Consider the following 144,179-nt stretch of genomic DNA (forward strand, 5'->3'; position numbering starts at 1 on the left):
ATTTGCCTGAACAGTGCTACATTGTGCCTGACCCTCAGGATGCCTTGAAGTTAACACAGAGTATCAATGAAGTAATGATAATTGAAATAGTGGTTTAAATTCACTAATTATTCCCAGTACTAGATAGCTATTTTGCTGAATATATGCAAACCAGAATGCAAACAGACAGTGCCAATTATTTTTTTCCTTCCTACTATAGCTGTCTTGATGCTGGTGTAACTCTGTACAATGATGATTCTGAACAAGCAGAATGAACAGTCTGAACTTACAAGCAGTGAACTTAGAGCTCTGGTATGGATATTGTGTCATCCTGTAGGGTCTCAGCCGGAAGATACTCTTCATGTTCCTTCTATGCCTGCAGAAATATTGAATTCAAATCAAACAAGTCCTCAAATGGGACCAGAGCCTGTTTCTGCATGTTCACTGTACAGCACCCTCACAGGGAACTGGGGAGCTGCAGGCAGGGGATCCACCAGGGACACATGTCTGGCCCCAGCTGGGAGCTCCTGTAGGGTGTTTGGTATATGCTAAGTATACTTTTTTCAGACAGATAAATCTAATGGCAAAAATACCCTCCTGACTCCATTATTTCTAAGAAGGGAAGCTGCGCTTCCAGATCCCTCAATGGGACCCCAGGGTGCAGTGATTTCAGGACACCAAAGAGCTTGGACACTAATTGCAATCTGCAATCTTTCCGGTAGAAGAGCATCTTGGGTTTGGGAACAATGGTGCCCGTTTGCTTAGATCACCAGATTTACACCCTCCCCTCTCCCTGTCTCAGGGCTCCATCTGTTTCCCTGATTTCCTGCTTGCGTGTTCTTCTAGGCTGGGCCTTAGCCCTGCCCCAGCCATCCCACTGGGGAGAGCTCCTTCAGATGTGTTTCCTCCAGCTCAGCCTCGCTTTGCAGTAGAAGAGGTTTTGGGCTGTTTCCTGACAGCTTCCCATCCTTCTGGATCTTGAGGCATTTTTACAAGTAGGGTGGACTGGCAGTCTGGTAACAAAAATATGAATCCGTTGTTTCTCAGCTGGAAAGGGATAAAGCAAAATTCTACTGGAAAGAAAAAAATCTGCATCTCCAAATAGATGCTAAGTGATGACAACAAAGAAACACACATTATTTATTTGTGAGCTCTACAAGTGAAGTATATGCTGTACAAAATACAAGTATTGAGTCAGCCCCATCTTGTCCCATCCCAGAGAACTTGCCTCTACAACTGCTCTGCACATATGGCTGCTTAGCAGGGCCTCCAGTAACAACAAAATCATCAGTGAGGTCTCCCTTTTGTCAAATATAAAACACCAGCACTCTGTACTCAAAAATCCAGTGTGCGTGCCAGCTTAGCAAGCACCCAGGTTTTTGTTGCTAGTTCTTAATATTTTTTTTTAATTGTGGTGCTGGCTGTGAGAATGTAGCCTGTCATATGTCAAGGGAACTGCACCCTTTTATAAGTTATGCATGTTCTAGCAATCACTAGTTGGCATATGCATTTGTCCCATTCAAATAAATAAAAGTAACTACACTCCAAAAACATCAAAGGGAGTTAAAGTACAAACCAATGTGGATTTCTCTCTTTCAGTATTCATCCTTCTAAAATTTTATTTTAGGGCACAAAGTGAAAAAATTTACTGTTGGTTAGCTGGTTGGTAACAGCTGGTGATACTTTATTTCAGTTGTCCTATCATTATTAACCTAGCAGATAGTCACCATAATAGCATTCATCAATAAATTCATTAAATGTTTTCATCTTATATGCTTCAACTGGAATTTCATTGTAATTTAGCACAAATGAAATGTTCATTTGAGACAAAGTACTGTTAATACCTGAGTTAAACAAAACAATTCTCTTTATGCCTAAGCTCTGGGATATTATTTGCACTGTTGCTTTAAAGTTGCATGTCCTGAACTAAATATTCCAAAATGCTGAAGAACTTCAAAGGGTTCATAATACTCAAGTAATCCAACAAGTATTAACAGTCTCTCCTCCCTAAAAAGAGAATAATTACATAACTAATTAATTTGCCATAGTAAGTAATCCGCTGACATTTACAGTTAGCACCCCTATTGGAGATTGAAGTAAATATTAAGTTGCACGTAAAACTATAAATAGTATGAATTCTGATGCCAGGCAGTTTCAAAATACTATGGAAAATACACGAGCACTGGCTACATGAAATAAACTTGAAGGTCTCAGCAACATGACCACAGAAGAGCACAGCTATCTGCAAGTGTAACCACAGAGCAGACCTGCCCAGAGCCCTCTAGCCATGCTGGCAGGGAGCACTGCTCAGGATGTCCTATGAGTGACTAAAGTGGAGGGTCTAAAGTTTGGTTTTGAAAGCTTTAGCTTGTCTTAGCTGGAGGGAGTCTCAGCATGAAGTCTCCATTTAAAGGCTGAACCACACTTGTGTGTGTGATGGGGTCTCCCCCTCGACTACCATGGATGGCACGGACAGCCCCTTGCAGGATGGAGGCAGAGTAGCTGTGGTGTGAGACCTTCTGGGCAGGGGTTTCATGCAGTTTTGGTTGCTGTCACAGCTGCTGCTCTCAGCTGGCCTGAGGCTGCTGGCCAAAGCTGCCCATTGTGCCCCCTTCCCTCCATAGAGGTTACGGAATCCTTTGGTTCCATGGCTTGGATGGGCTTGTTCTGTTACTGTGCAGTGAGTGCTGGAAGCAGGAGCCTCTTGGCTCAGCTTCAGGGCAGGTGGCAGGGCACACAAAGTGATTTAAAGTGCCAAGGATGGAAGCTGCAAGCAGAGAGTGGGATATGCTGTGCCAACTCCAGCGCTTTGAGGTGCTGGAGCAGTATTGCACCTTGACTACCAATTACTGCAGGTCTGGCACACGCCACGTAAAAGTTCGCAGCTCTCTCCTTGCAGTGAAGTGCAGGTCCCTTTGCAAATGCTGTCTCAAATTTGTTAGCAGAAGGGCTTCAGTTTCTATGTCAAGGATGAGCACCCCAAAGTTTACCACAGCATATGGGCTCCTCAGTGCAAGAAAGATAAGGAGCAATTGGAGAGGATCCAGCAGAGACCAAAGGGGGCTGGAGCATCTCTTTTATGAGGAGAGGCTGCAGGAGCTGGGTCTGCTTAGTCTGCAGAAGAGAAGACTGAGAGGGGATCTCATCAATATAAATACCTCAAAGGCAAGTGTCAACAGGATGCTGCCAGAGTGTTGTCAGTGGTGCCCAGTGACAGGACGAGTGTAGTAAACTAAAACACAAGAAGTTCCATCTCAACGTGAGCATGAACTTCTTTACATTGGGGGTGGCAGAGCACTGGAACAGGCTGCCCAGGGATGTTGTGGAGCCTCCCTCTCTGGAGACATTCAAAACCCACCTGGATGAGTTCCTGTGTCACCTGCTCCAGGTGACCCTGCCTTGGCAGGGGGCTTGGACTAGATGATCCCCAGAGGTCCCTTCCAACCCTAAAATTCTGTGATATGCCCAGAGCCTTGGATTCTGCAAAGCTTTACTTGAATTTCACCAAATGTTAAGAAGCAGATATATTGAGGATTTATCTTACAAAGGTGCTAAAAAAACATTTAATAAAAGATAGATTAATTTTGTTTCATTGTTTCATCTTAATTGAGAAGTTGAAGATTGTCCTGCATATGTCCCTTCCTCCTGAAAAGACAGTGTTCCTGATTCTGGATGAATGTTTATTTACTCACTTGTTGCAATAACTCTATAACTAAGCAGATGTTAATTACATCATTAATGCAATTAAATTATTGTAATAAATGATCACCTATCTTTTTATTAGATTCCAAGTAATTATTTATGTGCTTGTGATATTCTGTTCACATGGTGTAAGAGCTTAAATTTCCTATTCTTCCTGGTAAAAACAGTAAATTCGTCAGTGCGAGAAGGTAAATCACCTAATGTGCTGGTCTGCCTGAACTTTTCCAGTGGGTAGTATTGATTTTGAAGTCATACAATACTGACAAGAATCATGTTTGTGAAGCCAAAGAGAAAAAACATGCAGCATCTCTCTGTCCTTAAGCAAACAGTACATTACAGTAAATATCAGAGATTTACTGGTGAGCCAGAGGGAGAAGAAGGAAAGGCTAAGGTTAAGACTACCATTTGCAAATTTTAAATCATTAATTTGAAATCAGGATGACAGTTTGGACCTCTGAAGTCTCCTGGGTAGAATGGTGTGAATGTTCAACATCGAACCCTTCTGCTGCCTCTGTTTGGAGCTGTGACAGTGCAGCACATTTTGCACCCATGTCCTGACTGAAATTTCCTTATCAGTGTTAAAAAGGAAAATCCATGTGGAGTGGAAACTATTACATATTCATTAATAAAATGTTACAATTCGGATTGCTGATTCACCTTTGTCTTAAAGACCAAAGGGCCAAATTGTGTGAATCTCTGAAGAATATGGAGATTCTTAGAAGAATAAAGAAAGCTCAGGTGAGACAGACAGACCTTAGCACGTCAGGAGGAAACAGGCAGCTCATGTTTCTGGCCTGGCTTTTCTACTTGCATCATTTATCCAAAGTTGCCAGTCAAGATTCTTTCAAGATCAAGTAATTTTTCTTGTAAGAAAGCAAATCAGCTTGTAAGAGCTCCCCTCCAGCTATACAGTTACTTTGTTTATTGCCATTGAATTTTCTACAGTTTATAAAAGGTATGGGTTAATCACCGTGACCACTGAATTAGTATATTAACTATCTACCTTATGTGACTTGAGTAATGCAACAAAGGTAGGTTAAAATGGTCTCTCTGCTGTAGATGTGCCACAAGCAGCACCTGTGGCTTCCAGGAACAAAGTGTCTCATTTAAGACACACAGATCACTAAGGATTCAAAGGTTGTTCTGAAGCAGTGTGTGACTGACTGCTCTATCAGATCTGCTCCTATGCTTGAGTTCGATTACCTCTGCTATGGGAAGTATTAAAGTTAGTTGGAGTGGCATTTAAAAAGAAAAACAAAACACAAAAAGGAAAAATTAAGGGTGGCAGAGAGCAGGGCTTACTCTATTCCTAGTTAAAGCAGGTATATAAACAACAGTGGTAGCTCAGTTCTGCAAAATTTGTTCATCTTTTTCATCAATTCTGGAAATAACAGTTATTTTCACATTTTCTTACCTTGACTTTTCCCAGATTTTCCCACTGTCTCCATAGCATGCATTCCAGATCCATTTCAGGTCTCCACTGCTGTTACTATTTGGGAAAATATCCTATATGCAATCCTACTCTAGTTAAATATGATAATAAAATTAATATACTGCAAATATATCTGTAACTACCCTCTTGGAATATTTGGTGTGCTCTGAAACAGGCTCCTGTTTAGTCCCCTGATACAATGGGAAGGTCTAGAAGAATGGGAAATAAAACACTGCCTGCAAACTCATGTCATGCCAGCTATTTCATGCCAAATGTTGTTCTCAAGCACCTGGCAAGCACAATTCATTCATTTCCCAAATGTCAGTGGCCAGCCAGCTCCTCAGGACGTTCCCTCCCAACACAGGGACACTCGATAGGCACAGTCGGGCAGTTTTGGCTGCCAGCCTTATTCCCGAGTCACGTGCGCGAACTGTAAGGACGGAAGCACCTCTTGTTTCTGTTTCTGCCTTGCAGGTGGCAACTTTTTCTGCTCTCCTCCCAATTTATTTTACTCTGCCATCAGTATTTTTGCAGTATTTTTGCAGTATTTCAACAGGGCTTTGACAAAGGCATATCTGGAATACTGAAAATACCCCCTAGGTGCCCAGATGCAACAGCTGGTTCCTGCTGTGACATTCAAACCATTAATGGCACGCTGCAAGCACCGAGCTCTGGGGGGCTGTGGGAGCCAGGCACGTGTGCAGGTATCCTGTAGGCACCATCATTCACCACTGCCCTCTCCAGGATACAGGGAGTGCTCCAGACCCAGTGCTAGTGGGGCAAGTGGAGGTGTCAGGAGGCCTCCGGCTGAGCCCAGGGCGCTCCACCACCTCCAGCTTTCCAGCCGTAGGTCACATCATCGCCAGTTCTCTGCCCTAAAGCTCGCAGCTACAGCTGGCTGGCAGCTGGAATTCTGTCCGAAGAGTGAACTGAAAGAAGCCTTGTGCCCACACAGAGGGTGTCCTCAGTAGGGTGTTTGTGTGCAGCCCGTCTCGCTGGCCTTTGAGACACAGGCTTGGCCCCTGTGTACATAATACCCCTGTACACAAATGGGCTTTGAGGTTCTCTGACTCATAAATGTAACCAAAAAGCACTTTTCATTTCCATCCAAAATAAATCCAAATTATGCTTCTTCTTACGCCTGAAAATACATTTTCTTCAGTGTTTTCAATTTCTCTCATTTAGTGTGAAGAATGTGAGATGTGTGAACACAGGGTTTTGAAATGTCAGCCAATTAGCTACTAGTCATAAGGTGAATTGAAAATATTTTTCTTTCTGCTTTTTTTCTTCACAAGATGACATCTCACCTATCTGAACACTTAGCAGTCCCTATTTCTGGCAGCCAAAGCCAGTGATTGACATTTTTTATGTCAATCACTAAAGACCACTAAATTTATGCAACCAAAAAACCTACCCTAATGCTTAAAATAATTAAAAAAAAAAAGAAGTTTTTAGAAGTGGCCAGAAGCACTAATGATAGACTTTACAGCTGGCTATGTGCTCCATGCATCACATATTTTTATCTACCTGGCAGCAATGGACTATAGAAGTGCTCGGTCTCCTGGGTAAAGGATGAAGTTCACATGTCCACATTGAGTCTCTGAAATGTCTCTGCTACCTTCAGGCTGCTTGACAGAGAGAAATGACCAATTACTGGCAGAAAACAGTGAAACAGCTGTTTCTTGTTGCATGAGAAGGATGGACACCAGAAAACAAGTGCATGCACATGTGTGTGTGTGCAAAAACCCCAATGAACTCCAACCCCCTACCACCTGACACCACCTCCCAGGAAAGAAGTGGGCTTTGGATGAAGCCCTAAATCCTCAGAGGTGTGCAGGTGCCCACACAGCCTTTTAAGGACCTGGCATAAACTAATTAGCACTCAGGTATATCAGAGGAGATTGAGTGAAGTCTGGCTTACTGGAAGGGGTCTGTGGCTAAAAGTTGTCCTTGATCCTGCATTTGTTCACTTATAGGGAAAAGCCCATCTCTCCCCTCAGCGTGGCCAGGAAGGAGACAGGTCAAAAGCTGTGTGGCCAGGAGGGAACACTGGTGCTTTGGAGAACTGTTGTTTGTTTGGAAGGAGGGCTTCGTTACTGATCGTGCCTTTCACTGGTTATGTTCTCACCCTGTTCCTGGTGACACTTGCACTATGGAACAGCACTCTGGATGCAATTAAACCCCAATGCAACAGATAGCTTTGTCAAGGAGGAAGGGATGGCAGCACCTGATTACCAGCACATATGGCCATTGGTGTCAATGGAGCATTATCGTTTACTCTCTGGCTGAGTCATCTCCCCTTGAGGAAGTTGCATGAAAATAACATTTAACAAGGGTGATAAAGACTGTTGAGATAAGAGAGTGAAGAATCTGTGAGCAGTATTTCTGTAGCAAGCAGATGACTGAATGTATTTCCAAATGTTACGTAATTTCTTGTGTGACTCACAACACCACAGTCTATAGAGCATATGCAACATTTGGTACAGCAGCGAATCACTGTAAATACCAACAACATTTCTGTGCTCTGAGGAGATGCTCAGGGACATAAACCTGCAAATCTGCTTTAGGGTTCTTTTCAAACGGGGAGCTAATACGATTAAGCAGTGGTTAAGTTTTTTGTTTGGTTGGTTTATCACATCTTTAGGAACAATAGGAAACTCCCATCGTATGAAGTATTTTTCTTGGAGAAATTTTACACAAGTAGTTAATAAAATGTATTGGTACCATGTCTGCATAACTGACTCTTTTCAGTGGAACTCAAGCCAGCCTGCTGTAACAGCAAGCTGTTGTTTTCTGCAGGTTTTGGACACAGATGTTTCCCTGAACATTTAATTATTAAAAGGAGGCCTCCTGATAACTTCAATTATTCCCATGATTTAAAAATTGTATCAAAGTCTACTAAGTATCTTCAACTGAGAAAATGATGGACACCTGCGGTGCTGCTGAACACCTGGTGCTTCCTTGGTCTTGCTTTGTCTCCTAAGCCATCTTTGCTGTGCTTCAGTGTGCTGCTCTTGCAGGACTGCCTAGGGCTTCCCAGCCCACTTCCTGCCTGTACTCCTTCCTGCATCGCGACCCTGCATTTGTGGGTTTTGCCCATTTATTCCCTTCGCTCTTGTGTGCCCTTTTTCAACCCCGTGACACTCTTCTTCACTCTCTATGGCTCATGTTTTCTTGTTCCTCTCATCTGCCTTATCCAAACATCCTCCTGCACTACACCTTAATTTAAGTTTCTTTTACAAGTAAAGAAGAACTCATTCTCTTGTCTCCAAGATCTTTCCCATCCCACCTAATTTTCACATTCCATAATAATTATCATAGAATCACAGAAAACAGGCCATTAAGGGACATTCAGCAATCTTGCTTGTTCAGAGTAAACATATTAAATCCTCTCATTCCTGTGGTAATCTAATTCAAAGATATTATTCTTACAATTAGAGAATTTTTCTTTATGCCCAACCTGGATCTCAATTTTCATGCAATTTAAGTCCATCTGTTTTTTTCTTAATCCCCGTGGGCTTGGAACGCAGCTTTCTAGAGCAGCTGTTTGAGTACTGAGGATGGTTACTTCTCAGTCTTCTACCCCATTCATATTCCTATCTAACAAATGCCACTTTCTTCTGTACAATATTGTCTATTTCCTTAATATTTTTTCCCTATAAACAATCTCTTCCCCTCCCTTTTAACACATATAGGTTCCTTACGGCTTCTGCTTTCCCCTTCCTCCCTTTTCCCCATGCTTTCCTCTTTCTTCTGTTTTAGATTCCAACATGTCTGTACCTCCTTGTTCCTAAAGATTCATTTCCAATCCTTCTGACAATGCCTGTTCTGCTGAGTATCCCTGGTGCATGTGGAGGCCTGTTGCAGCCTATGCCAGGAATGTGTTGTCTTGGTATGGCAGGAATGCATGGAAGCCATCCACTGTGATGTAAATGTCTTTCAATTACCTTCTCTTTGCAGAATGTCTTTTTTAGTCCTAGGCCCTGTGAAACGCTGCTGGTGCTCTTCTGTTTTCACTGTTTCCATGGTAGCCGATCCCATCCCTTAGTGACTTTCTCATCAGTGGCCTAAACAAAATCTAGAACTGAGCTGTCGTAATGAAATGGAAGGCAGTTTACAGTATTTTTGAAGACTTGGTGGTATTACATGATAAAAGTACTTTGCAGCTAAAATTGAGTAAGTAATTAAGCACCATTACCTTGAATGATGATAGTTTCTGAGGTATTCTGTGGAACATGTCCCGAATACAGTAAAATTGCAATGTTAAATAAAGTTAATGACACTGTTCCAGAAGTACAGAATGTAACAGTTTAATTAACCCAGAGTTACAGCAGCCTGGTTTTAAGTAACTCCCTCTCCCCCCAGCCTCTTCCTTAACAGCACTCCTGGTTCAAGTATTTCACTTGTATGCCTTTGGAATCAGATCCAGATTTGGATTCTGACTGAAATCCCGAAATCAGAGCCCGTAGCTCCAATGACTGATTCAAAACCCAAATCTAAATGCTTCCAACCTTTGGCATATTTATAGGCCAGATTTAACATTTACATACACCAGTTTTCAGTGTAGTATCTGATTTCCCCCCTCCCCTCCCACATGTCTGAATAATAACCATTGGGTGTTCAGAAGTTAGAAAATTTTTACATTTAGATCATTAAGTATAGATGAAGAAATGTAAATATAGGCAGCCATTCTCAAAACTCTTGGTCAAGATCTGTCTTTTGTGGTCTAATACAGTCTCTGTCAAGCTGCTATCCAGTGAACCAGTCTGTAAAGTTGAGAAAGACACGTCTCTCTCTCAAATTCAGGTACTGTCATGGATTAACATACCTATTGTTGTGAAAGACAACACCTGAAATTCTACTCTTTGACTATATTCTGTATTTTCTTCCAGGCTGGAAAAAACAGCATAAAAAAAGAGCAGAGTTCAAACTGCATGGCTTAAAGCCTATGATTCACCTCTCGATCATTTATTGCTCTTTACTTAACTAGTATTGAAGGCACTCATGAACATAAAATCTAGTCCTTGTCTAAATGTATGTGCCCCAGCTTCCACAGAGCTGCCTGATAAATCAGTACAAGACATGGAGGAAGACATACGAAAGCTCAGGCAGGACAGCAGCCCCAAACTTCCACCACAGGATGTATTTTATTCAGTCCAACAATCGGCATGTATCTGTATCAGGTCGAGAAATTATCATACTGCACTGTCCCAATAAATCACAACCCTCAACAAGACTCCTTGCTCTTCTGATTTGAGAATCAGCTTCAGCTGCACGGCCAGTCTTTTTCACAGTCTTAATGTGGGCATTTGTAGAGCAGTTCCTAACCCAGTTGATACCAGATTTTGTTCTCAGTAATGTCACCACTACCTTGGTTTCTATGAATTCCAAAGAACCATCAGAAATCTCTGTGTATGGCATCATTTCAGTATTTTTCTTTTCAGTTCCCACACACTGTATTTAAATCACTGTCCTGACACTGGAGACAATGACAGTAGATTTGAAATTATAATACAGTTGCATAAACCAGCATCGACAGCGCAAAGAGAATGGACCCAATGAAAACTGTGATATGACATGTGCAATTTGCTGTGGGGCAAACTGCAGCAGAGATGGGCTCCACAGCCACACAGAGCTAAATACACTGAACAAGCGCCCCACAGAAAACACAACTTCCTGGAGTGAGTGGCTGAAGTCTCAGGGAAATGTCCAGATTCAGGGCAAAACTGATTATGTTGAATTTGTCAAAACTGGGAGGTGGGTGGGCAGTGAAGGACAGAAGATAATTAGAAAACCAGTGATGGCACAGCAGAAGTACCACCAAACCCATTTTCACTGGTGGTAAGGGAAATCCTGTTTTTTTCATTAATGAGAAGAATTCAAAACCTACTTGAAGAAATGACATAAAATATACTGCCAGTTTGCACCTAAAATCTCCTAGATAACCAGTCCTAATGGATTGTGAAAAGCATTAGCAGAAGCAAGCACATACTGACATGATGAAATTTAGATTACTGGGTTAAAAAAAGCTGTCTGTTCCCTGTTCTCCCCCCCACCCCCTCTTTGTAGCAAATAAAAGGAAGAAATATGAGAGTTTGTTATCAAATTCTGCTACCAGCTTTATTTTTGTTATTGGTTTTAGGGGGGTGAAGGATTTGTTCTGTTAGTCATGGTCACAACATAAACTTTTCAGATAGATGAAGTGGCTTTTTTCCTTCTAGTTTATAGCCATTGACATTTTTTCTGAAAGATGTTGAGTATGGAAATTATCTCCTACAATGGTAGGAGGTGTAACGTCTCTTAGTTTGTAGTTTCTGTGTCCAGTAGAAGAAAAGCAGAGACAGATACTGTAGATGGCTCAGCTACAGCACGTTGGCATGCACAGCTTCTTGCTCAGATTTAGCCTAATTTCTATTTTCTGCTGTTTCTGTGAATATTAAATGAGAGAATGAGAAGACTACTTCATTTGAAACTTATTTAATCTCCCTTCTCTTAATTTGCTTTGTTTACTGAATTACATTTCCATATGAGAATGGCCTGTAGAACCGTCTCCCCTGACTAAATGGTTCAAATGAGCTATGAGTAAAACCATTTAGATACAATTCACAACCATGTTTTATTAATTACAACTAAGGATGTTAGTGAGGCTCAGTATGTGCTGAGTTCTCCAGGCTTTTATCCTTGCATCTATGTTATTGTCAGAATCTTTTCATACTGTGTATTTTAACAGAGCACTTAATAAATATGTAATCACAGAATGTCATTAAGAGTTATGTAAATAACTATTTCAAGGTTTTTAATTTAACTCTCATAAAGAGGTTCTTCTTTTAAAGTCAGCACTAGGCTGTATTAATGATTTTTTTAACATATGTCTGTATCTGAAGGGCAAGCTGTAGCCATATGTCACAGAATTTCTACTTTCAAAGTGAACCCCTCCTTTTGGGAAGCAAATGCCAGCAACTCCTCACTCTTCATGTTCCTTATTGCTTTTCTGATGGAAAAGCCAACTAAGATATATACTTAGATATATATATACTAGGTAAAGCAAGGCCTTAAAAGCTATGACAGATGATTCTTTTTTTCTTCAGCCTGTGGCACCTCACCCTTGTTCACTTGCTGCCTTTCTGTGTACACTGTACATACAGTTTAACCAGATAAATGGAGCTGTCCAAGAAACCAAGCCTCACATGAGTGTGGTGAGAGAGCTCACTGTTTACCTGTGGGCAAACACACAGCTGTGCCAGGAGAAACTACTTTGCCTGAGAAGCTTTCCTTGCTGGAACTGGGGTAAAATTTTTCGTGCTGGAGCAAATCTCGAAGCATTAAGTTGCACGGTGTGTGCATGGGGTTCTGTTCCTTTAGGCACAGCAGAGGCACGGCCACGTAACACCATTTCTAATATAAACCACTGGTAAAAACATCTTGGATGGGAAATGACTTGAAAATTATGGGAACTTTCTTCTTCTATTTCCATGCAAATCTTCTGCTTGCTGCTGATCAGATTTTTACATGCCTGAGTACATTATCACATTCATATGCCTTAAGAAATACTTCATGCACACTTTACACTCCTTACTGAACGTATAGACTGTGGATCACAAATGTCAGAGAAGACTTATCTCACTAAAGTTGACTTTAAAATTTTCTGGCATTAAAGTTTTTTCTGTTTATTTTTCTTGAAAATGCATTTTTCTCTCCTTAAAGAGTCAAAGATTTTCTTTAGGAAGAAGGTATTGTGCAGAAAATAAAAATTCCTGAAGTTAAGCTTCATGCTGGTAGAATTATTTTAAAGAACAAGACAGTAATGACTGCTTCCTAAAAATATATTTCCATTAAATAGGAACTACTAATAAAAATTGCTCTACTTTTCAACTAAACATTAGGATTTCAGTACAGCTGGCTACAAGTATGAACTGGAATCATGGAAAACAGTATTTTCAGCTGATTGAGTAGTTAAGCAAATGTAGTGGCTTTAAGACAGTTGTAATGGCAAATTTTCTCTGCGTAAATACTGGCTCACAAATGTAATATTAGTTTTGAACCTATGAAGACCCTGAGGAGCAGTGAAGCCTAAAAAAATTAATTCCCTTACAAGAAGAGCTGTTAAGTGACCAGTCACTCACCAATTAAAACAAAATTGATCAGACCATCTTGCAGTGGGAATACAATTTGAGATATTAAATTGATAAAGTTACAAAATCCTGTATTGGAAGATAAAAGAAGACACAAAAGGAAGCTTGAATTTTTTTTTAAATTATTTATTTTTAATTGTTTCCCAGAATCACTTTTGTTGAAAACAGTAACTCACAATTATTTCAAAGGGACTAGAATTTCACCCATTTTCCTGCTTCACACCTTTTTATTTGATTAGCTGTTAGAAAAGTTGCTTCCAGAGAGTGAACAAAGTAATTCATAAACAGGAAAAAGTAGTCTGAAACTCTATTAATAACCAACTTATTTTTATTAGAGCAAATACAGTTGTGAAAACTGTACATTGTACATTTTGGGTCAAGAATTATAAATAGAGAAACTCATAGATAAAGAGTTCATTCTTTGACAGCAAGAAACTTTAAATAGACAAAATGACATTTTTAAGTACATTGGCAGGCTTCATTGTGCTGTCCAAAATGTAGTGTACAGTATAACAACCAATTATAAATAGCCTTTCATGTAAAATACAGCTGTGCACATTTTAGAAAAATACCAACAATTTGTTTGAGCTTTGTTTTTAAAAAAGCTTATAAATCATACATATTTATAAATGGTACTAACATGCTTACTTAAATTTATAAACATTTTTCATAAGCTTTGTTACCCATTATTTCCAGAGCATAAAGTATTTTAAATAAACATTTAATAGGAATTAAATATGTCAGTTACAAAATTACCTCTCCATGTACGGAGACAGGGGGTGACTGAACGGTGGGATGGAACATTTCATCCATTAATTCAAGGCTTACACAGTAACTTTTAAAATTTTGTTCTTAATTAAAAATCACTTTCCTAAATTTAAAACACAATTTAAACTTTGTAGTTTTTTTTTTTTTAAATAAATATACAAGTTTTATTTTCATTTGCTCTCTTTCTGCTTTCTTCTTTATCCACACTGGTCAATACACAGGATTCTCAACATATTTCTGTAAAAAACACCACGGTGTTACTTGCCCTGCTCGGAGCTGCTTCGCTGCACAATATTTAGTCCATACCTACGGTGCTTTACTATGCTGCATCAAAAAATAGCTAATATATTTTGTAAGAATGTTGCCCATTAAACCATGCAAAAACTTAGAAAGTTTACAAACAGGTTCAAAAACTATACTGTATGAAAAGTTTTCTAACAGAGATAAAATAAACCATAATACAAGCCCTTTGCTTTTCGCAGCTTTAAATTAAAATGTTTGCTTGCCAAATGATCACACCACATACCTTCAATAAATAAGCATGCATTTGATTAATATAGGGTACAATAATTACAGTATAATGGCACAAAAAAAGAAACGTGATCACATCGTTTGAACGAAGGGCTATGAAACTACTTAAGACAAACTTTCCAAATGAAAAATTTTGAGGCTTTTTTAATGCTGAGGTAAAATTATAAATGGACTTTAAAGACACTGAAGGCATCAAGTTGATAAACAATCACTTAACATTTTAAAATGCTCTACCTGAATGTATTCAACAGAAATCTAGCATTTTAAAATTATGATTTATGAGCATTAGCTAGCTTAACTGTCCTTGGCATTAATGTGCACCCAGACAAGACTTTATTTTAACTGCTGTCAAAATACCTCAGTGTTGAAACATACTAATTCAAATCACCAATCACCACAGCACCAGAATTAAGAAAAAAATAAAAAAAAGTCAACATGCAAACCCTGTATATCACCCTTCTTGGCTTATTTTGATATTCTATCTCCTGTTTAGAATGTGCTTATACCAATGTAAGATTCTTATTTTTTTATTATGAAAAATTTTCCTTGGTATTGGCGTAAGTATTTGAGCATTTTAAGGAAGATACCAGTACCTTTAAGTTTTGCAGTAATGGTGTATCATTTACTGAACCTTAATGCAAAATGACTCTTCAGGTTTAAGAAAATGAATTTAAGAATTTTATCCTTGGACTAGGAAAATATATTTGATTTTCTGCTTCTGCTGCTAGGCAGAACTGGTAGCTTTCTCCAGCTTGGACTAAACACTACTTATGGCTATACATCAAATTTCATAAACAACAAATGAACAGAATCATGCACAGGCAAATGAAATTCGATCTCCCAGAACACTGCAGGAGATGTTAAAAGCAGCAGGTAATGGAATAAGACTGGTGACTGATGTTGCTAACTATTTCTTCTAATGAGATAGGAGTGAACGCTGGAATCACTTCCACAGCAACAGAATCCTCTGACCACATTCCTCTGGCAGTCGTTTTCCCATCTCCCCACTAAAAACATCAGACGGTAAAATAGTAAGGCAGCTGTTAACTTCCATCAACAAAAAGTGCAGCTCCGTACATTTCCAGTTTAGTCACACTCTGCTGGAACAGATGGAGAAGCCAACGCACTTCACTGGCAGGGCTGCTTCAGCAGATTATTTTGTTTGTTTTCCAACATGGCTGCTTGCTTCAGCTTTCAGAGGACCCCAAAGCCACGAGCCACCAGCAGAGAAACTGATCTGGGCCCCTGGCTGAATTTTCCAAGTTTCATCTCTCTTGCGTCCCATCCTAATTCCAAGCCTCCTTCCCTGTGTCTGAGTATGACAGGTGCCATTTAAAAGGCTGATGACACAACTGCAGAGAACTGTGGGCTAACACCACTAGTTGTCATGACTTCACTGAAGGGTCAAAACAGTTACAATATTAAATAACTATGTTGAATCACATTCAGGCATAGCTAAAGTGGGGAACATTAAAAGTATGTGAAGAAATTAAATCTTTATCATTTAAGGTGGGATGGATATGGTGAATTTAATACGAAAACAAGACCTTTCTTACCTTTCCTAATTCCAATCAAGTTAGAAAATGGACAAAAAGAATGGCTAAACCAATATTCAACAGCATTACCAGGGCGATCATGACTGAGTTAGGGCCCTGAAAATAAAATAGGGATAACAGAATTAATGCAACCTCCAACATATGCACAGCAACAAACAAGACCCAACTTCACAATTTCTATAGGTTTTGACCTTGTGCTGAAGGAAACAGACCCTGCTGCTGAAACACAGCCACTATCCTTGATATTCAGGTGAGATAAGTAACATCTGTGTGAAAATGAGCTGGATGAATACAGGAGAGAGTATATTATTCACTGTTCTTAATCACACTGAGATAAAGCCATCTGACAAATATGACTGCATAAACAAATGAAAACAAACCCATCAACACAAAAACAATGTCAGCCTAAAATAAAGCAAAACAAAGAATGTGAACTACTTTAGGGAAGCCAGAGTGCTGCTCTACATTCTTACAGTGGGTTCCTTCTCCAGTTCCAGCCCATTTCAAAACAAACATAACAAAGATGCTTAAGAATACACTTTTTTGATAACCCAAGTGGAAAAGAAAATTTACTTACCATTGCACTAACAAACCTGTTTCCATCACAGATTAAAATCCATTTTACAGCTGCTAAATTAAACTTGTTTTGATTTACTTGACACTTATCTTACAGACCTCTGTACTGAAGAAATGAAAAGTCAAAAAACTCCTTCCATTCCCAGCTAGAGCTAAAATTGGTCAGAAAATTTACATCATTACAAATTTAGTCTTTCTGTAAAGCCAGAGAAGAGTTTTTAATTCTTTTTAGCAATTTTGGATATTTTTTTTTTTAAATGGATACTTTCTAATTATCAACTTGAAAAAATGTCCCAACAGATGAAAATTCTCAGTTCTGTTCTGCTCTTAATATACTTGATTTATTACAACATAATTTTACAAAGATTTGTATACTCTTTTATTTCAGGGTTGCACTGTAAGCAGAAACAGAGAAACTTTTCATTCAGACAATACTTTCCTAAATCAAAGATCACGAAACCCACCAGAAAATGTGTGCAGAAAACTATCTTCTGAGCTACACAAGAATCACTGGCTTGCATAAGATGGTATGTATTTCATCAGAAATGATATATTGTTTTCCACATGAGGCATGCCTTGCAGAAGTTCATTATGCTTCATGACAACATAATGCTAACATTAGCTATAATTTCTGGAATGCAAAGGTGTAAGAACTTGCTATTAGTAATTTGCTGCAACAGTGTAACTGGGAAGCCATGGAATAGTACTTGTGTCATTATTATATCACATGCTTTCCTGAAACAGTCTCGTTAAACACCTTCTACCAGAACACACCTTTACACAGTAGATCAGACGGCAAGCCAGAACAAAACACATTATGTCAGGTACTGCTTAAATCCCTGGTGAGTCTAAATCCCATCAGTGCCTCTATCCATAGCAGCCATCAAGCTCACTTAGCACCAACTCAGAGGTGTCTGTTCACATGCTGAGAACTAGGTGTTCAAGTTCAAACAATGATTGAGATTATCAGAATGCCAATTAAATGCTGCCACAGGGGTAATGGTATTGGCAGTAGCACCCACATTTTGCTTAATGGCAGAATGTCTAAAATATTCACTAGGAAATTGAAGACCAGGTTTAATGGCACCTTGGTCAAAGTGATTTTGAATAACAAGCTCCCACTTACCAGCGGTACATTTCAACCATCAGGTCACAGAACAGAAGTGGAACCATATTGCTTCCTCCTTAGTGGAAGTGACTCACCATGTGCCAAAGCCTACCAGACACTCGGGGGCAGAGAACAGGCATAAAAGGAAAGCACAGCTCCAGATATGGTTACCACAGCATTGTGAGCAGCCTTGCTCTCTACAGGAAGTGTGATTTGATTACACTATTAATTTCCACTAAGATGTGGGTTTCTTTCTGGTGTTAGGCACTGGAACAGGCTGCCCAGAGAAGCTGTGGATGCCCCATTGCTGGAAGTGTTGGATGGGGTTTTGAGCAACTCGGGTCTAGTGGAAGATGTCTCTGCCCATGGCATGGGGATTGGAACTAGATGGTCTTTAAATGTGCCTTCAACTCCAAACATTCTATGGTTCCATAATCCTATGATTCTAATAGGGACTGCCCATGTGATTCAAATCAGGGTAATGGTTCCTTTATAGGCTGAAATCCCACCTGAAGATTTTGCAGTTATACTGCCCCAGGAATTGCAAGGAACTGTAAAAATCATTGCCAAGTACCATTAAAATTCTTTGGGATTTGGCCATCTAGTACTTTGCATATCTGAAAATAACATGTATGAAAATCACATTCATTTTTTCAACTAAAAAAAAATGGAACCTATGGTGTCTTCACAGGAGCCAAGAACTTGTTCATTACCTGAAATACATCATGGAACAGCATCCTGGTAGCTGCAAGACAGATTTTTGCTGATTGCAGCTCTAACGGCAGCTTGGTATCATTAGTGCACAGTCTCATGGAATTAAGCTTGTTGGAGGGGAAGGGGACCTCTCTTTTGATGCATCTGTCAGTCAGGTTAGGTATAACAATCTCACCACAGCAACATTAGATAAATTAGGCTGAAAACCCCAGGGCTACACTCTGAATCAAGTCTCATTTACAAAGACAGAAGCAAGTGACACCTTAAGAACTGGGCTGTTGATTTTACATCAAGATCATAGAAAAATATGTTATTTCTTTATGATAATGAGTCTGTGCTTTATAAAAAGAAGTAAAGCTCATATTCTTCGATCTGCTATTTGTATTGTGTTTCACATTCTGACAACTACACCTTTCAGCCCAAAGCAGGATTTCCTGATAAACTAAAAAAATGATCAAACAACATTTATGAACACACTGTTATTATGCAATGAACTACTGCCTGTTTTGTAGACACCTACTAAATGAGCATTTAATGCTTTAAGGCAAATACCACAAGTAAGACTTTAGTGTCCTGCAAGGGCTTAAAATAGCAAAAGCCAAAATTAGTTTGAACAGTCCAAGAGTGATTAGAACAGGTGCACTAAAGAAGCTGTAGTAGAAAACCTTCAGTCCTGCTTAAATTTACCCTTTCAGCTTCTCGTAAGTTAGAAATTTATATAGTTGAAAACACAACCATATGATTAGCTTCCATTTGGGGAAGAAAGAAAGTTATTTTCCTAAAATGTAGTGCCAGGAAGTAAAAAGACTAGGCTTGTAATTCCATTGCATTAGGAATGTCCATTAAATTTAGCATAAAGTTCTTGCTCAGAGGTTTTATTTAGGAACAGGCAAATACTGTTCTATTTTTCTAACATCATGGTATTTACAGCCCTTACTAAATGAATGTTAAGTGAACAAAAAGATGAGAATTGAACAAAAATATGGGAGTAGAATCCCTGGGTAACATTCAGGTAAAAGCCAGGCTAAACACTGTGTGTTTAAAAATTTTTACCTGCCAAATGAAAAAAGTTACAGTTTAGTAAAACACTTGTGCCTGAGCTTTTACTTGTTCTAGGGCAGCACATGGACACATATTAAGCAAAAAAAAAGGGTATTCATAAATGTACACTACAATAGTGTTTTGTGAAATTCAATCCTATTTTTCACTCAAATCCAAGAGAACCTCCAATCAGCTCATACTCAAGGTGGGACAGCAGCCTGCAAGCTGAGACTGGGGCTAGAGGCTGCTAACGACCAGTTAGAAACAACAGTACTGGTTTGTGGTCAAGTGTCTCTGAACACTTCACACTGTGGGAAATGTAAGGTAATGTAAAGGAGCGTGATTCTTAGTGAAAGAGGGGTGATTTATCTCTCATAAATGACAGGTAATGCCTGCAAACAGCTATTTTTGAGCAGCTGATGAACTCACAATTTGTCATTGCGCTTTACATATGATTTAACCTTGATAAAACTGTGACTCTTTCTTATGAGTTCTGGAATGATTTCAAACTTTGTTTTTTTGAACAACAGGGAGTAAGTACGCAGAGAAACACACTTATATGTGTGGCATAAGAACTATGTGCCGATATTTTTCAAGTATAATGCCAGAAATGGGGATATCTAGAGAATCAAGACTGTTTCTATATCTTTTTGCACTCAAAAGACATTCTTAAGGATGTAACACATTCACAGAAAGTACAAAATATGAATTTGATTACTAAAACAACTACTACAAGCTTTGCAAATAAAGCTGTTTAAAGTTCTTAATCCAAATTAAAGTTGATTTTCATTCAGGTATGAGAAATGGCTTTGATTTAGACACATGGAAGGAAGAATTAAAAATCTTCCCTTCGGGATCTGTGTTCTTAATGCCTTATCACTGAAAACCTGGAAAAAGTACAGCACAACTTTATACAGCACTGTTAGATAATCTAATGAAAAGTGCTCAATAAATGTTAATAGATTCATTTTTTGCATTCCAAAACCATGTTTTATCATTCTCTTTTCATGAGAATTCTTTTCTCTTTATATTCCTTAACAAATATATTTTAGAACTTTTATGGAGGATCTAAGGCAGACTTACTTTCAAGGCATAACAAAATCATTTGTCAGAATGACTAAAAAGCAACGGCAGTTTCTTACTAAAATAAAATAATTCCCCAATGCAATTCTAGAATTCTGAAGTCTCTCAACATTCAGAAGCACCTGGGATAAGGAGAAGTACATTAATTAGGAAAAGGGAGAATGGATTTAAACTAAAAGAGAGTAAGTTTAGATTGAATATTAGGAAGAAATTCTTTACTGTGATGGTGGTGAGGCACTGGCACAGGCTGCCCAGAGAAGCTGTGAATGCCTCATCCCTGAAAATGTTCAAGACTATGCTGGATGGCTCTGAGCAACCTGGTCTAGTGGAAGGTGTCCCTGCCCATGGCAGGAGAGTTGAAACTAGATGATCTTTTAAGGTCCCTTCCAACCCAAACCATTCTATCATTCTATTAATCTGGCTGCTCCTCACTAACTGCACTCTTATCTTAGTCACTCCAACACGCTGTTGAGCTCGGTCCTGGAGCACTGCAGAACAGGCTACTGTTTTTCTGAAGCTGAAAGGTGATACTAAAAGTTAAAAGTCTCCAGGCAAAGTTAATAGTCATTCTGTACTGTTTCTCCCTCAGACTGCTAGGCCAATAAGCTTCTTCTCTTTTTTGCTTTAATTAGTTTAGCATTTTTACTCTCAGCATTTTGAAGAAATAAGCATGTAGGAAATTTAGCCTGTAAGGGCAAATTTATAGACACATAGAAGACATCTCTGAAAAACACCCACACACATTACATACATCTTAAGGTACTGATATAGTAAAACGAATTCCTAAAATCTACCTTCCTTCCATATTGGAATGCTGGTAATAAGAATAATGCAATTAGGGTGCTCCAAATGAAGTAGATGGACCTGGAGTAGAGCTCCCAGATAACCTGCAATATCGGTGAACAAACAGTAGCTAATGCACAATATCTCATCACTTTTACACCTTTTGTGATAACAGGCTGTAGGTTCATGGTCCTTAGCCTGATTATTCTAGAAGGTCAATAAACTGCTGTTCAGGTACCCTACTTGTTAAGATGAAGCCTCCCTCAGCTCCAAAACATTATCTGGAATGAAGGAAAAATAAGGACTATTTCTAGTCACTTATTTTCACCAGAGATGAAAAACAATTCCAATTCAGCCTAAAATTTGTACATGCTCACTCAACATTTACAAGCCTGTCAGCTTTGTGCTACCCTACATAGGAGTCATATCTGTGAGATTTGAAAGGTTAAAGGGCTGATATCAGCTGTAATACAGATTTTCAGATTAAAAAACCTCTGTGAACATCTACTCTGATCCGCACTAAACAGAATAAAAGCTTCCTGCAGAACTAGAGAATATCATCTTGACAAAATGCTCATTATCAAACTTTTCAGTGATGGCTCCAAAACCCCAGCATCTGGAAACTGATGGCACATTTAATTAAGATCATTAAAATCAACTTGAAACAAGATTTTTATCTGAATCTTTCTAGCTGTTGGATCTTCTCACACATTTGCTTGTTAGCCTGGGAAACTGTTTTATAAAGCACACTTACAGAAAGTGATTTAATATGTCAGGGTTTTTTTACCTTGAATCTTTCACTGTAAGATATGTTTTAATCACTCTGGCAGCTCTTTGTGGGACTTCCCCTCAAGGTTTTTTTTTTTTCATTTTAAATCCCTGATTTACGGACACTCTATTTTATCCTGGAAGTGGTTGCACCCGTGCCAAAAGCAGACAGAACAGACTCCCATGTACTCTTGCTTAATCTTTTCTGTTGATAAATCTAAGGATTATATTAACATCTCTGAACAACAGCAGCAGACTGGGAGCTCATGTTCAGTTGCCCCTCTTGCTCCTGATCCACCAACCTTTTCCAGTTCTGATCCTGTGTGGCCAGGCTCTGTTAACTGTCTTTCGCATACAATATTATATTTTGCTGTGCTGCCCATGGATAATTATACTTGCAGCCTTCTTAGCAGTTGATTTGCATCAGCTTGTATTTGCCTTCATTGTAGACCACTCTCCTGGTCTCTGTGTCTTCTATAAACTTCATGGGCAATATTCTTATGTTCTCTTGTATGTCATTAATAAGAATGTGAATAGAGTAACAGAATTAATGTAAGAATGACCTCACCAGAATAATATCAAATAACTAATGGTTTTCTAATTCTTGAGAACCATCAGTCAGTTTTAAAAAATTCTTGTAATGTGACATTTAGCCTTTGCATTACTCTGGTTTCCTTGTCAGAATACATCACCATGTAAAAGCAAATTAAGTGACCTTCTTGACTGAGGATGATTCTTCTGTCACACCTGAAGATGTCAAACTTGTTTGACAAAACCATTTACAATTCATGTTAGTTGGAAATTCCTCCCCCTCTTTAATTCTAAATTCTTTACTAATGAAGTCTGGAGTCAGTTATTCAAGTGTTTTGCCTGCAATCTATACTAGGCTATCTGGATCTCTTTAAATAGGTCATTCTGTTTATCCCCTCAATAATAACACACTATTTGTTTTGTAGAGTACCACCAAAAATGACTCAAAGAAACAATGCTTATAAAAGAGAAATATTATGACAATTATCTCGACCTCTTCATTTACTAAAGATTAATTTTAGGATCTACAACTAATGCTTTCCCGAGTTTCTCTTGGCCCAAAAATCACAGAATTATCATCATAGATTCTGAATTTCATACCCTGGCTTTTTCTTCTACCATGGAATAGAAATGGTACTAGTCATCACTCCTTTTCCGCATAGCTATTGATAATTTTATTGTTTTTAAATAATAATGAAATTAAGATTCACACTGATCCGAAAGGGTAGTTTTAAAACTCCATTTCCTGATGAAAAGTAAAATTTTTCACATCACTGTAAAACGTAAGCATTTTTAGATGTATGCATTTTAAAACAGTATGCATTTTGGTTCAAATTCCCTGTTTGTAGAGGCCACAATCAACATGGAGAAGAAGCTGAAACTGGGAGGTTGTCTGGACTGGCTCAGACCACAGGCCAGCATCCTGTCTCCAACAGTAGTCAAAAGCAGACCTTTGGGGAAGAGCGTGTGTCTAACTCCAAGTACTGCCCAATTATCTACAGAAGTGCAACACTGTAGGACTTCTTTTTCTGAGTGGGAATATATACATATATATGTACATGTATAACTGCAGGTATGTATGTACACACATGTAAACCACACCTGTTTGTTTATACATACACACCCTAATACACACAGTAGCATGCTTTTGTGTTTATGGATAGGGTCTCATGGTCTCATGGTTCAGAAGTCTGTCAGTATCTGCCTATCAGCTGTCCCCTCCCAGTTTACAAAACAGATAATTTAAAGGACTGGAATATTTTTTCCTAACTCCAGTCGGGTGTAGTGGGTTTTAGCTAGCAGACCGCATCCAGATGAAGATTTGACAGAAGTAAGCTTTTCCTGTGCTTAGGTTGCAAAGCTCAGCACTTGGAGGCAAAAGGGCAGTGAAAGTGAAAAGGTTTCTTGCAGTACTTACCGAGCTGTTTCCTACTTCTTTCTCCATTGCTGAATGTGACTCATTATTAGCTGGGTTCTTTGGTGCAGCAAATTCTGGTTTCTTAATTTTTATTTCAGGTTTGTTTTCTTTGGCATCTGGCTTACCCCCAGATCTAGCAGGACTTGGCTTCTGAGAGGGTGGTACCCGTGCAAGTGTTGATGGTGAAGGGTTGGCATATTCATCTTCTTCCCTGAGCTCCTGTGGAAGCGCTGTTGGATTCGTTTTTACATAATAGCCATGGTAGTGACCATGCAGCTCCCCATTCTCTGTGCTGCTGGGATTGTGCTGGGCTGAAAACTTTGGCTGGTGTTTCCCAGCTAGCTCTTCCTTCACTGGTGCTTTTGAATATAAGGGCTTGTTAGTTGTGGGTGTTATATTCTCAGTGGCTAAAAGCTTTTGTTCTTGACTGAGTCTTGCCCCAGAAGTGGAGCTTTGCTTTTTCAGTTGTTTTGAAGGAGAAGTCTCAGAAGAAAGAGGAGGACTAATCCTTGGACTTGCTTCTGGGGTTCGAGGGGGTGTAGTACCTTTTCGATAAAAGTGAGGTGACTCTTTTGGGGTGGGTGGTTTCTCCTGACCTTTTTCTTCAGATTTTTCTTTTGCATCCATTCCTTCTTGAAATTTTTGTTTGATATAATCAGGGCCTGAAAAATAGTGTGAGAAATATTAAGATCAAAACAAAATTCACAGTAAAACTATTACATTGGGATGTCAGACTGCACTGCCTTTGTGAAATGCAGGCAAGGGTGTATATTACCAAAAATTCATTGACATTCATAGTGATTTACTCCAAATTGCTCAGTCACTGGAGTTACTGTAGTTTTTTGATAATTGTTGGGACTACTTATTAACTTGGCTCGGTTACTCTACATCTTCAGCTTTTCAAAGGGCCACAGGATGTAAATTGTTCCTGAGTGAAGTCTGAGTGACTGAAGACTGACTAAGCTTACCTCATCTATCATTCCTTTTCTGAGAGGAATATTTTGAGGTATGTTTTGCTTAATTACCCTAATTGATTTAACTTCTTATGATCAGAATACCTGTTTGATATGTAGGTAATTAACCATCAAAATGAAATGTCTCTTCTGTTCTTATAAGCTACAGGAAAAAGTGCTTGAATCGCTTTTTTTCCCTTTGGGTGAATGTCAGCTTGTCTGATATACACATATATGCACCTTGAACTCTCACATGCTGGCTTTGTCTTCCAGATCAAATAATTTCCATAGGAAAACCCAGGTTAAGCACTCTAGTCAGTAATACAACTCCTACTTAGAAGGCAGAAATACAAATTCTCTTACAGTCACCAGGAAAATACTCACAGAGCAGCAAGTATTTAGAACATCCTCTACCTAAATTGTACCTGAACACCCATGTGCACATTCACTACTACGACTCACTTATCAGAGTGCACGTCTATACAGCTGTTAACATAAACACAAACTGGCCGACATGCTCTGCTCCAAGTTTTGGTTGTCAGATTTAATTGTTTAATGGTAAGACCTGAGCAAACACTGTTGAAGAAACAAAATTGCTGTAAATCTGTACGTATTGCAGGCAGGGTTTTCTGTTTTACTTCCTAGAGGTCACATTTCAGATTCCAGGATCAGTTTCCCATAGAAGTCAGAAGCTGGAGAGCTCTGTGAACAAAGAACTGCCAACAAACTTTCGGTATTTTCAAAAATGGCTTCTGAAAAATATATTGCAACTATTTCTCCACTTCTATCCTTGCTAGTACCACAACTTTCCTTTGATTTTTTTATTCTTCTCTAAGTGAGCCTTATCTGTGCTTTATGTCATAGAGAAATTCTGTGCCCAGGGAAGAATGTCTGCACACATTTTTCTGCTTCTGAGTTTAAAGGAGGCTGTAACTGTGCTAGGCAGATACAGTGTTTTTACAGATGCCAGAAGCATATGCATCACTACCCAGTGCGAAGATGAGAGGAAGGAAGAGCAGCATGAAGCTTTTGGAAGTTACTGAGTCATCTGGTAAGTAAGCACTGCTAAGAAGAATTACTCGGCATGCAAGGTCTTTTGAGCAGGAAAATCACAACATTTTTGGCATCTCTGAAAACCAGGGGTGGAAACAGGGAGCTCTTAAGAAAGAAGGCTAGACACAGACAAGCCAGGATTTGTTCTCAAATGACATTTGAGGAGGAAGTTTTGAGGAGTTAAGCCTGCACAGAGGGAGAGAACTAGAGGCTTGATTCACAGCTTTTTATAATCTTCCTGGTAAAAGGGAAAGGCAGCACAACACAAATTAAGAGTTTCCATATATAAAGTTACAGGTATGATCGCCATTCAAAAAATTCTCCATCACGTCGGGGATTTCCTTCCATCTTTGCTGAGATACATAAGCTGATGCTGAGGGGTTTAACATGCACAAACTTTCATGCATAAACTTTCTTTTTCATATCCTTTCACATTAGATATAATTACAGGTGTAAAGAGAAAAGGATAGCTAAAAGAGCTCTGACTAATCTTTAAGCCCAAGCACGGAGCTGTCAAATTGCAATGATTAATTATTATGGACAAATCCACATTCACATTAGCTTGCTCTTTACAACTGCTGTGGTTAAAACATCCAATTGGAATATTATCTCTTCAGTCTTAAAATGCTGCTTTAACTCTGAAAATTCACATACTGTGACAGCTCTGCACTGCCTTATATATGTAGAGATTTGACTTTTACTAATATCTGACAGCACTTGACAAACTGAAGACACTTTCAGAAGGAAAACATCAGAAAATCACATCAGAAATGACCTCAGGAATGCCATCCCTCTCCATCCTTTCCTACAATCAACTAAAAGCCTCCCAAAGTTGGTCAGAGAAAATCCCGTCTTCTCAAGAGACCTCTAAACTCTGTCGGAATTTTTGAAAAAAGAAGGGAGCCCATGGTCTCAGCTGCCCATGTCTCCCCAAGAGACTGGGGGAGCGAAAAGTAAAAAACTTAAAGCAAAACAAAAATATAATCTGGAGCTTCCCAAAGAAGTTAAGTTTCAACAGGCTAACATTACCACATTTTTACTGGATATTTGGCAATATTGGAAGCTATGTGACACTGAGATCCACCAGAGAATGCTGCATCCAAGTAACATCTGAGGGTGTCTGACCAGACATTCAGTCATTGCCTTAACACAGCACAGCAGCCCTCCCTCCCACCCCCAGTACATCACATATGGATATTAGAGATACATCCCTTGCCTCAAATCTTGTCAGGCAAGTCTTTCCAACACTGAAATTCTTGGCTCTATGCTCAAGTTAGCTTTGGAGATTGTCCAAATACTTTTAAAACATCTGTTCGCTGTATCCAATACAATCGGATTATGCACTGACTCCAAGCAGCAAGCAGCAAGAACTCAACTCCCACTCCCTTCTGAGGACTAAGAGCTGCCAGGATTTACCTTGTCCCCTTTGTTTAAGACACTATCTAACACTACAGACATATGTAAGAGAGTCCTTCTTCAGAGCAATCTACAGCACAGGTTTAAAGAAACAAGGGCCAAGGGAATTTGGAAAGAGAGTCACTAACATCTCTTCTTGTAAGATTTCTTAGCTGGCTGATATCTTAATGAGGAAGAGAATAGAACTTGAGGGTGGGAAGAAGGTAAAGGGGGACTATCTGACCAGGAAATAAACACAGAGCTCTGGTTTGCTTCAGTTTGCAGTTCAATCAACCAGTAGATCTAGACATGATACATGTGAGTGCCTATGGAGAATCTGGTCTGGAAAGCAGAACCAAGAAATGTTATCTAACCAAGTAAAGGTAAGATGAACCTGTGTGTTTCTTATGGTGACATGCTGGCTGTGCTACCATCGGTTCAAAATTGATGCACCTTTACTTGATAAAGGTCAGCCATGGGGTGGTTTTGGCTTGCACACCTGTTGTGATGCCAGCAACTGGATGGCACCATAAAAGTGTGAGTTAGGCAGTATTCAGAGGGAACAGCCTCTGGAAGCCAAAGGACTGTGTGGATGAGTGCAAGGTATGCACACAGAGTCTCATACAGTCCGATGGTTTGCTTGAACAGCATTTCACTGATGGCTGTGGGGTGAGGGAAGCTTTGATTCGGTTGAAGACACACACTCATGGTTGTTCTAAATCTACAATTTCTTGTGAAGTTCTTGTTTAATATATCCTTCCTCCTGGAAGGGCTCCAGTTAGTGATGTGACAGCACAGCCAGCCCTGTAAATGAGAAGAGAAGGATGCCCTGGTTCTGCCACAGCATTTTTAAAGAGGTGACAGCCACATGCTTTCCCCCATGGCCTAGTGAGGCACACATATCGGTAGCACAGGGCTGTTGCAGGATTGTGGCTCAAGGAGCATCTGAAAATGTCATCTTGCAGGACACTGTAAATGCAGCCACTGTTTCCCAAGAAGACTAAGAAGAGACCTCACGCCTCATCAGATTAGAATGAAATGTGAAGCTTGAGAGGGATGGCAGAATATATCTAGGATACTGAGGGACAAGGCATACATGCAATTTCATCAGTGATTTTATAAATATCTTACCATTCTTACAATTCAGGAAAAATAAGCATTTCATATTACAATTTTATTAGTCTGTTGAAAGCAAAAAAAAGATTATAACACCACTAATGCGGGCTCCAGAACATAATCTTTTAAGAATATAATATTTAAAGTACTGTTGATGCTGAGTGATGTGATTCAATTTCAAGGTGTATTAGAAGTACTTATTAGATAAACATATGCTAATTTCTGCTTTTTAAACTAAAGTACACTTTATGTGATGTAACCTATCTTCAGTACTACATAGAGAGTTAACAAATAGACAGGGCTATAAAGAGTAATCCATAAGGAAAATAAGAAACAACATTATAATTCTGTCATTATGAGAAGATTTATGTTGTGCTTATAGATAAATTCCAAACTTGAAGCACATATTTCACTGCCTAATTTTGTTTACATGTATGAACTGTTAGTGGAAGCATGCTCCACTTTCACTGTACTGTTTAACAACTGTCTGTGGGGTAATGGAGACACAATCAAAGTTACTTGCTCAACCAGAACACTGCAGTCTATATGCAAACCTTCCAAGATTAGAGGCCCCTTTTTACTCAACTACTGAACACTTCTACAAAAACAGGAGAGAATTTCTGATTTGAAAAGTTCACAATCTGTAAATAGAATACTAAAGGTCATACCAATAGCTCATTTTAGTGATGGGGAAGCTAACCCAAAAGGAAATTATGACCCAAAGCACATGTTTCATCCAAATAACCTTTCTGAATTTAGTGCTCACCTGTCAATAAAGTACCAACATGCCTAAAGCTTTGGTAAATCTTTGGCAAAGCTAAACATGCAGAGAAACCTTTGTCAAAACTAGGAATGGAATGTAAGTCTCCTGAATAATCAAAACCCCACACAGCACTTTGGCCACAAGTTTGTTGCCTACCATAAATGCCATCTTGCTGAAAAAGCCGAGAGCCGATCTAACAAAACAAAATTCAAAGAGGAAACAGTAAATGATGAGTAAGTTTCTTACTTCAGATTATACCCTAAGACAAATCCAGAGCATGATATGGTTGAAGCAAAAGCTTAAGACTTTTATATTTAAATGAACTGTACAAAAAAAGGAAAATGTATACTTTAGTGTTGGTAGAGCAGGTTGATATATGCTGTTCATGAAATAAGCCAGTGAAAACCATTTTGTTTATCTTCTGATATTTTTCTAATGTGTCACTGTTAGCAACAATATGTATGCTCTCACAATAAGATTTCTTTGCTATTCTGATGAACTTAATAAAACTTTGGAAAGCCAAGCGATCGATCAGAAGATAAATTAATATAGGATCTTTCTTCCTTATGTTAGGATTTTTCAGGACAGGACATCCAGTTTAGAAGAATTCCTCAGGATGATAACAGTAGGTGAAGGAAATATAAATAATCAATTATCAACCTCTTAAAATAAGTGATTCAGTGAGTCATTATGGAAGTGCAAATAAATATATTCAGTAAATTTTAGAAAGATATGGCTTATTATTATTTCTTCATTGTGGAGATGAGAAGGAATGGGGAAGAACTATAATTAATATCATTAGTACTTCCTCTGTTTTGTTCTTAATTTTCTGATGGTTCTACTGGTAACAGGGAACAAAAAATCCCTCTTAAGTGCTAGGCTGCTGGCTTGGAATTCAGCCCAACTGAATGGAGGGCTGTGCAATGCTACGTGCAAAATGTGTTGATGAACTCGCTGGAGGCAGAGATATGGTTACAGTTTTAGTAATGTTTGGCACACTGAACTGGGACTGAACAGGACTGGAAATTAATGGCTAAGGATTATTTCTACAGAGAAATTAAAGGATAAAAGGCAAGGTACTTACAGAGCCATAGGACTCTGAGAGAACACTTCTGCCTGACTTAGGTATGAGTAGAATAGAACAGGACATTTCAGTTGAAAGGGACTTAGAACAATCATCTCGTCCAAGTCACTGACTAATTTAGGTGTGAACAAAAGTTAAAGCCCATTATTAAGGGCATTGTCCAAATGCCTCCAGAACACTGACAGGCCCGCCCGGGGCATCAACCACCTCTCTAGAAAAGCCTGTTCCAGTGTTTGACCACCCTCCTGGTAGAGAAAGACTTCCTAATGGTATTTTAAGAGGTTATCACCCCAGGTGTCTGCACTACCCTTCTGATGGATGCAGTGATCCAGCAACAGGGAATGGAATAGTGCAGCTCCTTCATGGTTGGGTCAATGTGCAGCAAGGTAAGAAATATCTTATTCCTAGTGATGCATATGTAAGTTATTTAATAATTCCTTAATTCAGAAACACATATGTAGGCCTGTCTGCCCTGTTTCAGCTGCATCTGAAGTTGGATGCCAGCTGCAATAATGGCTTTCTTTAACTGTACTTGAGAACGCTTTACAGAAGAAAACCCCACATTATCTAAGGCTTAAAAATAAAGCATGTCACAAAAGAGAAAAAAGAATTGAAATGGAAGGGATTGTTGACACTGCTTTGTGAGATGTAGAAGAAATCCAAGTCTGGATGGCTGATTTAACTTTCAGCCTCTGATGGCAACTGCATTTTGGTGAGGTATGATCAGTATTTTAAATGTTATTAAGCAGCTTCCCTAGCTAGGAGCAAATAAAAATATTTCCTGGATCATTTTTAAAATTCTATTTGGTTGCCTTAAAATCCCTTTTTTCTTTTTTTTCCGAGGCTTAGTACCACCAGCATGGAAGTACCATGGCTGCCTAGGAAAGAAAACTACAGTGTAAACAAGAGGGACAGGAGTGCATTTTTTTGCATAACCCAAAAAACACTCCAAAATATAATGTTTATTATTTAGAATCTTTTGTTAACTTTTAATTGCAAATCCTAATTTCCTATGTTCCCTCCTTGAAAAAACCTTCCCTCTGCTGAAGTTTTCTCCAGCTTACACTTTCAGGGCTTCTCAATCTGTTAGCATTGCTGCTTCCTTAAGTAGTATTCCTGGTAGTCTTCCTTCTCTTGCTGGACTGGAAGAAAGACTGAAGCTAGCACGTGCCAACAGCTACTCACTAAATCCACGAATGTCATGGAGATTGATGCCTACATGTGTATGGAACTGTTCTGACTTGATCTGGCAGCCTGCTGTCTTTGAAACCATGTACTACCAACATGACTGAAAAATATGACAGAGATAGAATATAATGTGGTATTTTACTATTGCCACAACCTGACAAAGCCACATCATCATTCAGCGATGCAAAAGTTAGAATACACCTATCTCCCTGAGTCCTCCTAGGACTAATTTTAAAAGGTAGCATCACTGGAAACAAGTGGGTTTCAAAGCAGCTTTAAATGCAACCTACACTTCTTGCTAAGTAAAGACCTACAGAAAGTATTCACTGGTAGAAATTGCTTATTAAGTGTCTTGTTCAGAAGAACCCTAAACACATAAATTTTTGCATATCAAGGTTGCTACTGTCTTTATACCTGCTCAGGAAACAGTTTTGTGCAGTATCCTAAACAACTTCTGCATAGTTTTGCTAGAATATGTACCTACCATCTTTAAAATATCTGCCAATGCTTTATTTTCCTGACTTTGACGTCAATGAAAGTGACTCAGCCTTCTCAAAACCCCCATCAAATGCTTCCTGACACAGACTAGACCGAGATCAAAAGGCTTGAGTTACTTATTTACTAGCCCCATATGCAGAGACACACACACACTTTGGCCAAATCCAAGGCTAGTTTTTATGCCTCTGTGTTTATTCTGCTGTGATATTTACACAGCACAACACAGTTCTTGGTGTGACCTGTGTGACTACTTTAGTGCTAGTGTCTCTGCATTTTGCACAGGTATTTGCAGAAAAGCGTATGACACCATGTTATCTCACAATGCTTTTTGAAAATATCAAAACATCTACTCAAGCACACTCGAGTTGCCAGCAACAGCAATAGCAACAGAAAAGGAAATGGACTTCAGCCAAACAATTCACACCACAGGCAACGTCACAAACTTGTGAGTCTAGCAGCAGGATGACGAAACAGATATTAATGCAATTTCTACCAGCAAGAAAGCCAGACTGCCTCCTCTCTCCCTGTCAGTTCCTCCAAATCTGGAATTCATTTGAGTTACCCTACCATTAACACACCTGCATGCAGAACCTAAACAGTATTTTTGTAATTTGCATTTTTGTATTATCCAATAACTAAAGAATCATTAAGGATAAAAGAATTCCTAAAAATAACATTTTCTTCCTCTAAAGGTTTATAAATGCATCATTATAGAGCAGACATATACACACTGAAAGATCTGAAGTCAGGAAATACTAAACCAATGAATCTCAAAAACTTCCTGGAGTCAGCACCAAGAACAATGAATTTATTCTGACTATAAATCCAACCTCTGCTCCATTTCTGTTACTGCTTTAGCAGGTGACTGAAGTAGCTGTGGTATTTCCAAAACAGGGCAACATTTCCTAACTGTATCTGCATAGTAGTATATAAGCCTTTATACTTCTGGATTCAACACCACCATAAAAATCTAGCAAATTTATCCTACATGGTAGAGGGCACTCTGAGTGCTGCATAACTACCTCTAACACCTCACTGGGACATCTGCTTATATACATAGAAATTGCTTGTGACCAGCAATCTTCATTATGGCTTGCCTTACTTACCCTACCTTTCTGTTGATGAATACTGACAGAACTTCAAAAAAATATCTGTCAAGATTACACGGTGATGCATATGACTCCTGTATCTAGGACAAGCTTCATTTTTCCAGGGTAGATAATATACACACATTGTATTTAATGTGAATGATCCCAGCTAAATAAAACATGCATTATAATCTACTTGAACACTTCTAAGCCTGCAGGCTGCTTAACAGGCAATAACTGAGAAGGTAAATTTTTAGCTTTTTCACAGAAAACCTAGAGACTACTGTACTTCATCCAAACTGCACTGGGGCAGCTGTTAACCGCGAAAGTAGTGTTCTTTAAGCTCCTAAAGCATGGGTAGAAGTGAAAGGCTGTAATCCAAGTCTCATTGCAACTGCATATTCTCTGAGAAGATGAATTTTAAATATACAGAGAGACTTTTAATGTGGCATAATAGCTGTCTTTACTCAGTAGAATTCACACTTTTTTACATTTTTCCCAGTGTGTCCACATCTTTCTGACATGATCATCCCCAAAGTTCTACACAGTATTTCAGACTCAGTGTCACTGGGATCATGCAGAGTAGGAACCATTCTCCATGACGTCCTTCTATATATACAGCCTGGAAGGCTATGAGCTACTTCTCTTATCACATTTCAAGTGCATGGCTATCATCCTGCTCCATGGGAGTTTGGCACCCGACCTCAACAGGAGCAGGTTCATGTCTGCTCTCCAACTAGCCAAGTCTGTCTTAAGAACTGTTTTTTAGTAAATTCAATAACCAAGTGAAATTTTTCTCCAAGTCCTTCTAACTTTTGCCTCTATTAAAATCCATATTTTGTAAAGAAACAGTGCCTGTTTTTCTCAGAACACCCTTCTGTTCTTCCACTACAGAAAAAAGAAGAGCCTAGGATATGCACTCAGGGCTTGGGTTGATGATGTCAGCAGTTCTTATGCCTATGGAATATGTTCCAGTAAGGCTCAATACTGAGAAGACAGAAAATACATGTGTCACCAAACAACCAACACTACTTTTGAATATACAGGCATAAATATAGACAGGCAAAATAACATGGAAATAACTAGACAGTTTCAGACTCCACTGATTCTACAGATCTAGAGATGCATTACTGCCTTTACTTAAAACTCCAGATATTTCTAAGGTATTAATGATTATATGATAATGTCAGATTTAATTTTTTTAGAAGTCTCCTTTATCCCCTTGTATTTATAGAAAAAACACTTGAAATTAGGAACTTTGAAAGATGCAAAATCAGGAGTAAAATAAAGAGACTTGAAATTTACTGCTTTTGAAATATATGGCTTTATGAATTTTCTTGGAGGGTTGAGGGTTAATCCAGGATTTTTCAAAAACAGTACTCATTAAGCTGCACCACTTTCAGCAAAATTAATTTCTTGTATCTAGCATTGAAATTAATTATAAAGTGTAAGAGCCTGAAGTGACTGCTGCACTGCAAATGGCAGAACTGGAGAAATACAACAATCAATTTAATTCTGGAAAAACTAGGGTATGTGAGCTGCTTGGTCTTTCATCCATATATCTGGCCTCTTTCCAATATGCTCTTGATCTTTTGTATGTTAAGAGAAACCCCACTCATCATGCAACTTACCATTCTGACCTCCCACAGTGTCATTTCTGCCCTTTCACATCAGTGCTCTAAGTTTTCATTTCTAAAGTCTAAATTTGCAATATCCATTTACTGGTCCTCTTCTCCAAATCTATCCAATACTCTTCAGTTTGGCAACTGCCTCTGACAAAATACTTTCTGCTCTTCATCTGATACTTTTTGAGGAGCTTCTGCAATTTTCTTAGTCACATTTCAGTATCAGTACTCCACTCTCACCCTCCTTTGACACAGATGACCATTCTCCTCTTTTGGAACAATTCTCCTCTGTTAACATCTATGATTTATCTCTTTAATTCACCTGTATTTTTCTTCCATTTTTAAATTATACTTTCAAGGAAAATAACCTCCGATTATTCTGTTCTTGGTCTCTCTACCTTTCTTTTACAATCTTCATCCTGTTTAATTTCACCATACAAAAACTATCAATTCCATGCCAGCTGTGTTTCAGTTCCAGGTTTTACTCCTGTTCAGACGATGATCTGAGTGAATAACTACTACTGAACTAATAGGCAGAAATCTTCATCTTCTCCAAATTCTCCGCATGGTCTTCTACATCATACTCTACATTACTTAGCTCTATAACATGAATTGCATTTTTCTTTTTTGGATATCTCCCTAGAGTCTCTCTACTTTCAAGTAAGTCTTAAATTTTGCAGCCTTTCTTGGAATAAAAGGCCATGTATATTAGCCATCTATTTATGTGGCCTTGACAAACACAGAATGCAACTGCAAAGATTATTTTTCTCTAATGGTCCACATCACATGTTAAAAGTGTAACAGGAGAAACCTAACCTTTTAAACATGATTTAAACCTCCACTAGTATAATAAAATCCTTTCAAAATAGATCACCATACTCCACTGAAAATTAGCACTGTAAGGCAAGTTCTCAGTTCTTTGTTAACTGAATTTCAACATGGAACAAATATTTATGACGCAGTTATAAATAGGATTTATAATGGAAATTTTGACACTGTGATAATACTCCCATGTGATAGACCCTACTTCATCTTGTCCTTGGCTGGACACCATGACAGACCAATATAGAAATTCATTGGAGCAGGCCAACAGTGTCCTGGAAGGCATGATTCTTTTTCGGAGCAAATGAATGATTTTTAACAGGAGAAAGGAAGCACTGACCTCCTTCTCTCAGACTATACCTGTAATTAACACTTCCATAGTGCCAGATTAGATACGTACACCTAGGCTAGAATTTGAGAAGTTACTTCAAGGTAGCAAACACAACTGAGACAGCACTGAAGTTAGTCCAGGCTTCTGACTAGTTTCATAGTAAGATCCTGCAGCCTTTACTAAGCAACCATGAATTTCATCTGGATGCAAATTAACTAGCTCACTACTTAATGCAAGTTTGTGAAAATTACAGTGATTGTAACAGCTTTATCTCTCTGCAGGAAACTGGTTCTCTGTTATTAGTTTTAAAAGTTAATTTGCTCAAAACTAATTAGGCATGTTTTTTCCTAAGCATATCATTTGATTATGTGACTCAAAAGTATCTTGGAGAGATTGAGAAAGCATCCTGAAGAATCAAGGCTACGCCCTTGCACAGTCTCTTTGCTTTGCTTTCTCCCAAGCATGCTCTCCTGTCCCAGATGCATTACAGGAACACTGTGGAGTGGGTTGAGCCAGCAGGTGTGTTTGGCAGTGTGGCAGGATGGACGCAGACTCCCAGCAAGCTGGAGGGTCCTCACACTGGGCAAGAGGAAAGATGTGGAAAGGTGGGGGAATCTGTACCTAGGGCTTGGTGAGACAGGTCATAAATCTGGAAGTCAAGTTGTGAAGACTGGTATAACAAGAGCTCTAAAAAGAAAGGGGAGAACAAGAATAAAGCTTGAAACTGACACCTTTTCTTCTAATGCACCTTATTTCTTTGATTATTGGATATAACAAAAGTGCATTTGGGTAAGTCTGTAGGCTCTTGCTTCTCCAGAGTTCTGTAGAAAGAGGATAGAAGCAATAAACTGTAGAGAAAAAAATGGCATAGCAAGAAACCCAGTAACAGATCTGTGAGGCTGATGAAGTCCTATGTAGAATAAATTCAGAAAATGAACAGGCTCTTGTATCACTAAGAATAACGAGCGAGCTTCTGTATGCTTTAAGGCACAAACTGATGGCATGGCTGGTAACTCTAATCAGGCAAAATGCTCATTGTAATTGGCCTTTTATATAAAACTATCTGGTCCGGCCCGCATGCATTTAGCCAGGACATTGCAGTTAATTAGCATCAGCCAGAAATCTCTCTTTCCTGTCCATTTGGAGTTTGCATTTTGAGAACTCGAGGAGGTGGTGATGGCAGAGAGGAGAAAGATGGGAAGGATTTTTTTTTTTCTTAAGCTACAGACATCTACCACTGGTCAAAAGAGAATGTAAACCACAGTTGCTCTTTAAGGCATTAGAGGCCATTACAAATTGCCTTGTAATAGACTTAAAATGCTTATTTATGAAACTAGTAATGTTCAGCATGTTAATACTGGTACTTTAACAAATGTTATAAAAAAAATACTAGTAAAACCTGCCAAATTCTTATCATTAGAAAGTCTTTGCTCATATATTTCACCTAAAAAATTCCGCCCATCTCTAAATTTAGACAACTTTAATTTATACACTGCTACTTGATTTCTCTCACGCCTTGTTTAGGAGGTCAAGGCTGGATGAATGGTATTGGTGACCCATGTATGTTCATCTGGCAGCTGGCTGGCCTGACAAATAATCTGCCAGAAAACAAATTAGATCTGAATTTCCAGACCTTAACTGCTCTGTGGTAAAGTGCCCAGACTGCTCTTACCCTGCAGCAAAGTAGTTTTACCCTTCTTTTATTTAATCAAATGTTATTCATTCAAACTGAATGAAAGAGCAGTATCCATTTGCTGCAGGATATATATGCACACAGACAATCATGGCTTAGCTGTCCAGTCTGTGCAAGTCCATACTTCGGTTTACCTCCGGACAGTGTGTTTACAAGGCCACATTCTAAAGATGGTCTGTGGAATTTAGAATGAATGTGTCAGTCAAAGCATCCACTAATCTTGTGCAAGACTAGAACAATATTCCCCCTTTTTACTGAGTGTCAAAAACCTTTCTTTTCTGTTACACCTTCGATACAGTATTCCCATCAGTCATTTGTTCTTCTCTAGGTTTTTACAAGAGACACAAAACAACACTTATTTTTTTCTCTAAGCAAAAGCAAATCTCAAACTGTCCCTGGATGACTCCCTTGAATGAGGCTATGACTCAGGTTTCATTTGTTTCCTGTCCTGGTATGCTCTCTTTTGACACATCCACAAGTTTAGTGATGCCTGGAGGAAACAAACAGGTCAGAGCTGGGATTTCTCAAAATCTGTTCTATTTGTTGATAAAAAGACCTGTAAAGTATGGCCGCTGTAAAGAGTACAACATTTGTTAAATCTACAAAATGTACAGCCTTGTGGGTAGGACCCTGCAAAGATACACATCCTCATAATTATTAATCACTAGCCAAGTATCTGCTACAGCAAAAATAGAGGCAGAGTCTTGCCTGCAAATAGCATGAACAAACTCAGGGAAAACAGCTCCCTGCAACCTTTCAGGTCCTTATACAATGGCTCTGGCCTGTTCAGTCATACTTGGCTTTCCTTATATGCAAATACTAAGGCAATCAATCACTGGGAGACCTGAATCTTAAGACTTCTACAGTACCTCATTATTATTCTTACCTGCTGGATGCTACTTTGCTTCCTAATGTTTTGTTCTCCTTTTAGCCTCCTTTTAAACTACATTACAAAGGAAGAACCTCTTGGAAGCTTCTGATGATTGCCTTAATGAACATAAATGTGAAACATAAGAGAAAGTATTTGGGAAGTATGAACTGCCATGGTACAATGAACGAAGAATATTCACTGCAATTATAATTTGTGTGTAATACTAGGCTACATGGCCCAGAAAGCTGATTTTTAAGAATCTGAAATTTAAGAGCTTTATCCAGAGGTTTTCAAATATTGAAATGGTTTTAGGCTACAGGTAATTCAGAGATCACTCCTTAAGACAGAAAAGAATGCTTCTCTTATTTACAGAGAGGTATTTGTATTTCACTTCTTTTTGTCTCTGTTGTTGATATGCTACATACATTTACTGCTGACAGCATGCTTGTCTACCATACTAAGCAGTTAAAGAAATAAGAGAAAAATTACACTTTCTCATCATAACCTATTTTCAAGACAATTTAGTACAATGGAAAGCTTTCACCTAACTATAGTTTCAGAGAATGAGACAACACTTATCGATACCTTTTAGCAGTACTTACAGATACTGTAAAAATAAAAAGCTCAAGCAACAGAAGAAAACAAAGAAGTTGCTATTGGCAAAGAATAAGTTACCTTGTTTTCATTCTAATACATGAAAAATGTTATTTGAAAAGAAGATGTTTACTGCTGTTTGTGCGAGTGAATGTAAATACTCAGAAATATTTATCTATTTCACTACCATAAATGACAAAAGCTAACAGTAACACTGTTGAGTTACTCTTGGCATCACTCTTGGGAAATGCTTAAACAAACAAGTATGTATACAAGTGAGTGGGTTAACTGGTACCACACAGAAAAAGTGTATCTGAAAAAGGCATCACGTACACTGAGCCTGGAAAACATCTCAGACATGATAGCACTTGAAATCATCACAATGATGTGTGAACCTGGTGGTTTGCAGGAGTTTATTTGGGATAACTGAAATTTAGTTAACATCTTGAGATTTAAAAGTTGTTTACTCAATGGGAATAGATTTTTTTTTTTCAAATGTGTACAAATATGGTGTATTTGGCTATCTTGAGAACAATTAGAGAATTCAAAATTTAGACTCCAGAAAAGGTACTTATTTTTGCTAAGAGCTAGCTAACTGAGAGACGTTTCTACACAGAGAACAGAGTAAGTAAACTTGAGAAATGCTTTGCTATGTCATTCCACATGTATCCAGCTACACCTGGGGAAGGGATACAAACTCTCATCTTCTGTAAATGGAATAAAAGTTTCAAATGGGAGGAAAATAAGTTCCCACACTTTCTCTCCCATATCTCAGCTGATTTGTCAGCAATGCTACTTCAATTCCTGTGGCAGGGAGTAAAAAGACATTTGAGAAATTACTGATCTGGGTGATATCTTGGTGTCAAATTTCACACAGTCAGATGTTGGCATTTTCACTTGAGTACTCTAGTAATTTCTTTATTTGAAGGGTTTGGCAGCTTTAAAATATTTTCTTTCCAAATGCTTCAATTCTTTGCATGGCTAAGGTTATGGATTCTTAACTTACGAATGGCAAGATAACCTGCTGCTGTAAATTGGGATTTGTTCAGCTGGTGGAGGACGAAATAATGAAAGAAGAAAAAGACTTGAGTACGACAGCAGTAAGTATGGGCCAAATATATAAATCCACAGGAGAGGTAGTAGTGAGGTAATTCTCAACAGGGAAAAGTACATATTTATGCTGTTTTAAAGCTAGTAAAGTCTTACTACCGGAAATAGTTGAGTTTTGCCTACAGTTCTGGACTGCCATGTTCAAGAAAGATGAATTTGCATCAGGACGTGTACAAAGAAAGTCCGCAAGACTGATGAAGGGAATGAAAATTCCAATCAGGTCAACAACCCTTGACTTAGGCACTAAATGAATACAAAAAGAGCTCCCCAATCCCCACAATCCCAAAACACATTCTCTACAACCAAACACTTAGGAATAAAGAAAAAAACAAGTATTCTATGAGATAAGTGACAGTAAAGATTTAGTAAAAAGTTACACATAGTGGCCACTTGAACTAAAAAATGAAGTAAATAGGTGCAATTTTAGAAGATATTGCAGAATGTTGTTCTTTGCTTTTGTAGGTCATGATAGCCTGCATTCACTATATGGGTACATTTAAGAATAAGTTTGTGTCTGAAACAAGGATAAGCAGAAAACAACTGTAAGTGAAAATGAATCTGAGAGCTATAATCTGTATTAGCATACAAGTACAGGCAAATCCTTGAAAAGTAGTAACAAGATATGACTCAACTCAATTTGACAGGTGAAAGAAAGGGCAGACACGAAAAGACATTAAATTGGCAAATGGAGTTCCATTTTATCTACCAATTTTAAGCTAAAGAGCAGTACACAGAAATATTAGCCTCATGGAAAGACAGAAGAAAAACAAAGTAAAACCAATTTTGCTTCTTCCTACAGCAATTTTCTAAACCCTGTGACAGATGAAAATGGGCTGCAATGCTGACATAAGTGAGACAGACTTAATTCTATGCTATCATGAATATGGAACTAATGTTCTACAGAGCACCCCAACCATAACAGAGATGATTCCTTTATAGGTTATGTATGCTTAATGGTAAAGCATTCTGCAAAATCCAGACCTTAGCTAACCAAGACTGTCAGGAATTTTACTGGACAGTGAAAAAGCTATAGATCTTCCCACTAATAAACACATTACAGAATTCATCCAAATTTCTGTTGATTTATGACGGCTGAAGTCTGTCTCTGACACTGTCCTGAATAAACTATTAATCTGAGGCAAAGTTATATGCTTTTTATCACTCAGCTGTTTTCATACAAAGAAACAGTCACCGAATTATTAAAAATCGAAAATAAAATCTTGAGCAATGTACACTCTTCATGACATACACGTGACTTATTTCTGTATAAATGATAACATTCAAGATGGAATCAACACTTAATAACTTAACACAAAATCTTTTCACTGCAATAAAACAAATAGTCACACAAAACCCCAATCTACAATTACCTGGTTGGTAGAAATTTGGTGAAAGTTCTCTGGCAACTGCTCTTGCAATATCACATTCCTGGCGAGCAGCCTGAGCAGCCTGATCCGCAGCATCAGCTTTAGCTCTTGCATGTGCGGTTCTGTACAAAGTAGAAAACAGTTTATATGCAGAGGAGTCTTTTATCAGTTGCACCAAGCATCTGAGAACACAGGACCTCAGCTACCATACACTATCCTGTACAGTGCACTCTTAGGACAACCTGTTGTGAGCAACTGCAAATCAGCAAAGTATTTCAGGAACAAATCACTATTCCTCTCAGCTCTTCAGTCCTGTTCATCCTTGGATCACAATTACTTGCAGGAACACAATATACAGCCTCAGCTTATCATTAAAATTTCTAAATAGAAGGAAAGAATAGTATCTTGGGAATGGGATTTAGGATTTATTTACATGTTACCAGAATGTGTACAGAAGTGTACAGAAGGTCAGACTGGGCCACCACACTGATTCCTAAACAGGGTTCTGGGATTCCAGGACACATGGTATTCAAAGGGACTGAGGAATGCTACTACCTTTTCCACATTGCAAAGTTAATGCTGGGTCAATGCTGAGTGCCATGTAAAAATTTTTGAAGGTCAAAATTCAAGTATATTGGCCCAAAAAATAGGAAATGTCTTCCACAATCAGATCACGTTGGTAAGGAATAGCCTGGAAAACGTGTTTAACACTTCAATAGGCATTTGTAGAAACAGGGACTTAACTGTACTAAATTCTTGTAACTCACTGAATTTCAAATCCAAAAACAGTCTGAAAAGGCAACTTTTCTGAAGTCAAGACAACAGTATGGAATACTTTGGTAAAGTAATGTGCACTCTGCTTCCACTTTTTTCCTCTTGCTATTTCTCAAAAAGCCTCAAGAACAGCTTGTGCAAAGGTCTCTGCTTCCAGACTGCAAACTGATAGCTGTGTTGCTGCAGGTTTGCATCACTGTTTGTCCCATCCTCCCTCACCACTTCATTTTCCAAACAGTTATCTGTTTAAAAATTCCTGATGGCCATGATCTCTCTGTGCCTCTACAGCATTAGCACATAGCCTAGAGCTATGAAATGGCTTGTTAAAAGGGAGGGGAAGCTAAACATGGCAAACCAGCAGAATATTTTGAGACTCTAAAGAGATTAATAACATTTCTAAACCAAATAAATTAAATTTCATGATCTCATCACTTTTCTTGTAACATTCTAGTAGAAAACTGACACAGAAGTAAGAAAAGAATTAGTTAACAGGACAACAATAACACCAAACTTTATCCCATGTGCCTGGTAATAGTAATGAATAGCAATTAAATAAATGAAAACTTCTAACAACTTCACTGTAAAAATTCTGTTTTGTTTTCAAGAAATAAAGAAGGGTTCTATGTGTTTTAGACAAAGGAAGAATTAAATGTTAGCATTAACCAGAATGAGCATCAGGAGATTAACAGTATGGCAGACTTTGCATTTCTGTAAGGATGTTTAATCCCGTAGGGTACTAGTATAAACACAGACATAAAAAAACCACATAGACAGTTTCATCTGTGGTGCCTGGGGAAGATTTATTTAAGTTACATCCTCCCTAAAATGTGTGTGGGGATAAATGTTGAATGTTCTTTCAAAGCTTAGCTTGTCATAATTTACTGGATAAATATTAGCTTCTGCTGCCTTCTTGCAGGTGTCCCTAGGTCTGTGAGAAAAAAGACAATGAATTGTAACACCTTTGATTTGTACTCAGGATGGGGGAAAGAAACTGTTAATAAAAACAAATACACCGTATAATCCCATATGTGTTCTGTGCAGTTCATGAATGGGTGTATGGTACGTGCTTGCTTAGAAACAGTAATCAAACCCGTTCTTTCTCTATAATCATTATTTTCAATTAGATGAGCTATTCTTAGCTCCTGCATAATTATGTCTATGCAGCATAAACTTAATGAAGCAATCCCAGCACTGGGACATTGTTTTGTGAGACAATAATGTAGTCTGCTCATAGATAAACTAGACACTGGTCATCTTTTTGAAAGAACAACCAGACTACTCTCATAGAAAAATAGTCTAACACTATCGCTACTGCTACAACAGACATTTTAAAAGCTAATATACTAAATGACCAGCACCAGGAAAACATACTGCCAGGATAATGCATTTATTTATTGATGCCTATGAATTTTCTATATTATTATATCCAAGAAGCAAAACAGACATTCTGTAGAAACGTACAGTATCAATCAGTTAAGGAATTAAATGGTGACATGAGTAAGAAGCTGGTGTAACTCTGTCACATGAAGCGGGGCAGAGCAGGTCGCAACAGGAAGAAGCCAAAGGAACAGAAGGTAAATGAGCACAGCTTTCCTTGGCTGCCTTATCTCACACCTCTTTTTTCAACTCACACTTCCTGCTATTCTGCCCCTTTTGTACTCTCAGTGAGGAGTTCCAGCAGACCAGAACAGGAGGGAGCGCTGCCAAGGCATGTCCTAGCAGTGACACACAGGAGCAGAGCCTCAGTGCTGAGAGACGATGCAGCAAGAGGAACTCACCAGCACAGGAGGGCAAGGCACAGGGACATGTTTATGCTCCTCTGCAGGCCTTCGACAGCCAGACAGAAGTGTGAGCACATGCCTGTGCTGAGATATTTTCTTGACAGCCTCTTCAGCATTGATTAGCAGTGACAAAAGTGACAAGAATGGGATAAAGTGGCAGAGCTGATCCTTCTGCACAGAACAGCAGCTCTGTGCCCTGCCTGGGAACGCAGGCTCTTCTCTATGTGCAATTACTTGCTATTTATCACCTTGGCATTTGGATGCTTTACTGGCTAACTTCAGCAACATGTACTTTATCACCTCCATTTGCAACTGTGTACTTTGATAATTTTTTAACTTCTTGCACACTTTTAAGCATCAGACTCAAATAATTTTCTGTTGCTATTTATTTTCCTGTTTTGTTTTTTATTCTGATTTCCACATTTGATCTGCCTGTATGTTTTCCAAAGGACTTGCTTCCAATTACTGCCAGTTTTATTTTGCCTTGAACTGACCCCCCCCACACTATCAGACTATTAGTATCAGAAACTATGAAGAAATACGTTAGTTTTGAATGATAATGTTCGTAAAGGAGAACTATCAAAGCAGAAATAGAATCCATTTGCTCCATTTATGCTTCACACAGTTTTGGAAAGCTTTCTTTACCTTTCATTTCTGGGGTACTACTTGGAGACCACTGTAAGGTCTCCAAGTTTTGTTTGCTATCAGCAGTTATTCATAGAAATTGAAGACTATGATATATCACATCAAAATGACCCACATCTGAATGACCACCATCTACTTGAGAGCTGTTTTGTTTCTCCAGGGAACTCTATGTCCTTTGCTATGACAAGAGATCTTTACGAGAACTCTTGAAAGAAAAACTTAGAAAAAAAAGCCTCCTTTCCTCTTCCCAGCCAAGAAAAAGACTGCGGTAGGTTTTTTCCAGGAAGGATTGATCTCAAGTTTCAGCAGCAAAATAGAAATTATGCAGGAGAGAAGGCAGCAATCCACAGACTGCAAAACAGTACAAAAAGATAAGTAACCTGCTTTGCAATGCTGCATTCAGGTTCTAATCCATAGCAAAGGACCTTTAATGATTTTTTCATTTTAGGTGAATAGGTGTTTCTTTGTAGAAATTAATTCTGAGCAACCGTAATACCTAATACACACTAGTAACTTTTGAATTGCTGTGTGGTTTTATGTGTATTTCTCCTGGAAAGTATCAACACTACCATTAATATTCCACATGATGTCTCAAACACACGCTTGAAAGGTTTCAAATGAATATAAAAATTGAAGTAATTACCAAAATCAATTCATATTTAGAGGGACAATCTACTCCTCCACTAATGAATGCACAGAGGTGGTAAATTCAATGAAGACAGGGGCTTCAGATTAAGTTGTATCTGTGGCAGGAATCAAACTGTACTTACATTAAAAAGGAATCTGTAGCTATAGCTCATGGAGAGTCTTGGTACCACATAGCAGCATGTGGAATCCCTATAGATACTGTGTAGATACCAGTCTCTGTTGTCAGTGAGTGAGGGCTGAGGGACCAGTGCCTGACTGAAAGCCTGGTACTGTGAGAAACTGCGTATCAGGGTCTGATTTTTAAAGCAGCCTAAGCTTTCTAGACTGTGGGACAGCTGGTATGACTACTGATAGCTTTCTTTTCTGTGTTTTACAGGGTAGGTAAACAGGAACACATCATATTAACTACACTCAAAAATTATAAGCACAGAGCCAGAGGCTTCTTACAAGCAGCTCCCCTTTCGGCAATACTATGGTCAGGTTTCTATCTATTTATGTACGAAAAATAACTTGAAGGAGGAGTGCTTAGCCTTGAAGAGCTTAAAACAATATTATCTCCCTTTCTGCAGCAACAATGCTTATATATAATGCCATGTGCCTGGAATGCATTATGTAATGTTTATCTAAATTTAAAACCCATTTAGAACTGTCCATTACCCTCCAGATTATTTTGTATTTCCATGGTATCCTTCAACGCACTTGTAATGCCGCCTCATTCAGAGTCAACTCAAAATGTTAGCAGCATATGTTTACTTTGTTTCATTTTTCACACTTTATTAAACACAGTGAATCCAGCATAAAGCTTTCCAGGAGCTTGCTTTCTACTTCTTAAAATTATAGACATAATTTTGCTTTCCATTTGCCAAATATATGACACAGAATTATGCTCTTATCCCATTATCCTAAACTATTAATATCTACAATGTTAAATTAACAGATTTCTATATTGTAAGAACAAAAATATCAGTAGTGGCCAAACCTACATGAAGTTCTCAGGAGATATTTTTTATTAATGACAGCTATCAGGTTTATCGTGTAACATTACATATTGTGGGTTACTACCCACTACCATTCTTCTTGAAACTGGAATTCTCTATAAACAATCCTACCTTCCTAAACTTTAAAATGCAGTGATTGTTCTAGAAAACAGAGAGTGCTATGTTTTTTTCCAGGTATAAAAATTTCCAACATTTTCACATTTGTTTCTATCTGTCAGAAAAAAGCTTTGCAATCTGCAAAACCAAGTTCTGGTAAAATTGGTACAGAGATCCATAGCATTTCCAGGTAAAATGAGCTGGAGAGAAAGAGAAAAACTTTAATCAAAGTTCTTTGGTAGACAAATATTTTCCTTGCTCCCATTTTATTTCCATATTCTTATGATAATTATATATCAGTAATGAATGCTCAATATATATAGAACATCTATGCATTTTTTAACACTGCAAGTGAGAGACTGGTATTTATCAAGTGTGCTAGCCATCCTTCTCAGCTTCTCTCAGTGATAATACTGAGTGAAAAACAATATTCTGCTATGGTAGAATCAAAAATACATACATGCATGACTGTGTAGAGTACCTAAGAACTCTAGGCTTCATAACTCCCAGCAACTCATTGCTGTAACAGCTTAGAAGTGAGGGTAGGTCACTGAATACCAGCAAGAAATGGGAGTCTCTGAGAGAAACAGAAAGAGGAAAAAGACTGACTTATAGGTAATGCAATACAAGAGCTTCATGTCAGCAAGAAACTTAAAGTGATCCTAAACTACAGATTGAATTAACAAAATGAGACATATGCCTTCAACTAAACTTTATCAATCTCCTTTGTGCTTTACTAAATTTTAATCTCAACCAGCCACTCCTTCTTTATGAACTGACTTCACTCAGTAATTGGGACTAGCTTGGTACTACCAGTGAAGGTTGAAGCAGTAAAGCATGAGCACATCTATCATGCAAACACTGCTGGCACATCAATCTGTATCATCTTGCCTAATGGATTTTGCTTCTGAAAACTCCTCCTTCCCAGCCTAAATTAATTTCTCGTGTTTTTCAGTCCTTACTCGTATTAGAAGAACTTGAAAAATACTAACTTTTAGTTAATGACTCCTGAAAAACTGAGGAAATTCCTTACACTTGGTAAACAGCCAACTTGATTTCAGTACTTGAAAAAATAACCTGGGGCTAATGACTGGTAAGCCCGATGTCAGTTGTAGGCATAAATAATACCATAAATAAATTTGGTCTACTTCCACAGAGATTTGCAGGCTAACAGTGTATTGTGCCAGACATCATACTTTAACAAAGTATTTTGCCAAACACTTCATACACAAGTGAATATTATGGGTCCTGTACCTTATCTTGTTTGTCTTGATTTAACATACTTAGACTATTTTTCTAAGGCTTCTGATTTTGTACCCTATGGAAATATATTTAAACAACAGCATAAATTACATGGAATTAATAAAGTACATCAAAATGGATTGAAAGCAAACTCTGACACATTTCAAAGCTTAATGTAGAAGACACCAAAGAAAACAGCTGTCAGGTGCGTTTTACCTTAAGAGTTAGTTTTTTGTTCCAGAGTTGTTTAATATTTCACTTTTAGAATGTCTCAATACAAGCTAAAACATACTGTGGTAGAGCTGGCAAGTTACACAACTTCTGAATTCTGAAAAACCCCAAGGACAATTTCCTGTAACCTAAAGTTACTGTAATCTACGGTTTACTGCAACATGAAGTTCAATCATAGCAACTCCAAATCCCACTGTGTTTAAGTGTACCAGAACAGAACACTGGGAAACAAAAATCCAGCCAGTATTGGAGATGGTCATGGAAAGTAGCACAAAGGCAGATGACATCCTGCTGGCTAGTCCCACACACTGCCGCAAAAGGAAGGGTTAATGTGCAATTAATACATGTAGAGACAGAAATCAAGTATGAACTAAGGAATCTGTTTTTGCTCTACTACATAATCCAGCATCCATAAAAACACTAAGGGAACAATATCCAGCACATCCATGTCCCAAGAACGAAAAAGAAATGTCAGGACCACAGAATAACTGAGGATCTAAAGACAAGCTTTTTGATTTACACTTCTTAAGCCTTCTGTCTACTCATTTTTGAAAAAAACACTGAGAAGCCACTTATCGAGGCGTATGCACAGGTATCTGACAGAGGAATATGGGGAAGACATAATGGGGAAGAGAAGTGTTTCAGATGAAGACGTAACTGGTTCAACGACTAGAAGATGAACTTGGGCATAGTCAACCTTGAAATGTTATGGGTGTATTTTACAGCGAAAAAGATGGACATTTCTAAGCCTTTGCAATGATATTAGGCACTGTAATAAAAGTGCTCTTTAATCCATTTTCTGAGTAAAGAACTACATAGTCTTTTGTTTACAGGAAGTGAGATTAGTTGATTTTGGGACTGTTTACATTAGGTATTTTAGACAGCTGACATTAAGGGCTCTCATCATCTCACTGAAGACACCCATCTTACTCCATTAAAACGAGTTTTCAGTTTGGAACTCTGAAGTGTACAAATGTCAGACTCCTGATGAACATGCCCTGCTGTGCTCACAAATATGGCAAACACCAATCTCTGTGCCTGTTGGGGAATCAGCTGCCTTCTTATGCCAAGATTTAGAACCTGGTTGCATTCTCCTTTAGGGTCCATGCCAATAAACCCAAGTACAGCTCAGCAACTCAGGAGTGCCAAGGTACTAATTTCTGTAACACCAGTCCCATACACACAGCAGTTCAGAAAGATTTTAGGTGAATGAAGGACATTATCCTCAACAGAGTATATTTCTGAAAATCCACTTTCAGCAATTGACATAAATTATTTCAATCTCCCTAGTCTGTCTTTCAGGCCCTCACTCTTGCTTACTTATTTGAAAAAAGACTCACATTCAGAGGTCTGAATTTACAAAGTTGTTTTGAATTGCTGTTAGCATCACTAGAGAGGCTGCTTTACGTGGTACTCTGCTTAACTTTAGGTGTCCCACTAGCCTAGCATTATTTATATGCACGTCAGATACTCTGCCTCTGTATAAAGGAGCTGGCTTATCATGTGATGGTACTCAGTTTTAACTACCACTCTGTCAGTAGTTTGAATGAGTTTTGCTTTCATATTGATTTACTTGACTACAGCACTGGCACAGAAATCATTGAATCATTTAGGCTAGAAAAGACATTTAAGATCATCAACTCCAACCATTGACCAGGTACCTACTTCCACATCTGCCACTAAACCACATCCCTGAGTGCCACATCTACAAGGCTTTTAAATACCACCAGGGATGGTGACCCAACCAGATCCCTGAGCAGCCTCTTCCAAAGGCTGGTAACCTTTAGGTGAAGGAATTTTTCCTGATATCCAATCTAAGCGCCCCCTGTCACAGTCTGAGGTTGTTTCCTCTTGTCTTACTGCTTGTTACCTTGTGAGAAAAGATCAACACCCACCTCGCTATCTGTTAAAGATGGCACAGTCTTCAATTCCTGCAAGATCATCACCATCACTTCAAGCAGAATGCAAGCTTTCCTGTGGGAAAATTTACACTGCACAAAATACACTTTTGTATGCTACACTCACAGGAGGTTTTGCCCCATTTTTGCCAACGGTGATTCACTGACAGTTTTTCTGTCACATAAATCTTGATGTGTATTTATCTCTCCTACTTTATAGGACAAATCGTACTCTATTCTATTTTATTACCAACCCTCCTTGGTGAGCAGTATTTTCTTCCAGTTCCCTGACCCCACAGTATTAATTCCTGCAGACAGGAAGGGGCTTTTTTTTTGAAAGGGATAAGGGAATAGCTGCAAACAATTTGTTGTTTCCAATCACTAAAGCCAATTACATTGTTTGGCTGAAAAGAGCTTCTGAATCTAGCTGGAAGCATGAAAAAAGATACACACTTGAGCTTCAGCTGCTCCTGATGACATAGTTAAGTGAAGAAAAACAAAAAGGAGATAAATATGTTTCTCCTCCCTTCATTATAACGTACAAGCTTCATAAAAAGAAGAACTTCATCTAGTAATGATTCTGCACAGCGAAGGCATTCCTACTCAAGGAAATGGGAATACATGGACCACTGTGGTCATTTGCTTAGATAATTTGTAAGGTATGTTTAGTGCATTGCACTTCCCCCCACCACATATTTTTTTTTAAAAAACTGCTCTCCATCTGGGACAAATAAAATAAAATGGTGGGTATGATGACTGTATCATCAATGCCAATATTTGGAAGCTATTCTACACTCTCAAGTATAAGAAAGCAGTAACATTTCATCCCAGGGATACAGCTAGATGAAAAATAAGAAAATCTTACAAGAAGAGATTTGAATGGACTGTCTTTGCCATTCAAAACATTACCTTTTTCAGTGTTCTACTGATTTTTACCACTTTAAATTACTTTAAAAAATAAAATAAATCAGAAAATATGATCTCAAATATAATTATTTAAAATTTTTTTTTTTGTTAGAATAGTTCTAGTTAGAAAACTTTTGGAAGCTCTATTAATCAGTAAACTTATTCAGAAAAACTATGTCAAATGTCATCCAAGATAATGTCTGTATTTCTTAATCTCTCCCATATACGGTTGGTGTGTTTTTTTAACATTTTTTAAAATTTCAAGGAAAAAGAAGTCCACAGTGTTAAAAGATATTTTAGCAAAGAATACCAGAGCTTTTGGAGAGTCGTATGTGTAATATAAGACCAGCATCTGATCTCTCTTAACATCAAAATACATGTAACTCACAACATATTTGTTGCATGAAAATTACATTCCCAGAAACCAGAGGGAAAATGTGAAAAATTAGTTAAAATTCTGTGGGTTTTACTGGCTTCAAAAAATGCAAGATAAACTCCCCAATCATAAGTACTTCTAGGAGCATACTTCATGCTTTTTCTAAGTGACTTTGGCAGTCTGTAACTTACTATATTGCAGTTTTAGTACCTGAATCCAAAGCCTTCATTACTGTGCTTGATGGATGCTAAGAAAGAAGTCCCTACTACACACTTAGTGTCTTGGTGCTTATTTGGCTTTCTCTATTACAAAAGCTGTAGCACACACACTTATTGCTTATATTTTCTCAAAATAAAATAATATTATGAAATTAAAATCTTCATAATAAATGAGAACAGAAAGGATACACTGACCATAGAATAAAGCTTAATCATAGTAGAGCTTTGTGCATTGCACAAAATTGTCTAGAAAATAATACAAAATGAAAATACTGGCTAGAACTTAGTGCCAACAAAATAAATTTTTTGTGAGATATAATAGTGGCATTTATGCACTTATTACTAAAAAAAAAAAAAAAGTGGTGTAATTAAACTATTTAAATGATGAACATATTGCCATGAATTCGAACACTCTGTGGCAATATTATGGTGTTTTTTAACAGTCCTTTTAAAACCTTTGGGCATTAAAATCTAGTTCAATACTTTCAGCATTTTAAAGGCATTAACTATGTGTGTTTAAATTTACTTTTTGTGTCTTTAGCAATCTTAGAGCCAAAACTAAACTGGGCTTATCTTTCTTTGCATGGTTCATTTCTGTTCCCTGATTAGGTGTCAGGTGTCTACAAAAAAAGTATTGATAGAAAAATGTCTAGCAAACCACACTGGAGTAAGTTCTTCCTTTTTTTGTTGTTTAAAGATAACTGTTACAAAATTCACAGAAATACCTGAATAACAGAAAACACTGACACATTACAATTGAGCAGCTTAATTAAAAAGGGCCTAAGCTCTCCACGAAAGACAAGTACTCAAGTGTAGGGATGGTTTAAGTAATTTGCCTTTTCTCCATGCTGACTGATATGAATCAGGCTGTTCATATTATATATTAAACATCAAGAAACCAAACAGGTTAAACAAGCAGAGGAAAGACTTTGATGATCCTTCCATCTGTAAACATGTAATTGCTCTTAACTAAAGAGCACTGCAGATTGAAAATAACACCAGATCATTTCAGACATTGGGCAGCTGACAGCTATTTTACAGGTTTTGCTATCTCCAGCACGAAGGAAAGGCAAAACCTGAGTTTATGACAAATGCAGTTAACAGCTTTAAAATAATCTTCTCTCATATACATACCCCCCTCCAAGGAACATCTATGCATATGTTTACCCTCTATAGCTATCTATAATGCTGCCAATAACACACACTTGGAATAAACAACCACCATGTCCTATCAGCTACCAGAAAAACTGAAAACCCAGGAATGTTGCTCTGTTCTGGTTTACACAGGGCTGATGACCTTGCCTAGATGCCCAGAAAGGCTTTTGTGGCATCCAGAGACTGCTGAGAGTTTACAGCAGCTTATTTGTTCCTGCTTAGAGCAGTCCTTGACTGCTTTGTTCAGCTGAAGTCATGCAGATCTGCACAGTAAAGTTGAGGATTGTTGTATTACATATTTAGCAGTAACCATTCATGAGAGCAACAACTTACTGCAGACTCATGAAAGTCTACTGTTTTAGACCCTCTGAACAGAGCTGGTCATGGTCTATTTGCTCCTTTTTTTTTCTTCTTACCACAGGCCTTGTCTGGAAGCCCTGATATTCTCTTCCAGTCTCCTCTAAAAAGCAAGCACTTTCTTTTCTGAGTCACTAATAGCAGAATTTTAGTGTAAACACTATGGCATGCCATTAAAAAGAAAGCAAATCCCAAAATAATCAGTCCTATATCTCCTTGCCCTCTCTTCACACAAACACAGATTTATCAGACTTTCCAAGAATCTAAAGGTTGATGGCTTTTAGTGACACTCACGACTGACTGTGATACTGGAACAGCTGGTAAGACAAGAATCTTCTATTAGGCAATACCATGTGCTCCCTCTCCCACCAAAAAGCTGTTCCTACTGAGGCCCAATCTTGAGATCTGGCGCTTGACATCAGGATGGGCAAGCAATTCCTGAGCCTCAAGAATGAGTCTCCTAGTAAAGTTACCTTTCTGAACTGCAGGTATTTGAGCTTTTAAGTGTATCAGAGAAGGGCCACATGTTGCTCCCTCTTGCACAGCAGCACTACCACAGCTTGCCAAAAGCACTGGATCTGCTCTACCTGCACTGAATAATGGTGCTGCATGCACACGGCAGTATTTTCCAGAAGTGCTGGGCATGACTAAATACACACCCATCTAAGTCCTGCACTCATCATGTCTTCAATGAATACCACTACAAGTGTAAGTGCTGCTACCACAGCAATTCATGTTGCTGACAGCCAGTGGTAACTGCAAGGGTCTGAACACCAGGGAGTGACAGGAAAATATTTGCACCTGCTATTTTTCTTGAGGACATTAAAGGAGCCTTACCATGTCAAGGGCATGCATCTTGGCAGGGAAAGCGCTGATAAATCCTGGGAAACCAGTGTCCTGGAATAACCCTGTGGGCTGGATGAATTATCCTAGGATCACAGCATCATAGAGTGGTTTGTGTTGGAAGGGACCTTAAAAATCATCCACCTTCAACCCCCCTGCCATGGCCAGGGGCACCTTCCACCAGACCAGGTTGCTGAAAGCCCCATCCAGCCTGGCCTTGGACGCTTCCAGGGATGGGGCCTCCATAACTTCTCTGTACTACCTGTTCCATCATCTGATCACCCTCACAGTAAAGAATTTCTTTCTAATACCTAATCTATATCTACCCTAAAAATACCCTACATAAATCTCTTGAAACCCTCTGTCTTATCACTATACTCACTGACATAAGAGTTCCTCCCCACCTTTCCTGTATGCCCCTTTTGGGTACTGGAAAGCCCCTCCAAGATTTTCCTGGGGCCTTTTTTTCCCTGGGCTAAATCACCCAAACAGCAACTTATTTTGTCAGGTTGTATAACAAGATGGTCCTTCCTACAGTCTGTAATGATCCGCCTTCACCTGAATATGTGTCTTATTTTACGAATCCCATGGGGAAATATGAAGGTCATCAACTGGGAAGGCTTCAGTCATGCCTCAGTTCTTCTGCTGAAGCCTGCATTGCTGGGGGCTTAAGGGAGGAATGGAGGACATACTTGAAGAGCCACTGGAAGGGAAGGGAAAATGAACACATGCTTTCTTGAAGAACTTGGTAATTCAAGATCATCAGTGCAAGGTAATTCAAAGATTAACCAGTTTTATGTAATTAGCAAAATAATAACAATAATAAAAATCTCTCCCTCAACAAAGGACAGAATTCCAGCTAGATATATGGATGCAGTGCATGTCTACTGAACATGGATGCGACCTCATATTATGCTTAGCTGACACTATGTAACAAAATGCTAGGGTCTGTTCCATACAGCAGTCTTGCTGCTCTGGCATGAACATGCTCCAGCAGCAAGTGGACGCACATGGAATATGATTTCTCATTGGAAAGGCAAAGTCATTTGGTAACAAGTAAAGACTTACTCTGCAATCCTATTAAATAAATAAAATTTTCACTCTCCGTGAGACAAATGAGCAGTTAAAGTCCTGCTGAAATTAACCAGACTTTTGCTACGAACTCCAGTGCTTAGAAGACTTGCTGAAATACTGCAACGGGTTAGTTTGCAAGAAATTATGTGAGAATCCTTCAGCAGAGGTTGAAATTTGCTTTTGGCAGTTTCTTCTTCTACCTCTTATGCAAGTGAGTCTAGCTACAAAATCTTGCAAACTACTTCTGCTTGAATGGTTGACCTGTCTAGTAGCAAAGCCCTGTTTTGAGTATTCAAATACTGAGAAAATAAGATACAAAATGACCTCTTTTTGTCAGTATGGGAGCTAGATTTCTACCTGACAATTAAGCTTGGCATTCCACAGAATGGGCAGACATAGAAAGAAAGCTTTTAGGAATTCTCAGGTCTAGAATCTTCATGTACTTTGGTCAGAGTTTATACGTGCAGAAACTCAGCCTCTCTGTAAGTTTGTTAGAAAAGCCCTCACTGCAGAGAGAAACTATATCCTTTACTCATGTTTAATAGGTTTGAATAACAATTCAAATGGCAGAGCTGTTCAATTCCATAATATCTGGACAGAAACATACAGGTCACACCATATATCACTGCACCGTATTTCTCTCTTATCACCTAGCTGACTGGGCAAAACCAGGAGTTCCTTATTTTAAACACATCATATGTTTTATAGAGAGTGAGAGCCTCATGGACAAATTCCGGATGCAGCATCCTTGATTGACATTTTCAGGTATATCATGCACTATATCTCTATAAAAATGCCAAAAACAATGCATTAGTCTTACACGTGTAAGGTCCTATGATAAAATCATTACCAGCCTACAAGTGAGATAGCATAGGGAGAACTTTAGATTTTTCTGGGAGAAGAAAGAAATTGCCTTTCTTATCTACCTTGAGAAAACACAGAGTTTCCAGTGCCAAGAAAGCAGGACCCTCATCTATAGATCTTACATGAAACAAGGTCAATTTTGTTTGAAAAAGACTTCACAGAGAAAAAAAAGTCTTTGGAGAAGGAAAAGAAATAAAACTGTCTCTGGCATGGCAAATTGAGACTGAACGGATTAGTCAAGAAAAACAGCATTTTAAGACCCAGCCATCTGAGATCCTAACAATTAGTCTTGAGCGAACAGGGCAAGATAGAGTCTGAGAGATTGTATTTTCTAGTGTTGGTTAAAAAGAGTTACCTGCTTTCTTGTCAAATCTATCAAACAAGAAGTAGTGCCAAAGAAAAGGGAGGCTGACTCCCACAGCAGCAACCCAGAAACATTTGTCATAGGGTTCTGTTTGCAATGCTGGGACAATTGTTTTGGCAATTACAGAGTCTATGTTAGGGAACGTGTGTGTGGGTCCCCCACTGCCCAGGGTAAGAGATCCCAGTCCTTTTACTGAGTCTACACTACCAAACCTCCACACTGAAGAATTCTGACCTCTAAAAAGGTTCCACTTCCTCCAGAGCACCTGAAGCTACAGTTATATGATAAATGGTCAGGATATCCAGTGTGTCCACTTCATCCAGCGAAGCTACTTGGCTAATGCTCGACCCTTTTGTTTCACCAAAATTGAGCTCTTTGCTGTCACGTGAACAACGCGTTATCCCACTCTACATGAAATGATGATTTCTTGCCTCCAAGACTTAGTCAGCCAAAGAGCTGTAGCAAAGCTGAAGTACAGTTTTCATACAGAAAGGTCAAATTATTTGGGGTCCTTGTCCTTAGATGGGCTTCTGCTTGTCAGAATGCCTCTAATGCCGCTTAGGAGGCTCAACTGAAGTCACTATAAAAATATTCAAGCTCTTTCTTATTGCCTCGCTCTACAAATCTCATCTCTTTGGCTGGTGCCTACTACACTGTTTTCACTGAATCTAGCAGTCACCCATTAATGTGGAAGATGACCCTGCATGAGTAAGACCTCCCTGATGTCAACCATCCATGCATGCCTCAGTCTTCTGAATCTCTGCACTCATTAATGATGTGCCATGAGACCCAATTCTTCCATACACACATTCCTCAATGGTAAAGCCTCAGGGGATGACAGGGTAAGACTATTGTCTCTCATTGGTGCAGACCAATTCTCAAAAGACAGTGCCTGAAAAAAGTGAGACAGCAGCTGACACCTGAATTGTCCACTTTCAGTCAATCCTAAGAAATACTCACAAGACACTCTCATAAGATGCCAAATAAGCTGGGGCTGGGTAGAAAACTTAGCACAGGGGAACAGCTCCCTGTTCAGGGGGGGAGGGCAGAGACCAGAGAACCAAACCTCCTCCAGGAACATCGTACAGATATAAAGTGCGCTTGGTACTACAATTTTTATTTGGGCTAGCTGCTACCTCAGATTTAGTGATGGACCAGATTAAGTGGACCTATCTCCCTGTAACTGGGATCAGTGAGACCCATGTTGCAGTAACTACGGCTACTGATGTCCATGTTGGGAGTATCAGTGGTGCTGTCACTCTGAAATTTTTATACCTCAGCAGGGTGTAAGAGCATCAGTACATTGTTAACTGTTTATTATTCTGTGACATTTTGCTCTGGCAGTCGGGTATTAGTCCTCTCGGTGGTGTATTTAATGGACAGTAATTGCTTGCAATAGAAATGCTGGAGCTTGCTTAAGGTTTGATGAGGCCATGAGCTGCTGCAGAAGACAGTTTGTCATCAACCTCACATACTGTGAATTAAAGCAGATAAGGGCAGACATATGAAACACCTGAACATGCAGTCTCCCTAGCAGAAGAATTGACAATTTTTTATTTTGTGGAGGAAATATATTTGTTGAAAGGTGGATTAAATTTAAAGTTTAGGATTATCTAGCTGGGGGCATCTGAATCAGGCAATAACAGATCAGGGCAGTCAGAATTCTGTGTATTCTGGAAGGTTTTGGGAATGTTTGAGTTAGTAACAAGTATTTTCAATAGTCACCACATTCTCTCACAGCGAGAGGGAAATAAGGCCCCTTCTATGCTATCCTTCTACTTGGAAGCTTTATACATCTTGTACTTTGCTATCCTGAGTGGAAGTGTAAAAGGGCTAGGCTGGGTGTAAGTCCAGAAAATATGCTGCTATTAAAAACAAACTAAACAGCTCCCACTGTCTAACCTGACTGAGGTGTACATGTGCCTACAATGACATACACCTGAAGAAGAAATGCCATCTGGTAAGACTGAAGCATGATGTACTGCAGTGCTGCTGCTGTGTGAATGAGATTTTTGCCAGAGCATGTCAGAGCTGAATTTAGCCCTGTTGGAGATGGGATAATTAAGCAAAGAAGAGTCCACCTCCAGCTAATTACTTTTCCTCCTACAATATCTCTGAATTAAAGAGTATGAATTACATCTAACACAAGCTTTAAAAGCTTTGACAAAGTGAACTTCGGAATTCAGAAACTTAAATACCCTTACCTATTTAATTCTTTTAAAAAGAGTTATTTGGTATCCATCTGTCCTTCTGAATTAAACTAAAGAAAAAAGCTATGTTATTTGAATCAATTAACATGGCACAATGCCTAATAATCAGTACTAATGCTATCCTTCTATTCTCTTCAGTGGTCTTTTTTTCTACACCTGAAAATTATTTCAGAATAAGGTTTGTTTTCATTGTAAAATGTAACAGTTAGTTAGAGTAAATCCATGAAGCCAACTACCTTCTCTGCATCAAACAGTTTCAAAACACTCCAGGAAAAGGCACTGTTATTCTGAAAGTGCATGAGAGAACTGTACATAGTTAATCCAGAATATTTTATACATAGGAAATTTTACACAGCTAAAAAATAATTTAACTAAAGAAAAAAATCTCTGCACTGGTGTTGTAAAGCAATTTCTTCTCTGGTGTTGTCTGTTGATTTACTTACTTCAAGTCAGATTTTTTTTTTTAAAATTATAACACTTACTTTCTTTCCCTTATTACAATACTTTTTGTATGGAGCAAATCATGTTTCTCTCTCAGAATTTGCTGTAATGAAAGGCTGTGGAACACAGAAGCAGTACCAGTCATCTCAGATAAAAAATATTTATGAAAGATCTGACGATTTTTCCCTCTGTTATCCTTCAGACGACATTTTTTCGGAGCGCTTAAAAGGAACAAAGCATATGTTGTTTAAGCAAGCTCCCTGAACAATGGTATTGCCTCTCAACAGTGTCAGGATTGTGTCAGAGATCAGAAACGTTAAAAGGCAAGAAGACAAACAGGTTAGTAAGGAAATAAAACATGCTCAGCAATGATTAAACTGTGAAAGCAGCTAACTGCTACACATGGGGACAAACAGCAGAAATGAAAGTATTTGAGAGAGAAACTGAGTCAAGGTGAAGAAAACAAAAATTGCAAATCAGAAAAATGTAGCCTCAGATAAGTTTTACCAATAAAAAATAAATAATAGCGCTTAGAAAATTCCTTGGTACCCGTATGATCTTTGATATGGGTCATTTTTGTCTTTATCCTTGTGAATTATGGAGGCAAGGAAAACATTAAGTAGAGTCTCTGAGTTCTGGAGTTGAACTACATCCACTCAGACAGAACACTGCATCCTTGACACGTACAGTAGAAGACAATATTCAATTCTTGACAAGGGTCTAGAGGGAAAGAAGTTTTTGTATGTGTTTGGGGTTTTTTGGGTGGTAGTGATTGTTTTTTATTTTGGGTTGGTGTTTGCCTTTTTTTTTTTTTAAACACCAAAACTTCTGGCTTAAACTGTTTTTGAAAATACACATTTCAACCTATAGAAACAGACTTCTCTATCAAGCATCAACAGCTTCTTTGTCTATCTTTCCTTATATGAGTGGCAATGAGAGAACACTGTCTCCTTGCCAGCACATTCATCCTTAAGATGATCAAAATGGTAATTGTTTTAAATTTGTACTTTTTAAAAACAGATATTAAATTAATATATGGAACTTTTTTACTATTATAGCTGTATTTTCTAATCTATTTCAATACCACCAAGAAGTAGATTAGAAATAATATTCTTTACATGTCTATAGCCACAAAGTCTATTTACCACTATATCCATGAGAATCTGAATTTGAATTAATGAATAGCAAAATAAACAGAATATTGGCTATAGAAACCAAATAGAATTTACCAAGATTAAACAGGGCAACCTTTCACAATTCAATTAGAATGAAGAATAGTTCATTATGGCCTTTAATGTGGCAAATATGAGTTTGTTTTGATTTTCAATTATATTTGTCTTTTATTGAACTAATCTTATACAATAAAAATGTGTACATGGTTTTAGAAACAATATCAACTGAAGCATTAAAACACCCCCTGCTACTGCTATAAAGGGAAATCATATAGAAAGAAATACTAGGTCCCATGTGCACAGCCCTACTGTTCAGAGGATTCTCTTCTCTGGCTGGCATTTTGCCTGAATACATTTTTTCCAGGTCATCAAATTCCAGATTACATTCATACAACAAAGGAACACACTAGATCCCTTTAAGAGACTCTGTAGGAAAAAAAAAATCAGGTAAAACAAGGCTATAGTTGCATGCATGCTTAAATCTAAGGAAAAGCACAGCTGAAAGGAACCATCTTCTCTTCCCCCAGTCTCAGTCAGTCATTCCGCGGATCAGTCCATGTCTCATGTCTGCAGCTGATTCCTGGTACTGGTTCCTGGTACTGCAGGCAAAAACACACTTGAAACCACAGGCTTCAAGAAAGAAATACGGAAGTGAGACGCTTTAGCAAATAAAAGGGCTCGGTATAAAGAAAACTCAGCTATTTTTTTGGCTCTGGGGGCTACTGAGTCTTGGGTCATACAGCTCCTGTTCAGAGAATTATTTCTGGTTTTGTAGGAAATGTTACCCAGGAAAATGCAACAACAAAATACGGAGCAGCTGCTTCTCTTTCATCAGTTTTTGCTCCAAATGCTGGATTTGTCTGTATCTCTCTGCCAACAAAACAAAAGGATCAGTACATGACAACTAAGTCTTTCTGTGGTCTATCTGTGTGATTACAAAATATGTGCAAGGACTTAGTACCTCATAGGGTATATTCTTTTGCAGATGCTCAGTTTGTACTATTACACAGATTTGGTGAGGAGAATTTAAGGAATGAGGTAGCTCATGAAACACAAAGATGAGCAGATCCACAAACTAAAATACCATACTACTTTATTAAGACAGGCAAACCAAAACGATGACTACAAGAACCCTGTAATGGCTGTTTTGGCTCAGGCAACTGTACAATATGCTTTCTCGGTAACTTACTTCTTATCCTCTGCAGCTGGAAGGAAATATGGCACTCCTCACTTCCATGGCATACTTTTTCTTGGGCTACTTAGTGAACTGTGTTTTGGCCAAAAGGATCAATACTTTGGGAGTCATGCAGTAAATACTTCCAAAAGATCTAAGCAATTCAGAAATTCAAGACACCATCCTCTAAACTTACAGTGTGCACAGTATCCTTCTTACTTGACATATCAATCCAGCTCCTAGTCTGCCTCCACAGGTAGTGCATTTATGTTTATACTACAACTCTCACCATATCATTTTTAAGAGACTGATCTACTGAGAGATGATCTTCGACACTATTTAGCAAAATATCCCCCATTGCAAATATAGGTCAGGAACATCTAATAGAAGTTTGCCTATGGCAGCACAATATTTTGAGACATGAAAACACTCTTTCCTATAGAGAACCCAAAAAGACCACTAACAGAGAAACCAAGATTCTACCTGCATTTTCATCTAAGATAATTAAGAATTCTTTTACATGAAATTACATACTCAAATACTTCTCTGTTGCTCAGGTCCTCTTGTAGACCTTAAACCCAGTAATAAACATAAAATTTCATTTGAGACAAGATATGATCTTGCTCTTTTATTGATCGTGACACACAACTTAAAACAGGCATGAGCGATGCAGATGAAAAGTAGAGGAAAAACTTTGCATAAAAAACCCCCAAAAACCCAAACATAAAAAAAACCCCAAAAAACTGGAACATGAGTAAAATCAGGAACACAAGAGGTGTTCATATGCTGTCCAGCAATGCAGGACACGACATGTTTACATTTTTAAAGACTTGACATCTTAGAAGAAAAGGAAAGACTGACTGTAATGAACAATACATAAGTTTAAACAGTCTTTTAGAAGCATTAACTTAAGTTCAAAGAGGTTATTCTAAAATCCTTGTCATTCTATACACCAGTGTCCTACTTATGGCTCCAAAGCTTGCCATAACACCTGGCCCATTTTCTGAAAAACCTGATGGTGGTGGTAAGAGAAGGCACATGTAGCTTCAAGGCAGTATTGTGACGGCCCACATGCTCATTCTGCCCTTTCTCTTGACACAAGTCTGTTGTATATATGCATAGGATCCCATGCAGACCATAATAATCCATTTTTACCTTTGGTGACTCTACGACAGGTCACCTGGCTTACTCTCACCACAGTGCAGGTGTCCCCTCTGCATTTAAGCCATATGTACCAATTCTCACTGCAATAAAATACAACTGCTCTGTGAAATTTTACTAAAACTATCCTGTTTCCATCACCTTAGATAACAAACAACATATTGCTTAACTGAGACATTATTCAGAGATTTACCAAGTTTTCCACGTATTTACTACAAAAGCTTATGGACTTTGAAATAATGAAAGGAAAATAATCAACTATACGCACCAAAAATAAGCTTCCTTTAATAAATCTACTTTAAAGTTCTTGGCAGCTACATGAAGATTGTTTTAATGAGTGCACAGATTTACGTACAACAAAATTAGAACTATCTTGCTTACATTCACTGCATCTTGATGCTGACATTAAATCCCAAGACAATAACTATGAAGCAAAATAATATTAACTGATAGATATAAAAAAATAAAGATCATGCATTGCTTGAAGCTATTCAGTTGATGTGGAAAACCAGGTTATAGCTGATGAGATGGAAAGAATGATCACCATAGCAACAATTTACCACTTAACAATGAAGGGGGAAGGGTGCATCATTTCTTCCTACTCGCACATGTAAACAGGATTGGTTCAAAATTCTCAAGTTCAGTGACTTATTCCGTTCTTTCAGTAAAGAATGCACTGAAAAATTGTATTAAATAGTACTACATTGTACTATGCAATACAATGTCTAATACTAGTACATAGTACTAGCATTGCATTCAGCATCATATGTCAGTCCTATTGGCAAAGATAAGAAATTCAGTACCAGTAAAAAATATAATGATGATTTTAATTAAAAATTTCCTTATTAGCATAAGCTGTCATGGAAAAGCTTTTCTCACTGAGGAATAAAACATCCCAGTGAAGTAGTGAATCAAAAATATAAATTGCTTGGTTTTAGCAATGTAATTTATGTTTTAAAAGAAAACCTGAATTATATTACCAACTTATTTTAAAATAGATCTTTTGGTTAAAAAAAATACAGACTACATATGTACCAACATAACATTATCTATTACTGCTCTGAGTAATTTAAAATATATGATTTAAATGCACTTTCCTGCCATTTTTTGGAATTATGTCATGTGATAAAGAACGTGTATTGATGAAATACACTTGAACTGTTTTTCCTGCGTCTGCTCCACCACTCACTCCTCTCCATGCACACAAGAATACTTCAACACCTGTAACTTGCATCACCTTGAAGTTTACCTCAGTCATCTTCAGTATTGTTTATACTGTTCAGATATATTAAGATGAAAAGAGCACAGCAAGCAATGAACTGTTCAGCTGTCATTGAAGCAAACTGAATGACACTGCAGTCTTCATTAGCTGTGTTGGGTACTCAGCCTTTGAGGCAGGCACTAAGCTCATTCACCCACTCATTATTTTAACTTTTACCCCATCTCTGCAGCATGCACACTTTATCCTCAAAGTGCCTTGGTAAAACACGGATGTTTAAACTGCTCACATTTTACACTGCACAGGGATCAGGAGCACAGCATTATGAAGCTCAACAATGCTGTGTTTAGATATGAGGAGTAAAAATCCTAATGCCTAGAAATAATACTTATATCCTCTCACAGTGAATGGAGGAGAATCTGGTGTACAGATTAGGTACTGGGCAGCACTTTAAACACTACAAAGCTTCACTTGCCTAAAGAAAATTCTCAGAGACATTTTCAAAATACATTCTCTCATCCGTATTTATGCAGCTCTGTGATAATGAGTTTCAGGCCATAAAAATTTTCAAGAATTTAAGCTCTAAATTCATGCATTTAAATCCAGATGAGTGGCTTATGGTCAGTATTCAGAAAACACTGCCAAAGGCAGAGTCTGTAGTCCCACACATCCTTTGTGTCTCTGCTGATAATTAGGACACCAACTCAGGAAGTGTGAAATATGAATTGTGGGTGCCTGCTTCCAGTTTGAATCTGTACTACCTACATACCAGAGCGTGTGTGTAGAACAGTAAAGCTTTTGACAGAAAAAGCTTTACCTAGAAATGATCCAAAAGTGGAAAAACAAGTCTTTAAACTTTACATATGATACACAGGATGTAGAAGTCTAAATTCAGTTACAAGAGAATGCAAATCTATGCAGAGTCAGTTAACTACTCTGAAGACAGCTCAGAGGAGTCAGGAATGATGCAGCCAAGAACAGCAAAAATGGTAAAGGATTTCTTAAAGCAATCTCCCTACAAGAAGGAGGTGCCAGACTAGTCCTGATGATCAAAGTGCCTTAAGAGAAAGCAGAAAAAAAATGCTAGCTAGCAGTTCTACATCAGAATCATAAAGGAGATATTAATGTACAAAAAGTTTAATCACTTTCAAAAGCTAAAGAAAACACTACAAAAAACACTACATAAAAGAACCAACATAAAGCACTCATGAGTGTCAGTAGCGTGGCTGCATAAAAGCACCCCTGGGAAAAAGGGATCAATGGTGCTCATGCTGTCACACAAAAATTACATGCAAATAAGTCATTATCTGCCACAGCACTCAAATATCCAGAACCATAGATACAGATACGGCTGCAGCATAACAGCTGAGATCTTCCAGAATAAACACAGCCACATTACTTATGCCTGAAGCCCATTCTTAACTTCTGGGCAGATAGCACAGGCACAGTTGAGGCATGGCATGGCACTTGGCCAAAGGACACGGCAGGGCCTCCACTATGTGTGCAGATGCAAGCTCCTTCCTGCTTGGCAACAACCTGCTGCCCACCACTTGATACTCAGGAAATCAGAGAATGGAAAAGCAGAGAAAAACACCTTTCCTGCTCTCCTATTGCTGCTAAGTAACTCTGTCTGCCACGGACTAATGGTGACTAAATGCCTCACCGTGGCAGGGCAGGGACCATGTCATCAAGGCACCTGGCAGTAGTGGCTCCTCACTCCACTACTCTGCTGGATAGACAGAGACAGTCACTGCAAAATGTACGTATCATCCAGTCTGATGTTTCCCATCCACATTATTTCCACCCAGTAAATCCCTACCCACTCTCAGCTGCGGTTGAGAACCCTTGGAAGTCAGGAGTAGGCTGCTATCAGCAAGACAATCCATTCAGCCTACTCCTGAGCCCTCTTGTTCAAGGACACTGCAGAGGCAGCTGCAGACAGGCTGAATGGTCACCCCCACTCCCAAGTATATTCTTAACAACTTCTAGCTTTTGCATCGCCAAGACTTCGGCACATGATCTTACAGCGACAAAGGTAAAAAACTTGAAAGTGAAATACAACACTGAAAGAGAAATTCCTTTGGCAGATCATCTTTCCCTCACCCCTTCTCACCCCGCATTTTCAAGAAAGGACAAGATGCAAAAGAGGTGAAAGATTTAGAGGAACAGGTGCACATTGCAGTACCCATCTTACCAGGGTCTACAAATAAACTAACAGAAACAGTGACAGAAACATAGAATGACACTGCAATGAATCCTTAAAAATTAAAAAATTCTGGAAAACATAAGCAAGCATTTCCCCAGTTACCCTGGTTATTTAAAACCTCTGCAACTGAGAGAGCTTGCAAAATAGCCAGGCAACACACACCAAGACTGGAAGGGACTACAAAAGACAGGTAAGGAAGTAAGGCTCCATAAAGGAAAGGCCATTCTCAAACATGAAATATTATAGAAAAAGCACTGGATTAAACCACGGTAAAGAAATAATTATAAACAAACTGTTGCATTTGTGTGAAACGCCAGGGCAGAGAAGCAAAAACCCCTACCATAATTCGTTATATGGTTAGTCAAAACCCAGCAGCAACTAACACAGCCACAACTCACTTGGTGTGCTCAGCCTGGCAAAGAGGAGACTGAGGGGAGACCTCATGAGAGGAAGAGGAGGGGCAGACACTGATCTCTTCTTTCTGGTGACCAGTGACAGCACCCAAGGGAATGGCCTGCAGTTGTGTCAGGGGAGTGTTAGGTTGGATATTATAAAAAGGTTCTTCCCCCAGAGGGTGGTTGGGCACTGAACAGGCTCCCAGGGAAGTGGTCACAGCACCAAGCCTGACAAGAGTTCAAGAAGTGTTTGGACAATGCTCCCAGGCACATGGTGTGACTCTTGGGGCTGTCCTGTGTAGGGCCAGGAGTTGGACTTGATCTTTGTGGGCCCCTTCCAACCCAGTGTGTTCAGTGCTTCTGTGAAGCCTAACTATGAGATGGTGCCATGGCTGTTTAAGTGCTAAAAAAATTTCCCAGAGACACAGGGAAAGAATTAGAGACAAGGAGCAGATTATGATTATCAGTATCTATAATTAAGGTTTATTTGTTAGGAAAGGAGACAAAGAGCTAATGTATGGTATTAGGATACAAGGAGACAACTAAGGTGGTATTTGTGAGAGAGGCAGGAAGCAACCAAGCTTCCTGGTTACCCAGGATGTGTCAAGTGCAGTTGCTGACATTGCACAGCCTCTGAAAGATCTGTTAATAAATATTTGCTTAGCATATTGTAACTTGAGCATAGGAGAGAAAAAGTACCCCTCCATATTAGCACACTACAGACAACTCTTACAAACCTCACACACTTTTCATAGCAAAGGAGAAAGTTGCTCTTTCTCTTAGGAGGAAGAGGCTCTTCACAGGAATTACCTCTCCCACATACATTTCGAAGAACTACCCAAGTTTCTTAATAATCTTTCTTTAAAGTCTTTACAGAAAATTTTGGAATGTCCCCCCCCTCAGTATAAACTGTACCAAGGAAGACAAATAATTATAGATGTTTAAGATTTTTATCACAAAGGCAATGGGATTTCTTCTGGTAATTTCAGCTTTAGCAGAAACAGACAAAGTATTTCAAATTAAGCCGGGTTTTAAGAGAAAATAATAACAAGTCACCATACATTTGGAGTAATTTCATCTTTAGAAAATGTACACATTTACACAGAGAAAACAGACCTCAGCCTCTTTATTACACAGACCATAGACTCAGGACCTCTCCCTCTCTTTTACTATAGCTTGCAATATATGCAGCAGGACACGTCAAGTCCCAGATCTAGCTAGACAAAAGTAGACAAAGTAGCACTAGGGCACCTGTGAGAAATCCTTTGGTGCCCCTAACCAGAATTTCTGCTTACAACCTGAAAACTGCATCCATCAAAAGCTTAGAAGTTTCATTAGAGATAATAATGGTCCACAAAGACCATCAGAGGGCTGGAGCACGTCTCCTACAAAGACAGGCTGAGAGACCTGTGGCTGTTCAACCTGAAGAAGAGAAGGCTTTGAGGAGACCTCATTGTGGCCTTCCAGCACCTTTAACGAGGCTTATAAAAAGGAGGAAAGGGGACTTTATATACTGGCAGATAGTGATAGGACAAGGGGGAATGGCTTTAAACTGAAAGAGGGCAGGTTTAGATTAGATACCAAGAAGAAATTCTTTACTCAGAGGGTTGTGAAGCACTGGAACAGGCTGCCCAGAGAAGCTGTGGATGCCCCATCCCTGAAAGTGTTCAAGGCCAGGCCGAAGGGAGCTCTGATCAACCTGGTCTAGTGGAAGGTCTCCTTGCCCATGGCAGGTGGGTTGGAACTACACGACCTTTAAGGTCCATTCCAACCCAAACCATTCTATGATTCTAATATGGTGCACTGAGCAGCTGGTAAAATGTGTTGAAAGAGATTTATTTCCCATCAAACTTTATTTGTTCTATCCAAAACCATAAAGGAATGTGAACTAATGTTTCAAAAGTATAAATCAATTTTTAAAAATAGATTTCAGATTGAAAGCCTTCAAAACACTCATTTTAAGAAGATGAAGTCACATCTGTGTATCACAGACTCTGTGCTTCCGGAGTTGCAGAATGAGCAGTAAACACTGCAATGTAATGACAGAAATTCTGAATGGATTATGTATTACACATGCGGGACTTCACTTCGCTAACGTATAATGTGATCCAAAAGATAAATCATAGTTAATGAACAGTAAAGTTAGAATCTCTGAAGAAAAGCTAAAATTTATGATTCACTGGAAGCTACACAGTTATACAGTAACCATATAAAAGTACAGAAAAAACTTTAATGAGATGTTGAAAGTATAGTATCATTATAGCAAAGTTAAGTGCTTCATCTCAGCTTAAAAATGTCTTTCCACAGTTAAAAACTGTAATTTTATGGGCATCATTCTCTGCCGCTAACTTTCAAATTCCAGTCTTCCCAGCAGAAGGCTGAAAGTTGGGTCGCCTTTTGGTTTGTTTTTTTTTTAAGATTAAATAATTCATGGATATTTTCCATTATATGCATTTGGCTTTTTTAGTAAAAATATTTAGATTTAATCCTGGAGTAATTATTATGAAGAAAATATGATACTGTGGGTGGCTCTGGCTGACCATCTCTGATGACTGAACTCCCTTCTCAGGGGCACTTATATTTTGAGTTACTGTTCAGCATAAAACTAGAGTAAATACATCTCTAAAAACCACTAAATTTAAGCTCTTTATGAGTTCTTGATGTATGCCAAACCCCACCTACCATGAAATGCACTGGAAGTTGACACAGGCTAAGAATTTGTTACCAGCCCATAGCCCAAGCTGATGCATTTCTTAACTTCAGTGTAGACATTAACTAAATTTCTACAAAGGCTGATCACGTTGTCTCATTCAGCAATTAAAAAGACTGCTATTGAATGAGTTATTCCTTAAAGTCCAAGTATTATTTATCAGTGTTTAGTTTCCATGATAATGTATAATTAATAATACATAATACAGTAATATAGTTTGCCAAACACTTGCTGTTATATAGAAGCATATTCAGGTGCAACAAGGCCCGTATTGTAGAGTGCTGGACTGCTTCAAGCTATTTTTAACTGATGAACACTTTGTTAAATTTGTGTGCTATGAAAACAGGATAAAATATTTATGAAGAGTAGAGTATGTTTAAAAGAACCAGAAAACATGAAATTGTAAGTCTGCATAATTAGTATGATTACAACAATTAAAGCATTTTCAAAATGCATTTTCAGAAATTAAAAAGATGGAAGTCATTAATAGAATTTCTCAAAATAAAGCAGCCCTGAATGACTAAAGAATTTTAATAGCTTTACTATGCTTTTCTGCATAGTCACGTAACTTAAATTCATGGCTATACAGCTTCTCTATTTCTCTGGACACATCATGCTTTCCATGCAGATCACACAGGCATATGACAGACACATACCAGAAAACTAATGGAGTACTTTGGGCATAGCAGGAAAGTGTCAAAAACGCAGCCTGAAAGTGTCCTTATTTGCACTGTAGAAGTGCTCTTATTTTGGAGGAGAGCTATTACACACATGGCAAACAGTCCATTACACTGTGCATGTCCTGTGAACCCTCCCAACGTGCTCTAATGGCAAACATCCCAATGAACTGCTTATTCTCTCAGGACCATTATCAGAGATGGACTCAGAGCAGAGAATGACATCTCTGTTACATATATTGCATACAACAATGCTATTGATGTGTGAATTCACATTAGGGCATTTAAGCCAGCTTACTGAACTGAAGAAGATGGATCTCAAATTGCAGGTTTGGTTTTTTAAAACACTGCACTGGGTAAGAAGAAAAGGCACTTTGAAAACCAACTTTCGAAAAAGCAAGGAGTGCTTGCTGTGCCAATAGGATTTACATGCACAACTCCCGATTAGGAAATGGTGTATTGCATTTTTGTGACACCAACTGGTACACAAGAAACTAACACTTGAGAGACTACAAGAGGTAAGCATTCTTCCCATGGCAGAGTTAAAAGTCCCTTCTTTGTTCTGACAGGAAAGTAAATTTCGAAGGAAAGAAACCTGATTCTTCATTCCAAGCTTAGAGAAGAGATAATAGGAAGAACAAACCAAAACAGAAAGCCTCACTGTCCTTTTCAGATTTATCTGTTCCACTTTCCCAGGACTGTTACCAGAAAACTCTTCCCTAGACTGTTATGGAAATTCTAGTCTTTCTCTGATCATTTTGCATATTTAAGTGTTGAACACTTAAACAAAATGTGAGGTTCCCACAAAACCAACCTGGAACCTTCTGAATGCTCTCAGAATGATGCCATGCACTCTCCACTCCTCAGTAAGCTTCCGGTACAGAGGACAAGTGGAGGGTGAATACTGACAATGCTGTGGTGAAAAGAGGAAAACAGTAATGGAGGGCTATGGAAGAACAAATAAGCAAGATATTGAGTTATCAAAGTAAGAGTACTGGGTGGTAGAAAGTACATACAAATGTATGTAAAAAGGTAGAATCTGGATCTGATTTTATATGGAGAAGTTTATAAAGCCTGTTTTACATTTACAGTAAAATCAGAATAACTGTAATTTATCAAGACTACTTTTACCCGAGTGTGCAAAAACCAATTTGGGGTACACATCTGATAGGCAGGTGTAAAAGGATTAGTGTGAAGAGACTCAAGTCAGCACCACAAATAAAGATGATAGTACATCATCCATCCATCCATCCATCCATCCATCCATCCCTTCCCGCCTCTTTGCTTGACTTGGGAAGATAGCACAGAACAACAGTCAGAAGGAACAAGAAATTAAAAGTGTGCTATAGAGAAATGAAGAGGATTTTTCACTACTGTCTTAAACTCCTGCTTGATCACCTTTGTAACAGAAACTTTTGCCAGAAATTCAACAGCCTTGGCCCCGCAGTTTAATGACTTGAATTTGCAAGAAAAGGAGGAATTCTCAAATCACTGACCTGTCCTCATAGTAAGGAATAAGAATTTCATGTCTGATATTTTTCAGAAATTCCTTAGAAAAAGGCCACACATGCACACACATTTACATGCACTCCCAGTATCAAAACACATGGGCAGGTCACCAGTTTGACTGTTTTGGGACATTCTGTAGCAGGCCAGGTGCCAACAAATCTTAAAATATATTTACTGGCCTAGTAACTTTATGGATAAAATTGTCAGATCCTGAACTCTTGCACAACACGAGGACAAAATCTGACAACCAAAACTCAGCACAACAGGAAAAATGATACTAAGACAGTGTTAAGGGTATTTTACTCTGGATTTTTTTTAAAAGCCCCTACAAACATTCAAGGTACAATACTATTTCCAGAGAGATCACTGGGAGCTTAGACACTCATCTGAGCAGTATCAGACCCTCAGAATGAGGAAGGCACCATCAGTCAGGACTTGCTTTCATGAAGCTATGGATACTTTATACAAGCATTTCTTAGTGCACAGTAGTACCATAACGGCACAAAAATGCATTAAGTTTCCTATTTTTTATTTATATTATCAAACAATATTCACAATACTCCACACTATCTGGTGGTAGAAGAAGCAAAAGGCACAGCATACTTCTCTAAAGTTTGAAAGCTGACAACTCCACATCCGTTTTTATATAGATAAAAAAATATTTAGCTTTCTAAGGGTTTCAGCTCACTTGTATTACTTCCAGCATATACTAACTGAAAAGAAAAGGTGGAGGGCTAAGTTTTGAACACTATCAGCAACCGAGCAGATGATAAATGTACATCTGTGTGCAATGTAGGGAGACGATGATAGCACAGAAAAGATGGGCTACTGTATCAGCTGTTAGTGGACTATATTCCTGTCAAACCCTGATAAGCTCTACTCATGCACTGCCTTATTTAGTCAGGCTCCTCTGCTGACACACCAATGCACAGTAACAAGTGCATATGATGATTCCAGTACAGACTTCAGCTCCTTCTTCTACTCAGAGCATAACAAATATTAAATGGCTTAGTGTCATTTTTTAAGGCATACTGGAAAAGTCATATTTTCTCATTTAAGAATACACTGCCAGTAATAAAACTGCATTCTTAATAGTACTTAATGTGGAACATGATGTAGACTGAAATAGAATGGTCAGAAAAAATTGAAGACTTTTTCATAATAAAGACAGTTACTCTCTATTTTGAAGACTAAGGAATTTACTGGAACATGTGATGTTCCATAAGCCTGTTGTTTGGGAATTACTATTTTAAGAATGAGCATAGGATAACAGTTTAGGTCTCCAGAAGTAGTTCAACCAGAAGATAAAAATTTTTATAAACTTTTTATTTACATATATACCTGTAGACTATTACTGTGATAGTCAGGACAACTCTTTTCCCAAGTAACTCTAGCTACGTTTATTCTAAATGACATGACACATATGAGGAGAGAACATTTTCATTAATATTAAAAGCCAGCATCTGTTACTTTCAGAACCATTTCAGTGGCCTCACACTCACAGAACTAGTAGATTAGTCCTGTTTCACTGAAACTATTTAATAATAGGCTGCTGTAGTACAGTGTCCTTTCAGGAAATCATCATTGCTTTAACTAATAGTACTACTGTCCATTAACTCATCTATTACAAATATATTTACAGCATAACTGCTGCTATAGAGGTAAATTAGCAGAGCACATACTGTTAAAGCGTGTATCCCTGAAGTTTTGTCATCATGTTTCACTCACTTGCTAAGTTGTAAGATCAAGTAATCTGTGATGGGTCTTTTAAGTCATTAGCATGAATTAACAAGATTCTGCTGTGTATTATTTCACTGCTATTGCCAAAAGGTCAGCTCTTGAATACAGGAGATCCACTCAATGTCACATATTTTACTTCCTTTGGAACAAGGACAATATATTCTATTAAAACTCACGCTGCATTGTACAATGCCATTAATCATGTCAGCTAAAGCACTCAGTTAGTATCCTACTTTTTTAGTGGAGGCAATATGCCTTTCAACGCTGCAGATGAACACCAGTCCTCATCAGATTTTACCCTTAGAAGAGATCATCTAGACTAAGCTGTAATTTTCTTGGTACACATGGAGAGTTGGTGCACAGCTTGACATATAACAAAAACCTGTGCTTATACACTTACCACATCCCTCTGGCTCTTTCATACAAACCTAAAGGAGTACTTGTTCCCAGGTCAGGTATTTCTAACGTGGTACCCCACTGTAACTCATCTGCTGAAAGGTCACACTAAAGTTTAATGTCATGCTTGGAAAGCAAACCCACATAACCAAGTTCTGTTGTGCACCAAATCCATTGGATCAACATCCCACCTGCGGCCTGGGAGCATATGCAGCTCCTATCACTAGGCCAATTCACCAAACCCAGGGCTGCCTTTTGACTGGACAAATACATGGGGAGGAACAGCACAGGTGGACTGCCACCTAAATTACTCTGGAAGTAATAGCAGCCCACTCCTGATCATTATCTTTCCCAGAGCTGCTGCTTCTACCACAAGGCTGTCTGGCTGCCTCTACAGAATTTCACAGCACATTCCACACCCGCTTCCAAAGATCCTTTGGGAGAAAGCACAGCCGGGAGCCAGCTGTCAGAATGGTTTCAGCACCCTATTCTCCCTGGAAGCCTTGTATGTACTGCACATGCAATAAGCCACCTAGCTTTCCCTGCCACTAGGTAAATGATACATGCATCTAGCCAGGGAAGTTTGGCACCACTATCTAGATGACCTTCCAGAAATGGGGCTAACAAAGCTGAGGAAAACAAACCATGATTAAAACTCTATTAAAACCCACTCACATAAAATGCTTTTACATGGTTAGCTAGTACACTGAGGATCTTTGCAGCACAGAAGAAGCAGTACTGCAAAAAGAAGAAAGAAGCAGTAACCTCTATAATCAGCTATTTCCACTGCAAACCATGTAGTCTGTTAGCATTATTTCTTACATGTAAGTAAATGCAGAGACCAGATTCACTAGTAGAGCAATAAAGCACAAAGCTATATTCCCAGTTACTTTTCAAAGCAAACCCTCACTCTGATTTCCAGAAATACGGATTTCCTCGGCAAGTGAGCCGACATGTCTTTCTAGAATAAATTCTGTCTGAGCTGTACCATACTGAGCTGTACCATACTCAGATCTCAAGTTTTGAGGACAGTATGCAGAACAGCATAGCATTCAGCATGAGTAACAGCAGACTGAATGTGTGTGACAATACGGATTCATTACAGAAGCTTCATTGTTTGCAAAGGGAAAAGACTAAATCTCAGAAGGTACTAATAGTTTCTTCGGAATTCATAAAAGCACTGAATTTTAGTTTTTCTGGAAGTTAGGAGAAGTGGACAGCATACTGAGAACCTAAAAGTTTCCTCCAGAGGTAACTGAACTGTCTCTGTATTTGATTATCCCTTCTTATTCCAGCTGGGAACTTCTAGTATCTTGACTTTGGCCTTTCAACTGCCCGTGACTCCCACAAGACATGCAGCTCACAAAGAGCACTGTTCCATCAGTGATATCCTGCTATCACTGGAACCAGTGGGAGTTTATGCTGTTGATGTCAGCATGGCAAACATTTCATATTTCACCAGCAGACTATGTAAAGGATAAATTAAAAGCCATGATCAGCTCACACTTTTATCCTCCAAAGCAATGGGAGTAAGTAAAGTCCAAAGCAAATAAGCCATTTGTCTGTTCTTTGATTAGAAAGGGATGTTTTCTCTGCTCCTAAAGAAAGTAACATCACAGGAAGTATTTTAATAGCAAGTTGAATGTTTTCAAAAGTCTTGACCAATTTTCTCCCTTTATCCACTGAGCAGCAAGCCACATGCACCCTTCCAGCTTCTCTTCATTTCAGAATTTGCCAAGTAACAGCAATGAAGAGTTGCTGATCAGAACAAGAAATGTCGGCTCATTCCTTCAGGATAACAGGCGCAATAAAAACCAGCAAAACAAACACTGTACATTACTACTATAATCTCACTAGAATTTTATTTCATAACTGCCCTCTAGGTTAATTAAGTACACTTTAAAGTATCCTTCAGGGTTATGAAAGGGTAGGCAATTTCAAATTATAATATCAAAGTATTTGCATATTTTCATATTAAAATCCCACAACATTATTGCTCTTTTGGTTGTTTTAGATCAATTTAATAAGAAAACAATTTTCTCATCTTAATGTTACTAATACACTCCTATGTATGCAAGGATCCCTCCTACTGAAACCCTCCTGCTTTCACTCAGAAATACCATAATCTGAATCATGCCAATCCTTCCTTGTTCCTGCTATTGAAGAATGTAGGGCTTTCGCTGTAATATGCTCACTCTTGAAGTCCCTGCTTTATTCATAAGATTCAACATAACGATCTTATCTAAGTTTGGGTGTTTTTTTTATAAAATCTGTGCCTATTTTCCTTGGCATAAACATTAAGCCATATTTCAACAGCAGAAAGACAGATGAGACCAACACAATGCCTCCATACCATTCTCTCCAGTGGCTAGAAACAATTGTAAACATTGCAACATCCATGGGCTGTGGCTAATTATTTCCTTTTGAGAAGAGACTAGAGACTTGAAGACTAGAAATCTGTAATTTCTTTCCTGGTAAGTAGTAGGGAAAAGTGGGAGGAAAAAAAAAAACCACAACAAACTTGTTTACTCTTACCAGCACAGTGCTCATAAAGACAGTATTATTGAACTTAAACAGAACAACAGCATTCCAAAAACCCCCCACAGCAAATCATCTTTTCACTGCTCCTCTTATTATTAGTGAATACATTTTGCTAATAATTGCGTGATCACAACTAGACTAAGTTCCACCATTTCAGTAATTTAAAGCATGTATGATGAAAAGGCCCAAGAGTCTAAGCAACTCAAAAGATGAGATGAAACATGTGGAGAGAAATATTCCAGACAGAATGGAGTAAAAGCCAGTAGAAGAGCAATAGTGAGTTATCCCATCAGAAACAACTGGTACCATCTTCAGGTCTCCACTCTTCAAGAAAAATGACTCCAGGTATGAACTCTGAGAAGGATCTGAAAAAGCCATACATTTCTCCAACTCACTTGTAAAGAACATCAAAAAAACAGACCACGGAAAGTTTGAACCCGTTGTGTACATACTCTTCCAGAAGCAGTACATGAACAGCACCAGCTTTAAGATGATGCCGTACACTGTGATAACTGCAGCTTTTGGCACTGAACAAAGGCCCAGTAATGTGCCTCTGTCCATAGGCATTGTTTCTGAGCAACACTGAACAAGTTAATGGGATATATCAGAGTATTTCAACAAAAAGGTGCCCAATTACCTTTCAGGATGTTCTCATGCCCTTTAGCCAGCTGATTATATGTAGTCTTTTCCCTTAGATGCAAAGTGATTGCTCTGATGGCATCATTTCCTTTTTTCATGCATTCAAGTTTTTTCTTTTCAATTAAAGCTACACAATAGAAAAACAAACAGCAGGAAAGGATGTAACTGCAGACTAAGGTGACACTTGGTTGACCTTAGGATACAAGAAGACTTGTCACATTCACAAGGAACAAAACCTTTCAGCTCTTTTGCAAGGAACCTGACCACAGGCAACAGCTCCACTGCAACACAGTATCATCTGTTTGACACAGAGAAATAAAATACTGCCATCAAACAAAGTTATCTCACCACAAACATTTATGATGAGAATTTCAGTCAGTTATCTACATGTTTAAATTGAGCCTCTTTTTTCTTCATTCACTCCTGCTCACTAACAAAGTGAGTTACAGCATCAACTTACTACTAGTCCTATTTGTGCAGTCAAATACTGCAATAGCATACTAAAAGATAAATCACTTTAGATCTTCACAGTAAATTTAGAGAAAAATATTGGAAATATTAAAAAAAATTAATTAATGTAAGGGAAAATTAATAATTTCAGTCTCGTTCTCTCCTTACAAAGGTCTCTGGGATGGATTAACTCTGGAAAACCCTTTATTATGCCTGATACAGCAAGTGCAGAAAAAGGTGACATTCAGTTTTAAAGCGGGTCATGGTGATCAAATCTGCTCTTGCATACATAAAGAACTTTCTAGAAAAAGTACTCATCCTATTTCAGAGTACCACGGCCCTCAGTAGGGCATCTGATCTAAATTACTATTCATTTAAAAATACCCCTCTGCCAAAACAAGCAACAGACCCAAAGCAAATATCAGACATACCACCCCAGAGTGATCAAAAAATAGAAGAAATATATGGTATAAAAGTAGCATCACTATCAAATTTTGACGTGAGCATAGTTATCAGAAGCTTTCAGTACACCCTACTTGTAACCTTCTGAATAAAGAATGTTATCTTAAAAAAGATATATTTGATAGTCTGAAAGAAGATCTGATGTTAATCAAAAACTTTTTTCACTTGATGTAGATTGTAAAATGTAGATTTCTAAACTGTACAACTGTACCACAGCATGAGACCAGCAGACAAGAGAAATCGGATGGTTATATAATTTGGTGGTTAAGCAAGATATTTTTAGTGCTTTGCTAATCCATCTAATGCATTTCTTTCCAAGAGAAGAAAATGCATTACACTGATAGCAATAACAGGGTCAAAACATGAGGATATTAACAAGGAATTTAAATTTTCTAGAAAATCAAAAATTATCTCAAATTATTCTTAACAGCATCCATTCCTAAGGAAGGCTTATCAGGGATTAGGGACACTTACACATAAGTAATTGAAGAGAAGAACCAAAACAAAGCAGGAAAACTTTCACAGAAACACTTCAAACAGGAATCTCATAATGCAAAACAAGCTGGTGACACCTCAAGAGAATCAAACAAATAGAAATTTAATTGTGTAGGCAGTTTCTGAGTGGCACATAGTTTATGCTACCTGGGAAGCCTGAAGCAACTTCTGCTTTTTCTGAAAGAGTATTTTTTTCAAAAATTAGAGTAGAGACCATAAAGGGATACTAACAGAATTTTGTAATAGCTCTAAAATTCAAGATTTTAATTTGTTCTCTCAGCTCCTTTTTACTATACTGTTGCTACATTAATGTTAAATGCTTATTATATTAAGTAATAAATTCTTGAAGTCATATATAAAACCTTCCACAGAAAAATCTCACTATGAAAACAAAGAAAATGTGGGTTTACAATGCATGTTATTTGGGATAACAGAATAGAACTTTGCTATTCATTTCCCCTTGCATTCTATTTCATATTAATCTTGAGAGGAACAAAGCATATTTAAACTGAATGTATGGGAATAGGACCACCAAAGGACAACAAAAGTGTTTCTATATATAGTAAATATTCTTTTAAAAAGATGAGTTAAACCACTCCTTAGTGTAATCTGAAACATACTACACTGGACTTAATGTTAAAAGGTCTCAATCTACCTTAAGGTTTCATTTATTAAAAGATGGAAGTGTCAAAGTTGTGTACAAAATGTTTCCTCAGCTGACTTGCACCTCGGCAGGCTCGATTTCTGACTGCCTTGAAACTTTTACTTGCAAAATGAGACAAGTCAGTGTCAAAGAACAGAGAAAAGGATTCAAAGGTGTGAATTAGCTTTACTAATGAAAAGACAATAAATGGTTTCAGAGTCAGACAGATGATAGGAAATGGTTTTAAGAGTGAGCATATAAAAGCAGAAAATCCAAGAGGGAACTGTCACCCTAATTCTGCAAAGTGAATTTCTATACAAAACCAGAACTATTTTCTTGAATGGATTAAGCAATGCTAGCTTATACATCTGCTCAAAAACACATTTTCAGGTACCAGCAAATTGCAGGCAAATTATTTATCTTTTTCAAAGAAAAGTATCTTTTTAAGTATCACATTAGATACACTAAAAGCAGAACAGCATTTCTTAAATTTTCAGGGACCTTGACCAAGGAGGCAGGGTTTCTGAACATAGCTTAAGCTGAGTTTTCTCAGCATGACCTATGAAGACACAGTCAGTATGTTCTTTGAACCATCAACCAAAAATGCCTTCATTGTTACAAACAGCTGATTAAATATGTTGTGAAATAGCAAATAAATGGGAGAACTTTTGCTATGAGGAAATGATCTCACACATTTCACAGACCCAAGTCTTGTGCAACCCCTACTCAAATATCAGGGCACAATTCAACATTTCTGAGGACTTTTAACAATGGTTCAAAATTTAATAGTATTTTATACTGAAAGGATTCCAATCTGGCTTCATCCTTGCTGGAAACAGCAAAAATCTAGGTGTGCAAAGAAGTGTGTGAGACCTCTGATGGTGTACCTATCTGTAGTACCTTCCGGAAAGAGACACCAGCTTTTTTATACTGCTCATTCACCACGAAGGTCTGCAGCCAAAATTCATCATGTTATGCAGCATGTCATGTCTCAGCAGTTAACTCAGAACTTAACTGCTATACAGACTCATGACCACTTCTATAATGGTCTAATCATAAGTGTAAGGAGCAGGTGAATTCAAACCAAGTATCTATTACATCACAAAGATGGAACTAATGAGTGAACTGTTAAAACCCATTTAAAGAGTATTCCGATCAACTAAAATTCGAAGAAAACATCAAATTTAGCACAAACTCCTTGATGAATTTATTCAGAACCATAATTTTGACTAATTGCTCTCTGAATTCATTGTTTACCAACCCAGCAAAGCTCAAAGCTAAATTCTATGTACTTTAATCCTTCTGCTGAAAAAGGTTCATCCTCAGAGCTCCATCAACAATTTTTCCATCAGAAATGCATTGTACCTGTGCATGTCACAGACACAGATACAGACTTGGAGGTGAAAATGCTCAGCGTCTTTTCTTGACAACAAGTAGTTGTACGAAGTTCAATTATGAGCAATTTAACTAGATCTTTTGCAGGTAGCCTAAATTTTGAGTGTACAAAATATACACTAATTTTTATCTGTCCCATTGCTGTCTTAAAATAGATTTCTGGATCAGGTATAAACTCTGCATTAGGAAATAAAACTACACTCTTTACCGATATGGCACAGACTATCAAACACTGCTTGGGATTGTAACACATCATTATGATTTTTTTCCTCATAATTCATTATCCACTGAGAATAAAGAATAGTATTTATACCTGTATGCTGAACCATTAAGAAATTGTGAATGCTGGGCAATGTTAAACCTCCCAAAATGAATTAAGTTTTGCACAAGGAATCTAGCCACCACTGGAAGAGAGAGAAAGCCTCTTCACCAGAAACCACTGACTAATACTTCAACAGATCTGTACAAATGAAACATTTCTGAATCTCAGAAAATGTCACCAACTTATCTGTTCTGTTGATTTTTATGGAAATTATAAATGCCATTCCCACCTTTGTTGCTAATCTGCAATTTCCAAAATTGAACTCTTCGCTGAAGCAGAAAATGATATTATGAATGTTAATACATTTAGAAATATTTAAAACATGAAAAATCATTGGCATTTTAGCAAAACTGAAAATAAGCCCTTGGTCAAAATGTGTTAAGGTAAAGGCAGGACTCCTGACATATGGAAAAGACACCCATATGCTTAAGGTGGTTCATGACTGCATCTTCACAAAGCATTCTGACAACCGGCACCTGTTGGGTTATACTCTTAACTTTTGGTTATAGAACCACAGAGTTGTTTAGGTGTCAAAAGACCTGTAAGACCATTAGCTCCAGCAGTTAATCCACCACTGCCAAGTCCACCACTAAACCAAGACCCTAAGTACCACATCTGCATGTCTTTTAAGCACCTACAGGGATGGTTCCCTTATTTTTCCTGAAATACATTTTGTATCTTAGTGCTCGGCATTATACTGTTCGTTTTTAGGATACTCCTAAGATGCTTATACAACTGACATCACAAATTCCTGCAAGTGAAGGAGCTTAGAAAGTGAACTTGGGCTGAACACACACAGAGCCAGATCCTATGAATTCACTTCAATTTAGTGATCACCAAAATTTCTTGGTCTTCTTTCTTTTCCCTATGGAAGTCAAGTTTTTAACCAGCAACAGGTATGAAATCCTAGCTCCAGATAAGAACAAACCAGGGCTGTGATGCATGCCTCCATCTGCCAACAGACCACTTCAACAGTGAGTTTCCTTGGAGTCTTGCTTGTTTCCACATCTGGATTTTAAACTGTTCTGCAAAACTAAGAGTGACATGATCCAATGCCCTTATTTATGAAGCAGTCTAAAAATTCAGAGAAGAAATATCTTTGAAATGATTCACCCCAAAGCCAGAAAGGAAAGCTAAAGCAGCAGCAAAACGACCTCTCCTTACGTATGCCAGTAACATCTGAAGCAAGCGTGGAGATGCTACATTATAGCAGTAAGGTAGCTAAACAAGCCTTACCCACCAGGTTCAGAGTGGTAAGAGAAAAGAGATGTAGCTACCTTTCTTCTTCTCCTAGAACAAGATAGCTGAGAATTCACATTTAACAGATTTCAATTCAGTCAGATACTAGGAGGAGATTTCTGGCTTTTAAATGCAAAACAGTAGTACCGTCATTTTCACCAATCCCTACTTTTAATGTAGTAGGACCAAGGTATAGCATTCCTCACTGAAAACTCTGGAAATAAAGATTAAAAAAAAAAAAGAAAAAAAGAGAGCAGAAATGCATAATAGAATAAAAAATTAATTCAGAAACAGAATATAACAGGACAGACTAAAAGACTGGTTCTCCCAACTGCGGTTTACCACTGGATACCCACAGGGCTCATGGCTGAGAACCCATGCCATTCATAAATCCAGAGGAAAAGCTGTGAACAGCTAAGTGACTGAATTTGTGAATGTCAGTGTCAGAGAAGTCTGAGGGACAACTGCAGTGAAGGGCTGCACAAAACTCACTGGTCACTCTTATTGGCGAATGAAGTTCAATTTAAGAGTAAGAGTGATTTGCAAAGCAGAACAACGCTAACTTTATTTAGAAGTGGCTTTAGGGTGACCTTGGGAATGAGCTCTTGGGAGACTACCTCCACTCAGCAGATCTGGGAATACTAAATCTTGAGAGGACTCCAGGAATAATCAAAAGGTTGTTTCAGATGTTGAACACTTACATGGGCTTGAGGGAGGCAAACTTGTGTGGACAAATTTATTCCTGGACACTAGGCACAAAGAGACTGTGCCTCTGCAAAAAATGAGAGCAAAGAACTTCAAAAGAACGAAAAAGCAGAAAACAAAGCACAGAGTACTGAAAGAGGAAGATCACAGTAAGGTAGGCAAAAGAATGCAAGTCAGTGTACGCAAGTATGTACTGACATCTGTTAAATACATAAAGCAGAAAAATGTATTAATCACCAGAAACATGAAGAGAAGTCATAATATGTATCACTGATCCATTAGTATCCAAACAAAGAGCACTACTCATTGAACTACCTCAGTTTTGAGAAAATGAATCAATTATTATTTGGGAAACATAGAATTAGATCAATGTAGGGGGCATAAATTAATCACTTTAATGAGTATTTTTCTGCTGTAGTTTTTCAGAGAGAAGCATCCTACTCTGTAGAATACTGATTGACAATGTTACAGTTGGATGACGGCAAGTTTTCCTATCTCTGAAGAAATAAACTGGGAATGTTCTATATGAGTTGATTTAGTCTTTAAGCAAAACATCAAGAAAATTATTCAAGCTCCAACTAGTATTACTGGACATATGTATGCAGTTGTACTGGATACAGCAGAAATACAAAATATTTTTTTGGTTTTGAGAATATTTTTATAGCAATCAATAACAAACCTAATTACTTTACAGTTTGTACATGACTAACCAGTACAAACGATCCAGATTTTTTTTTTAATGGGTATTTATTTCCATCACACAAACTCTCCTGTAAGTCAGTAGAGATGGATGCTATTTGCAGCTTAGCTTTTGAACAATTGTTGTAATACAGATCAAAACTGACATGCTGTGTAAAAACTAAGGGGAGAATCTGCATAACAGAGCACCTTCTGTGGCTACAAAAAAATATTAGCCTCTTTGTATACCCCAGTATAATTTAAAAAAAGCCTTAATGTTGTCACATACATCTGCTGGGCTACCACTGCAAAAATCCTCTCTGCTCCAGAATTAAGTGTTCTGGAAATTGGGAAAAAAAATCCTTACCATCTGAATAAAGAAACATTTCAAGAATGTTTGCACAGTAGAAAAAGGCTTTTTAAAAAGGTTATTTTAGAAGCAGTGGTGCAGCATTGTTTCATTTATGTTCTGAAAGCACTGAACATTTTCAGTATTGTAGTAGCAATCTCCTGATTTTAAACAATTTAGAAAAGCAATTCTCATGTAACAATTCTGTGTCTAATACAAACACAGAAGCTAAGACTAGATACACACCAGAACCACTTTAAAAAAAACCAAAATCCCTGTTCAAGCTTATGTCTGTAGATACGTATATTTGGATATAGGTAATAAAAAATTTAATACTTGAGGTTCTTTAAAAGTTCAAGCTGAGGGATGGTACAAGACTAATTTTGCATATTTTCAGCCAGATAATCTTGGTGCATTAAATATTAAGAAAGTAAAAAAAAAAATCTGTGATGTTTATATTATTTGTATATTTCAAACAGATGTATTATTCATTCCCCAGCAAATAACTGAGGAACAGTCCAAGATTATACTCTTTTACCAACAAGTTGTTTGTGAAATCTGAGTAAAAATGTGCCCCACTGAAGTTAGTGGTATAACGCCGACAGGATTCAAAGAACATATGGTTTTCTCTAATGAATGAAGAATTAACTTTAAAATTACTATCTATAGTAGCTCAAGACCTATTTTAAGCTTCACCACAGCATTTCATTTGTTATCTTCAAACAAACTATGTAGCAAAGTTTCAGCAAAACTGAAGCAAGCAGTCTTACCTTTGGTATTTGTTGGATCCTATTCCTAAACATAATGTTCATATTTCAGCTATAATAAGTAAAGCATCTCCAAGGCGTGTGAGGCACCAGTCTTGCAAGTGTCCAGTTTAGTTTCTTGAGTAAAGTAAGAGTGCTAGAGTCAGCTAAATCCATCATGGAAAGCTGTGTGTGACACACATAATTCAGTGCTGTTTGGAATGATTGGCAGCTGCCTTCTAGCATGGACACAAACTGTACTGTCACATGCATATAATTTCAGCTCTCCCTAGAAATCACAGTTTGTTCAGGTCAAGCTGAGCACACTGGTCACGCAAGGCAATGAAGTCAACAAAGGGGCTGGCTAATAAACCATTTAAGAATCCTCCTTGAGACTTGCATGCTTCATATAACCCCATCATGCAGCACAGCATACTGAAGCTTACTCTGAAGCAAGGCTAAGAGAAATAAAAGCAGTGGGTTCTTACGTAACTGCTGTACTGTGGACATGGCTGCGCTGGGGTGGACAAGTGAGCTGGAGGTGCTGCCCAGCGACCTGAAGCCAACACTAGGCACCCAAGCCCAGGCTGGGGCAGCAGCAGGCCACGACTCAGGGTAAACTGGAGTTCTCTGAAGCATCCTCAGCGCTGAACATTACACAAGCCAGCTACTGGGTCCAGACCATGATGACTGCTAGGAATAGCAGGGACCCAAGAAAGCCCAGGTTGTGAAGGTGAGTTCACTCCCAAACAAAATTGTTATTCTGGGTCTCCACTACCAAGTCAATCCTGGTGCACCTTCCTCCTGCATCCACTTCTAACAATTCAAGACTCCTTCCCAGCCGCACAGAATGAAGCAGCCTGCTTGTGAGACAGGAACACAGCCAGAGTTTCAGTAGTTTCTATTAAAAAATAAAAGCTGAAATTTAGCTGTAGCATCTGTGGACTTGGACATAAACATGTTAAAAATAAAACTGAGCTATCTAAAAAAGCTGCTCTGAAAAAGAAATTGCTGCAGAAGATGCCAGTTAATCCCTCTTCAGTGCTCCACTTAAAAGGTCTTCCCGACTAGAGGCTTGGTAGTCACTGCTGTCTGAGCACAGACAGCTAATTAACAAGGAGGAACTGCTCCATATTATTAGTAGCAAGATATTGATTTTACTGTTATCTTGTTCTCAGATCCAGTCTTTTGCCAGCTTCTTTTCATCTGTTGGGCACTGTCATTTTCCCAGACTGCAAGGTCTCCAGACAGCATAATTTGTTTGTGCAGTACCTAACACAAAGGAACCATTATGCTTCACCAAATCTCAGGTGCTCATGTAATGAGAGCCCATTACAATACTGCTTTTAAGGTGGTCTCAAGTTCTCATGGCATATTATGACAATACATACACTTCACTTAAAATTCACTCAAAACTTTAAAGTAATTAGAAGTATTTAGCTTCTGTGAAAAAGAGAATAAAATAGAAGTTTAAATTCTTTAACCTGCTTGTTTTATGACCTGAAAGATCAATGAAATGTAAGGAAAATATCAACAAGGAAGTATTTTTTCTTTTGACTTCTTTCTCCCTTTTCCTTCATACACTATCTTCTGGTTCATATTTCTTACCCTTACTGTACTTTTATCATGTCCCTCTGTGTCCTGCAAAGTTTGCTTTTCTTCAGAGACTCAACACTTAAAGAAGAAGATCTTTTAAGGGGAGAATTAGCTAGCAAATATCTGAAGGAAGGAAAAAAGAAAAAAAAAAAGAAAAAAAAGGCCTGGCTCTGAACACTCAATTCTGAACCCATAAAATTGACTTTTCTGAAAGAATATGGAACATGAAGGGTTGTTAGTAAACAAACATCATTCCTTCTGCTTCCAGTGCTTCATGTTTATTTACAGGACTGATGTATTTTAAAAGCAACCAGTGACACTGACTATTGCAAAGTAAGTTTATGTTCAAACTCTGAAAATGAAGTCCAGAAACATTACAGTTTTATACCATCATAAGTATTGATGAAGGCAAAGTTAATATAATACAGTAGAATGAGAACTTAAGTAATTTTCATACTAGGAAAGAGTGCTCTAACGTAATTCCAGTTTATACTGAACTGCAGAGGGTTATCTCCTTCAAATGAGACGTATGAGAGTGATGAAAAGGGAAGTTCAAAATCCCTACAGTGAAAATTACGGGATATCCTCAAAGTGAGTTCCCACTTGACTCTGGGTTGAGTCAACATTTGGGGCTTTTTAGTATCTTCCAACAGGGTCTTCCAAACGTACATCTTCCGGCATTTACAGCACTTCACATGTGTAGAAAAGAATCAAACATTTCTGGAAAGCAGCTTCTCCTTTTAGACAGGAGGATCCCATATAAGACACATAAACCTGACTGCTTTTAGCACGAGTTAAAGATGAATTTGAATTAGTTACTCCCTATAATAATGATATTTTTAAAAAGGCACCTTATAAAGTTTTGAAAAGGGAAAGTACTGAACATACTTTTGAAGTTTCTCAAATTCTGGGATTTTTGTATTTATGCTGAAATACTTTTCCTTAAATACATGTTAGTAAAACTCTAATACACAGTCAAATCTATTAAGCAGCACTGTAATTTTAAAAGCGTTTTAATTCATTGCTAATTTATAAACTGTTTTGAATACACATCTGTGTAGCAGAAACTAGTAATTATTTCTCTGATACAGCGGCTTTTTATACATCACACAATGTTGCAATCTGCTATCTTTTGAGAAATGCTGCTATCATTTCCAAAACACCACAGTACAAATGCCTCAAAAACCCATAAGATAAGTCAGGAGAGCCAACATAAATTCAGGTTCAGAGAAGCACTGTTCATCCCAATTTTTATATTTTTCTGTGTATACAAAACTGCCATTTTAGACAGCAGAAGATGACACAGATTACTAAAGAGGACTTTTAGACACAAAAAGACATCAGGAATATAAAGCAAAACAGTGGCTGGTCTCATTGAAGACTGTGTGGACATCTGTCACAGGTCAAGCTACCAGCCAAACCTGTCATGACCAGCAGGGAGATATGAAGAGAGTATGATCTGTTTCCATCTGGCTGAACAAACATTTTAGGAACAAACAATGCAGGAAGAACAGCATGTAACTCCAAGCTGCATTGAAAAGGAAGGTATCCCGATGAGAGTAAGGATTTCTATATCTTTGGTTTGATGGCTTTTGGGCAGAAAAGGTCTACCTAGTGAGTTCTTCAACCAGTGGAATGGAAATCTACAGGAAGCAAACAGTGCTGGTGACATCTGCCCAGTCTGAGACACAGAAGGCCACTGTGCAGTGAGGTTATGCCATATGGGCAGAATCACGTTTGTATTACACATTAGAGAAATTATAGAAGGCACTTCTAGACTTTTTTGTGCAGTAGTAATCGTTGGGAAACAGACAAGACCACCATCCTCATATTCATGTAAGACGACACTGCAAGAATGCTACTGTCTAAAGAATTATCATATTATTAATATATCAGTTTGCTAAAAAATAACGGTCACAAACCAATACTGGTCATCAAGTTTCAGTGAGACAGAAGTACTTTCATCATGAAACCATACCAATCCGGTCAGCCTAGATTTTAACAACTATTTGAAACGGAAGTTTTTTACTCAATGCTGCTCTAGAATCTATTCCAGATGATCTGGCTCTCAGATACTGACCCTGCCAGTATGACAGTTCCTTAGTTCACATAGTGCCATGGTCTTGCTCCCACTGGTTGATACTCAAAGCAACTCTGAAAACCTGAGAGACAGGAAGACTCCTGTCATTCTTACTACAGGAGTAACATGCACTCACAAGTGAAGTTAATATTATCTTCATGCCTGACGTTGCCTGACTTGGTATCAGGTCTCTTGGCCTTTGAATCAATGCCAGTACAGTTGGTGCAGTGGCTACTAAAAAGAGAGAAAACCTGAATCTGCAATCTTGCTGTCTATACTTGCAGTCATAGGAGTGTTTCCGAGAGATTTTTAGCGGAGAAACCAAAGGGAGAGATCGCCCCTGGTCACAGCTGCACTACAACTGATTCCTTTTGCTGCACTTTCAAAAATGTATTTTCATGAAATAAACATTGTTTTGATGAATGGTTCCAAAAGAAGCAATTTGAACTCTGTCCTCCACCTAAAAATCAAAGGGAAGGAAAAGCAAACAAAACACTTCAGAGACACTTTTTGAAGAGGAAGCGCATACACTGTGCCTTGGAATGTAATGGTCTCAGACTACAGCTTTTTAATAGCTTTATGTAGACTCCAAATGGTGACTCCCCCTTTCCATACATCCCACTGCTCCATTTTATTCAGAACTAGGGCTTATTATGTACTGACAGAACATGAATGGGATCCAGTACTTTCTTAAAGTTAGGCATTACTGATCTGTGTTACTAATATGGTATGCTGTCATATAATGCGTTACATATATTTATAGAAGTAACCAAGTATATACTACCCTTCAGTTACTTACGTGACCAGTTCTCAGAAAGGTCCTTTACCAGTGTGCTACACTCTTCATGTTAGTGTCTCAACTACTTTTTGCTATGAGCATTTATATATTTAAGCTCTCCCACTTATGCAGTTTTTGGTATTTTCTGTATTCCTTATCACTGTCAGGAAAAGGGTAGTCACTGAGGACACGTTAGTGACCACACTAAATTAGGAATCAGTTGTTCAGCTCTAAGAGTAACGTGACATCCTCTTTCTAAAATAGCATGAAGATTTTCTTTCACACACATTTCTGGACTCTTTTTTTTAATCAAAGCATATTTTAAGAGAAGCCTGCCTGAGGAAACAAACTAAAGCCATCAAAAGAGAAACCACCACAGAAACTTATTGGAAGGCAATTAAAATTAAATAGCTTTTAAAGAGCACTCAAACTTAACAATAAAACCTATTAAAATTGTCTATACTGATTTAATTTGCAACAATTCCATTTCAAACAACTTTGCTTGGTTGCTGGTTAGGAGTTCAAAGTGAAAATGACGTTTTTCTCCACTACCAATACCCATACGCTTCTCCCATCTCAAACACTTGGCAAAGGCACAGGGAGAAGACCACCACCTCCACTTGACGTGGTGGTCGTATGATCATATGAATTGAGGAAAAGCATGCCAAAATGGAAGAGTCCTCACAGAGAACTCTTTTGTCAGATACTGCCCTGGCAACCAAATCAACAGTCTCTAAGCACAACATCCTTGACCATTATTCTTATGCTGTTCATACCAGTTTCTCAGATAAACAGATGCATCTTAAGATGCCCACTGTCGAATGGGCAACTTCAGTGAGTTTCAGATGCTACCAATAAATCAGCAATACAATAAGCATAACTGGAGCATGCTTACAGAAAAATATTCAAACTTTACCTCATATATTCAAAAATATTCACTTTACCCCCAAATCATTCACTTATTTCCTCACCAGTTTTATTTTCCAAACAGGTTTAAAGGCATAATGCGGCACCTTTCCAGACAAAGCAGAAATGTATCAAGAATGGAAATTTACTTTCACAGTATATTATGGAACATACACAAACTCTTCACTTAAATGAGTTTAAGTTCTAAGTTTTACATGTGTAATGCCACTAAAGACAATGGAGCTACACATGTGAAACTAAAAGCTGAGCAAGTGCTCACTAACGCAGAGGTTTACAACCCTACATTTGATAACTTACCTTGAGGTTGCAATTTCCACTTTGGTTCTTGCCATGGCAGCTGCTCGTTGTGCACCCTCTATTGCTCTATCCACCTTTTCTCTAGTTTTTGTGTTTCGTATTGGTATAAGTTGCTTTCTTATTCCACGGACCAAAATGTTATTTTTATACTTTCCCTCTTCTTTGGTGCCATCTGGAAACATGGTACATCCATACCCATGCCTCCTGTTATTCAGCCACTCTCCTTCGTATTTCATACCATTTGAACGCTCACTGATACCAAAACCACTGCGCTTGTCATTCTTCCATTCACCCATATAGGCTTCTGTAGTGGTAGCATCAACGTGGTCTTCCAGAGGGCTATAATCACAGTCACCGTCTCCAAAACTAATTGTAGAGTTGGCGTCACTAGAACTAATTCTGCTCATAGCAGCATCACTCCTGACAGAGCTCCGTTTGCTAGATATCGATGACCTAGACTCCGATTTTCTAAGTTTTATACTACCAAGAAGGGATCCTCTTCTGAATAAGCCTCCTTTTTTCTTAATGCCCATGGCTTCTGGATCACTGTGAAAATTGAGCACAAATCCTCCTCTTGTTCCAGCTGGACTGTCTGAAGTGACGTCATGCAGAACAGTGCCATTGCTCTGCTCACTTCGAAGTGACGCCAGAGATGTTCGGAGAGGTGAGCGGATCACAGTGGCCATGCCATAGGGTACACTCTGACGTACACCATATCCATGTCTCATCCCTCCTGTCCACTGCCCCTGGTAGGTACCTTTTAAAGTAATAAGAAGTTAAATTTAGGAAGCTGTAGAAGACCTAGCCCTCTCCGTCCAATATGCTACATGCAACTTTACATTGTCAGTTCTGGTTTTGGAAAGAAGAGATGCACATGACACAGACTACTTTTGTTACTTGCTTTTCTTATAATTTTTTTTCCGCTTAGCAAATCCTTCACTTTCACAGCTGACCTGACTTATTTTGGTAACTACGACACAGTAGCTATAATCATAGGCATTTTTTTAATGGATCTGTCCAGGGTGAAAAAAAAATTGAGAGAAATTCTAAAGCAGGACTCCCTCAACATTTTTTAAGGGGGACTGATGGGAAGGTGGCCAGCAGAAACAGAGTCACATTATATGTAGTCAGCTGAGGAGGAAGACAGGGCTGGAGAGAAGGGAGAGAGCAGAACACTTACAGCTCTTGTGCCCAGCTGCTCACATAAAGAGCAAGCAGGAGAAGTATCCGCCCTGTTATTGTGGGTTTAAGGTGACTATAGACCTCTCCTTGTCAGGAGCTATTTGACAATGCACTAGATTGTCTTCAGACAGGCCTTTGGATCCACTGTCATAAACTTCTACTGTAAAATTATATCTTTTAAAATGTTTGTGTGGATTTGAATGAAAGAACAAAACCTTAGGATTCCTTTCTCTTTATGAACTCTTCATACCAACACTTTCTGGTATCCCTGGTACATAAACATGCACTGCAATTCTGCTGTAACAGAGGGATCAAAAGCATGAATTCTTTAGCCCTTTCTTGCCTTTCATTTGTTTCACAGTACGTAAGAAAGGCAAGGCAGTAACACAATATTGCACAACATTCTAGCAAACATTTAACCATAACTACTCTTGTAAAAATATTAAAGAGCAATGTAGGGAGGAACACAGTATACAATATGAAAAGTCATGGATGTCCATGCAAAGCTGTATTGGAGCCAAACCCCACCTTTATCAGATTACTACAGCAGACAATTATTTTCTTGTATTCTCGAAAGGCATTTTTATTTTGACACTTGCCAGTGTCTAGTGTCTGAAGGCCATTTCTACCAGAGGCTACAAAGGAAGGTGACAGGAATGCTGTAACCAGCAAATAGAAGATAACTTGCTTTCTGATATATTTCGCTCTAATTCCCATTAAATGGCTTTAAGCTCCTCAAAATGAAGTCTCTCACCCACCTAGTGCTGGTTCTTTTTTTTTTTTTTAAAAAAGCTGCTTTGAATCTGAATATTTTTACAGCGGGATGAATAAGCAATCTTTAAAATATTTTTAAAAATTTTGATCTACCTCAATTGGAACACCTATTAACTATTCAGGGAACTAAATATCAAATGTTAAATTCAGGGATTGATAAAATTTTTGTGAAAATATTTTTTAAGTATCTGCAGTTGTAGATGTAGAGCCAAGATTCATTTGCTTTGAGATTCAATCTCTTTCATGTACACATACTGTTTTGGTTATATATGTATCCACCATCTATCAAGTGCTGCCTTGCTCTTTACCTCTTCTGCTATGTTATATTTCAATGTTAACACACAAATTTGGTAAGTCTGTTTTCTTTATTATATAATACTAGATAGGTTCCAAAATATAACTGGTGTGTGCTGTAGAAAATTCTACGAAGTGGAAGGTTTTTGTTTTAACAGATGGCTGCTGACACAAATAAACAACTTTCTTAGTTTCTTTCTCATTCTCTGTATCCTGGATACCTACTGCTGTACTGGTTGTAAGGGTGCTGAATCTAGGAACATGATTATTTTAAAAAACTCAGCATATGGGGAAGAACAAATAGAAACATGAGCACAAAGCACTGGTATGACTGTAAAGCACTGGTATGTTCTGTAAATACTGCAAATATACAGCCACATTCTAAGATTTTTTTTTTGTTGTTTTAGACAGAAGATTCCCAGAAATACATTAATATTTTATGAGCATTAATTACTTCATTTTGTCCCTAACTATTTCTGGGATCTGTAATGATATGCTGGAACTAAGAATCTGTCTACATATACTTACTGCTACACATTATAACCCCTCTAATGTTTTGCACCAGTTAATTTAATTTTGAAATAGTAAATCTAAGTCTAATTTTGATTATACCACAATATTACATTAGAGCAGCATCTCATAATTATGGCTCTCCATGCTGCTATTACTATGTCAGACTTGAAGCACAATCAACTCATTTCAGTATGGAATTTTATAGAAGTAAAAAAGGTCAGCCATTTTTCTTACTAATATTTTAATTAATAAACATGTGTTTAATGGAAAGCTCAAAAACACTTAATTAATTTAGGACTTGTATTTTCACTACTATAGAAAGATGGGTAGTGGTTGCTGCTGCCCATAAGGGCATTAAAACAAGAACAATTGCTGTGCTGCTATCCACTAGTCCAATTTTCCTTTCTATTGCAGAAATAAAATCAATGCCAGCTTCTTCTGAAGAGAAAACAGTCAAAAAGGAAATGGAAGATTCATACTCATTTCGTCCTTAAAAAGTATGAGATATTTAGGTTGAATTTTATGCAGTGTAGCAGGTAAATATTATATCTTCTGCCATTACAAATCCTTTAATGGAAAGGCTTCCTATACTAATGCTAAAAAGCCAACTCATTTTCCTTAGTTTTTCAACTCATACTTTAAAGAGTAAGTATTTTAATGGCATATGGAAGACAGTGTCCAGACTGTAGATACGAGAACCTTGTACAGTAATTTGACTGACTATATCAGATTTTAACGGCATCACCTTATTCAATAAAAGAAATTTTAGAAATCTTTAAACAAGCAAAACAAGGTATGTGAATACTGCAATATAATTAAATAAAACAACGTATGATATAAGACATGATGAAAAAGCTTCTCCCATATACAAAGACAAAAACATATGCAATATATGCAATATTTACCGATCTCTCTAGATAAATATGAATACTACATCAACAAGAACACCATATTGTTTCACCTTATACCATAGTTGACTGTTCAAAGCAGTTCCTCTAAGGGTTAATTGTTAAAATTTTAATTACCAGTGTAATTACCAATCTAATTTAAAATTGTATTTGACCATAAAACAGTAACATTGTTTAGCATTAACTTTCCAAAAGCTAGGCTCACTATCCTTTGTAACTGAAGAAACATTCGGTCACAACTACTGACCATCCATCTGACTTTTAATTGGTTCTCTTGAAAAGGTGTTCATATTTCGAGCCTGAGAACTATTAGGAAGTACTTTTTTTCCTTTTCTTTTTGTTGGCAAGTAGCTGTAAGATATAATTTCATAATCTGTTTCCTTAGTTACAGTATGTCATCCCTTCTAAAACACCCTTGGTACATCTTACAGCTGTAAATGTCATTGCCCACTTGCAGCTAAAATTTAAAACTACACTGTGAAAAAAATGGAGAGGCCAAGGAGCCATTTAACTACTCCACTTGCTCTTACCCTTTACTTAGATACTCTGTGGTTTGAAAAATTTGTTGTTGCATCAAGATTTTTGCATGGTTTTCTGACTCAAATATTAATAAAGCACAGACCTAGAAAGAAGACCTCTCAGAAATCAACGAACATATGTGACCTTCGCTTAGGGTGCTTTTGCCACTGATCTCCCTCTGTGGAATGACAACACGCAATTGCTTTTTGCTGTTGTTGAAAGGACCATAAATAACCAATTCAAACATACTGAAGTTTCAAACTAGGCCACAGTCCCTCCTCCAGTAGGTTTTACATCTTCACAGATCAACAAAACCTAGGGAATTTAAGGGAGGCACAAAAATCCAGATTGCTGCAGGGGACAGACTGAGGGGCCACTTGAAGGCCCACTGTAATCACGCACAATGAATGAAGCATCATGGTTTATAATTCACAGTGTTTTCCTCAGAGATTTGACTGAGTGACAATTTTAAGCATCTAAACACAGCATGATATATATTACTCATGTCATGAAAAGTGTTGTGTGCAAAAACACTGAGGAACACTGTCAATGCTTATTTTCCTTTTCCCTCCTTCAATGATATCTTGTAATACCACCAATACACCTTAAAGGAACATACTGGGGCTATATTTAAAAAACACAAAGAAACTAGCAGTAAAGAGGCCTGGATCATAGTGAGTTTGAAAACAAACTGGAAATTGGCATAGTCTGAAGAATTATTTCTCTATGCTGGTATTCTCGGGTAATCATAAAAAGAGCTTTCCTGCAACTGTTTTAAATTATGTTAAAGATACATGTGTAAATCTGGTTTCCTTATAAACCCATTTCAGATGTTCTTCTGGTGTGCAAATACATCTATTGTCCCCAGAGCATGAAAATGAAAACACATCTGCTCTGCTTCATTCATGAGTACTTTCATTAAAATCAATGGGACTTCACACTCTCTGTTCGTATGAACTGCAACATGCAAAAGACTGGAGTCATGACAACAGATTTCAGCTAACAGTATGAACTGGATCCTTCGTGTGTTGTTCCAACTCCAAATATTGAGAGAATTTACCTCCAATAATCAGTACTGTATTAAGATTTTTTTTAAATCCACAAGAAGCCTAAAGAAAAAAGGATAAAAACAATTTTGAGAAAATAATTTCTAGAAGATTTATTAGAACGGCAATTTACTCTTCCAGAAGTGGGGGGGGGGGGGGGGGGGGAGGAGGGGGGGGGGGGGGGAAGTACTGCTTGTAATATATTAGCCAAACAAATAAAATAAAAATCGAAGAGTGCATTGTGTGAGGAAAGTGAAACTGAAATACTGATCACTTTCATACCTTGATTTCAGTGCTCTTTTCCCCTCCTCCTTTTTTTTTTAAAATCCACAAACACATAGCTGTCTTTGAATATCAGAACTTTCCACACCAGGAAACAATTTCTGGACAGCTACAAATATCTATAAACCAGGGGACAGAAAGGTACAAAACCCACCGTGTATTTCGTTTTCTGAAGGAATTGCATCTTACCAAACTTGCCACATTTTGTATCTTGGAAAAGAAAAAATAGGAGCTCAACTGCAAATATTTCATCTTCCGCATAATACAAAAACACCCATTCTCCTGAAAGTTTGACTAGAGATCTTCTGAAAAAATTCTTTGAAGAAACCAGCAAACAAACATATCAATAGAGAGGTAATACATGGGTTAGTCCTTTAGTCACATCACGTGAACAGTACCTCTGATTTCGGTAAATTCTATTTCTTGCATGTTAACTAAACACGTTGTTGAACGCTGAAGCAAGCAGCATGTCTGTAAAAAAACCCAACAGCTCTCTAGTCCTCAAACTGAGACCCGTTTTTCCGCCCTCTTACAATAGAACAAACCTTTTTTCTTGTTCCTAGCTGAAGACCAACTCTACAGAAGTTGCAGGTGGCACTTCCACTGAGGCAAATGACATTACAGCAGCTGAATTAAAGAGTATCAGGCTTATTTATCGCGCAGAGCATGAAATGACAGAGGTGCAAGAACTGTAAGTGAGCACTCAAGTAAGCTCCAGTCCTCTCTGACCTCACTGAACCCTGACTTCTTGACCGCTCCCGACTTCAGCAGGAGGGCGGATGCCGCGGTCCCTCCGCACGCCCACCGCGAGCTCAGCCCTGGGACATTGGCTTTGTCATGGGGAAGGATGTGAGAGGCAGGTCTGTGTGACTGCACTGCACACCTCGTGCTTTGAGCAGGATGCTTAAAACTATCCCGTATCTTGATAATAACAGCAGTTATATGAGGGTGGACCCAAGTTTCATTGATTTTACGCAAGCTGCGTACCCACTCCATTAGCTCCAGCCCCCTGTTTACAAGCCGAGCGCACCAAGCCATCCCTGCCTGCACATCAGCGCGACACAAGGGCTCTATCAGAACAAGTTCTTGCCGTTTCCGCACGAACGCGGTGCGCAGGGGGCGAGGCGCCGGGACTCGCTCCCCGAGCCAGGCGCGGCCGCCTGGCCATCGCTGCCTCAGGCAGGGAGCCCAACAGCCGCCTCGGCGGGGAGAAAGGAAAGCCCTCTGCAAGCGGCCGTAATGCGGATTTCTACCAGCTGGCCGGGAGAAAGCGCCGAGCCCGGACAGCTCAGCGCGCTCGGAGCGCAGCCGGGGCCAGGCGGCTCCTCACAGAGTGGGGCGGGGCGGGCGTCAGGCACCTGTGGCGCTCCCCGGCCGCCAACGGGGTCTCGGGGGCGCCGAGCGAGCTGCGCCGGGAAGGGTGCACCGCCGCGGCCAGGGCAAGGAGAAGAGACCCCGGTGCGAGGGCAGCGATAAGGGCGCGGGGCTGGAAGGAGGGGCCCTTCCCGCGGCGCGCCCACGCAGGCGCGCGCCCCCCCACCCCCACTCCCGCCCGCCCCCCGGCGCTGCCGCGCGCGGGGCGCCCCCCGCCGGCGCCCACCTCCGTCCCCGTAGGTCTCCACGCCGTATCCGTCCTGCAGCCCGTTGCTCCAGGTGCCCTCGTAGCGGGCCGGCGTGCTGAGGCTCTGCCGCACCCCGTAGCGCCCCTTGAAACCGTGGGACCACTCGCCGCGGTACATCCACCTGCCCTTCGTCTCCACGCCCAGCCCGTGCCGCTTGCCCTGCGCCCAGTAGCCCAGGTAGGTGTTGCCGCTGGGCCAGGTGTAGCCGCCTGCCACCTCGAAGCCGTGGGACCAGGAGCCGGCATACTCGCCCTGCCCCTTGGGCCCGGTGCAAATGCCGTGCCCGTGGGCTTTCCCGTCCTCCCAGCCGCCGCAGTAGGTGCCGCCATCGTCGAAGTCGAACCGGCCGCCCGTCATCCAGGGCAGCGGGGCGAGCGCGGCGCCGCCGTCGCCTCCCGCCCGCCTTCCGCTCCCTTCCCTGCTCTGCCTGCCTTGCCTTGCCGCCCGCCCGACAGCCCCGGCGCTCCCCGCGACTGCGAGCGCTCCGCCGGCCGGCCGCCCGCGCCCAGCCCAGCCGCAGCCCCGCGGCGGCGAGCGGCGCCCGCCCCCCGCTCCTCCCCGCCCGCCCCTCCGCTCCCGCCCGGGTCCGCCCCCGGTGTGGCCAAGCCGCTGCCGCGGGGCAGGTGCGCGCCCCTGGGGGACGAGCCCGCGGCTGCCGCGCCTGGGCGGGCTTGTACCCCGGGAGCGAGCGGGCGAAGGCGGCTGCTCCCGGGGCGGTCTCCGTGTGCCTTCTGCTCCCGGGAAAAAGGTGCCCCCCGCTGGTCGGGGACGCGCGTGGCCCGGGGCGGGGCGAGCCGGGAGCGCGCAAGCCGGGCCGGGGCCCCCGCGATGCCCGGAGGGCGGTAGTGGCTCCGTGCTCTGCGCTGCCTCGGCGCTGCTCGCCCCTCGGGTTCCCGAGCAGGTTGCTGCTACACCTGCTAGCACCTGCAACAAGTAGGCAAAGAGAGAGGGCTTCCGAGTGCTACTTGTGATTCTTAGTTTTCGTTTTGTATTTTTATTTTATCCTTTACTTGCCCTGAGCTTCGAGACGAGGTTTAAGCTGAAATTGTGCATGAAGAGCACATCCGAGTTGTGTTTTTTGTCCGTTTTCCAAATCATGTGGAGCCCACCAGGTTCCACGGGTGGAGAAGTACGGTGCAAAAAGAACTTTAGTGATATCGAGGCCTTTCAGGGATAGCACTGCTGGGAACTTCATTAGGAGCCTGTCATTATGCCATGAGCTCCGTGGTCATCAGGTGACCGAAGAGCTCTAAATCCTGCCAAGTACTTCTTTGCCAGATATTTGATAAGCAGATAAAAATTTATAAGGGCAAATGACAGGAGAAACACGGAAGCGTAGAAACTGCAGAGAGAATAGCAGGGAAGAGATTGAAAGCTGCTGTCATCGCATCTTAGGTTTTTGTTCTTTCACAGTTACAGACCAGGACTGGAAAAAATATGAAAGAAAATGTTCCTCTTCAATGGGGATTTTGTTAGAAGCATAAATCATATTTGTTAATCATGGGTAGTGGTACTATCTGGACACAGATGATTGGAAAAGTGAGGAAATTACGGCTATGTTAGTAGTGATGAATAAAAGCAGAAATATAATTGCAAATGAAAGATTTGAACACAAAACATTAGAAATTGAAACAGTTAAGCTTCAGAAATCTGCCAAATTCAGCCCAAATGTGAGCAGTTTTGACATAAACCTAAATGAAATTGAAGTATTGCACATACTAAACATACCCATAGAACTTGAATAAATTTTCAAACTTTGTGCTCCACAGCACTCTCTTCTGTGTGCATTTTTATGCCACAATTACACCGTTTAGTGCCAAAGTATTTCTACTCTTTCTAGGGGAGAGTTGGGCACCATAACTGATACTGTTGTCTCCTCTCATCATTAGAAGTGTGTGCTTCAACACCTTCTTTCGGTGCCAGTAAGAGGATTTCTAGTTCTGCTTGAACATGTGGAGGTAGAAGACTCTGCACACACATTTGAACACATACATACAAAGAGAAAAAGACACAGTCAAAGACTTGTGCCTTTTCATGAGGAGATGGAGAAGCTTTCAGTGCCCTTTTGAGCCCAGAAAATTTTCTTCCATAGTTTTGGAGTGTAGAAAACCAGAAAAAAAATGTTTCTGTAGCACAGACATGCAGACTTTCAAGTATCATTGGACAAGGCTACGAAGTGTGCTGAAGTTAAGGACTGAGACCTTCACTGCAATGTGATATTTTTGGAAAGCTGTTATTGAGAATGGAGGGGAAGTCTGAAAATGTTGAAGTGGGTGGGATTGCTGAAGAAGATGCAGTGCAGTATTCTCTGAGTATTGGTCGAACTTACTGGGTTTTATGCCCTACATGTCTTGCGTTTCTTCCTCAAGAAAAAGATTGGAAACAATAGTGATGACAACACGTGCTTTGAGGAGTTTACTATTTTCATTCTATTCATTTTTTTACTAGCTTACTATTACACTCTATTAATTTTTCACTACTTTCCTATTTCACTCTATTAAATTCTTTCCTGTTTTCTTTATTCTGACAGAAGATAAAGCCCTGTGATGTTTGAACAGAATTACAGAAGATTGAAACACTTTATATGGTTGTGGGGAACGACCTGTTGGAAGTCAGCATGCATAATAGCTGATACTGGTATACAGTTAACTGGTCATTGAGGTTGCCTGTTCATAACTGCATATTATTATATGACCAGACTTTTTTGAAGCACACAAGTTGTCGTGGTTGAACTGGAGCTGCTGAGCATTGGGTGTGTCTGTTGTGGGGCTATTGTTGCTTTACACGGTGTTTCTTGGTTCTGTGTGCACAATTGAGGTGTCAAGCCAGTATTGCCTTGGACAACACTTCTGTGCCCTGTGCACTGCTGGGACACAACCAGCACGGAGGGGAGCAGAGGTGGGCTGTGAAGACAGGTTAGCAATTCCAGACAGTGCTGCTGCGACTAGGCAGTGGAAGAGGTGTGTCTCACGCGGGAATGTGAGATTTTCCCGGCTCCTCTGTGGATCTGAGTTGTTCCTTTGAAGAACCAGCTGTGTCCCTCTGCCTGATGGCTTAGACAACAATCACAGTTGTGCAAGTCCTTTGCCAAGCTGGGTATCACTTTTGGCTCAGTATTGGTGAATAACTGGATTTGCTGTTGTAAAGACCTGGGTAATTGCACCCCTGATGTGTTACTCTACTGTTATGTAGTGATGAATTGTTTATCCCTAAAGCTGTTGATGTAATGTCTCTTATGGTATCCCAAACCTACAGCTATATTGGGGCTGCCTTAAGTTCTTACATCTGTACAGTAGAAGATGTTGCACCATTGCATAAATTTTAAATAGGCACCTATTAGTCCTTTGTTTTACCTCCTTGATTTAAATTTTCCAGGTTTTAATACTAGATTAGCTGAACCAACAAGACCAGGTGGGCCAGAGATGAACAGTGAAAATTTCAGGAAGGAATCGTATTCTTTTTCTTTTGTTATCACATGTGTGTTAGTAGGTCCTTTTTTAGTGACCTGCAAATGATGCTAAAATCAGTGGTAATTTTGCATGTGGTTGATATTTCCAGGTGTACTCATTTAAATGAGGTAATCAATTTAAATGAACTTGATGCTTGATGACAAGATGAATTCATCACTGCCAGCCTTCTCTTATTATATTTTCAGCAGGGGATAAATTTTAATAGATATGAGAATAGAAGTGCTTTGCAGAGAACTCTCAGCATCACTTAGCCAGGTCTTGATGATGTAAGAAGCCACAGGTGTCTCATTGCTGATGAAGTTGTAGATTCATTATTTGTTTTTTTGGTTTGGTTTTCTTATTTTGCTGACAGATTTTGCATTGACAAGTCTCAGCTGTAGTTCATGCCACCTCATATTTGCTTCTGGCCACGGTGTAAGTAATGCCCATATTCAACCTTTAGCATGTATGTGTTAAATACCTTAGATCCACAGATTTGTTTCCTTTCCTTCTTCCCAGAATTAACTTAAAAATTATTCTACAACTCCATAGATGCAGGAAGTAAGCAGTTACAGATAGATGAATGAGTTTCTCTTTTGTCCAAAGTAAACGGAATTACTTCCACTACTTTTTTAATCTACATTACAAGGGTTCTTTTCTGAAGTCTTTCATGCATGTAACACTCAGAAAATACAAGGGCCAGGTGCAGTTTATTTATTATTTACAAAAAAGTCATCACAGTACTATGTCTGATGACACTATATGTATGCAAAACATGAGTGCCTGATGACACAGTATGTATACAAAAACTGTGATGCAGGGTTATATTGAAAAAGGTCCTTGCTATAGGGATGGCAGATGCAGCAGGTGAAGATACACTAACTCCAGAGATTTAATATTGACTGGATACAAAACTGCTGAGTTTAAACTATTAGTCTATAGATATCTGATGCATGAATAAAAATTAGGCACATTTATTCTTACTTTAAAAAGCCTGATTCAGCAGGGAATTACTTTAAGTACTTTAGTAATCCCATTTACTTCAGTGGGACTACACAGGAGCTTTAAATTAAACATCTGCAAGATATCTGTGCTCAAATAAAGCAAAGCTCCGAAGACTGTTCTCAAGTGTTTTGCAGAATGGAGGCAGGATGTTTCACTGATGAGCTCCACGCCTCACACGTTGTATTGGAGGAGTTCACACACAGGACTGCTATGTGGGAGGCAGAAATACAGAAGTAAAGGTAGTACAAAAGCCACAGTGTAGGAATTTCAAAGGCAAATAGGTCTTTTCTGGCTCCATAGGAACAGCCACAACTTTTATGCCGATTTTTGTGTCTGGAGTCTACGTTAAAGTTTTTAAACATAATTCTGTGTAACTCTAACACAAATAATTTTGTCTGACTTCTAGAACAGGAACATACCACTTTTTCCTTATACACTGTAAATCACATAAGTTAGTGTAAATACTGAAACAGTAATTCTAGAGGATTTTTTTTTCTTTTCAAAAAATCTGCTTTAATATTTGAGTAACATTGTGTTATGAATCTGCTCTCCTGGGCACATCAGTAAGTGTCAGTTCTACCTCACACTTGAAGCTGGGACCTAGCCAGTAAGACAGTATATTTAATTCCAGAGATATTGTGCTTGCTCAGTGAATACAGTTATTATTTTCTTTGCAAAAGTGCTGATAAAGCTTACAAAATCAAAAATACAGATCCTCTTCTAACTTGAAAACAAGATGAGTATGTTCTGTACCCAGACTTCTATTTTCAGCATTGTTCCAAGCAACTGAATTAGATTTTAAATAAAAATGCAGTTTATTTGTTTTTTAAGAAAATGCAGCATTTTTGTTGAACATCTTTGTCTCTAGAGTGATTTTAACTGTAACAGAACTCTATGCAAATAAGATACAGTGTGTTGGAATATTTTTTTTAATCTATAAAGACATTACAATATTTTATAATAGTGCAAAAATATGATCTACTGTTTCTGGATCTTGTCAACATTTGGAGGTGTGTTGTTGGTTGGTTTGGGGTTTTTTATATATGTCTACAGAACAAAAATGAGTGGGCCACTATACCTTAATCAATTTAGAAAGAAAAGAAACTAACTCCAAATGTGTTTGATTTTGCAACACTTGATTTGCACAAAAGTGTAATATCAGTGATTACCCTAAATCAGCATTCAAATTATATAGGTGGAAAAGATCTAGAAAATCAGATTTATCCGCAATAAATTTTTCCTGAATGGTGATAGGAATTCTGAACTGCTGTAGTTCAAGTCTTGCTTCCTTGGGGAAGACAGGAAAGGTTTATGGATTTCCTCTTTGTAGCACATTCCCACTTCTGAAGGTGGCTTGTCTAGTCTTACTTGAGCCTTTTTCTTTAGCCTAAAGAGGCTCTGTGATTCATTATTTTCTTGTAGACCTCATGATTGTCACAGCTGTGGTTGTCTGAACTTCATCTAATTATGTTATGTAGTTGCTAAAGAGTGATTTCAAATACAAGCCATGCTATTTGGCCAATATTGTGTCATATTAAAGTAGCATCATTCTGTGTGACTCCCAAATGACATTATTCTTTTTACACTGGTGCCAGGAGTCGGCAGTATGGTGATTCTGTTCTCCTCCACACAACAAGATGACGTGTAAAAACTGATCTTCAGTTTGTGATTTGCTGTTGTCCTAATCCTTTCCTATAAAATATTGTTTAACTAGTTGTACTAGTTTGAAAACAAACCAGTGGGAGGCATCAAGTCAGAATAACAATTTAATGGAAATTAAAGAAAAGGAAAAAAAAAAATAAAAGAAAACACTGGTTCAAACTGACAGAGTCAAGATACAACCTGAGTCCCTGTTAGGCAGGGTGGTGGTAGCAGTCTGGTAGAATGGTGGCTGCAGTCCTCTGAAGCAGTGATCCTGTAGAAAAAAAAGGTCTGCTCTTCCTCAGAAAGTCCAGTGGTGGCTATGTAGCACCTGTCCTCTGGAAATCCAGTGGGAAGGGTTGTCTCTGGTCGTCAGAGTCCCAGATTATATCCAGATGGGATGCTTGGTTCCTCCCTCTGGGTGGAGCATCTCACAATGGGGTAATGAGTCATGAGGCCAAGTGTTGATTAGGCTCATTAACAGAAGATGGTCCGGAGGGAGTTATCTCTGAGTCATGCACAGGACAATGATGGGCAATTAGCAGAAAGGTAGTCTGGGGGGAGGAGGCAAGGAAACACTGCCCCACCTGATTTCAACAGCTCCTGAGGATGGTAATAGAATACACTGCAACCCAGGACACTAGTTGCTTCCCACTTTGTACTAGCGAAGTTGAGTTTCACTTAGCAGGCTTTCACTAGCACACTCTTTTTTCCCCCTTTAAGATTATGCTCCCAAATTAAGTTAATTTTGAGTTTTAATCCCACATTGCAGTTCCTCGCAGGTTTTTAACAGTTTGCACATTTGCATGTGCAATAACTGAACTCTTCCAAGATTACAAAGTTATTCATGAAGGTATTGAGTATTAAAGCATTTGATACAGATTTAGCATTTCGTACATCCTTCAGGCTTGGGACTTAATAATTAATAACCATTACTTAGTAACTATAAACAACGTGTAGTCTCTTACAGCTTTACTTAGATCACGTTTAACAAACATCAGCAGCTTTGCTGAAGTTAAAATACATATCTCTTTTAGTGAAGGCTGAAACAGAAAAGCTTTTAGCACTTTGGTTTATCTCAGTGGTGCGGCTTAAAGCTTTTCCTCCCTTCCCTTTGCCGTCCTCCTCCTTCTCTAGGGCTTCTCAGTTTCCCTTTCTGTTCCTAGCTAAGATTCATTCTATGATTTGGCCTTTCTGATTTTGCCCCTACATACTTGCACTCTTCCCTAAAATTCATCCTTTAGTAATCTGACCTACTTTTTACTTGCGTATGCCCTTCTAGTGTTTCAGGATCCTCGAAGAGCTCTCCATTTAGTCAAGTTTATCTCATGATACTAATTTTCTCTTTACATTGAGGCAGTTTGTGTTTATGTCCTTCACATTATTTTCAAATTATATTCACATTTTATTTACAGATTGCTCTCTTTGGAGTTTATAATCAAAATAAAACCTACTAGAGACCAAATCTTAAGTTTGTGGTTTTTACAGGGCAGTCTTGGCAGACACTGGCTTGAGATATTCTCATGCCCCCAGTCCTCTGTGCTGCCAGCACAACTGTTTCTTCAGTGAGCTGTGATTTGGATCAGGAAACCAATCCATCTTAAAAATAATCCAGCAAAAAGATTTATTTTTATTTTGCTCTTAAAGCTGAATCCTTTGCTCTTTTTGCAGAACATCTATACAAACAATTGCCCTGATGCAATTGAAAGCATACAGAAAAGCTGGCAGCTTTACTGTTCACCTTGTTTGTTTGTAAATCCATTCTCTTTTTCTAGGAATTACAAGTAACATTTTTCCCATAATCTTTCACCCAAGTTGCCCTCAGTCTTGCACTTGCGGTCAGTTTACCCCCCGTTGATTAAAAAAGAATAAATATTCCAGATTTGATGTAGTCACTTATCTGCTCAATAAAAAAACTTCTCCCTGCACAACGTCCTTCCAGTACCTGAGGGAAGTCTACAAGAAACATGGAGACTATTTACAAGAGTATGTAGTGACAGGACAAGGGAGAATGGCTTCAAACTGAAAGAGTAGGTTTAGATTAGATATTAGGAAGAAATTCTTTACTGTGAGGGTGGTGGGGCACTGGAACAGGTTGCCCAGAGAAGCTGTGGACTCCCCATGCTTAAGAAATGTTTGAGGCCAGGTTGGAAGTGGCTCTGAGCCACCTGGTCTAGTGGAAGGTGTCCCTGCCCATGGCAGGGAGGTTGGAACTGAATGATCTTTTAAGGATCTTTCCAAACCAAGCCATTCTGTGGTTCTGTACTGTAGTGATCCTGTAGTACCTTCCCAACACGTCCCTTGGTTGTTGAAGTTCCCCACGTTCACCCTGTTCCATGCTTGGAAGAACTAGCAGCAGCACCCAAATCTTGAGTCCTGTATTGGCACGTCCTACAGATTTTCCAGGTGCCTGAGGAGGACCAAAACCTGACTGAAGATTTTCTAATTGTTTGGAGGATTCATATTAACTCCCACATAAGGTAAGAACTGGGATTGTTTAATATTTATTTGTTAGTGATATGCAAAGCATCTCTCTTCTGCCTGGATGTGTACCTTGTGGCTTTGATTTTTTTTAAGTTGTAAGAATGACATTCTTTTGAGATCTTAATTCCTCTGGAATTTTCATGTAAATTAGCTAGTGAATTAAATAGTTTTCATACATGCTGCTTCAATGCTGTAGGAAAAAAAGTTCAACAGCCTTCCTGCTCACCATGGTGCTATTTTTCTGAATACCTCTATTGAGAACCACTTATATCTTCCCAGAAATCTAGGCCTTTTGCCATGCTTTAGGCCACTTATTAATTGAAAATCCTCCTTTATTAGTTAGCATTTTCATCACCAGTGATTACAAACCTTCACAGAGCTCTGGTAAAGAGAGTTCCTTCATCAGACAGACAGCTCTGCAGTGTTTCTGTCTCATGTGACTCAAGTGAAGGAGACCAGAGCTCTGCAGGTCACACCAGGGGACCTTTGCAATGGTGAGTGCCCCTCAAAGAAGGCACCCATCCCAACTTCCGTAGGGATCACACCTCTCCAGCTGCCCCCTGGAGCTTGCAGTTCCTTATAATCTGCCTTGATTTTATCAGGCCAATTTTATCAGACATAGGGATGAGGCTGTATGTCTGTCTGCATTCATACCTAATTTTATCTTAACATGGGATCTGTCTTGTGAGTTTCTTCAGGTTTTTTTTTTATAAAAATGTAAATATATTTTTTTTTAATTGAATGGTGATAAATTAATGTTAAAATAGCAATTAGATATTTTATTTCTAATTTTAAAAGACTTTTTGATGGCCTTGGCTGTTGTCACACTCCGGTTTTGCTGTACTGGATCAGAACAAAAATTGCATTTCACCAATGAATTAGTGTTGGTGCTTGTCACACCCCAGATAATTAGTTCTTCTGAGGGAATCCATTTGTGAAATTAGTTGAAAATCATTGTCATTCTGAATATGAAAGTGTTTGGGGTTTGTTGGTGTTTGGGGTTTTTTTTCAGTTTATGATGGAGAAAACAAGGTAAATGCTACCAGGATGCAAAAGCTGAGGGTTTTGCTGTTTGATACTGAATGTAATACGGATATTTTATGCACAGTATAGTAACTTTTGAGATATGTTTCCATTAACAAAGTCTGCAATAGAGGAATTGAGCTTTAGAGGACATTACCACAGGGCTAAGCAGGCTGCACTGCAAAGACCATTAATAGAAAGCCACTCCCTCAATCTGCTTAAACTTTGGTGAGGATAATGCGGCTTATTCTAACTGATTTTTGATAAACCAGTAAAAGACAAACAGATGCATGTTATGCCTGAGTTCAGAAGTGTACCATATTGATAAGTTTCTTCTGCTTCTCTAGGAATATTTGTCCTGGGGAAGAAAATTGTTCTCACCACAGCTACCATGCAAGTCAAACACCTTAATATATTTTGATACTTAAGTTTTTATGAAAGAATATAGCAAGGGTTAGTGCATCATAATCAGCCTAACCAATGAATTAAACCTCACAGCTGGTATGATATTTCATTTTTTCTTCATTTGCTTCTCTTCTGCTGGCTTTTTGCATGATCATAACACAATGTCATGATGTTTTTATATGATGAAGAAACCTGTTCACTGTGTGGATTACAGTATCAGCCCCCTCTGCATCTTGAAAACTGGCTTTTTTAGCAAATGCTCTTACTGTAATATCACATTGCTGCAAAATAGTTTTCTATTTGTCCACTGAAATTTCACTTAGAGATTCAATTCTGCACTCTGGAACAACCAATCACCAGTGCAGAATTTTGAATGTCTCTCTCTGTGTTGTGCAGGTGCAGTACAGTTTTTATGCTCTTGTTTTGGTGAATTCACATGAATTTAGTGTTTGCAGCTCTGCATATGAATAAGTTAGGTATATCTGTGTTATGTGTTTCTGGCAAGATACACATTGGACAAATTAGTATTTGCAGTATTTTTTTCCTAAAAACAACCTGTATGATTTGGAGAGTTTTAAGCCTTACTTTTGTTTAAAAGTAATCTTTTCTTCTTTTTTTTTTCTCTAGTTGTGGAATCATAGTGCTTTTTATCAAAATATCATCCTTTAGTAACTGCAGTTGTCATAGTAAATAAAATCCTTTTATGTAGAAGTTTATGATCTTGTACAAAATGATCTTTCTCCCTTTATGAGAAAGTATCCATTATTTGAGTTTTTCTAAACTACCTATACTTTGTATTAAGTATGTAATGGTGGAATTTAATCTAAGATTTCTGTAGAAGGTAAAAATATCTCTTCTCTGAGAGTGTCTGCTCTAATCATGGAATGTATGTCTTCCTAATAATACAGTATATTTGAAAAACAATTATATGCTATTCTCTTATGTCTGAATGCATAATAAATGTAATTGACTTACAGAATAATTTATGTTTAGTTAGGCATGTATTCATCACTAAATCTTTCACTTGTAGGTATGCCTAAAATCACCTGTGCTATTAAGTCCATTGTGGCGATCACCTTAGTTTCTGTTTTAGGTTGTTGATTTTAAAATTTGTCGTTAACCTCCATGGTATTTGGATATGTTAGGTACAAAGGTTTTTTTCAGCTGATTTGAAAAGTGAAATTGATTTGGAAATTCCCTTATTTCATAACATAGCAAAAAATTTGTTAATTCACCCACAGTTACCTATCTGCTATTTTTGCTTATAAGAAGTTCTTCCATGAAAAAAAAAAAATTAATAGAGCTGGAGGACTGTTTCTGTGATACAACATGCTAAGACTGGGGGTTGCAGTTTTGTTTTCATATGTAAAGGGATATAGTTTTGGTTTTATGTAAGTTTGAGACTGCAGTTTTTGTCTAACGAAACTTTAAATCAGATTTTATTATTACCAGCTGGTTGCATATTTGCAAAATTGAGCCAAATGAAGTATTTAAAAAATGTCAGCCAATTCTGAAAATTTATGATGTCAGGATGTTCTACCTTAAATTTCAGTATCCAGAAAGGGAATGAATCCAGTGCTATGCAACTTTGTGATTCTCCAGTTTTAGTGCTGAAAATTTCATTGTATAGGCTTAAGAGAAGAAAAACAAATGTGGGTCTTTTCTGTGCCATTTGGTATCAGTGGCATATTTCTAGATTAAAAAAAAATAATATTGGCAAAATGATAACACTTGAAGTGTGAAAAATGTGCATGTCACTTCAATCTGGGAATTTTGTTAGGTTTTTCATTTGTTTGGGTTTTTTCTTTTTTTTTCCTTTCTCTTACAAAGTCTAGCACAGATCTTGCTCTAGGTTGGGTTTAATCAATGACTGGATGTGCCTGGCTCATTCTGCAGGCTATTGAGTGAGGTTCAGTTTGTAAACTACTTGCCTGATTTTGGAAGAGGTGATCATATGTGCACAATTGGTTTAACAAATACAGTATTTTCCCCCTACTTTCACAGTTTTTGGGAGACACAGCTGCTGTCCACATTTGGAAGTGTTGTGCAGAGCTGGAGCTAGTGTTGCCACTGTCCTGAGTTAAGAGTTCATTTATGGGGACAAATAAGCTTGTGCCTCCATAATAATTTGAATTATTTTATGAGGTAATACTTTTCTTTTTCTTCTTATGGTTTTATTTTTTTTAATGGGACCTAAAATCTTATCTACCTACAGTACAAAACATATAACATGATTATTGAAATAAGACTATGTGTGTGCATGAAGTTGTTAAAATGGAAGTCTTCAATATGCAAGTACGCTTGCTCCCAGTAAATTTTGTTTTATTTCATCCTGTCATGCTGGGAGTGAGTGTTGAAAGACAAACGGGCAAGTGTTGCTCAGCCAGAGGGGAGAGGCACGTCATCCAGCCCCCAGAATAGCATCGGCAGTAAATACGGTCATGCTGTTCTTCCCCGAGATAGACCCAGATCACATTCGTAGCACCCACCGGTTCTGCTGCTTACCAGACGCTCAGGGCCTTTGATGAAACATTTACAAATGCAGCTGCAGTTCAGAGGGATCTTCTGCCAGCACTGAAGTAGCTGACATCAAGAAAACGGGAGGAAACGGGATCACAAGCCATGGAGTTCAAACAAAACGCAGTTTAGTGGGAATTCAAATTTATTCACAGTATTAAAACACTGCTCCAAGGTATGAACCCTGTACTTGTTAGACTCCTTTTTCATGTTAGCTTATGTTTTCCAGTGACTTAGAGCTGCTAAAGCATGAAGCTTTTGTGGAGGAGGAAAGGGGAACTGAAAAATAGCTCTTTGTTCAACTGTCCTGGGTCAGACACAATGTCAAAACTGGAATTAAAAGATATTGTAAAGTGAAATCAGAGAGAAGCTGAAATTAATATTTTTTTCCAGTTTCAGTTATTTCTCACTTTGTGCAATATATTCAAATGAAGTAAGATAGCCCTGAAGGTCTGTGGCAGTGGCCTATCTAGCATGTTAGAGGGGAAATTTTAATTATTCAAGGACAAGAAAAAAACCCTGTTAATTTCTTCATCTTGAAAAGATAGATTATTCTCCTGGGCCAAAACAATGTTTTCACTTCCTTGTCCCAAAGCTCTGTTCATACTGACTCAAGTTAATATAACTTCTATGCATTTTTGTTTGTATTTTGCTCTGAGGACTGTAACATACAGGTCAAATTCTGCCTTTCTGTTCTGCTCGATGGACTTGACAGGACACTACAGGAATTAAGCCAAGGCACTGCATCTTCCTCCACCCCCCCCCACCAGTTTGCACGTCTCTGTAAAATTTGAAAAGCTTGTTTCAGCTTCTGCAGCTTCTCTCCTCTGGCTTTGCCCCTGCACCGGTGCATTAGCTCGGGTGTTAGTGGAAAGGGTTTGTTATTTCAGACACATACCATCGCCTGCTGCCCTCACTTCTCCCATGCACTTGCACAGGGCAAAGAGACAACTTCATACTTTCATTTATATCAGTTACACACAGAGGATTTAAATTCATCCCTTTCTCTGTATAGTGCTTTTTTTTTTTTCCCTGCTCTCTCCAGATAACTCGGTAAATGCTAAATAGCAAGTATTACTGCCTTCTGCTGGCACAAATATCCTACCTCTGTTTTTCTTAAGAAAATCTCAATGGGATTTCTTTAGATGTGACAGAGGAAGTGTGTTTTCAGAGCAGTAGCTCTGGTATTTGTTCTCTATTTGAGTGACGTTATGCAGTTGAGAAAAAATCATGCCAGCATGTTTCAGTCAGTGCCAAAAGAACATAGACAGTGATTCAGTGCCTAGATCTATTGCTGCCCAAAACTGTATCTTGTCCTATTTTTACTTTCACAAATGAGGGTCTTGCTTATGAGAGGAGTTAGGTGAATGTTATGTTTGCATGCTATTTAATAGTGAATTTAAACAGCTGTTTTATAGTCTGCTGTTCTTATATTTCATGCAATAAGGATTAATTAGTTTTCAGAATTCAGTAAATACACACTAAATTGATGTATCATAATTGACCACTACAATTTCCCTTTTGTTTCTACTTTAATTTGAAAAGACAATCCAATACTGATCCATAAATTATGTGATTTAGATTGGGGGGAAAAAAATTTTAGCAAGAGAAAATATTCTACCCACACTCATGGCTCCCACCCCTCCATGAGCGTTTGTGTGCTGGGTTATCCAGACAGCAACCATGATTTTCTTGTGGTGGTGTGGAGCCCATGGTGGCCCAGGACAGAACAGCCTCTATCCCTGCTGCTGTGCTGGTGCAGGGTGCTCTGGGATAGATGATGACCTAAACTCTTCAAAACACTTTTTTTTTTTACTTCTGTCTAACACAGATATCTGATTATCTCATGAAGTGAGATTTCAAGGAGGCTAATTGAAATATTTTGTCTGTTACTGTTTTAGTCCAGTTTGCACAAATGTAATGAGCAAACAGCAAAAATTAGGGCTGAAGAAACAAGTATTTACTTATTTAAATGAGAGCTGTATTTCTATCTTGTCTCAATGATGAATGTTGTTAAAAGAAATTGCTCTTCCTTAGTGGCCTCTATTTTTTTACTTGTCAGTGTCAAGGGTGTGGAAGTACATGGTTATGCTTTAAAGCATCTTAAAGCTATTTTTCTGAACAGTTTGCTGGAAAATGATTAAATGTTTAAACTTATTTAAAAATTAACTTAGTGAAGTGTTCACATTTCCAATAGAAAGTGTAAAAATATTTTTAGAATTTTTTGAAAATTATTAAACTTTGCGTTTGTTTCAGGGACGGAAAGAATCCAATTTCTATAATTTTTCAGGAAATATTTTTAAAACTGTTTTCCAGTCAAAGAAAATACTGCACAAGACTTCAAAGGACATTTTACAAAATTGTATTTAACTCCTTAGATTTTATTAAAGCTTTCTCTGTTTGGGTGTCACCCCAGTTACTGGATATTTTTTTTTTTTTGCAGTGTGATTGCAATAGAATTTGAACTGGCCTAAGACCTGCTACAGGACCCATTGAAGTCAGTACAAATCACCCCTCTAATGTTGGTGGACTTTGTTTCAGCATCTGTCCAATCTATTTTACAAGGTCAAAGTTGTGCACTCTGGTTTTGGCCACAGGCAATAGCTGAAAGGTACTATTTCTAACATTCATTGTTTGTGTTGTGGTAATATGTGAATTTTAATGGGCAGCCAAAGGCCAGTGTGCCAGACAGTGCTGTGCAAACAAAATGTCATCACTGTTAGATTAAACCAGTATGAAAATCAACACCTGGATGCTATGCACAGAGGTGCAGAGCACAGGAGAACTTTTAAAAGAGTTTTCAGTTGTGTGGGTTACTCGTCTAAGTTAATGGGAGGGAAGATGAAGCATGTGAAGTGATGATACAGAATTGTTTCTAAAAGCTTGGTAATGGTCCAAGTTTGTGAGCCAGCATATTACACGTGCACAGAGACAGCAAACATGGGCAAGTATAAAAAAAGTTTAAAATCTTTTGAATTTGCCTGATATGATAGATTTTATGGTAAAGATGCTATTTATATAAAAGCTTGAGGAGTGATAGACTCGATAAAGCTTTAATGTTAATACCTAGATTTTAAGGTTTGCAGCTAAGAAACTGCACTTTTTCCACCTTATGTAAATATATTAAATATCTTTCTGTGTGTGATATAAAAGCCTGATATTTCAGGAAAATTCATTCCAATCATCAAAATTGTTGAGTTTTATATCTCGTTAGAACAACTGATATTTTTGTTATATCGCAGTTACTAATAACTATTTTGAAATAGGCTTACTATAAATCTTCTAAAAATTTTATATAAGAATTAATTATTAAGTAGTGTTTCTGAAGTATTTACATATGAAACTCCTGCATGGAACAGGAATACTATAGTATTTACAGAAAATTTGGCAGAATTTTGTGGTGAAATCCCTGAAGAAAACCTAGTATGATATGTTAAGTAACTTTGAATGTGACTAAATAAATTCTATTTTAAGTTGATTTTGTTGGACATAAAATGGTAATGACTAATTATATTTCCTGAGTACACGAACCAGCTGTCTAGAATTGCCAGTTTTATATGCAGTTAAATTAGATAGTCTCAGCTGTGACTATCAAGACATAACATTGCTCTCACTCTTTCTAAACAGTTGCATATCTAATTTTTCAGTGATGCTAAAGTAAGTTCTTGTGTCAATATTAAGTCTCAACTGTGTACCTGAGTTCAATGCTATGTTCTTTTGACTCATATCATCGCCAGTAAAGCAGCATCTGCCAGAGGAATTTAGTCAATAACCATTGATGACAGAAGGTCCAGAACAGAACCCGTCTTACTTTCCCAATGAGTACTCCTGCAACACTGTCAATCAGGCCAGTTCTGCACTTGAACTGAACCAATGCATCTGTTAGTGATGCATATACAAAATCCAGCTAATTTTCAGCTATAATGGCTCTGGCTGCTTAGGGGGAAAAAAAAAAAAAGTTTTTTTTGCTCCTGCAGTCTAATAAATTTGGGTTTGGGTTTCAATATGGACAATTAATTGATCTGATAAGAAAAAAATAGGGGTTTTTTAAACTTGCATCAATCTTTAATGACACATCTGACCTAGGTGTTTCTTGTTAATATCATGGAATGAAAGGTGAAGTAAAGAAGTGTCTTGGGGTGACTTTATGATGTGTATCCCATATCTCTGCCCTATGCCCAGAAATTAATTCTTGTGCCTTTCTATGCCTTTAAACTGAGCCTGAGAGCAGGGAGGAATAACTGAGCAAAACTTTTTCAAAGCAGTTTGCAGCTTGTTCAAGGTCACACAGAGATAGAGACTTTATTTTCAGCTGTGGCAGGAGAGCGAGAGGGAAGGGAAGCACCCAGCTTGCTTTTCTTTCCAGCCAGCTTTCGGCAGTTTTTTTCCCCAGCTCCTTTTCCTCTGGAGAAGTTGAACTTTTGTTTTCCTGGGACTTTGTTTTTTTCCTTTTCTCTCTGCTGGACTGTTTCAACATCAGAATACATTGGGAGGACTTTCCACCGAGGTCTTGGCCCTGGAGGTGGGCCCACCACCCTGTCCTAGCTCCAAGGAGGGGGAGAGAGATCTACAGAAGGACTCTGAAATTTCCCCCAGGTTTCTCTCAGCAGAGCAGGAGGCTTTATCATTTAGCATTATTACCCTTTTCCTGTGTGTTTGTTAAATAAATAGTTTTTATGTCTTTCACTTTCCCTTGAGGAAAATTTATTTTTTCCCGAACCTGGAGGGGGAGGGGTGGTTGTAGCCTGCCTTCTCTCAGAGGATATATCTCTAAATTTGGCCAAACTGGAACAAGAAGAAAATTGATTACCAGAATACTGATTTCCAGATCTTTGACCCATTTTATATAACTGTTTATCAAATTGATTTTTATTTTTTAGCATTAGATGTGAATGTTGTTTTCTTTCCATGATGTGAAAATACGTGCATTAAAAAAACTTGCAGAGGGGCATGCTTATATACATATATTTTTGTAAACATATGTAGGCTAAAAAAGTCCTGAGAGGCCATGTAGAGAAACAGGGCAAGAACATCAGTGTGGTAGGAAAATGATTTATCACACAGAGCTAGGGGTCTGCTTGAAGCCACAAGATGCCAAGATGCCAGTAAACTTTGCATTTGTGCTGCTTGTTTATTCACGGCACTTACACATTAAACGTGCCTTTAAGGAGACTTTTATTTAAGTTGTGTAAAGCCTTGTGTAAATGCATGTGGAACAAGGTTTTCCAGGACGTGGTGAGCTTTTTCACAATCTGGCCCTTTTGCTTGCTTTTCTGAGGGTATGAGAAGGTAGAGGGGCAAACACAGGTGGATGGATACGTGCTCATCCTGAAGAGAAAGGAATCGTCCCTGTTTCTTCATCTCTGGAAGAAGGTTCCACGCACCGTATTTTGGAAAAGGGAGGCCTCGTGTGGTCCGGCGTGGTAACAGCCCTGTCGGGCTGGGGGGATCCCGGCCGCAGGCGCTCCCTCCTTCGGCTGAACCAGGACTGTAAACAGGGACACCGGGGTGGGATTTATCATAGACTCATAGAATGGCCTAGGTTGGAAGGGACCTTAAAGGGACCTTAAAGATCATCCACTTTCATAACTCCTGCTATGGACACACTAGACCACATTGCTCAGAGCCACTTCCAACCTGGCCTCGAACATTTCTCAGGGTGAGGAGTCCACAGCTTCTCTGGACAACCTGTTCCAGTGCCTCACCACCCTCACAATAACGAATTTCTACCTAATATCTAATCTAAACCTACCCTCTTTCAGTTTGAAGCCATTCCCCCTTGTCCTGTCACTACATGTTCTTGTAAAAAGTACCTCTTAGTCTTTCATGTAGGCTCCCTTCAGGTACTGGAAGGCCACAATTTGGTAACCTGTTCTTTTTTCCAGGGTGAACAATCCCAGTTCTCCTAGCCTTTCCTTATAGGAGAGGTGCTCCATCGCCCTAATCATCTCGTCCTCTGGACCCGCTCCAACAGATCAATGTTCTTCCTGTATTTCATAGCAATATGGATGTCTAGGTTAGGAATAAGAAACACCTGTATATGACTGCAGCTGCTTATCTGAACAAGTCTGAAGAAGGAAATACTGTTCTTACTGGTCTTTCTTTCTTTGTTATAAGATAGATACGTTTCCTTGCCTTTCTAGACATCTAAACCAGGTAACAAAATAGAACTCAAACACAGAAGTCCATGTGTGATATTAAATTAATGAGCTGAACCAAGAGAAACGGAGTAGTGGTTTATGTGGTAATTGACAAAATGACAGCATTTTGATTTAAAGGCAAAATTAAGGAAAGAAAGCAAAACAGAAACCTGAAAGAGTGCCTAGTTCATGTAAATTTAAAAACCAGTTCCCAGTTCTTTGCCTTGAGTTACTGTAAGATCTAGCTGTGAGGAACAGCTGTACAGCAGCCTAGGCAGGGACCCGTGAGAATCTCCATATATCGGTGAGTCACAGGTTAAAGCCCCAGTGCATGAGAGGATATTCCAGCATTCTTACCTTAGACATGTATCTTGAAGAGAGGTAAAATCCAGTGTAACGTATTTATCTCATGCCATCGACTGCATTGTTATTGTCAGTTCTAAGCACATTCTCCAACTTTTTGAAGAATAAAAATTAAATTAAATTCCCCCAAATGTGGAATTTACCATCAGTAACACTGACTGCTATCAGCTGGGATTTGTGAGAAGCCTCTCATCATGCATAAAGAAATTATTCTGGCTTGTGACTCTACCGGGGAGTAGTCTCTGAGGAAGGCATGGGGCTGCCCTTGTGCCCACTCCCATGACCAGTACAGGGCTGGAAGCTGGCTTTTTGTTTCTTTCCTTTTTATTTATAAGATTTGTCCATTACCTTGTCTCAGTGACTTAAATCCATTCCCTTGCTTAACATTAGTCAAAATTACCCTTAAATATTATTGGGATAAAGCTCTCAACATACTAGGTTCAGGTCTTTAAGATACTAATAGTGGGGTTTATCTGTTATACAGAAATGGCACATGGGTCTGAGTTATCAGGCTTACCTGAAGCAGTCGCCCTTATTGGGAACTGAGCAGTCAGAATGAAGAGAACAAAATTCTGGACTCTGTAATCTCTATGTGTTTTTTCACTTTGCTAAAATCTTCCTGCTGCTGCTGATAGAGTCTAATGTACTATCAGCAATTGCATCTTCTAAACCATCTCCAGTGTAAGATACAGAGGAGGCATTTCCTGATGATGTAAGCCACTGATTGTTATCAAATGCTTTTCAGAAAGGACCTTGCTTCACACAGGGAGAATGAAAAAAGCCCTGCAAAACTGTTCAATTTTCTAATTTTGTCTAGAATAAAAAAGTAAAGAAACATTCTCTCTTGAGATTGAAAGAACTCATCTGGAGGCAAAAGAAGTTACTCGAAAGCTTTGTTCCTTCTTGCTATGACTCATTTTGCACTAGAGGATCTATGCCCACAGGGTCCAATTCAGGATGACTTATGGTAGTTTTTTTTTTTCTTCTGTCCCAAGCGCATGTTGCCGTTGTCCCTGAAACTCATACGGGAAGCACTGGTTCAAAAAAAATCCAAAAAAACAAAAAAACAAAAACAAATATAAAAGGGAAAATCCTGCCATGTGACCTTCCCTACTTGCGCATCCATCTTCCTGCGCTTCCTTAGGGGATGCTGCAGACGGCTTTGCAGGCGGTTTCCCCTTCAGAAGGGCTGTCCTCCGAGCAGTGAGGGTGGAGGGCAGACGGGGGTGTCCCCCCAATACCCCGGGCATTCCCTTCGGTTAATTTCCAAGCGCGGATCGGCGCGGGGCGGGCACGGCCGCTGCTCCTGGCCCGCGCTGCCTCCTGCCCCGCCCGGCGCCGCGGGCCGAGCCGGGCCGAGCCGGGCATGGCGCCGCTGGTGCTGTACCACTGGACGCAGTCCTTCTCCTCGCAGAAGGTGAGGGGTGGGCGGGGACGCGGGGCGGCGGCCTGCGGGCCCCGGATCGCCGCCTCCCGCCGTGCCCACAGCCCCAGCGCGCCCGCGGCGGGATCGGGCGGGAGGGATGGAGGGATGGGGGATGGAGGGATGGAGGGATGGGGGATGGAGGGATGGAGGATGGAGGGATGGGGGGTGGAGGGATGGGGGGTGGAGGGGAGCGGCCGTGGGTGCGCCGAGGCGGGGCGGGAGAGCGGCCGGGCCCGGCCGTGCGGGGATGCTGCCCGGGTGACCCGGGCCGTGCCGTTCCAGGTGCGGTTGGCAATAGCCGAGAAGGCGCTGAAGTGCGAGGAGCACGATGTGAACCTGCCGCTGAGCGAGCACAACGAGCCGTGGTTCATGCGCTTGAGTTCCTCTGGAGAAGTACCCGTCCTGATCCATGGAGAAAACATAATTTGTGAGGCAACGCAGATTATTGATTACCTTGAAGCGACGTTCGTAGATGGTAATCCCACAGGCATTTCAAATGTGGTTCTTCCCCTCACCCCTTAGCTGCAGCAATGCTGGGAGCAGCTCTGTCGCTTCAGGACTCTTCATTTGGGGCAGAAGATGTTTATGGCCTCACAAGTAAATGGGCTCTCCTAATAATTAGCAGTGTGGGTTGAAAACATGTTCCTGTAAACTGAACTGAAGGCTTTCCAGCACCTTCATGAGTAGCCTTTATAAGTAAAACCTACCACTCTCCTTCTTAGCCCTTCATGAAGGATGGAGAGGCCAGGAATAGCAGCAGCACTGAGTTGCACTAGCCCTGGTGTGACACTGCCATGAAAAATAGCATACTGAACAGAGCTGCACAACTGCCTTTCTCGAGCAGGTCCATATTCTCTGTGAGATAAGAAGAAACATGCTTAATTCCAGTATAATCTTCAGTGGAACAAGGGAAGTAGAATGAGCAAATTATTTTTGGAGCTAAAATGGAGTGAAGAGGTAAAAGAGCAGGAAGGGAAACCTTTAAAGTGATTGTGTGCAGGCTTTTGAAGTTCTTTGTGCCTGTTCTGATGAAAACCAAACCAAAAAAACCCAAAACAACAACACTCCCCCCCAACAAACCCAAAACAAACAAAAACACCCTGTCTCAGTTTTTGAAGGAAATGCAAAGCTGTATTTTGTAGAGGTGTGAAGATGGCAGCATTTTGTATTTCAGGGATTTAGTGCTGCGATTTCTAAGGCATGAAGAAAACATCAGTGTATAGTGAACATAATTTGTGCTGCCTTTTAATCAAAAAAGGAGTCAGGGCCCAGGTAGGTTGAGGGTAGGGTAAAACTCAGTGATGTGTAGGAATACTTCCAGTCATGCTTTGAGCAGGATTCCTGTACTATAATTTTTACATCATTGCAGCGGTAGTAATGTTTCAGCCATAACAATATCCTGGAATTTTGGGTGTGCCCAACTGTGAGAGCATTATAGGGCTGTATGTCATGGTCACCGATTCCTAGATGTACGTAACAGAGCTGAGTCTGGTTTTCTGATTTGAAAGCCCCTTAAATATGTGTTTATGTGGTTTGCTGCATAGGAATTGGAATTATTAAAACATTTTAAAATGAACTATACATTTCTCTGAGCTGCAATAACACTGTTGAGTTATGCTGGGGAACAGTGAAGCTTTCTTAACTGTGGCTGTGTCACCTGTCCCAGCTGGACATAACTGAATCAACTTTGGTCAATTAGATGATTCTTCTTTTCCTAACTTTGTTTTTAACTTTATTTTGCAGAGGGAGTACCAAGATTAATGCCAGAAGAGGGGAGCATGTATTATCCAAGGGTGCAGCACTATAGAGAGCTTTTAGACTCCTTGCCTATGGATGCCTACACACATGGCTGCATCCTGCACCCCGAGTTAACAGTGGACTCCATGATTCCAGCCTATGCTACCAGCAGAATCCGTAGTATGTACTGGTGTAGCTCTGAATGTCTATAACTTAGTAGGTTGCTGCATTACATTCATCTCCTTTCTTAAGTCCACCTTAAACACAAAATATTGAGCACAGTTGATGAATTTTAGTTGCAGTCCTTGATGATTTGTTCATATACTTTTTATTGATTGTGTATTCTGTTTTGATTTGAAATGGGAAAGAGGAAGTGTTATTTTTGAGGTATCTGTGGAGATAATTTTTGTATCATGGCAAACTTTTAATTAATGCCTTTATGTTTCCTTCTATGTATCACAAAAGAACTAAGTAGTTCTAGGACAAGGATCAACTCCTGACAGCACGGCTGGATAATGATTTCCTGTTTACAGTTACATTCTGAGATCTCTGATCTTTTTGTCAATGTCAATGGTTTATATACTGTTGATTTTTTTTTGTCTGATGTTTTAGAATGCTCGGTAGAACAAAGTCAAATACTGCAGAGTCTCTGAAATATAATACAACTATACTAGTAGTAAGTCCATGATATCATAAAAGGGGTATGTATTAGTTTGAGAAATCCTATTTCCAACAAAATGTCTTATCCTCCTCCTTAAAATTTTTGGCAAGTCAGTTCTCTTACTGGCCATTTTGTTATGGTGTCAGAAGTGAAGGCAGGCAGTTAATTTTCCATGTAGTTGCATGAGTGATGTTAGAATCATAGGATCATAAAGTCATAGAATCATAGAATGGCCTAGGTTGGAAGGGGCCTTAAAGACCATCCAGTTCCAATGTCTCTGCTGTAGGCAGGGACATCTTCCACTAGATCAGGCTGTTTCCATCCAGCCTGGCCTTGGACACTTCCAGGGATAGGGAGTCCACAACTTCTCTGGGCAATCTGTTCCAGTGCCTTACCACCCTCACAGGAAAGAATTTCTTCTTCATATCTAATCTAAATCTACCTCCTTCAGCTTGAAGCCACTTCCCCTTGTTCAAGAACATGAATTATTCTCTTACATCAGTGCATTGTCTGGTTTGGTGGTTTTGGTTTTTTTCCCACATGTGAATGCTAACTGCTTATTGAACGATTGTGCTTTATCATAGGCATTGTGGATAGTTTTTCTTTTTCACATGTTAATAATCAGTGCTTTTGTTACAGTTCACTTTACAACATTGTCTTCTGCTTTCTTGGTGTATGTATTCTTCCCCTCTAGCTTCTAGTTGGTATAAATTGTTCTCAGTTTGCACATGTTCATACTGGTAGAGCTAACATGTAGAGCTCATCTTAGTTTTCTTATCTTTTTATGCTTAAAGCGTAGCCTACATTTTTTGATTTGAAGCATTTTTTTGGAAAGCCTGTAGATGTTTCTTAACAATTCCTTTGCATGTTCAAACATCTCCTGGATGGTTTAGTTTTCAGCTTGAAACACTGGGGTTTTTTCAGAGTGCTAGATATAATAAGGCATGAGCCAGTTGTATTTATGCATACCAAATCCAAGTAAGTAATTAATTGCATATGTAAGATTTTAGTTGTATGAGTACATCCTTCAATTTCTTCATACACTATATTAAAGGATGGCTTTCACAGTCATGTTGAAATGAATACATAAAACAGTGAGTTCATTATTCTCTAGAAAGGATTTTATCAGTTTAATTTTTAAGACTTAATTGTAGCTAAACTTTATTATCAAGTACAAGTGAGAGGTGATTCATGCTCTATAATTATTTTGTTCTTGGTTTATTATTAGAAATACTTATTTTTAGAAGAAGATTTATTAATCACTATCTTTTTGTATTCTAAGTCTGTAAGTGTGGTATTTTCTAGCAAAGCCCCATTTTAAGGAAAAGGCTATACTCATGTAATAGAAATCAGTAGAATTAACTTCAACTTTTCACATAATTCCTTCTTTAAATCATGTAATGAATATTTTTCTAGCACATCCACATAGTTCTTAATGAACATTTCCAAAAGGATCACAGACTCTGGCTTCACATTTTAGCTAAATGAAAACACCTTGGTTCCATATTCAGTGGCATTTAGGCTTTTGCTGTAAAATTATGCATGTGACCTATGGTGACCTTCAAAAAATCTCAATGTGGGCCTACCAGCACTTTAATATTGCAAACTGATGAGCTGAAGATGTGGTGGGTCAATTTAAAAAGCAGTTAAGTTTTCCAAAATGTGATGTATTTAAATCCTAACTTGGTACAGATGGTGTATTGAAGTAGTACTTCCCATTTCTTTGGTATGGTAATTTTATGCAGGCAATTGATCAGTTCCTGTGGATTGCATTATGAGTATGTTTGGATATTTAATATTTGTCATTCCTTTTTTTGTTTGCCTTGGTTTTTGGTTTTTTCTTTTTTCATCAGGCCAAATAAGTAACACAGAATCAGAATTGAAGAAACTTGCGGAAGAAAACCCGGACCTCCAAGATGCCTATATAGCAAAACAGAAGCGCCTTAAGGTAGGAAACCCCATGGTATTGGCCCCTTTATTAAGGGCTTGTTAGTGTTAGATGTTTTGGTCGCAATATAAACATTTGTTTCACCTGTCATTACCAGTAATGTCATGCAGTGGTTTAACCCTTCAAGGCATGTCCTCAGATCAGCTACACACTTCAAGTGTGTGCTGAAGTACTGGACTGGTCCACGGACTTCTAAGGTGAGTACATATCAGTGCTGGTGTTGGGCTGTTGAGCACCCTGCAGGGGGAGGCAAACCTTAATATCTGGCATCTCTAAAGTTTTTCTTCTGTTTTCTGAATTGTCGCCAGTATCCATGTAGTATCTAGCTGACTATGTGGAGAAAATACCATTTTATGAATAAACACTGTAGTATCCTAAGTATAAGCTTCTCTGATAAAAGTAGAAACTCTGTATGATGATTAAAACACTAACCTGTATGTCTATTTAGTCTAAACTGCTGGATCATGATAATATAAAATACCTAAAGAAAATACTGGATGAACTGGAAAAAGTTTTGGATCAGGTTGAGACTGAATTGCAGCGGCGAAATGAGGAAACACCAGGTGAGGAATTATTCTTGCTAAATCCTGTTAATATTTCTGTTTGAGGATACTGAGTAAACTTGTTGACAGCACCATTATAAAACAATTTTTAATGTGTCAGATTTGATACTTCCAGTATATATTGATCTATACATCACAGAAGGGATCAATACTGTTTTAAGTACTCGCTTACTTTACTGTTCCTGTCAGTGAGTTCTCACTATCTCATGAGAGTGCTTGATCACATTTTCAGCAAAATGAGTATAATCAGCTGCACAATTTTTTAATATTTTATTAACAAAATCAGAAAAAAATTAACTACAGAATGTTGATGTTACAGGTATAGGCCTCAGTTCACTATAATGATCACAACCTTAATGTTTAACACAGGTTTATTATAATCTTGTGCAGACATTATGCTGATATTTGTGGTATATGCAGGATAAACAATCTGGATAATCATTAGGCAACCCCCTTCCCTCACCCTCTTGGAAAGCAGTCCTGTTTACCTGCCTCCACCCAAATGAAAGTCAAATTTTTCACAGAATCACAGAATCATCAAGGTTGAAAGAGACTTTTAAGATCATCTAGTCTGACTGTCAACCCAGCACCATCATATCACCCCTAAACCATATCCCACTGTCCACTGCCCTGGGCAACTTATTCCAATGCCTCACCACTCTTTCAGTGAAAAACATTTCTAGTATCTAATCTGAACCTCTTCTGGCACAACTTAAAGCCATTTCCTCTCATCCTGTTAGAAAGGACTGGCCCAAATACTGAGCCCTGGGGAACCCCACTAGTGACCAGCTGCCAAATGGAATGTAAGTCCATTCACCACCACTCCCTGGGCCTGGACATCCAGCCAGTTTTTCACTCAATGAAGAGTGTACCCGTCCAATCCATTTCTCCAGGAGAATGCTCTGGGAGACAGGTCAAAGGCTTTCAGATGTCTAGATAGACAATATCCACAGCCTTTCCCTCATCCATTAAGCAGGTCACTGGTCATGGAAGGGGGTCAGGTTGGCCAAACAAGACCTGCCTTTTGTAAACTCATGCTAGCTGGGTCTGTTTCCCTGGTTGTCCTGCACATGCCATGTAGTGACACTCAGGATGGTCTGCTCCATGACCTTTCCCAGTCAGGGAAAGGATGGATGAGGAGGTCAGGATGGCAGGTCTGTAGTTTCCTGGATCCTCCTTCTGACCCTTCTTGTAGATGGGTATTACATTTGCTGATTTCCAGGAAACAGGGACTTCTCTGGTTAACAAGGACTGCTGGTAAATGATTGAAATGACTGGCAAACTTTTGACAGCTCCCTTCTTACTCTTGGGCACATCCCATCTTGACCCATAGACTTGTGGGTGTCTAACTGGCATAACAGGTCATTAACCATTTCCTCCCAGATTATAGGGTCTTCACTCAGCTCCTCATGACCACCTTCCAGCTCTGGGAGCTGGATATCCTGAGGACCTTGGGTCTTGGTATTAAAGATAGAGGCAAAGAAGGCATTTAGTACTTCAGCCTTTACCTCATCCCCTGACACTATGTTTCCCCTTGCATCCAGCAAAGGATGGAGACTCCTTAGCCCTCCTTTGGCTGCCAATATATTTACAGAAACTGTTTTTGTTGTCTTTAACTGCAGTGCCCAAATTAAGTTCCAGTTTGGCTTTCTTTCTAATCTTCTCCTGCATAACCTCATGACATCCTTGTAGTTACCCCCCTCCTTCCGGAGGTGAGATACAGTCTTTTTCACTCTGAGTTCCAGCCTAAGTTCCCTGTTTAACCAGGCCGGTCTTTTTCCCTGACAGTATATGGGGACCTTTAAGAATTCCTCCTTAAAGCTTGCCCATCCTTCCTGTACTACTTTGCCCTTCAGAACTGACTGCACGGCACTCTGCCAATCAGTCTCCTAAGCAGTCCACAGTCTGCCTGGCAAAGGTCCAAGGTGGCAGTTCTGCTGGTGCCTCTCCTTACTTCATCCAAGTAAGGATCCACTTTCAACTGAAAACTCCATCATTTCATGGTTGCTATGCCCAAGACAGCCACTGAGCACCACATCACCCACGAGTCCTTTTCCAGTTGAGAGGTGTTCTCTTCCACACACTCCAGGAGCCTCCTAGACTGCCTCCTCTCCACTGTGTTGTATTTTCAGCAGGCATCTGGCGGGCTGAAGTCCCCCACAGGTACAAGGGCTGGAAACTGAGAGACTTCTGCCCGCCTCTTGTAGAATGCATCATCTGCCTCTTCATGGTGGCTAGCAGGTCTGTAACACAGTCCTCTGTGGACATCTGCAATGCTGACCTTCCCCCTGATCTATACCCACAGACACTTAACCTTGTCAGCATCCTAAATTCTGTTAAAATGGGATTAGCCTTCTGCTTATTCACAGCGTGGTTCTAGTCCCAGTGGTGCTAATAGAAGTCCTTCCCCTAACTTCTCTGGGAACTGCATGAAGCATCAGTCAATATCAACTGCATCTGCTCAAATCAATAACTTTTTACATTTAGCTCTATAAATAGCTGTTGTAATAAGTACCGGTTACTATCGTAACTGTAGGTTTGAACCAGCAGTTGAAAATCTAGATTAAATTTTCTACTGACTCAACAGTGAAAGAATCAAAGAAAATATTTTACCTCATACAGGATGGAAGGATTTTGTTCAGCAAACTACATCTGCCATCAATTCCAGCAACCCCTGTCCTTTCTCTGCTAAGTAGCCTTTCCAAGGAGTCAACTGATACAGTATTGATGAGCTTATGAAAACTGCTGGGATCACAGGATTTTGTGAAACATAGGGCTATTGCCTTTTGGGATTTTGTCTGAGATATTCCTGTGATCTGTACTGCTCCAGGTCCTGGTCCAACTCAGAGCTCCTGCTTCTCTTGCAACTGCTTGAATCCCTCAGCTACTGCTGCTGCCACTGCAGGCATCTTTCTTTCACACAGGATAGATTCTTTCTTCTTTTCCATCACCTTATTTAATGCACTGGATGAGTTCCCAGGTATCCTTTCAGCAGCCTAGGATATGCTCCTTTTCTACAGAGGCCTTTCTTTCACACCTGCGTAAACAGTCAAAATGGACTGGTACCAGCTTTGTGCCAAGCTGTAGCTTTTCTCTGGTGGCAAATGGATTGGAAAGGAAATTGCAAAATTTCTCCATTTCCAGAGAGGTGCTGCTAAGTGTTCATGCCAGTGTTTTTGCATGCCTGCTGTGTGGGACAAGCTACAAAAGTTACAAATGAGAAGGGAACAGCATAGTTCTCCCTATTCAAGATCTAGGCTAGAGCAGAGTACTTATGCTGGCAGCTGTGATAGCTGTGCTGGCTATCAAGTTTCATATCCTGGGTTTCAAAAGTTCTTGGTATAGTCAGTACACGTCAGCCCTTTCAGGTGGTGGTGGTTCCGATCACTGACAACGAAGTGTGATGCTGCCTGGCAGTGCCTGCTCTGAGCCATCCCAGGAAGATTCACCTCTTTCCTTTGACTGGAGAGGGTACCTGGGGTCTCCACCTGTGCTCCTGACTAGTGGTGAGCTATGTGAATATTTGTCATTTCTCAAACATCTCAGTGTAAAACCCCCATGGTTTGGGGTCTGAGAGACACAAAAGAGTGACGAGTAGGCAAACTCCGTCATCTCACTGAGCTGATACATTTGGTGCAAGTCAGTCATCTGATCCATTCCTTTTTGACTTGAAAGCCTCCAACAAGTTAGCTGGAGCTAGTTCTTGAGTGAATGCCATCGAGCTGAGTGACACAGGCAAGAAGACAAATCCTTCAGACAAGTGGTAGCTTTTCAGTAAAAGCTAAACTGCCTTCTTCCTTTCCAATTCTATTTAATTCAATCCATCTTTGAGAAATGTAGTAGTTGAGGAAAGTAAGTGTTTACTGTGGGTTTTAATTTATGAACCTGGAATGTGGATCTTTTTTCCTTAACAAATATAGGCCAGGCTGCTGAGCCTAAGGCTTTACAATATTGTGGTAAGAGTGGACGGGGATTAGTAAAATGTTGATTGATTAAAGTAATATTTTAGCTGAAGTGTTTTTGCTGTTTATTAGATGGTACTTTGAAATAGCACTAAAGCAAATGTGCTTATATTCCATTAATTCCTAATCCTTTACGTTTTATCTCTGCTTAGAAGATGGAAATCAGCCTTGGCTCTGTGGTGATTTCTTCAGTCTGGCAGATGTATCACTTGCTGTCACATTACATCGCCTGAAGTTTCTGGGATTAGCAAGAAGAAACTAGGGAAATGGAAAGCGGCCCAACTTGGAAGCTTATTATGAGCGTGTCGTGAAGAGAAAAGCATTTTACAAAGTTTTGGGACACGTCAACAATATATTAATCTCGGCTGTCCTGCCAACAGCATTCCGTGTGGCCAAGAAAAGGGCTCCCAGGGTTCTTGGCACGACCCTGCTGGTCAGCATGCTGGCGGGAGTGGGTTATCTGGCTTTCCTGTGTCTTCGGAAAAGATTTGCCAACATGGTGCTATCGATTAGAACCAGGCAAAATTATTTTTAGACCCTGTCTGTCCCTGGTGGTGATGGGAGGACATCTCTACACCCCACGAAAATATCCTCAATAAAATATAAATGTAGAAGAACAATTATGTCTGTGAAGTAGAACATTGTCACACAGTAATCATCTCCTGCTGCTGTATAATTGGGTTGGCAATGCTGACGTTTTTCAAAAATATATGTTGGGGGGAGGCAAAGGAAAGAAGAGACTTTTCAGCCAAGGGCCTATTACTGTGACAGTGCTTTGTTAAAGTGGTTTGTGTCTCCTTTACCCAGCAGCTGACCTAATTAAAATGCTTGTATTTAATAGATATGCAGCAATGTGACAGCTTTTCAATGTAGATGAAATGCATTACTGTGCAGAAACCAGCATTGTTAAAATACTGAAAATAGCTCTTACTTTAAATGCTCAGAGTAAGATTTAAGTGTAACATTGTGCCTGTTGTATACGGGAGCAAGTTTCTCTATACTGATTAATGTCTGTTGATTTGCAGTTGGACCTTTAGGAATGTGTTAAAAAGTAATCTTGTGAAGCCACTTTTGTCACTGTATGTTCATGCAGCAGTACAGGAAAAGACCTGAAACAGGTATGAACAGCAGTGATTTGTGCACCACACAAGTGAAATTCTCCAGAGGCATCACTGGACAGCAGATACTAGAATTTTGCTGAAATACAAATGGGAGTGAAAAACCTAACACTTGTCTTTCAAAAGCCTTTTGGGCTCAGCTGCAAACTCTGGCAGAATCAAATCGAACTATCTTAGTGCACATTTGCTGCTTTCATTGGGGTGGCTTGATACAGTTAGCTCCATATGAGTGTCCCATGTACCCTTTCTTGTTTCACTTTGAGCACTGGCTATTTTTTGCACACTTCTTGGCAACATTAGCAATTGCATGTGCCTCTATAAAATACTTGCTCAAAACGTGCCACAGCCAACTAGAAAACATATGCACAGCAATGCATTTTTGTATAAGTAATTAAAAATAGTTCACTATCTATCAGTCTGGTTAGATTGAAGGTAAAGCTCTAATTTAGCAATCTCTTTACTTATGGATAGGGATCGTGCTGATGGTAAGTGAAAAATACAGTACAGTTTGCAGACAGATGATTTGTACTGCTGAATTTTTGCAAAATTGCAGTCTTGTAGCATGGAGGAAAGGTGTAGAAAAACATTTTGATTACTTCCTACTACTCAACAGATGCTGTGAGTTTTATTAGTTTAGAACTGAGCTCCTGTTTCAACAAGAAATGTACATTTACCTGAAAGTAGACATTGAATCATTTTGGAGGAAAAAAAGCGTTTGGAAAGGGCTGAAAATTCTCATGACTGTTTGGTAAGACTTTTGTATGCCTGATGAATGTTTGAAAGCCTCCGTTTTGTTTACAAGTTGTACACAGCTGCAACAAACAAAGCATAGCTTTAAGTGTTTGCCTATCAAGAATCAGTGCTAATGGGCCTAAGTACATTTTAGGTTCGGTGCTGGTGGCTGTGGTCTCTGCACAATTGCATTTAGGTGTCAAGAAGATCATCTCAAGTTTGCTGGACAGAACTAAGGCAGTTTCTGTCTGGGCAGTCTCACCATCTAACACATATCAATATGGATAAAATTATTGAATACTCCTGCTTATTATTTAATACTGTACTAGTTGTCTAGCAAAAGTAGACCTAAATCTCATTACTCCTTTTCAGTAATAAGAAGCATCTTACCTAGGAAAAAATGCGCTTTTTTATTTGTTAAAAAGACACTTTTATGTAATTACATTTCATGACCCAGTTGTTCTCAAGAACTTGTTGAATTAAATGTGCTCTATTTAGAAAAGCTTTATTATCTCTAGAGTGAGTTTAATCCAACAGTACTATTAATGTACTGGCAGCTTTAACTGAGTTTGTTGTTTGTGTATTGCAGTTCATCTGCATTTACTTGTAGCTATCAAATTCCACTAAGTTAATAAACACAGAGTAAGACCTGTAACTTAATGCTTCCCTAGCATGTATTTCTGTCAGACCATCTGTAAAGTGTAATTTGATCAAGTCATAGCAAAATTATATGTATACAGCTTAGCTTTCTTTAGAGTGAAGTGACCACCAGATGTCAGTGGTCCTCCAGGACTCTGCTCTGGCGTTCCTCTGAGGCAGGAAAACACTACTTTTCACAGACAAAAAGCTTGTGATCTCAGCATAAGAGGATTGTGAGCAGCCTCATCAGACGAGCAGTTTGTCCAGAGCTCTGGAAACAGCTGCATGGGTCAACCACAGGTTTTTTCTCTGACACCTGCCACTTATGCTTGTGTAGTTTTTACACTGGGTAAGTGAGAAGCCAAAGTTGATATAATACTTCACATGAAAATGAACATTACTGAACAGCAATTAAACTTGTCATCTGCAAGAATCAATGTGGATAAAACTTCTACTGTTGAAAAGTTTGGATCCCTGGTTTGATTCATGTCTGTTAATTCAACTGTTCAATATCCTACTTATTTTCACCACCCTGAAGTACTGTGTACATTGATTTCTGTACAGGTGGCAGCAAAAGGCTTATCCATGATTAAATTCCTCAAAATAGGATGAGATTTAGAAGCACATATGCTGCATTTAGCTCTTTGTGCAGGATATCTTTTGTGCTTGTAAAGTTTCTTTTCAGCCTGGCTTATTTTCTTTCTGGTAGGTCTGTACTATTTTGATTTGGTACAGAAGCAATCTTCTAGTTTTCATTTACTATTTGCTCTCATATAATGCATCAGATATATTTCATATCTTTATGTGGGACCTGCACAATAACCATCAATTCTAAGACCACTTTCTAGTCTTGTTTATGTCTTCTGTGTCAATAAAACAAAGCACATTTGAAGATTACACAGTATTGCTGTAAGGAGTCTGATGCTATTCAAGGAGAGAAGCCCTTGAACACCTTTTAAACCAGTCTAAAAGGTGTTCAACAGTTTGCCTTGCATATATATGGAAACAGCAGTAACAATGATGTTTTCTTTCATTGTCAGTCTGAGCTGTATATGTATGAGGTTCAACAAAAGCTATTCGATAAAGTAAAAAAAAAAATAAGGAAGGCAAGCAAGTTTTTTGTACTTTCAATTAATCCATAAAAAAAAAACCAACGCAAAAAACCCCCTCCACTTCTGAGTGTGTCCCTGATTCATTGCTGAGCTGCAGCAGAGGGGGCTTCTTTCTGTAAGGGGCATGACGAGCACATAGTCTGTGTCCACACTGACATTGTCTTTGGTGAGACTAAATGGTGTGCCCCATTAAATGTATGTTAGTCTGGCCATAAACTGTCCCCCCCTTTTTTTCCTTTCACTGTACGAGTCTGTATTGGGCCTCCTTCCTTGTTAAGCAGAAGAATAAATAGCAGCACTTGAGGCTTGCGTGCATTGCCTCTCACTGTCTTGAAAATCAGGAATGCCTCTAGGATCAGGTGGACAGCTGGTAGGGCTTGAGTTTCAGGAGATTATGACACCTGTAGTCTGTGCACCAACTTTGAAGTAGCCTCGATGTTTTAGCATTAATCAGAAGTATACACAGAGCTCTTGCAGTGGAAAGCTTATGTCTAAACAGACAAGAAGCAAGAGCGAATGCAAAGGTAAGTACAGCAAGTATAAATTCCTTGTCCAGGTTCACAAAGCCATACCTCCACTTTTGCATGTCACATTTTTAAAGGCATTTTTTACTTAAGTCTGAGTTTTAAGGGAGCAAGGAGCTAGTAAGCTTTAGAGAGCAGATTGGCATGCCCTAATGCATGAGGATTAGAGAGAGCAGCAGATGGAAAGTAGGTGAAAAGTAGTGCGTCTAGCTAGCTGGAGCACACTGTGCTCTGCAATAAGGTGTATGACAGATTATTGTTTGCCAAGGCCTCCTTATTATCTCTCTGTTTAGCCAATGTTAGACAAAGAGGTGTAAGGTTGTGCTTAGGCAATTTATAAGATGTGCTGAGGAAATCAAAAGCATGTAGAAAAATCCCAAACAAAGTATGCTGGGTTTTGTTCCCTCTTTTCTCTATAAAGAAATTTTTAGTTTTGGTGCAGTCCCAAGTCATAAAGTCAGGCACTCAAAACTCAGGAAATTCCAGAAGCCAGAGTTCTTACAATACTGTTAACTCACTCATACAATACTTCAATTGCCTTTTTATTTCTGTTTTTCTTTCTAAGTTACAATCATGGTGCTTTATTTAATGTGAAGTTAAAAATGTTGCACCATAAAATACTTAGGCTGTGGATAAGCTTAGTGTTGTGGGAAGAATCTGTTGGAATCTGCAGATCTGAAGGCCTAACTATTTCTGTGCTTTAAATCAGCATCAGTATTTACTACAGTTTTAAATACTCATCAATAATTATATAAATGTGTATTGTGTAAACTAACCCATAATAGCATGGACCAGTATTAATCTACTTTACATATGGTAATATATATTGATATTCTATATACATATACACTATAGTATCCCTATTAATCCCTTTCATATTTCATTTGCTAAAAATGGCTAATTGACAATCATTTATTTTAGTGTGTTACTTGCCTTTATAAAATAAATTTGCATTTATATAGGTAAAATTATGAAAATTTCATGTAATTGTAGAATTATAGAAAATTTTGGGTTGGAAGGGACCTTAAAGAGCATCTAGTTCCAAGTCCCCTGCTGTGCACAGAAGTCTTCCCCTTTCCTTATTTACTCTGATAGCATTATAGAGTATTTGATAACATTGGTTACATTATGACTGTAGGGACTTGAGAATATACATGAATGTATTTGGTGCTTCATGTTAATTGATCATCCAGATCAGAATCTGCATGCTACTGCATTTGGACTGAATAGAAAGCTTTTTTCAGAAAGGTTACCTAACTTGAAGCATTTGAGCAGATGATGCCTGTGTTTCCATAAGCAGCAGAAAACGGAACGTTCATAGGGCCAGACCAGATGTGAGGGGACCACTGGTTCTGTCACCTGCTCACTGAGGCATTCACCTTACAGAAAGTGGAGTCCTTCTCCCCCACTTTGTATTGAAATAGGTAAAACTCAGAGGTAGAGATAAAAACTCCTCAGTCATGGATACAGGCCCTATGCAGTAGGTTGCAGAGCCAGGCTCCCTCTTTCCCAGCACAAAACACATCTGTCTTTACAGAAATCAGAGGCCATTCCTTTGACAAAAGGGAGTTTGGACGTGTAGAGGGCTGAGACTGCCAGTCACTCAGCAGCTTGATGGAGAGCAGGGCCTGCCACACAGCTTCCTCTGCCAGCTGTGTTTAAAAGCCAGCAGTTAGCAAATGCCGAGCTCTTGGTAAGGATGTCTTTAGGTACATAACACAGGTTTGGGGAAAGGGAATGAATTCCAGGCTCTGGAGCCCAAATGAAACAAAAGAAAAACTGTCCAGAGAAGTTCCATCACTATAACTTGTGGTCCAGCTCTGTGTGGCTTTTCTGCAGGTGGAGAGAGGCTTTTGGATTGCTGCTTCTGAGGACATATTGTTGTATCTCACTTCAACTATTTAACTGAAATCAATGTAAAGAAGAAGAAATATCTGTCTCTGTTGAATACATGGTGAAGCCAGCCTCCCAATACAGATATTTATGTTGGATCACTGTTCAGAAAGGTACTGTGAAAGCATATGTTTTGAACTATGTAACTCACCTCAAACACCTTTACACAAGCCTAGACACTGAAGTAGAAAAATTCAAATTAGAGGTCTGGATTGCACCCCAGAGTCAGAGGCAGTAAAAACAGAAAGACCTATTGTTTAGATTTTTAGGTCTTCAGCTAGAAATACTTCCAGAGACAAAGATCTCACAGGAAGTCTGTACCAGATGCTCTTTGTCCAAATCTTGTGCCTTAAGAATTTGTGCACCCTTCTGTTGTGCTGAATTAAAGACAGCTCTAAAATACAGAATCCACTAAAACTTAGACAGGAAACAAAATTGGCCAGTGTTGCAGTAATGGGGGTATCAAGATTTCAGTTTCTAACAGAGAGCCAAATTCAGATCTGGTATGAGTCATTGCTACAAAAAATGTAGTGGTGCATCTACTTACATGGGATCTGAATTTGATTTGATTTTAAAGTCATTATGACATGAATCACATTTTACAACTTTGCCTTGACAGGTTTTGTTTTAATCAACCTATTTGTTACAGAGACAATGAGAGCTGTACAGTATCTGTCTGAAACAAAGGAAATATGCATAACTTAAGCTTTTAAAAGCTGTGTAAGCTTTTAATATGGGCATATATATATATATATATACTGAATCAAAACTTTTGGAACATGGAGTTATTTTTGGAATAAAGAATTCTTTTAAAACAAGTCCAAGAATGTATGTTTAGGAATGATTCCAGAACAGCATAACAAGTTTTTTATTCTTTGGATTTGAAAGAGAACCAAAAAGCTATAGCTGACTCAATTTTTCTGTTGTTAACTGCCAATTTTAAGTGTGATACAAGGAAGCTCCAGCAAATAAAAAGATAACAGATTTATCTTTTTTGTGTATATATATATATATATATATATAAAATATATAAAATAACTGTGCTTAGCTAATTTTCTTAGGTAAATCATATTGGATAAGAGTTCTGCCTCTTGTGTGCTATAAGAAATCAACAGTGTATTTTTTGTGCAAAGTAAGAGATGGAAATATTCCCAAAATGGCTGGCAGAACAACATTGGCAACATTGGCTGAGACTGCAGTTCCACACCCGTAGCAGCCCACAGAAGTGGAAGTCCAGCAGCAACTGAAAAGAGGCTCATTGCAGTCCAACAGCCTTCTGTGACAAGTGGGAGGAGAAGCAAACCAAGCTTCAAACCCAGTGCAAGAAGTGGCTGTGCTTGAAGTCAGAAGTCCCTCAAGGTGGTTGCACAGATAGATACCGAATGTGTTTATCAGGTTTCTAGCATGTGTTTTTATGTGTTTCTATGTTTTATGTGTTTCTAGCATCTGTCTAACTTGGAATGAGAGGATACCTTGGTGTTTACACATTATCAATGACCATAACAGTTGTCAGTCCAGGGGTAATATATTGGAGAAAACTTACATATGGAATTCTGGAATCAGGAAAAAGTTTGTATCTTGTGCCTAAATTTGTATAGAAAATGAATTGAGGATGTATTTGTGAAGAAAAGCATATTCATACCTTGCTCTCAGCAAGAATTGATTCTGAAATGTGGTCTTTAGCCTCACACTTCACACTGACGTGCTTCAGCACCATGATATTATGGGAGAGAACAGGGACAGGGAGACTCAGAAAGAGGACCTGAAATGCTAAGTTATATTAACAGGCTGATACCCTAAGGTTTGTACTTTGTTTGGTTTTGTTAGTTTGTTGGCTTTTTAATAAAAAATAAACCCACATCTGATTAAGTGCTACACTGAGGCGTGTACATTGCTGTCGAGAGGGAAATGCAATCACAAGATGTTGTCTGTTGATGAAGGAGTAGAGACTTTGCTTTCTGTGCATGAGAATTTATCTGAACATCTCTGCTGGGGATGAAATATGTGAGGAGACAAGCATTATTATTACACGGTTCGTTGACTCATTCAGTAATGATTCTGTTTAACAAGAGATTCTGTAGTTCAGTCACAGCTGAAAACTAATTCAAGATAGCAGTAATTTCCCTGCTAGCCTCCATTAACAATTTATTAGGTATTACCAAATTTTATGTTTTTGCATGTATTATAATTAATCTCACCACACAGCCTTCCCTCAAAAGTAGTTTTGTTCTCCCACACTGCAGTCCTTCATCTCATGTTTGTTTGTACAGGACTAGTTCTAATCTGGGCTGTTTGCTGTATAACCTGCAGTTCCCCAGGCTCCTGTTGGCTGTGGGCACTTTGTGTAATGGTTCGTCTTAGAATCATAGAATCATTTAGGTTGGAAAAGACCTTTAAGATATTAAGTCCAACTGTTAAACCAGCACTGGCAAGTCCACCACTAGACCATGTCCTTGAGTACCACATCTATGCATCTTTAAACGCTCCCAGGGATGGCGACTCAACTGCTTCCCTGGACAGTCTGTTCCAGCACTTGACCACTCTTTCCATGAAGAAGTTTTTCCCAATAGCCAATCCGAACCTCCCCTTGTGCAACTTGAGGCCATTTTCTCTTGTTACTTGGGAGAAGAGACTGACCCCCACCTTGCTCTGCTACAACCTGCTTTCAGGTAGTTGTAGGTCCTCCCTGAGACTCCTTTTCTCTAGGCTAAACAACCGCAGCTGCTCCTCATAAGACTTGTGCTCCAGACCCTCTACCAGCTTTATCCCTCCTCTGGGCATGCTACAGCACCTCAATGCCTTTCTTGTAGTGAGGGACCCCAAACTGCACACAGTATTTAAGGTGTGGCCTCACCAGTGACATGTACTGGGGAATGATCACTGCCCTGGTCCTGCTGGCATCACTATTTTTGATACAGACAGAGATGCCATTAGCCTTCTTGGCCACCTTGTTTGCTGAGCTCAAGAAGGCAAGGAATTTATCAAGCTTTATATGCTCTGAAACATGGTTCTTGGTAATAGTAGCTGCTTGGCAATTAGCTGTAGTTGATATGACAGATACTTTTGGTATTGACTAGCTTTCCATGAGGAAAACATATGCATATTTTGAACTTATTTCAACACTTTGGGCTCCAGTTCCACCACTTATAAATATAACTGCAAGCTTTGTGTGGTAATCTGCAAAAGAAAGTGACAATTTTTCAGACATTAAATGACAGAGATATGTTTTATATCATGAATACTTCATCTGTAGTACAATGATCTGTTTGAGACTGCCTGTTATAATTCATCAGTTTACTTCTCAAAACCTGAGAGCACTTACAGCTCCCGCCTGACTCAGTAAGACTGTGGGCAGTTAGGACCTCTGGATCAGGTCCACAGTTGATGTCCACATTATTATATATAATGTGGTCCATGTAGACAGGTAAGGTTTAGAATCAGGTCCTTTTCAAATGTAAAAGTCCTTAAACTAATTGCTTATATGGGCATATCTGAGACAGCATAGTGTAGCAGGGATCAGTAGATTGGTGATTTGCCCAAAAGCAGGTGTATCCCTTTACACAAATTTGTAGAAAATTTTATTTCTTTTTTAGTTGAACTAACATTTTCTGTGGTTTATCTTTTGACTCTTATATTCAGACAATCTAAACATAAGATTAAACCTTTGCCAGGTAATTCACTGGGTAGCAATTGTAAATTTTTTTATCCATGGATCTTACTCAACTCATTCAAATGGTCTGATTAGAAAGTATTTTAAAATACTTAGCAATAGTATTTCAATCATTCTGCCATTGTTCCAGAACATCACCTGCTGGAAAGCTCAACAGAAGTGCAAATGCTTACTTCTCTAGTTTGTACTTTAAAACTTTTCACTTGCAAAGAAGTATTGAACACAGGATAAATAAAGCACCAAAAAAGCACCCCAAGCACCAGAAGAGTTAGTTAGCTGTTTGGGAACATGAATTGACTCCTTCCTCAAGCTGGAGAAAAGGCCAGTAAGTTCCTTCATAAATTATTTGGTTGTTTTTTTTTTTTTTGTGCTACATGGGAGACAGCTAAATTTCAGATGAGTGCAAGTGGTGGAATTTTCCTTTCTAGCCCAGACATGCCAAATGTTTACGGAGTTTACTTGCCTGCACTTGAATTCTGGCTGATGAAATGTAGACACTGTGCTTCATCGGAAAGGGCTCAGTACAAGTACATGGCTTATGGTCAGCGGTGTTTGGGTAAGACATTTGCATAATTTTCTCAAGTGGCAGTGACTCCACACTGTTTGCCCAAGTAGCTTTAAGAAAACACTAGATGATTTTCCAAATGGTAGTACCTCTGTTTGAATATGAACCTTAATGGCCATATTTGTAACAGGGAGTTTTTATATGTGATAAACTATTTTTCCTTTAATCTCTGGACTCTGAATGACATGGTGTATACAGAGGAAGAGAAGGTATGGTTCCTGAAAAACTTTTTTCCAGACCTTTAACAGAAGCAGCACAACAGAGAATGATGAATGAATAGCCTCTGCTTCATAATTTCAGTTAAAACTATCTTCTGATAACCTTTGACATAACTAGCAAGAGCAAGAGATATTTTATTCCATGAATTGGGCTTAAATCCTTAAGATGTCAGTTAATACTGGTTGCAATTTGGCCTTATTTGAATTCTTCCTTGTATTTTGAAGATATTAGCTTTTAATCTGCCTGAAGTGATCTTGATACATTTTTTGTTTCTTCCTCATTGCAATAGTCGACATCCTTAACACAGACTGTTTAAGACATTGTCAGCTCTTTTGAACTTCTCCTTTTCCTACATTCATATCCAGGGAAAATACAGTATAGACTATGAAAGTACTAAAATTTGCTCCCTTAAATTCCCATCTTCGTGTCTTTGTGAAATGTCTGTCTTCCACTCTCCTTTTTACAAGCCTTTGTAAAAGTCCACTTCAAGGCTGTACCCAAGTCCTTGTTTAGTTGTGGAGATCAAAGATAGAAGGGTGTGAAAACACAGCCTCCTAGTTCATACTCAGAAAAGTCCTGGATCTTTTCACGGGTTAGTTTGAAAACTACTACCTTGGAAGAAACCCATTTCATTTATCACATAAAACCATATCTCCTCTTCCTCCAAGAAAACTCTTCTGTTTGTCAAAATTTTCTGCCAGTTTGTGTCTTAAAATAAGTTTGGCTTTTTGCCCCCCCATCACTTATTGCAAAAATAGAGCATAACCTTGGATTTCTGATGGTTAAAATTTGAAACTAAGCTTACTTCCAAATATCCAATAGCTCATTCATACCCAATTATCTCTGGGTACCACCAATGTTGTTAGAGTTTAAGCAGGTTTTCCTTCTTCCTGGTATATATTCCCATTATGTATCTCTGTGCAATAATCACCCTATAAAAATAGCAGAACAAAATAGTAGAGTAAAACTATTAAACTGATATATTTTACAGAAGGAGAAAAGAAAATTTCCACAGGATGCCCTACCCCAATAAATATTTTCCCCAAAGGTGAGATTGTAAGCAAATATCAGTACTTGGAACCCTTCCTTTCAAAGTGTGTTTACTAACTAAAACTCTGTTACACAGGAGGACACAAGTGAGAGCAGTATTCAGTGCAAAGCCAGCATTTTCAGTGACATGGTAATAAAGTTAAAATACTTGTAAAAAAAAAGAAACCAACAGGAAACAAAACAAAATCAACCCACAATACCCTTAAAAACACTTTTAGAAAAACAGCTCAACACAAATGAATTCTCCTAGCAATGATAAATAAATAGTGATTTCATGACACTGTTTATTTACTGTCATTGAGATTTTATCTTGGATCAAAATATGTAAACAAACACACAACTCCAACAGTTTTGGAATTAAATAAAGGACTGGTATTAAATTTATAATTCCTCTTGAGTATAACCCAGCCAGAAACTTAAATTAAGGTTAAATCACAAGCCATCTGTCCTGCTATGAACACCCTTGCTGTATGTAGAAACCCAGTCACAAAAGAGTACTCCTTGTTCAATACTGATTTTTGTTAGAAAAGCACATTTACTCATCCCACTTATTTCATATTGTTCTAATTATCCCCACAATGTGATCATTCACAAAAGGCATTCTTGACCACGAAGAAAACTGTGATGGATTATTAAAATAAAAATTGTCATTTCAGAGTCTACTTTCGAAAGCTTTCCTCTTGCCCAGAAGATGACATCATGTGTCACTGACATTGGCGGCTTTGGAGTATTGTACATCAGCCACAACAAAATAGTTTCAGTCCAAGTTTAGCAATAAATTCTACTACCATGCAATTAATTATTAGGTTTCCAGATTATCAAAAACCATTCATACTTGTTCTAAGCAACCCCTCCTGAGGGTATGGGGCATCCCCTGGGACCACTGAATAAGCCTGGACTGCTCAGGAGTCTTGAAGCACAGGCTACGGACAGTCCCTCTAAAAACACAGCAGGAGCTTGCTAATCATGGGAGAACCACGTCCCTTTGCTTGATCCCACCATTAAGAAAGTGTCATTTTTCTTTTGCTCTTCAATGTGGCCATTTGAGAGATGCTTTGCTGGCCATGAGTGGCAGGGTGTGGGCAGCAGGAGGCTGTGGGGGTCGTGAACTGTCCTGTGCCAGCCACAGACGGTTCTGGGACCGGCGTGAACACTCTAGTGTGTGCCAGAACTTTGAGCAATTGGAGGAGCCCCCAGGCCCCTCAGAAGGTGTATTTGGGAGTCAGAATGGAGTGCTGCTGTGGGGGAGTGTATGTATACCCTGAAGGGACGGTGGCAGCAGGCCACCAATGCTGGAGCAGGGACACCTGAATGGCTGTCATCAGCCCAACAGAGCTCTACAGGAGGCCATAGACGTGTTTCTCTCTCTTTCCACAGCCTTGCAGACACTGTGCCTGGTGACTCGTGTGTTTAATCCCTGCAGCCAGTGGTACAGAAGCTGCAGTGACACACCAGCTGGGGGTCACCTTGTCCCAGTCTCCACTGACCTGGTGTCATGCGTGCTGACTGGGAAGTGGCTAGAGCACACCAACTTGAGTTTCTCACTTTGATGGACAGCACTGTTTTGGCCAATGGATCAGAAATGTTGCCTTTAGAGCAAGCAAATCAAACCACAACATGTCAATGGACAGGCCTGTGAGCTTTGCTTAGAATTGAATTTAGTGCAATGGGTTAAAAAGCACAGGTCAGACTCACAAAAAGAGACATGTCTGGCAAGGTTCTTGTTGTCAGAAAACAGTTATCACTGCTAAGTGTATGGATGAATAGCAAATTAGTGCTTCTCCAGTGCTTTTGCTGTGCCAAGCCGTTCCCTCTTGGCTGTACAAAGGAGAAATGCTTTTCCCTAAAAGGTATTTTCATAATGAGAAATCTGCACAGCATGGCTTCATCTATGAATAAAATTTAATAAAATACAGAAATAAAGCACATTTATTATCTGTACATCATTACAGAGTAGGTATAAATACGTTTTTCAATATATGACTGTTTTGGAATATCTGCCATTGAATTAGATTGCACTTCAAGGACCTATTCTCTCAGTATTTTCCGCTATGGACACTGGAAATGTTTGTTTTTTCACAGCTTTAGAAAAAATACAATATATTTAACAGTAGAAAGTAAGAAAATAGTCTTTGGGTTGGGATTCCTTTGGATACTGTGCTTAGATGAGTGTGTAAATTTTATTTTCTTTTTAGTTTTTAGAACGGTAATCATACATATAATCCTTCTCTTCAAAAGGAAAAATAATATTTAATTTTAGTGACATATAATTAAAACTCATAACCTGCTGTTAAAGCCCAGCTTATGCCTTTATTTCCATTATGCCCTATTTATTACTGTACATGGTGCCATTTTCAGTTTTTTACCACCTGTGGGTTTCTAACTCTTTCTTGTCAAGTTTTTCTGCTAATTGGCATGACTTGCCACTTTCCTGGTCCAGTCCTGTGTGCCTGGAAGACACCAGACACTGGGATATGGAGCTGTGTCCCTGAACCCTCCCAATCCAGTGCAGAGTTATTTCTGGTTGGGTTCTGCCTGGAGCATCCCCTTAGCTGAGGAAGGATGTGAAAGTTTAGAGAGCAAGTATTGAACAGCGTTGCAGGTGCGAACACTGTTTCCACTTACAGTAAAATGAAAAAAAAAAGTGCCTTTTCATTGTGTTTCCTCATACACAACTCCACAATGCAAGAAAAATACAGTTAGAAACCTCACATCGTTACACGTGGAATTATCTCCAGAACTGCAGTTGTTTTATTGAACTTGACAGGTAGTGAAGAGGGATTTTGTTGGTAAAAACATATCCATAATAACATGTATTGCTCCTGCTATCAAGTATGGTTACAGCTGCTGCTTGAAAATTCATAAACACTGCAGTGTTTGAATGGAGAACTGTAGGGCAAGGAAATAACAAATCACTAGAAAATATTTTAAAATGTGATTGTGGCAGCTCAAAAAGAAGAATTTTTGGACTCGTATAAAAGGCAGACCAGACACTACTTTTTAAAAGATAAATTTATTATGAGGTCAGTGATTTAACAGGAGATAAAAAGAACTATAAAAGATGTAAGTAAAGGCAAAATGGAAAGACCATCCTACCTGCTCTCTTATTTAATATTTGGTTTTACCAATTTATGTAATCTGATGGAAGATTTAACAAGATCTGTGAATGTTCCAGGTCATCATGCTTAAAATGGAATCACTAGAGGGATGTTTGCTCCACTAGAACATGATTTTGAAATCGAGATATCTTATATGAGCCATAATGGATAATTTTAATGTCACCTGTAGTATAGCTTGAAGCATCAATGTTCTTACCCCTTCATCCCTTTCCTCCTGTGACACAAGTCACATTTGTGTCTCACATGTTTGACTAAACCATTCCCATCTAACGAGGCATAAAGCTTCCCGGAAACGGACAGTCCCTTACTTCCTTTGCTACCCTATTTACAGTAGTTAATGGCACTTCTTCAAAAGGAAGACCTGAATCTCTGTATTTGAAGTGTGTTTTAGATTATAATCTTCCACATTTAAATAGGCTCAGCTGTGCTTGTGATCACTTCAAACCCACTCAGCTGAATAAGCATGAAACCACACAGATGCTTGTCCTTAAAAACAATGTCTTCCATGTCCAGGTCAAGCTCTGATATCCACAGAGATGGATGAGGAGCTGCAAAAATAGTTAATGAATACACTGTGTTGACATGACCGTTGGGATGACTGTTGGGCTGTTTGTTTAGTTAAACACTGGGCTGTAAGAAAAGCAAATGAAGAAAAAAATTGCCAGAGATAAGCCATATCTTAGTAAACATTTAAAGACAGTTACACAACCAAGAGAGAAGAGTGCTTGACCTCCCTCTTAACTCCTTCTAAGGAAAGAAAGCCCAGAAACTGAAAAGAGTCTGGACTTAGAAGGTATTTCACTTGATCTACAGAATAGATAAGTCTTGGGAAGAGAGGAGAACCAGGCCATGACATAAGCATCTGTTCCTGTATTTGTTGTTTTAAAGCCCATTTTATGCTTTGTATATGAAAACAAGCCAATGGACATCAGAGAACTGAGGCTGTATTAGGTCATTCTCTTGTCCTGAACAATGGTCTCAAGCAAATATCTAGGAAAAAAAGATAAGATTAGAGGAATGATACAATGAAAATTGCTCTGAGAAAAGTCCCAGCTTTTCCCAGCCCTTTACAAGGGCTTGTAGCACAGGGACTTCCTGGGGCAGAAATGGTTTCTGTGTATTTAATACCCCTTGTGAATTTCTTGTCAAGGTACATGTCAGTGTCTTCTTATACCTGTGCACAGTTCTGGCTGTCACTATCCTGTGTCAAGGAGTTTTGTAACTTACACATTTTGTGCTTAACTTTTTTTTTGTTGTTGTTTTTGTTTTGGATCTTCCACTTGATGGCTTTAAGGCCCTTCACACTTGCTAGGGAAAAAGCAGTGAAAAAATACTTCAACATCTGTTGACAGCAACTTCATATACTGAAAATTACTTCAAACAAGTATTTCTGTCCTTTTGAGGGATTCCAGGCTCTAAGCAGTTACCCAGCCAAAAGACAGAGCTGCAAGTTTTATATCAAGTGAGTTCTTACAGGTAGGTCTTAATTGATATATACATAAGAATGGAGTATGGGGCTACTCATCAAAAATCTGCAAATTCCTTTTCCAGGAGCAGTAAAAACCTGGGACATGGTACATATAGAGATATGCCCTGAGAGACCCTGAAGAGACAGAAGCTTTGAGGACCATTCTTCTAAGAAACATTTGGATTGGAGAAAGCTGAAAATGGGTTCTTTAATGAGCCTCTATTTTGAAATCATCACTTGTAGATAAAAACAAAATCCACATTAATATTGGCAATAGAGAAAGAATTCTCATTATTTATCACTTCTATTAATAAAGTACAATTTAAAACTGGTCTCTGCTATGAGTTGAAGTCAATGTTTTATGCTATCAGTGACTGATAAAAAAAATGGACTGCTTTCCTTCGTTTGACATGCCTCCTAAGTCATAGGTAGGCAGCCAGCAGCTCTTGGTTATGTGAGTATAATTTTCCAAAACTCAGTGAAGTTAGCCGAAACTTCCACTAGGAAAACTGAATTTATATGGCCAGTTGAATTCACTCACATTTTTTTTATTTAGTGTCAAGGCATTACCTCACCTTACTATTTCATCAGAGACAGGATTTTCTAAGAGCTCTTTTCAAACTGTAGAATCATTTAACAGGCTGATTAATCAGGTGTTCAGACAGTAGCTACAATTTCTGTTCTCAGTAAAGATCTGACATCCCTTTACACCAGTTTGAGACTAAATTCTCTCTAATCCCACCTGCAGCTGCCAGCGGAAGCAATCAAGTCCTATGTTGTTTATAAGGAAATGGTTCCTCCTTTATATGGTGGGTGATAGCTTAAGTCCTTGCAAACAAACCCATGCATATTCTACTTTTCCACGACAGCTTGAACAAGTTAATGTAACTATAATAATTTCACTGAATTGTATTTATCCATGCCTGAATGTTAACATTATAACTAACAAATAACATTATAACTAACAAATCCAAGATATACTTTATGATAAAGTGCAACTTCCTCCATCCTTTGGAAAATACACTAGTGTGGCATGACACTGTTTTGTCAGCATGTATTGCCTATATCCCATTTTCTGCCAGTGTTTATGAATGGAATGACATTTGGATTTTAAGTAGAAATTTAAGAATGTATACCCTATTGCTTATTGCTGAGATGCACTCCCACTGTATTCTGGCATCAGAAAAGATAATCGTGGTGCTGTAGTAATTATTTCTGCCATGGCATGTGAGAATAACATTAGTTTATGCTTCAAGCTTTTCTCCCTTTCTCAAATGGATGATATGGATATTTTATTTTCTTTTCCTTGTTGACATATCTTATTTAAAGGAAAAGAAAGATATAATTCTTTTCCAATACCGAGGTGAATTTATTTGCACTTGATTTTTGTTAGTCAACTTGATAGCAAGTAACACCAACAGTTGGCAATAAAGTGAGTACTTCTATTTCCTTGGAGATAGTAGATGTTAGACTTGACCGTGCATGAGACTAAGGCTCATTAATGATCAGATCTTGCTGTTAAATTGAAAAATTACTTCACTTGTACTTTCTGTACCTTTTGTGGGGATATGTAAATTTATAAGCAATATATCAATATCAATCAAAAGTCTAAGGTGACATAGGAAAAAGCCACTTTGGTATTGATGTGAGTGACTGCAAAGAATTCTTTGAACTTTTTTCTTCAATTTTTTCCCTTTTAGTCTGAAGAATACTTTGTCTCCCTCTGATCAACCAAAGAATGAGGCAAACAAGTGAGACTGCAAGCGGTGCATTTCTTTTAAGAATGCTTTTTAAGAAATCCTTTTCTCAAGCTGGGCGTTGACTGTTTATGAGTTGAAACCAGTGTGTGATTAAATGAAAGTATCATGTTAGGAATGAAATAGTCTTGTTAAATGCTGCAAGGTCAGGATCAGACATTTAAAAAGAGATATTTTTCCCAAAATTGTCCCAATCTCACTGGATTTCCTTTCAAGCTGCACATATCCCATGGATAGTAAATGTTTTCTGTCTTCACTTACGCATCTTTAAGATGTTTGTTCCCCCACAGAAGGGTAAAGCTTAAGTAATGCTCTAAGGTCTGAGATCCCGACCTGAAAGATGCCACAAGAAGCT

The 144,179-nt window shown here is 38.9% G+C and overlaps 2 protein-coding genes and 1 long non-coding RNA gene across 6 annotated transcripts; 1 reads left to right on the forward strand and 2 right to left on the reverse strand.

Moving 5' to 3' along the window:
* Positions 1-13,551: 13,551 nt before the first annotated feature.
* Positions 13,552-97,126, reverse strand: JPH1 (junctophilin 1). 4 transcript variants are annotated; one of them, XM_032127769.1, is made up of 6 exons: positions 96,613-97,126; positions 89,495-90,251; positions 41,676-41,794; positions 24,122-24,783; positions 16,101-16,196; positions 13,552-14,250 (listed from the first exon to the last, which is right to left on the reverse strand). In XM_032127769.1, the coding sequence occupies exons 1-5, from the start codon at positions 96,989-96,991 to the stop codon at positions 16,116-16,118; spliced, it is 1,998 nt and encodes a 665-aa protein (XP_031983660.1). In that variant the 5' UTR covers positions 96,992-97,126; the 3' UTR covers positions 13,552-14,250; positions 16,101-16,115. The 4 variants fall into 4 exon arrangements, with proteins under 4 accessions (XP_031983660.1, XP_031983651.1, XP_031983632.1 ...); XM_032127760.1 differs by having other exon boundaries at positions 13,552-15,551; XM_032127741.1 differs by having other exon boundaries at positions 13,552-15,940.
* A 17,190-nt stretch (positions 97,127-114,316) lies between these two features.
* Positions 114,317-116,684, reverse strand: LOC116452910. The gene is made up of 2 exons (XR_004243629.1): positions 116,179-116,684; positions 114,317-114,646 (listed from the first exon to the last, which is right to left on the reverse strand). It is a non-coding gene; the product is annotated as an uncharacterized LOC116452910 (long non-coding RNA).
* A 115-nt stretch (positions 116,685-116,799) lies between these two features.
* Positions 116,800-129,082, forward strand: GDAP1 (ganglioside induced differentiation associated protein 1). Its single transcript, XM_032127780.1, is given in 6 exon segments — positions 116,800-117,078; positions 117,370-117,562; positions 118,831-119,004; positions 121,339-121,433; positions 121,882-121,996; positions 126,111-129,082. Coding segments are annotated over 6 exon segments (1,011 nt in total). The 5' UTR covers positions 116,800-117,027; the 3' UTR covers positions 126,494-129,082.
* The last annotated feature ends 15,097 nt before the right edge of the window (positions 129,083-144,179 follow it).

This window comes from Corvus moneduloides, chromosome 1, assembly GCF_009650955.1.
Source record: "Corvus moneduloides isolate bCorMon1 chromosome 1, bCorMon1.pri, whole genome shotgun sequence".
Taxonomy (NCBI): Eukaryota; Metazoa; Chordata; class Aves; order Passeriformes; family Corvidae; genus Corvus; species Corvus moneduloides.

Excerpts from the sequence above, each read along its gene's own strand:
- JPH1 (XM_032127769.1), bottom strand. The coding sequence starts at position 96,991 with ATGACGGGCGGCCGGTTCGACTTCGACGATGGCGGCACCTACTGCGGC. Across the intron at positions 41,795-89,494 it reads GTGGAAATTGCAACCTCAAG|AACCGCACATGCAAGAGCTA; the intron begins GTAAGTTATCAA and ends TACTTTGTACAG. Across the intron at positions 24,784-41,675 it reads ACCAAATTTCTACCAACCAG|GCCCTGATTATATCAAACAA; the intron begins GTAATTGTAGAT and ends ACTATTTTTCAG.